The 144,179-nt window shown below is 35.7% G+C and overlaps 9 protein-coding genes, 1 long non-coding RNA gene and 1 other non-coding gene across 15 annotated transcripts in view; 5 read left to right on the forward strand and 6 right to left on the reverse strand.

Moving 5' to 3' along the window:
• Positions 1-939: 939 nt before the first annotated feature.
• LOC122607426 (probable protein S-acyltransferase 16) lies at positions 940-4,248 on the forward strand. The gene is made up of 7 exons (XM_043780397.1): positions 940-1,359; positions 2,965-3,057; positions 3,128-3,229; positions 3,325-3,390; positions 3,465-3,563; positions 3,654-3,749; positions 3,837-4,248. The coding sequence occupies exons 1-7, from the start codon at positions 1,081-1,083 to the stop codon at positions 3,945-3,947; spliced, it is 846 nt and encodes a 281-aa protein (XP_043636332.1). The 5' UTR covers positions 940-1,080; the 3' UTR covers positions 3,948-4,248.
• A 1,856-nt stretch (positions 4,249-6,104) lies between these two features.
• TRNAV-CAC lies at positions 6,105-6,178 on the forward strand. The gene has a single exon. It is a non-coding gene; the product is annotated as a tRNA-Val (tRNA).
• A 62-nt stretch (positions 6,179-6,240) lies between these two features.
• LOC122609527 (PRA1 family protein A1-like) lies at positions 6,241-8,385 on the forward strand. Its single transcript, XM_043782563.1, has 7 exons — positions 6,241-6,451; positions 6,542-6,582; positions 6,686-6,764; positions 7,636-7,704; positions 7,788-7,876; positions 7,971-8,042; positions 8,139-8,385. The coding sequence occupies exons 1-7, from the start codon at positions 6,294-6,296 to the stop codon at positions 8,240-8,242; spliced, it is 612 nt and encodes a 203-aa protein (XP_043638498.1). The 5' UTR covers positions 6,241-6,293; the 3' UTR covers positions 8,243-8,385.
• Positions 8,386-8,560: 175 nt separating this feature from the next.
• Positions 8,561-9,132, reverse strand: LOC122609529. Its single transcript, XM_043782564.1, has 2 exons — positions 8,904-9,132; positions 8,561-8,811 (listed from the first exon to the last, which is right to left on the reverse strand). The coding sequence occupies exons 1-2, from the start codon at positions 9,130-9,132 to the stop codon at positions 8,561-8,563; spliced, it is 480 nt and encodes a 159-aa protein (XP_043638499.1).
• A 1,734-nt stretch (positions 9,133-10,866) lies between these two features.
• LOC122609530 lies at positions 10,867-12,136 on the reverse strand. Its single transcript, XM_043782565.1, has 2 exons — positions 11,693-12,136; positions 10,867-10,947 (listed from the first exon to the last, which is right to left on the reverse strand). Exons 1-2 carry the CDS (start codon positions 12,134-12,136, stop codon positions 10,867-10,869), a joined length of 525 nt encoding a protein of 174 aa, XP_043638500.1.
• Positions 12,137-32,718: 20,582 nt separating this feature from the next.
• On the forward strand, positions 32,719-46,690 carry LOC122607830 (CASP-like protein 2B1). 2 transcript variants are annotated; one of them, XM_043780887.1, is made up of 4 exons: positions 32,719-32,742; positions 32,864-33,094; positions 33,182-33,317; positions 46,194-46,690. In XM_043780887.1, exons 2-4 carry the CDS (start codon positions 32,877-32,879, stop codon positions 46,446-46,448), a joined length of 609 nt encoding a protein of 202 aa, XP_043636822.1. In that variant the 5' UTR covers positions 32,719-32,742; positions 32,864-32,876; the 3' UTR covers positions 46,449-46,690. The 2 variants fall into 2 exon arrangements, with proteins under 2 accessions (XP_043636822.1, XP_043636821.1); XM_043780886.1 differs by lacking the exon at positions 32,719-32,742 and having other exon boundaries at positions 32,761-33,094.
• On the reverse strand, positions 36,457-39,006 carry LOC122607831. Of its 2 annotated transcripts, none has more exons than XR_006325109.1 (4): positions 38,744-39,006; positions 37,824-37,927; positions 37,010-37,054; positions 36,457-36,894 (listed from the first exon to the last, which is right to left on the reverse strand). It is a non-coding gene; the product is annotated as an uncharacterized LOC122607831 (long non-coding RNA). The 2 variants fall into 2 exon arrangements; XR_006325108.1 differs by having other exon boundaries at positions 37,752-37,927.
• Positions 46,691-48,325: 1,635 nt separating the features above from the next.
• Positions 48,326-61,384, reverse strand: LOC122607989 (uncharacterized protein At3g52155, chloroplastic). Its single transcript, XM_043781073.1, has 5 exons — positions 61,092-61,384; positions 55,318-55,417; positions 55,015-55,194; positions 49,288-49,405; positions 48,326-48,524 (listed from the first exon to the last, which is right to left on the reverse strand). The coding sequence occupies exons 1-5, from the start codon at positions 61,252-61,254 to the stop codon at positions 48,456-48,458; spliced, it is 630 nt and encodes a 209-aa protein (XP_043637008.1). The 5' UTR covers positions 61,255-61,384; the 3' UTR covers positions 48,326-48,455.
• A 5,147-nt stretch (positions 61,385-66,531) lies between these two features.
• Positions 66,532-80,578, reverse strand: LOC122606687 (pyrophosphate-energized membrane proton pump 2). 3 transcript variants are annotated; one of them, XM_043779535.1, is made up of 15 exons: positions 80,439-80,578; positions 79,918-80,051; positions 79,154-79,357; positions 78,883-79,034; positions 78,637-78,784; positions 78,423-78,555; positions 77,093-77,265; positions 70,490-70,610; positions 69,642-69,829; positions 68,320-68,757; positions 68,068-68,232; positions 67,820-67,975; positions 67,414-67,525; positions 67,102-67,321; positions 66,532-67,019 (listed from the first exon to the last, which is right to left on the reverse strand). In XM_043779535.1, the coding sequence occupies exons 2-15, from the start codon at positions 80,008-80,010 to the stop codon at positions 66,920-66,922; spliced, it is 2,403 nt and encodes an 800-aa protein (XP_043635470.1). In that variant the 5' UTR covers positions 80,011-80,051; positions 80,439-80,578; the 3' UTR covers positions 66,532-66,919. The 3 variants fall into 3 exon arrangements, with proteins under 3 accessions (XP_043635470.1, XP_043635469.1, XP_043635468.1); XM_043779534.1 differs by having other exon boundaries at positions 80,432-80,578; XM_043779533.1 differs by having other exon boundaries at positions 80,385-80,578.
• Positions 80,579-100,333: 19,755 nt separating this feature from the next.
• LOC122606864 (nuclear export mediator factor Nemf) lies at positions 100,334-107,454 on the forward strand. Its single transcript, XM_043779745.1, has 13 exons — positions 100,334-100,622; positions 100,715-100,924; positions 101,028-101,152; positions 101,231-101,687; positions 101,839-102,024; positions 102,972-103,265; positions 103,551-103,703; positions 103,886-104,040; positions 104,505-104,610; positions 104,695-105,603; positions 105,749-105,830; positions 105,954-106,298; positions 107,021-107,454. Exons 1-13 carry the CDS (start codon positions 100,518-100,520, stop codon positions 107,212-107,214), a joined length of 3,321 nt encoding a protein of 1,106 aa, XP_043635680.1. The 5' UTR covers positions 100,334-100,517; the 3' UTR covers positions 107,215-107,454.
• Positions 107,455-109,125: 1,671 nt separating this feature from the next.
• LOC122606820 overlaps positions 109,126-144,179 on the reverse strand; it is a 52,510-nt gene continuing 17,456 nt past the window's right edge. The window contains exons 12-63 of the mRNA XM_043779686.1: positions 143,056-143,214; positions 142,849-142,941; positions 142,065-142,416; positions 141,603-141,716; positions 138,293-138,388; positions 138,145-138,212; positions 129,547-129,667; positions 129,288-129,479; positions 128,978-129,202; positions 128,789-128,898; positions 128,539-128,635; positions 127,921-128,019; positions 127,687-127,827; positions 127,526-127,591; positions 126,621-127,028; positions 126,197-126,517; positions 125,879-126,010; positions 125,664-125,777; positions 125,319-125,503; positions 124,670-124,775; positions 124,449-124,592; positions 123,490-123,765; positions 122,772-123,410; positions 122,374-122,589; positions 122,144-122,247; positions 121,762-122,057; positions 121,588-121,672; positions 120,527-121,222; positions 120,123-120,441; positions 118,662-118,820; positions 118,412-118,575; positions 118,130-118,310; positions 117,764-118,033; positions 116,918-117,118; positions 116,554-116,608; positions 116,128-116,258; positions 115,543-116,052; positions 114,616-115,437; positions 114,436-114,512; positions 113,677-114,121; positions 113,489-113,575; positions 113,232-113,387; positions 112,951-113,135; positions 112,072-112,605; positions 111,811-111,988; positions 111,586-111,728; positions 111,383-111,509; positions 111,047-111,268; positions 110,455-110,970; positions 110,077-110,361; positions 109,735-109,936; positions 109,126-109,627 (exon numbers count right to left, since the gene is read on the reverse strand). Coding sequence (XP_043635621.1) covers positions 109,778-109,936; positions 110,077-110,361; positions 110,455-110,970; positions 111,047-111,268; positions 111,383-111,509; positions 111,586-111,728; positions 111,811-111,988; positions 112,072-112,605; positions 112,951-113,135; positions 113,232-113,387; positions 113,489-113,575; positions 113,677-114,121; positions 114,436-114,512; positions 114,616-115,437; positions 115,543-116,052; positions 116,128-116,258; positions 116,554-116,608; positions 116,918-117,118; positions 117,764-118,033; positions 118,130-118,310; positions 118,412-118,575; positions 118,662-118,820; positions 120,123-120,441; positions 120,527-121,222; positions 121,588-121,672; positions 121,762-122,057; positions 122,144-122,247; positions 122,374-122,589; positions 122,772-123,410; positions 123,490-123,765; positions 124,449-124,592; positions 124,670-124,775; positions 125,319-125,503; positions 125,664-125,777; positions 125,879-126,010; positions 126,197-126,517; positions 126,621-127,028; positions 127,526-127,591; positions 127,687-127,827; positions 127,921-128,019; positions 128,539-128,635; positions 128,789-128,898; positions 128,978-129,202; positions 129,288-129,479; positions 129,547-129,667; positions 138,145-138,212; positions 138,293-138,388; positions 141,603-141,716; positions 142,065-142,416; positions 142,849-142,941; positions 143,056-143,214 — 11,581 coding nt within the window. The 3' untranslated portion in view covers positions 109,126-109,627; positions 109,735-109,777. The remainder of the gene's footprint in view (positions 109,628-109,734; positions 109,937-110,076; positions 110,362-110,454; positions 110,971-111,046; positions 111,269-111,382; positions 111,510-111,585; positions 111,729-111,810; positions 111,989-112,071; positions 112,606-112,950; positions 113,136-113,231; positions 113,388-113,488; positions 113,576-113,676; positions 114,122-114,435; positions 114,513-114,615; positions 115,438-115,542; positions 116,053-116,127; positions 116,259-116,553; positions 116,609-116,917; positions 117,119-117,763; positions 118,034-118,129; positions 118,311-118,411; positions 118,576-118,661; positions 118,821-120,122; positions 120,442-120,526; positions 121,223-121,587; positions 121,673-121,761; positions 122,058-122,143; positions 122,248-122,373; positions 122,590-122,771; positions 123,411-123,489; positions 123,766-124,448; positions 124,593-124,669; positions 124,776-125,318; positions 125,504-125,663; positions 125,778-125,878; positions 126,011-126,196; positions 126,518-126,620; positions 127,029-127,525; positions 127,592-127,686; positions 127,828-127,920; positions 128,020-128,538; positions 128,636-128,788; positions 128,899-128,977; positions 129,203-129,287; positions 129,480-129,546; positions 129,668-138,144; positions 138,213-138,292; positions 138,389-141,602; positions 141,717-142,064; positions 142,417-142,848; positions 142,942-143,055; positions 143,215-144,179) is intronic.

Below are 144,179 nucleotides of genomic sequence, written 5' to 3' on the forward strand. Positions count from 1 at the left end.
ATAACTTTTCGTCATATCCTACGATTCCGCCTAAGGTGGGGTGTGACAATATTTTACAATGTTTTCGTGATCGGACCGGACCGACCGGCTGGACCGGATTGGCCGGGAATCAGCAGCAGAGACGGTCCGGTTATAGGTGCCAAAATGGGCGTGCAGCTGGCAACCGGGAACCGGTGGTTGAACCAGATAACCGCCTTATTTTGACCGGACCAGATAGTTTTTGATTTTTCCGTCCAGAATAGTGAGGTCAGATCTTGACGGAGAAGATGGTCAGTAGCATCACAACTTCGTCGGATCTTGAAGGGGAAGGACAATATGGACGGATATTGCAGAGTCTCGACGGATCTTGCAGGTGTTGCCGTCGTGATATCGCCGGCAGCGTCACAGTCTCACGCATTCATCTGCTTCTGTCTTTATAGTTGTTTGATTATGTTAAATATAGCAACAACTTGGCAGTGATAGAGATTAGAGACTATGAAAGATGAAAGTGATGAGAGGCGGTTGAAGATTTATTTGTAGTATCATCATAAATTAGCCTTGAATAGTATTAGATCATCTTTATAGATAACAGACAAGAAAAAAAACTTGCAGAGAGTCAGATTTAAATAGTCCACATGTGGTGTATATATGCATTTTGTTTTTACTTTCATTGCATTATTAAAAAATATTAATATAATAATAGAATGAATTCATATGTTTTATATTTTTGACAAGTATTATGTTTTATTTTTAACTATGATTATTTCAATGATATCATTTATATCATGTTAAGTAAATATAATTATATATTTAATTATTTATAATATCATTCGGTTCTTATATCTGGTCCGACCGATCCGATCAATTGAACCAGTAACCAGTAAGGACACCGGTTCGCTATTTATGAAAACATTGATATTTTATAAGGTAATAAAAATAGATATCACTAACAGATAAGTAAAAAACTAGAGTAATTGGGACAGGACAGGAGTACAGGAACAGGACACCAAAAACACACACACACAGACGAAGAAGAAGAATAAGAATAAATAAGTGGGAGGAGGGAGACACCGTCGTAAGAGCGGTTGTCTCCGAGAGGGGATGAAGAAGGAGGAGGCATTAATAACGGGGCACGTGATAGTGGTAACAGGTGCAATCATATATATATATGCATCGACTGTAATTGTATTTGTAAATCAGTGGTTTGGGATCCGGTCCTCTCCTGGTGTCATCAACGCCTTCCTTTTCACTTGTCTTTCCATCATATGTATCTTCAATTACCTCCTTGCTATGTGTTTGGATCCGGGTCGGGTTCCTCCTTCCTTTGTACCCGACATCGAGGACTCCCTGAATCACCCCATTCACGAGATTAAACGAAAGGTATTCTTTCTCCTCCTCCTCCGATCCCTTATAAATTACTATTATTTTACCTCATTCATCTTTTTAGGGGTTGTTTAAGTTCATTAGTAAAGTGAAAGAGGTTGTAGACCCCCAAGGTTGATAAGCTCGAGATCCATCTAAGGATCCTTTTTATCTTAAAAAAAGGTCCATCCTACGATAATGTGTAATAATCTTGATAAGTTGTATAATCCATTTCCATGACAAATTATACAGCATGTTGTTGCTCAGATATCATATACTAATATTCCTTTTTATGGGTTACCTACATAAAGGTATTCTGTAAACCTAAAGATCAAGGGGGGTTTTTGGGGATTAAACTTCTTTAATGAAACGAGGAATTAATTTTTAAAAACTTGTGGAATTTAGCTACTCAAAAACTTCTTTGTGGGTGATATGGGTCAAGTCAGATTAAAAGGAACAAGGGTTTGAGATCTTTATGTTAGTGGCAGTGATTATTCGGAATGGAAAAAGATCATGATTTTGAGGGAAATATCACGAGGCATGTTGTGAATATATTTGGGTGGTTGTAGAATAGAAGCACTTCTATGTCTATCTTGAATAGTTGCATACACAAGGGCCTTTGTGTATGCAAATTAGTAAAATGTACTTGTATAGTGCTCATTTAGATGATAATGTTACATTTGTTGATCTAATTAAAGAAGGTTGTTGGAAGTGGCCTTTAAAATGGAAATACACATTTGCTATATACTGAATATTCATGTGGTAATCTTATAGAGGTTTCCAAGATAGAAAATTATGGAGAAATAAGGGATCAAAGTCAAGTTTTCAGTTTAGCCAAGGTGTCCTGGAGCATGCGAATTTGGTATAATCAATGCACTCCTAGACATGCTTTATTCTGTGGACGGCTGTGTGACCATTTTGTCATAATAGTAGAGATTCACATGCACATCTATTCTTCTCTTGCTTTTAGCCTAAAGCTAATCTGGGAAAAATATAGCTAGAGTGGACACACAACGACAATACCCTAAAGCTAATATGCGGGAGGTGGGATGTAGACAGTCATATCTTTGCTATAGGGTAGTGAGACTGTTTCCGCAATGACCTCCAACAGAGTGTGTAAATCTTGCTAGGGTTGAAAATATGTCGAACAATTGCTCTGTGATGGTTTTAAGGGTATGGCAGGAAGGCAATGTAATGGATCAATTAGGAATGTTATGCAGATTAACTTGGGCATCTTTAGTGTGATTTATATGGCAGGAAAGGAAAAAAAAAGGTCTATGGATGACATGTATAAGCAATTTGTGAAAGTAATTACAATGAAGTATTAATGGGTGGTTGATTCATGGAAGATGCTTTGAGTAGATAAGTTAATAAGTAGGATCCATGATGGTGTGTTAGGGGTTTGTTCTTGACCAAAGCAAATACTCAGGAGACATATGCACCTTTTATAGATGGTCCAATCTCTAAATTCAGTCACTCTTTGATGCACCTTTTAGTTACTTTGCACACCTGCTGTGATCATTATGTGTGTATGTATATATGTATAATAACTACAACAATGTAATAAATTTGGCAAGCGTGCATTTTATTTATCCTTCTAACTCTTGTATGTTTGTTTTGTAGGGCGGGGACTTAAGATACTGCAAAAAATGCTCACTCTACAAGCCGCCTCGATCCCACCATTGTCGTATATGTAAACGTTGTGTTTTGAGAATGGTATCTCTCGTTCTTGGATGATTTGTATCTAGTAAAGTTATTAAGGTGCTGATTCTTTCTTTAATTGAAGGATCACCATTGTGTATGGATGAACAATTGTGTGGGTCACGCAAACTATAAAGCTTTCATTGTCTTTGTTGTGTATGCTCTGCTTGCATGCATATACTCTCTGGTATCTTCTATTCTCTTTGCATGCTTCCCCATTGGACATATTTACCCTTGTAAAGTTATATGATAGATAGTTTAATTTATTATTTGGATGGCTAGATTTTGCTTGTAGGAAGTTTAACTGTTGAGCCTCAGCAAAGCAGAGGATCTTACAGAACTATATATGTATGATTTTTCCTTGTTCTTTTCTCTTAGTAAAAGTATGTATCCTGTTTGTTTTAAACGATTTTGTTTTACAGATCATTTCTGGGCTGTTGCTAATTCCACTGAGCATGGCTTTAGGTGTCTTCTTGGGGTGGCATATCTACCTTACCATACAAAACAAAACCACAATAGAGGTTCTTTTTACTCTTTCCTGAACAATCATTTTTTTCCCCTTCTTTTATTAGCGTAATTGGTAATTTGCGTGTAAGCTGTGTGGCGTGCAGTATTATGAAGGCGTGAGGGCAATGCTGCTTGCAGAACAAGGAGGCAATGTGTACTCACATCCGTATGATCTTGGGGTCTATGAAAACTTGATTACCGTGAGAATATTTAATATTATCCATTTGGCTTTCTCTCATCTTCTTCTAGGTCACATTGTTCAATACATATTATCTTGTTAAAACCAGGTGTTGGGTCCGAATATACTTTGTTGGGTTTGTCCCGTGTCAGGCTACATAGGATCTGGTCTCCGCTTCCGAACAATATATGATCATATTCATGCGGCTTCAGCTAGTTGACAAAGTTATCGGATCTAGGAGGATACATGTAAAAACTGGACCAGCTAATGATAGGCTTAACAGAAGTACTAACCTGTCGGGTTTAATTTTTGGAGGTGGATCGGGATTCGGGAGTTAGGTGACAGTTTGCTATAGTAATTGTTGGATGCAATAAACAACACCCACTGTAAGGTTTTTTAAGGGATGATAGTTATGTATAGCTACAGCTAGGTAAAGGAAAATGTGTTTGTATGCTCCTTGAACATGATTTTGATAATTGTGTTATTTATTCTTTCAGGCACAAATGTTGCTTTTTCTCTTCCTTCTTTTTTGTTATTTATCGTCCCCAACCAATCAAAATGGTGGACAAATAGAAGAGCTATTTGGGTCTCAGGCCTTCCTTTGTTTGAGAATTTCCAAAATCTCTAAACAGGCTTTTTGAATGAGTTTGGGTTGAAAGAGCCCAAGCTCAACCATTGTTGAACTAGAGCTACAACGTTATGATGTTTGGCGGTATTACGTAAGGGACAACTGATAGAAACACAACAGATTCTGAAGCTCCACCCCAGCCTAGCCCGTATGGATGATTGTCAATTATTGGTGAGCATGACTATGAGACTATATATATATATATATGGGACGGGAATATGAGATGGGACGGTGTCATGAAATTTCGCACATTTTAATATTTTAATTAATAAAAAATTATAGGGTTCAAATTCTTTTACAAAAAAATATTACTGTAAAATATTATCGGTTGTACATCTAAAGACAACTTTATATTTACTTTTGTTATATAATTAAATTATTTTCTCGCGTAATATACATGATAAATGTAAATCCCTATAGCCACTTGGATCTACGGGATTAAGTAACTAGTGTTTAAGGGTAAAAGTCTCAAAAACTAACCAACAATATGTATGAGTATGAAGTACCGAAACTTTGTATTACTTCAATAAGTTCGATTACCAAACACACGAGCTCCACTAAAATATGAAAACGATAATATTAAGATGGAAGGTTACAAATTGCAACTATACCTTTTACTGAAACTTAAACCTAACAAATCAATATATATAGGCATTGGACGTAGGTTTGATTTGGTCGAGTCCCTACACCATAACCTACAAATTTGATCATTTTATTTTATTTTTTTTGGGTTAAAGATCATTTTATTTTTTACATGTATAAACAGTTCAAGACAAGTTTCTATAATGTTGTTGTCACTCAAAAATTCACCAACAATAAAAATATTAAGTGTTATGTATCGTTCTATAAGGAACACATATTAAGTTTTATAACAATATGATTAGTAATTAGAGATTGACATGTAAAAATACGATGAAGTTATTATCTAAAAAATGTTTTGGATCGAATATGTTTAGTAAGACATGTATGTTATACCTTTATACAACAGTGATGTAAACTTAAATATAGATACTATATGCTGAAAATTAATGATATTTTTAAAAATGATTTTTATTGTATGTGCTTCGTAAGATATATTTGTTATATTTTATATAATTAAGATATAAAACTAAATTAGATAAAACATGTTTACATAACATCATACTATTAAGATGTAAAACTAAATTAGATAAAACATGTGGCACTGTTTTATTGGTCCACCTACATCCTGTGCCTTTATTCAGATTTTGTCATACTGGATCCTATTCGAGTTTTTTCTCTTTCAGCTTTTCTTGGTTTTTTGCACAATTTTTTTGCTTTTGTATTCTCTTCTATTGGTTTATCATATACCTCACATCACTATTTAGATTTTGTCATATCATATCCAGTTTGAAGTTCTTTCTTTCGGTTTTTTTCACAAGTTTTTTACTTTTATATTTTCAATTAATATATTGAAAACTTTTGCTCGACATTTTGTTTTTCTTTTATCTTTTGGTTTTATTACACAAACTAAATGTATGTATTAGATATTACAAACTTTTTTATGCGATTTTTATATTTTTTCGCACAAACAATTTTTGTTTTCTTCAAGTTATTTCTTTGCTTTCTAATAATTTTTTTTTAAAAATTATTAAGTAGGTTCAATGCAAATAGACTAGCGTAATTAAAATGTACCGCAAGACAATTGGAGACTCGCAAAGTGGGCCTGAACCTTAGTAGTTTAGATAGAAAAGTCAAGAAAAATGTGCGGAAGGAACAAGGAAAAAGAGTGTCTGGGTGGTGTAGTCGGTTATCACGCTAGTCTCACACACTAGAGGTCCCCGGTTCGAACCCGGGCTCAGACATTGGTATGTTTTTACCAGTTTTTTATTCTTTTTGCGTGACTGAAGAATCATATACGACTATACTAATGAGAGAGAAAGAATCAGATAGGAATAGGAACAGGAGTAAGAGAAGGGGATGGATTGGGGAAGCGTAACAACAGAAGATCTAATAGAAGCGCTGAGGGAAGTGGAGTGGTCGTCTGGTCCGCGTCCTTTGAGTGAATTCTTTTCAAGGTTTTCAATCCCCAGTACTCTTCCTAAATGGAACAGCCGTCTTAAGTGTAATCTTTACTAGTATGTCTTTTCTTTCTTTCTTTTAATACAAGATTATCTCCCGATTAACCCTAATGATCGATAATGATGAATTCTTTTAATTTGTTGCAGCTACCGGACTAATTACTTCATCATGATTGTCTTCATTCTTGGTTAGCTTCAAACTGTATTTATTGTGTTTTAAAATTTTATTTTTCATTGGGGATCTGTATTTGTAATTCTTCTTTCTTTACATATGTATGTATGTGTGTGCAGGATTGGGGTTTATTAGGAGGCCACTTGCTATCTTTGGTGCCACGTTTACAGCTCTCACTATAGCTCTCTTGAATGACAGGTACCTTCTTCAGTCATTCAATTATATATAGCTGGAGGGTTTGTTCATATTAGTTGAAATAAAATGAATTACTCATAAATTAAACCACGCCTAGTTCTGTATAAAGGTATTCTAGTGTTAGTAATCACTATCAACTCATGCTAATTAGTTGCTAGCTAGGTAATCCAAACCAAGACCAATTAAGAACATCCAACCTTCCCATATATGACACGTACGTGGTGTTAATTTGATTTATCGCTTATGGCATCAAAATTTGTTGAATTCATTGCTGAATGCTTCATGAAATGTTTCTTGATCTTTGTTGACAAATCCACGACGTCCATGTTGCAAGAATCGGGTAAATCGGTGTTTTGGATGGTAAGAACAGTTGTGGTTTTACAACAATAACACTAGGCGTCCAGTGTTATATGTCTTGGGATTTTGTGTTTCTTGCAAGGGTCATGTATACCATCTAATCTTGATACGTTTCGCTCCCTAACTTTCCGTATTTTACATACAAATTATAATCAAAACTAAACCAAAATACATTAAATCCAGTAAGAAACAATGAATGCAGCTTTTGTTAATTATCAAATAATGACAAATAAGGATGTTATTCATAAGCAAAAGTTATTTACACGTATGTTTACTAAAATGAACCACTTGCTGCATCCACTTCATTCCATCTTTAGCAATTAAGTGCCAGAAGGTTTCTGCTGTGGAAGTCCCTAATTAGAGTCTTTGAACACCCACGTAGGTATTAAGCCTCATTGCTTCAATTAGTTAAGATGTCGCATATGCAAGAAACCTACAGCCTTACCGCAACGGTGATCTGTAGTCCTCTTTTGCTTCTCATAACTGAAATTTGGGAACTTTCGATTTTCTAGTTTAGTGAAAAGGTAACGAGAACTGTGAGACGGTTTTCTCCACATTTAGCAGCGAAATTGAGACCCCCACTAACGTGAGCTTCATTTCCTTCTGATTATATATTGTCACATAGATGTAGATTCTTTTTACATGGTTACCTAAGTACCTAACTTGCAGGCCTATTATTCGTGGACGCCCTTCGTCTAAGAGAGCAATTTATATATGTGGACGACCTCCTTGGGTGTTTGTTACATTATTCTCTACCGGTAAACTATATATTTTTGAACTTTTTGCTTCTGTATTTGTTTTCCGATTCTTTTATGGAGAAAATTGAGTATAATTTTATTAATATATATGCAGCGAGTTTCTTCCTCTGGTTTTTTTCTTGTGGGCTCTTGACTTTGTTATGGGCATTTACTATTGGACTTCTTGGTAATTACAGAGTACTTTATTTATCGTGTTATAATGTATCCATAAGTATATGGAGAAGTATTCCTGCATATGCTAACTTACCTTTCCTCTCATCAGCTACAGGGTTGCATGCCAGTTTCCGAACACCTAATTTGAAAGCTCGTTTGAATACATTCCGTGAGGAGTTCCGAGCAGTTTGGCGCAATTATAGTTACTTTTAGGTTTTTAGACTTATGTGTTTGACTTTACACCTTGAATCCTTGATGATATACTTATGTTTTAGTATTAGGCTAGGGGGAGGGCTTCACCACCCGGCCCCTCCCCTCCCAGGATTTTCACTCAATGCAAGGAGCACTTCCCCGCCTCTTCCCGCCCCTCCCCCACCCTTTATTATTTAATTCATTTTCTAGTTATTTTTATTCAAATAAAAACTAAAACTTTTATTTAATAAGTTAACTAATACATTATTAAACTCAAACAACAAAATAAAACACCAAACTACAATATTAAACGAACCGACAACACAATACATAATTAAACTAGCAATCGAGGCCTGGGATGAATGTGCGATTAATATGGTCAATGAGATCCATCCGAAGATCTTCTTGGACGTTTGAGTCTTGTATTTCTGCAAGTCGAGCATCTGATGGTTGTGGCGCGACCAAGGGATCTGTATAATCAGGACATAATGCGTGGTCCTCGTCTTTTAAAATCATGTTGTGAAGAATACAACACGCATACATGATCCTACGGATGGGGAGTTCTTCCATTTGTCGTGTCGGTTCCCTAACTATTTTCCATTTTTTTTTATAATACCAAAAGCTCGCTCCACATCCTTTCTTGCAGCCTCCTGTGCCTTAGCAAATCGAATCCTTTTCTCACCGGTTGGATGAGGAATGGTTTTCACAAACATTGCATATCTTGGATAGATCCCATCCACGAGAAAATAAGGGTACTTATATTCGGTTCCATTTACAGTGACAGGAACCAACGATGCTGTGTCGTCTTCAAAGTAATTGAACAAAGTAGATTGGTTCAACACATTAATGTTGTTGTTTGAACCGACAACACCAACGTACGCGTGCCAAATCCAACAATCCTGTGACGCCATTGCTTCAAGTGATATTGTCGGCCCGTTGTGGTCACCTCTCGTGTACTGGCCACGCCAAGACACCAGACAATTATCCCAAGCTCAGTGTGTACAATCAAGACTCCCTATATATACATTTATTAAACCGAAACTATTAAGTAAGCTACGTAATATATACACACACACACACACATTATTAAACCGAAACTATTAATATATATATATATATACATAAACGTATATAAGTAAATATATACCTAACATGCCGGGAAAACCATGATAAGACGCATGATAATCAAAAATGCGTTGCATATTGAAATGCCTCGACTCAATTTAGTCCCAAAAGTATGAACATAAAAGAAAAGAAATGCAAATTAGTTAAATTATACTTAGAAAAATACGGCCAATTTTCGCGAAAAATCAAAATGTTCCAATTCAAGAAAAGACACTTGGAATGTTCTTAAAATGATGTTAATAGACTACTATGCGAGTTCCAGGACCCGAAAAGATCAAACGAAACCTCGATAAAAAAAGTGTAAAAATTACAGAGGAGCACGGCTCTTCTGTCCTGCAGAGGCCGTCCACAAGAGCCGTCCTCTGCACAAAGGCCGTCCTCTTCAGGTTTCGTATTTTTGACACATTGAACAACTAGAAAAATCAAAATGTTCCAATTCAAGAAAAGACACTTGGAATGTTCTTAAAATGATGTTAATAGACTACTATGCGAGTTTCAGGACCCAAAAAGATCAAACAAAGCCTCGGTAAAAAAATGTAAAAATTACAGAGGAGCACGACTCTTGTGTCCTGCAGAGGCCGTCCACAAGAGCCGTCCTCTGCACAAAGGCCGTGCTTTCTGTTGTACACCAAAAACACTCCTTTTGACGTTTTTCAACATTTCGACTCAATTCCAAACATTCCCAAGCACTATTACTGACTCAAATAAGATCATATCAAGCGAACAAACGTTTCATAAGCTTACATTAGATAACGTGTACATTTCAACATAAGTAGGGCATGTTACCCATTTCATCACATAACCCAAAACTTTCATTTGACTTCCAAATTTAACAAGACTAGTTACCATCACCCAAAATGAACATGATACTTAACCACAAGATTCAAAACGCCAAGATTGTATCAAGAGCCAAAGAGGTGGGATGAACTAAGCCCTTAAAACAAAAGTGTGTCATTTAACCAAGAATGACCTAATACCTTCAAATGTCTTGCAAAGGTCAACTTCAAGCTCTAACCAATTCTTCCAATTCTTCTGGAACTACCTATAAAAGGGGTAAACAACTAAAATATAAGCAAAGGCTTAGCGAATATACTTGCATACATTTACGAACACGAAGGAAGGCAAGTGCAAAGACTTTCACATGTAACCTATGACACCGTCATGTCACATTTACATGCTCACTTTGCACAATATCAACACATATATGGATCCATATAAGCTAAACAACATAATCATGATCATCTATCGGGGTTCTTAGGCCACCGGAGGTTCTTAGGCCTCATAAACTATGCCCCACATGGGCTTAATGCCAAACCAATTACCATGCTTGGAACATTCACATCTCATGGTAATTGGCCCAACGTATACATAAAGGTATGCAAATATACTCACCTCCTCCGCGTCAAAGACAATAACGCTAAACGATCAAGCACAAGCAAGCTTCAACCTATGATCATACCGTAAAATGCATAAGCTTACATTCACAACTATGACTAGTTCAACCTAGTCACACTCAATCACTACCCTTTTCCTAAACCCAAACCCAACCCATTTGTCATTGAGTTACTTCCATTCTTAAGATTAACATTAGGTAGTTCAACCTACCATTTTCATCCATAGTTCATTAACTAGCAAAAACTCATATTTTCTCATAAACTCAAATTATCACATAACCTTATCAATTTCATAATCAAATACATCATATAACTCAATGACAACTAGGTTAACTAAGGAATTGGGGAAAAATTAACCATAATTCAAATTCTAGTAAAAACCCCCAAAGTGGTTCATCCATGAACCCTAATTTCTCAATAACAATAGAAACAATGAAATAGAAAACAATACCTCAACATTGGAAGATAATAACTTAGGTTTTTAATTCCCATATTTCTCTCTTTTTCTTATTAAATTTCGGTCACCACCTAAAATCACCAAAGCCCTAAATTTCAAACTCTTGAATGGAGATATCTTGATGGTGATGATTGTTAGGATGATTTCTAGTCTTGGATTTAAAGGATTAACACTTGATTTTCGAAAGAATAGAAAGGAATTGCATGAGGGAATGAAGATGAAGGTAGTGGAATTATGAGTTTGAAGAAAAGAGTATGTGGCTGGCACATTTTGGGGGTGCCACGACCCACTTCAAAAATTGTGGGTATTTTACCCGCTATCCGCTAAAGTTCCAACTAAATTAACCCCATATCCAAAAATAAAATACTAGGAAATTAATTTAATGTCAAAACTATAAAAGGGGGTTAATTTCTTTTACCTTAAAATCTTTGGGGTGTTACACATATCATTATGCGTTGGCCTACGCAAATACTCATGGCGGTATAACTTAATGACTCCATCACAAAAAGCATTAAGGGTGTCGCGTGATGATCTCTCCGACATATTTAAGTAATCATCTAAGTTGTCGGGATTAGAACCGTATGCTAACTGGCGAATAGCGGATGTGCATCTCTGATAAGCCGAGAACCCAAGCTTCCCACGAGCGTCGAACTTCCTTTGAAAATATTCAAAGTTGCTTTCCAAATCTGTGGCAATCTTCAAAAACAACCGCCGACTCATCCGAAACCGTTGTCTAAAAAAACCTTCATCAAATTTTGGCTCGGAGGCAAAATAGTCTCGAACAAGACGGTCGTGGGATTCCATACGATCATCTCTATTTGTATATTTCCTTGAAGAGGAGGCAGTATCGCGGATTTCTTGATCAATCGCGTGATATGCCATTGCAAAGAGGTTAACATAACGGTCCATCTCATCGGAAGAACTCGAGTCCGATGGCATATTTGGGGGTGTTGAACCGGATCCGATGAATAAAGGGTTGTTGAAAGGGTTCATGTTTTGGTGGGAGCGTAAAGGGAAGAAAAAAAAACACGAGTCCGATGGCAAATTTGGGGGTGTTGAACCGGATCCGGTGAATAAAAGGTTGTTGAAAGGGTTCATGTTTTGGTGGGAGCGTAAAGGGAAGAAAAAAAAACATAATGGAGAAAAAAAACAGAGGGGAGAAGTTAATGAAGAAGAAGAAGAAGAAGAAATAGAGGAGAATAGATTAATGTTCAAAACTTCGTGGGCCCCATGTGACTTTTAATTATTATTTTTTTTATATTCCTAACGGTCGAATCCATCGAGAGGAAGGTGGGGAGAGGCGTACCCATGCCGGTCACCACCCAACCGGTATCGATACCACGGGGCGGTGTTCCCTTTGGTACCAGACTGGTCACCGGTCCACTCCGTCCAGCCTTATAGTAGTTATTGCACCCGCACGTTGCCGTGAAATACGTTTTTTACATGATAAGTTTTAGACCAAAAATTGACCACACTACCAATTTGGTAGTGTTTGGCATATGTGAATAAAAGTTAAGTTTCAAGAAGAAAAAAAACTTTTAAAAATACAACTAAATATATAATAGTATAACAATAAAAAAAATGTAAAAGAATAATAAAATGTATAAACCATAAACAATAACTATACGTTTATACTAATGCTTTAAATATTATATGAACATAAGACATAACGATGATGAAAGTCATTACATATTTAAAAACGTTATATATTTAAATAGATGGATGAAAATAATCAAAAAAAAAAAAATGTTTAAAAGTAATACCGTAATTGTGTGAAAGTAGTTCGATGAAAACATATATAAGAATCCAAAAGTCTAGTGTCAAGAAAATGAAAACGAAAACTTTGATGTAGGTAAGAGTTAAAAGATAGAAACTTTCCTAAAGAAAACAATTAAACATGTAGTAATAACAATAAAAAATGTAAAACAAATAATAAAATATATAAAAACATAACATAATACCTATATAATATTACTTTTGTTTTCATATATATTTTGAAAATGGCCTTTTCTTTTAAGTGTAAAAATTTAAATTTTAGTTTGGTATAAAATAGCAAACGTGAACAACACCACACATAGATAAAAAAAATAAAAAACAATTATATATTGATAAGAACTTAATTAAAAATTATATAGAGAAGTATAGAAAATGTGATAAACAAAAATTAATTTTAGATGAAATTAAAAGTATTTACTTTAGTAGTCATGAAAGTATAATGAAAATATAAAAGGAAATAATAGAAGGGTAAATATGGTATAAAATAAAAGATTAATGTAATTAATGTGTATTGTAAGTTTCAATAAGAATATACAGCATAATAAATGCAAATTATATGTGCCTTTAGGGTGTATATTAGAAAAAAAAACCCCAAAATAAATACCCGTCTCTCTCTATATAAGTATAATTCTCTATCTCCAAATGCATATGTGATATACCTCAGAGATCACCACATCAGCTTTTGTCCTACATGTTGTCTTTATATCGATTTGGTTTATGCTTTTTGTCATATATGTCGTATTTATATCGATTTGGTTTATATGTTTGCAATCTACCGTCACATCTACGTACATTGGATATCTTAGTAGCTTAAATGACATTGCATATGTTCATTTACAAAAAATAAAAAGTGCGTAACACAGGAATCGAACAACCAACCTCACGCGTAACCTATGTATTGTCAAACCATCGAACCATTGTTCTTGTTTTTTACTAATTTTAATCGCAAAAACTATTAATTGTAGTTTCCAAAGTCACTAAATTAAATTGCCTTATTTTGTATTACGACAAAAGAAATTACGAGTAATATTTACAACAACCTTTTTTTTGGAAAGACATCAACGGATAAGTGGTAAACTTCCCCTACACGGATGCATTTGTAACGTCTAGAAAATATTAAGGTACAATTATAAATTAAGTTTTAGAAATATTTGTATTATAGTAGTCATAATTTAATATAAGTAAAAGAATAAAGGCTTTGTGCTTAATTATTTTCTATGATAAAAAAATGAGTTATATTTTTGGAATTTGTAGTGTCGACTACATATTTAAAACTTGTTATTATCATCTAAGTTTTGGACTGATTTTTAAATTAGTATTTCATGTTTTTGACTAATTAGGACACTTGGCCTTTTATTATGTTGCTTAGTCATTATGTAAGAGCTTAGTCATATATATGAATACTAGGTATTTTACCCCGCACGATGCGTGGCTAGCTAAAAAGATTATTTTATACATTAGTAAATAGCTATTCTATAGGTTAATTATGTAAAAATTGATTATGTTATAGTTCATGGTTAATTCATGTATCACTCTGGTCACCCTTTGTTTTTTCGGACATGTCGATAGCACAGTCACTTAACCTACTATAGTAATTACACATCCCTTCTAAGAACATTTAACCCAAGATATTTTGATATCATCAACAACACCATTTGTGTAGCCATAAATCGCGTAAAAATGTATTCACCTTATAGATTAACAGTACAACAAATCAAACGTAAATCGCGTAATAATGTAGGATGTTATATATTCATCAAACGTAATAATATGTACAAAGTAAAAAACCAAACATGACAAAAATTTAGTCATATAAAATACACATAAATTTAGTCATATGAAATACACATAAATACAATATGAATAAGTAAAAAAAACCCAATAGATAAATAAGAGAAAATCATTATAGTTTTTGCTTTTTATTATATCATAAACTTTGTTTTATGATTAGAATAACAACCAGCTTTAGTTAAAGTTTCGGCAAAAGGAAAAAAAAAAAAGAAACAACAAAATTGATTGGTCATATATAATCTAATAATATATTCAAATAATTTCTAAAATTTGATATAGTCTTTAAAGTTGTATATATTTTAATAAATAATATTATTTTTGTCAAATATGTGTGCCAATTTAGTAGATGCATGGACGTTATTTTATTTTTTTAATATGTGTTTTGATATTATTTTTTTATCTTGTGTATATAATTATGATTAATATATTATATTATATTTAATAAAATAAAATAGATTATTTTGAGAATAAATAAAGGTTATAAAATAAATATATTGTAAAAAATGTATAGAGATGCCACGTAGGATAAAATCCTATGTGGCAATATTTAAAATTAGCTTTAGATTGAAAGAAGGCTTTAGAAGACTAGAATTCTTATTGTTTTAATATATATATAGATATTATGACAAATTATATAGTTATGCCAAAACCGACCTTCACTTCGGTAAAGTCAGGAAACCAAAATCCCTTTCATTTTAGCATAAACTAGATTTTAGACTCGTGTCCAACACTGAACACGAGATTTGCGACATTATTAATATTTAATATTAATACGTGTAACTCATAAAAGCTAATAAGTTCAAAGTTGATGATATAAGTGGATACTAAGGGCACGTTTGGTTTCATAGGTTCTGATGGAATTGGAATTGAATTCCGTTCCGTGGTACGTTTGGTTGTCAAAAGATGATGGAATTTCATTCCATTGGAATGTAAACATTCCATCAAATGATGAAATCTCCATTCCTTAGGGTTATTGGATGGAATTCCATTCATTCATTTTCTTGAATTTTAAGAAAATAAAAAACATTCTATCAAATTTCATTCCTTCGATATCTAATTCCGTTGACCGATTCCATTTCTTACAAAAATATTTTGTGAACCAAAAGTCGCTTAAGTGTTCAATTCAAATGCCAAGAATGTTAAACTAATAGAAAGAAAACTAATGTAATAAAAGAACATTGGAAGGATATATCATCCTTCATCATTTGAAAGACTATGTAAAAAACTAAATGATAATCTCAGCGAGAGTCAGTTTGATGAAATCGAACGATATTATTAGTTAATAAGTCATTAGTTCAACTGTTTTTTAGTATATATTAAAATTAATATAATACAATTATTATTAAAATCTTAATATATTTACATTAAATTTAATTTATTTTTAATTAATTATATATATATTATAGAACATATTATTGGATATATATTAGTTATTATTTTATTTATTTATTATATTTAATTATCGGGTAAAAAATGTAAATTGAATATATATTAGTTATTATTATATTTGTTTATTATATTAAAATTATCGAAAAGTGTAAATTTGTGATGGAAAACAAAAAAGTGTAAATTAAAGTCAAAATTGAAAACAAAAGTCAACATTATGAAATCGAGAGTTGTAACTGGTCGATAAGTTATTAAAGCAACTGTGTTTTAGTATAATAAAAGATCCTTTCTATATTATTATCTTGTATCTCTAAATTAGAAGTAAAACAAATAATAATAACAAGAAGGTTTAGCAATAAATTGGTTAAAACGTAGGTGCTTGTGCTATTAAGTATGGATATTAAAATTTTATCAAGGTAAGCTTATATTTGTCAATGTTAAATTAGATTATTATTAGTCTTGCTATTAAAAGGAACTAGATCAATGTCCGGTTGTTGACCGGGTTACAAACAACATGTATATAGTTAAGAGTACACAAAACTTGTAATATTTATATATTAAAGATAATATAATTTAACAAAAATGCATATATCCATCTTTTATTACTAATGCCTACTATAAATTGTTGTAAACCCAAACATAAGAAGACTGGAAACAATTGACCGAGCAAGAAGTTCATGAGAAAGATATAAAATTATGTACTTTCGAGCATATCCTTAGATCCGTCAACTTCTATAGTAGCTTTAACCATGAAATCATCAACATCATCAATTATCTTATTTTCATCTTCCATAATAGCTCCAACGTTGATATCTTCACCTTCCATAGTAAGGTTTGTATCAAAAGAGTAATGTTTGGGTTAAATTAGATTAAGATAAAAGCAAAGACGGGTCGTCTTTCATTTTGTTCAAAGACCGGACGGAAATTATAGAAGATAGAGGGTGAGCCTAGGCAAGGGAGAGATCCATTGGAATATTGGATTGTAGCGAAGAAACTGTCATGTTCGTTAATTCATTGGCAATCAAAGTTTAATACATACACCAAAATACCATCAGTCTTCTTATCATTTCATTATTTTAAAAAATAGTAATAATAAAATAATATTAATAGCTTTAAATATTATGTGGTAACTTCTTTGTTATTTTTATATATCTATCTATACTATTTTATAAAAGTATAACCCTATGTTAAAAGTTATATGAGAGAAATGTCTAAATTACTTTTTATGATTAACTTACACTATCAAAATATTATCTTTTAAAATATCTACATTATCCATTTACATCAATTACTTTTACATTAATAATCTACCACACTCAACGTCGTCACCACCATCACATAGTTGTCGCCACAAACACCACCGCACTGCGTGGGTAACATGCTAGTATTCCTTTAAAAAAAGTATAATCGCCACTGGACAACATTTTTTGTAACACCCCGCTAAAGCGGAATATACGGGATGCACAGACAAGTACAAATGCACACAGTACAAGTTCAACACAGCCATTGAGATTAATCAAAGAGCAGGAGAACAAAGTCATAACGAATCATAATTAAGTCTAGATCAGAAGTACGAATGTTATTACAGAATATAACTGAATCAAAATAGTCAAATTCATGGGACAGAACAATTGTCTCATAGAACAGTACTTGAGCTAGAATAGTAATAAGGCCTTCGTAGCTCCAGGACTTGTATGCACGAACCGTCACCGAAAGGATGAGCTTAGAACGGAAGACTCTTATGCTAAATATCTAGTACCTAGCCTGAAAAGCATGTAAGTTCAAAGGTCAACTACGAAAGTAGTTGGTGAGATTCACATAAAGTACTTTATAAATATACATAGTACGGGTATGTATAAAAGTCAAGTCATATAGTCTGTACGGCTGTCAAATGTACCTTGCTGTAATAACAATAGTTTAGAATCTGTAATGTACTTAATATGTATGTCTATTATTACTGCTAATCCGCTTGGCCATAACGAGCTATGATAAATCAGGGAACTCATGTACTCAGATAGTCTATAAGTATGAACTAGGTCAAAACCGGTGACCAGAACATGTGATCAGAACAGGTGATCAATAAGTCTAGGTAATATGCATTCTCCTGAACTGTGGAGAATGAGGATGGGCCTACCCTAACAGCGCTGTCCATAATACCTACGGTCCACTCCCAGAACAAGTGGGAGATGAATTGATAGCAGTAAGTCTTAGGTCTCATACATAGACAATAAGTACATACAAGAATGTATTCAAGATCCTGCCCATTCAAGATCTAGAACACACATTTAGAAAATAAGTATCATAACGTAAATAGTCTGTCTGTACATAGTCTGTCTGAAAATAGTCTGTCTGTACATAGTCTGTCTGAAAATAGTCTGTCTGTACATAGTCTGTCTGAAAATAGTCTGTACATAAATAGTCTGTCTGTCTTAAGATAGTACGTAGTACAGTCAAGAAAATATATATATATAAGTCTGTATATATATATAAGTACAAAATAGTTTTCATGCTTTTCAGTCCCCGATAAAGAACTTTAAAAATGTACGAAAGGGGGAATAAGTGAACTCACAGTGATCTGGTACAATATATAGAACTAGTACAGTGAACAAGTACAAAGATAGATAAGTATATCTATCGGGATCCAATTACGCCTTGCCGAACTCCTACGCACATAATAACCATATAGAAGTACATGTATTAGTCTAAGTGATTATTCAAATCACAAATGTCCTTGGTGAACTGATGATTTGGTCCTTTGAACATTTTGACTCAAAATAGTTTTAACTGAACTTCACGTACATGAACTGAACGAAAGTGAGCCTTAAGTCTGTTTGAACTGAACTTGAACGAATTTAGACTTTAAATTCGTTGGACTGAACTGAACGAATTTAGACTTTAAATTCGTTGGTCTAAACTGAACGAATTTAGACATTAGGTTCGTTGGACTGAACAGAACGAAGTTAGACATTAAGTTCGTTTAGCTAATTTCGTTTTGAACAAGATAAATTCGTTTGATGCAGCAGGCATACGGACATAACACTGAACTTAACAAAATCACGAGTTTTGAAGATTAAGACATGTTACGACCCAAATTTGATCACCAAAACAGTTACTAGACTTATTTAAACATAAACCCATTGTTCTTTAACACGTTTTTGACATCAAAAACGACCAAATCATCAAGAACATATAGTTGAAAAGTTTGAACTTAATTTGATCAAAATCACAAAATACGTTGTTGTTACCTCAAAGTCGGTTCCAGAAATATGTTTAGATGACTACAAGGAAGCTAATGATATCAACGATTCGATCTAACAATCACGAAATCAAAGAATTTCTTATGTGTGTGTTTCTTGGTGTGGTGAGTGTGTGGAGGTGATGAAGGTGGTGAAGAATAGAAATCTTTTTGGGTTTACACTTCTTTTTATACCTTACCATAAAAGTGAAATTTCACCACTACAAGGACCATTTTGCAATTAAATTGAACTGAGCTCTTTTACGATCTTTTGATATTTGTGAACCGAACTTACTATATTATTGAATATAATCACAAACTCGTCGTTCAATATTAGTATTTAGATCAATTTGAAGTTCACATAAGCACATAATGAACATCTAAAGTACGTCTATAACTCACATAAATTAGACTGTCTAACCGCTTTAGTGGCATATGTACATTTTCAAGGACTTAAATAGAACATTTCTGGGACGGTTGTTACATCCTCCCCCACTTGGGCGATTTCGTCCTCGAAATTAAGAGTCTCGTCGGTCAAAAAGATGAGGGTACTTCTTCTTAATGAAGTCCTCGCGTTCCCAGGTGTCATTGTACCCGTGTCTAGCACTCCAACGTACACGAACTAGGGGTACGCGGCTCTGTCTTGTCTGTTTAGCATCTTTGTCTACGATTTCGATAGGCTCTTCGGTGAACTCGAGCCCTTCGTCTATGCGAACATCCTTAACAGGAATGATGGTCGGGTCGTCAGCCATGCACTTCTTAAGATTGGATACGTGGAACGTGTCATGAACATTGCCGAGCTCTAACGGTAGTTCCAGCTTGTACGCTACTGGTCCTACACGTTTAATGATCTTATATGGTCCTATGTACCGAGGCGCCAACTTGCCTCTCTTGCCGAACAGGGCGGTACCTTTCCATGGGGAAACTTTCAAAAGAACTTTGTCGCCCACCTCGAACTCAAGAGGTTTACGGCGTTTGTCCGCATAGGATTTTTGTCTGTCTTGAGCTGCCTTAAGCTTTTCTTTGATAACAGCTATCTTGTCTATGGTGGTCTGTACAACTGGAAGCTTCATCCAACTCCTTTCACCGGCGTCTAGCCAACACAGTGGTGACCGGCATTTGCGACCATACAAGGCCTCAAACGGTGCACACTGAATACTCGTGTGATAGCTGTTATTGTACGAGAACTCGATCAACGGGAGATGTTTATCCCAACTCCCTCTAAACTCTAATGCACAAGAACGGAGCATGTCTTCCAGAGTCTGAATAGTGCGTTCGCTTTGCCCGTCTGACTGTGGGTGATAAGCGGTGCTCAGATTAAGTCTAGTACCTAACGCTTCTTGAAGTGACTGCCAAAAGTCGGACGTGAAGCGCGGATCGCGGTCAGATACAATTGATAAAGGAACACCGTACTTGGTTACGATATCGTCTATATAGATCTCAGCAAGTCTCTCCAGTGAGTAGTCATCTCGGATAGGAAGAAAACGGGCTGATTTCGTCAGTCTGTCTACAATAACCCAATGGAGTTATGGTTGTTCTTCGTACGAGGCAGTTTCATAATGAAGTCCATAGTAATGTCTTCCCACTTCCACACCGGGATTTCCAATTGCTTCAACAATCCAGAAGGTTTCTGATGTTCGATCTTGACTTTAGAACATGTCAGACATCCGCTGACGTACTCAAAGATCTCTCTCTTCATCCCAGGCCACCAATAATCTAGCTTCAAGTTCTTGTACATTTTGTCTGCGCCTGGATGAATCGAGTATTTAGAACGATGAGCTTCCTGCATGATGATCTCTCGAACACCATTAGCTGCAGGGATCCAAACTCGGTTCTTGAATTTTCTAACTCCATTATCATCGACTTCGAATTCCTGAGCGATGGGTCCTAACCGCTCAGCTTTTATACTGTCTTTCGATCTCAAGCCGAACTCTTGGCCTTTGATCACAAGTTGCCTCAAGTCTGTACGATTGCCTCCTTAATAGATAAGATTTTGACTCGTTCTTTTCTGCTCAGCGCGTCGGCTACTACATTCGCCTTCCCGGGATGATACTTGATTTCACAGTCATAGTCATTCAGCAATTCCACCCAACGCCTCTGTCTCATGTTCAGTTCTTTCTGGTTGAATACGTGCTGCAAGCTCTTGTGATCGGTAAAGATAGTACACTTGGTTCCGTATAAGTAGTGCCTCCAAATCTTCAAAGCGAATACAACTGCCCCAAGTTCTAGGTCGTGGGTGGTATAGTTCTTTTCGTGCACTTTGAGTTGTCTTGATGCGTAGGCGATCACCTTGCTTCTTTGCATCAGTACACAGCCTAGACCTTGATGTGAAGCGTCACAGTACACCACAAAGTCTTCAGTGCCATCTGGTAAAGCTAGGACAGGTGCTTTACACAGTTTGTCTTTTATGGTTTGGAATGCTTGTTCTTGCTGATCACTCCAAATGAAGTCTCGAGTCTTTTGCGTCAATTGTGTCAAGGGTAGTGCGATCTTAGAAAAATTTTCGATGAAACGACGATAGTAACCAGCTAATCCGAGGAAACTACGAACTTCAGTGGGAGTTATCGGGGCCTCCCATTTCTTGATGGCTTCAACCTTGGTCGGATCAACATGAATGCCTTGCTCGTTCACAACGTGACCGAGGAACTGTACTTGGCGAAGCCAGAACTCGCACTTAGAAAATTTGGCATACAACTCTTCTTTTCGTAGGAGTTGAAGAACAGAACGTAAGTGTTGCTCATGGTCGGTCTTGTTTCGGGAGTATACGAGAATATCGTCAATGAACACGATCACAAATTTGTCTAGGAACGGACGACAGACACGATTCATCAAGTCCATGAAAATAGCTGGAGCATTAGTCAGACCAAATGGCATAACGAGGAACTCGTAATGACCATAGCGAGTACGAAAAGCTGTCTTTGGGACATCACCATCTTGAACACGAATCTGGTGATAGCCCGAACGTAGATCGATCTTAGAAAAGTACGAGGCACCTTGCAATTGATCAAATAGATCGTCTATGCGAGGCAAAGGATACCGGTTCTTGATGGTTAGTTTGTTCAGTTCTCGATAGTCTATGCACATTCTCATTGAGCCATCTTTCTTTTTAACGAACAAGATCGGTGCACCCCAAGGGGATGAACTGGGACGGATAAAGCCTTTGCTCAAGAGTTCTTGTAATTGGTTGGACAGTTCTTGCATTTCAGGAGGAGCCAGACGATACGGTGCTTTAGCGACCGGTGCTGCACCGGGAACAAGATCAATATTGAACTCGACTTGTCTCACAGGTGGCACACCTGGTAAATCGTCAGGAAAGACATCTGGAAAGTCCCGCACAATGGGGATGTCTTGAACTTTAAGTTCTTTAGCACTTTTGTCGATGACATGAGCTAAGTACACGAGATGGTCTTTCTTGTCTAAGTACTTGCGGAATTTCATGGCTGAGACGATCTTTAGCTCGTTCGTGGACTTATCGCCTTGCACTATCAGGATCTCACTGTTCTGGAGTGGTATATGAACTGTTTTCTCATGGCAACAAATAGTCGCGTGGTGTTTGGATAGCCAGTCCATTCCCACGATAACATCAAAACTACTAAGTTCAACAGGAATTAGGTCAATCGTAAAAGTCTTGTCTACTAAAACCAAGGGACAGTCTAGAGCAATTTCATTAGTGCCGTACTGTTGGCCATTAGCATACTCTACTACATACTTATCATTTAGTCTGCCAGTGTTCATGTCAGTAATAGCTTTAAAGTCTAATGCAACAAAGCTACGTTCAGCACCGGAGTCAAATAGTGCTGAAGCGTAATGATCGTTCAGAAGAAAAGTACCTGTCACAACCCGTGGGTTCTGACGAGCTTCCTCAGCGTTCAGAGCGAAAACTCGAGCGTTAGCAGGGCCCTGTCGGTTTTGCTGGTGCTGGCGGTTCTGGTTCTGCTGTCTTGGTCCGCGTGGATGAGCATCACGCTGAATATGGGCGTTCTGAATCTGATTCTGATTTCTTTGAACTGGTGCAGGAGGTGGTGGAGGAAGTCTGTCATTCCTCATCTGAAGATTTCTGTTCACTGGCGGCGGGTTAGCTCTGAGCATGTTTGTCGACACGACATTGCAGTATCTAGCCAAGTGCCCAATGCCTTGGCACTTGTAACAGGTGGGACAAGCACCAGTGTGGTGAAGATAGCACTGGGAACACTTAGGAGCGGTTCCAGAATACCTAGGCGGCTCAGGTGCTGTTGTCACAGCATAATTCTTCAAAATCTTCCCCTTCTTACTTGGGGGCTCAACTTTCTTCTCAACAACCTCTTCAGCTTTTCTCTTTCCTTTCTCCTCACTCTCCAACACATCTCCGGATCTGATGATGTCCTTGGTCAAAGTCTTAGCCAATACAGTGGCTCTGGACATAGTCTTAGGACCCTTGCTAGTGAGAGCACGACGAACTTCTGGGATCAAACCCCAGATAAAGCGATCAATCTTCTTCTCCTCAGTAGATGCTAGATGTGGTACAAGTCTGGCAAGCTCGTTGAACCTTAAGATATACTTCTCAATCTCCATTCCCTTCATCTTTAAGTCCCAAAACTCCTGCTCTAACTCTTGCAATGCATCCTTGGTGCAGAACTCAGCTCTCATCATCTTCTGGAGTTCTTCCCAAGTGTGAGCATATGCAGCCTTTCTGCCATCAGTAGAAACAACGCCAGTCCACCATGACCTGGCAGCACCATCGAACTGACTAGTGGCATGCTCAACCATCTTCTCCTCTGCAGTCTCTGTGTGATATAAAGCCTCCTCCATGTTCTCAAACCACATCAACAACTCCGAAGCTCCCTTTTCTCCTGTATAAACTGGGGGTTTGCACTGAGTGAAGGTTCTGAATGAACAACCTCTGTTGCGGGTAACTCTGCCTTCAGCAGCAACTTTGGTGTTAATCTGACTGGCACCTTCAGAATCACTGTGCACTACTTGGTTCTGCTCTTGTTCTTCCTGCGTCTTCTTGGTGCCTTCAGTTAACGGGATCGCTAACATCTGAGCGACTTGAGTAGCAATGTTGGGTATCATCGCATTCATGCGGTTGGTGATTAGATCTGCCACATCTTCCAGAGTAAAGTTGATAGTAGTATTAGGTTGAGGCTCGGGCTCCACGACGGTTTCGGCAGTGGGTACGGCTCTTGGCTTTCTCCCTCTCTTAGGCGGCATTCTTCCTTATGCCCCTAAAAGATAGAAATAAGAACTTGATTACGATTCGTATAAGTCTGTAACTCCAAGCACGTGGTGCGTATATACAATGATCATTGATAGCACGTTATATAAATAAAAACAGTCGTCGGTCGTACGTCAAGGACCTATAATCGTATAAGCTCTAAGGCCTATAGATGATGTACTAGTACGTAAGTCTTTCAAGCACGAATGAACCAGAAGAGAACAAATGGACATGAACGATATTGAACAAAGTTCCTAATTGAGCTCTAAGAATTGGATGACACCTTCAATAACACACCTTGAGGTCCTAGGTGCTTTTATCTTAGTTATATGTAGTTGATCAGGTTACATATAATTATGATAAAAGTACCTACTACTCAAACTGGTCATCAAAGGATCACCTCAGAGTGGAATCAAGTTATAGCTCGAGTTTTCCTTAGGGAAAAACTCAGTGTTCACTATAACCAGGGGCTCTGATACCAACTGTAACACCCCGCTAAAGCGGAATATACGGGATGCACAGACAAGTACAAATGCACACAGTACAAGTTCAACACAGCCATTGAGATTAATCAAAGAGCAGGAGAACAAAGTCATAACGAATCATAATTAAGTCTAGATCAGAAGTACGAATGTTATTACAGAATATAACTGAATCAAAATAGTCAAATTCATGGGACAGAACAATTGTCTCATAGAACAGTACTTGAGCTAGAATAGTAATAAGGCCTTCGTAGCTCCAGGACTTGTATGCACGAACCGTCACCGAAAGGATGAGCTTAGAACGGAAGACTCTTATGCTAAATATCTAGTACCTAGCCTGAAAAGCATGTAAGTTCAAAGGTCAACTACGAAAGTAGTTGGTGAGATTCACATAAAGTACTTTATAAATATACATAGTACGGGTATGTATAAAAGTCAAGTCATATAGTCTGTACGGCTGTCAAATGTACCTTGCTGTAATAACAATAGTTTAGAATCTGTAATGTACTTAATATGTATGTCTATTATTACTGCTAATCCGCTTGGCCATAACGAGCTATGATAAATCAGGGAACTCATGTACTCAGATAGTCTATAAGTATGAACTAGGTCAAAACCGGTGACCAGAACATGTGATCAGAACAGGTGATCAATAAGTCTAGGTAATATGCATTCTCCTGAACTGTGGAGAATGAGGATGGGCCTACCCTAACAGCGCTGTCCATAATACCTACGGTCCACTCCCAGAACAAGTGGGAGATGAATTGATAGCAGTAAGTCTTAGGTCTCATACATAGACAATAAGTACATACAAGAATGTATTCAAGATCCTGCCCATTCAAGATCTAGAACACACATTTAGAAAATAAGTATCATAACGTAAATAGTCTGTCTGTACATAGTCTGTCTGAAAATAGTCTGTCTGTACATAGTCTGTCTGAAAATAGTCTGTCTGTACATAGTCTGTCTGAAAATAGTCTGTACATAAATAGTCTGTCTGTCTTAAGATAGTACGTAGTACAGTCAAGAAAATATATATATATAAGTCTGTATATATATATAAGTACAAAATAGTTTTCATGCTTTTCAGTCCCCGATAAAGAACTTTAAAAATGTACGAAAGGGGGAATAAGTGAACTCACAGTGATCTGGTACAATATATAGAACTAGTACAGTGAACAAGTACAAAGATAGATAAGTATATCTATCGGGATCCAATTACGCCTTGCCGAACTCCTACGCACATAATAACCATATAGAAGTACATGTATTAGTCTAAGTGATTATTCAAATCACAAATGTCCTTGGTGAACTGATGATTTGGTCCTTTGAACATTTTGACTCAAAATAGTTTTAACTGAACTTCACGTACATGAACTGAACGAAAGTGAGCCTTAAGTCTGTTTGAACTGAACTTGAACGAATTTAGACTTTAAATTCGTTGGACTGAACTGAACGAATTTAGACTTTAAATTCGTTGGTCTAAACTGAACGAATTTAGACATTAGGTTCGTTGGACTGAACAGAACGAAGTTAGACATTAAGTTCGTTTAGCTAATTTCGTTTTGAACAAGATAAATTCGTTTGATGCAGCAGGCATACGGACATAACACTGAACTTAACAAAATCACGAGTTTTGAAGATTAAGACATGTTACGACCCAAATTTGATCACCAAAACAGTTACTAGACTTATTTAAACATAAACCCATTGTTCTTTAACACGTTTTTGACATCAAAAACGACCAAATCATCAAGAACATATAGTTGAAAAGTTTGAACTTAATTTGATCAAAATCACAAAATACGTTGTTGTTACCTCAAAGTCGGTTCCAGAAATATGTTTAGATGACTACAAGGAAGCTAATGATATCAACGATTCGATCTAACAATCACGAAATCAAAGAATTTCTTATGTGTGTGTTTCTTGGTGTGGTGAGTGTGTGGAGGTGATGAAGGTGGTGAAGAATAGAAATCTTTTTGGGTTTACACTTCTTTTTATACCTTACCATAAAAGTGAAATTTCACCACTACAAGGACCATTTTGCAATTAAATTGAGCTGAGCTCTTTTACGATCTTTTGATATTTGTGAACCGAACTTACTATATTATTGAATATAATCACAAACTCGTCGTTCAATATTAGTATTTAGATCAATTTGAAGTTCACATAAGCACATAATGAACATCTAAAGTACGTCTATAACTCACATAAATTAGACTGTCTAACCGCTTTAGTGGCATATGTACATTTTCAAGGACTTAAATAGAACATTTCTGGGACGGTTGTTACATTTTTAACACCTTAAAATGAAAAATACAAGAGGAAAAATTTCTCTACGGGACTAAAGGGTTCTTGGATATTTAATTTTTTTTTTTCAATTATCTAAAAAAATGAGAGCATGTTTTAGTTGTTTTTAAAAAAAACAATGCATTTAATAAAGGAAATATTTTTTTTTAAATACAATTAAAGTCATTTTTAAAATGACTCATTTTGACCCATTTATAGAATTACCCACGTTGACCCAGACCCGTTTTGACTCGTCATTTAACTCGATTTGGCCCGTACATTTTGCCCGATCCACCACTTGAGAAAATGTCCAACTCTTCATCTTGTTGGTTGAAAAATACTTCAATCTTCTTGATTGAAAATATGATGCATTCAAATGAGAAGAAAAAGTTGGTGCTTTATATACTGCAATCTATAATCCCTTATAAAGAGGATTGAGTTTAAGAAATTCAGCATAATTTTGTTCCCAAAATACCCCCATTTTATTTCTTAAGTTTCAAACTTACAAAAAAAACCCATACATCCTAGAAATACATATCCATACAAACAAAAAACCCACAGGTATCTTTCTTTATTTTTTTCCTGATGCTGCCGGAGCCGGAATCAGATCCCCACCGGGGTCTTTTTTTTTTGTTTTTCTTTCATGTTTTGTATGCAATCACCGTAAAGCCGCCGCAACGCGCGGGCATCGGGCTAATATACGTAACTGATATTGTATGAGAGTTAATTATATAATTATTACTAATTACGTTTTATTTTTCTTAAAGAGCCTCATGAGAATAAATATTGGATTAGGATTCGCATGTATGGGCTATGTGGAAGAGTGTATACGCATTTGAATTTTTTTCTTGGCTTATATATGAACTGAAAATATAATTGCCTTGTATTAGTAAAAGATAATTGCCTTATATTAATAACAAATGCATTTTGACTTCTTAATTTTGAAGGAATCACGTCCTATACCAAGTTACCATATTTATAAAACTATTACTTTAACTTTGTTTGTATTTGAATGGTTCAGATTATAATTTTTTTTATTTTCAATGGTCTAGATGAAAACTTAAAAATAATATTTTCTCTTGGCTATGGTAGCCATTAATATATATAATTTATGCTTTTTGAAAGAAGGTTACGATCTGATGAAAGTCACTAGAATTGTTATTTGGGTTCTTATTATTAATCATCTATGAGTAACCATGCTACAACTGTTTTTACTTATATCGACAAAAATTGTTAAAGGCTATATTATCACATAGACACTAGTAAAGATATAGCAAAATCTGTTATATAAATAAAGGAAGATTGTGATGACCTAAGATTTTCAAAAATTGTGTATTTCCATGCATCCTTTTAATTAATTATGACATCATCATAATTTATTGATTTAAAATTTAAAATATCTTACCTTTTTTTAAATATATCTCATTAATATAGATTTTTATTAAATGTTCACACTATTATGTAAGATTTTAATCACCTTAATTTCCGTTATAATAGGCCGAAAGTCCGAAACTATGGTGTCTTTTAGTATATGTTTTACTTTTTGTTTTTATCACTCGTATGTGTTTCAACATGTGTGTACAGCTACACATGTGTGTACATAATAATTTTTTTAACGTTGTTATCATACATTTTAACATGATAACATAATTACCCGGGTAGAATTCGATTTATTTATTTATAGGTTAACCCGGGATGATTAGCTAGTATTAATAATAGACCAAAGTTATATAGTTAATAAATCAACTAACACAATAAAAAATTTTAAAATAGAAATGGGCTATATTATCACATAGACACTAGTAAAGATATAGCAAAATATTAATAATAGACCAAAGTGTTATTAGATAGAAATTTTAGTGAGAAATTTTAGTTAAATGGGCTTGTGTTGTACATAGCTTTCAAAAACAGAGAATGAAAAGATGGATTTCATGCTACCTTAATGCATACTTATTATTATGATCTTGAAATTTGGAAAGCTAGACAATATAGATGATTTGTTGTATATATTATATATGATGATGATATTATGGAAATTGAATGTATTTGTTAAATGGTGATTCTTAGATGAGCAAATGTTACTTGAATTGTTGCTCGTGAATTTTAAAGTTTGATATTAGATTAGCTTGGCCCAAATTGATTGTATATTAGGATGGTCAAAATGTGAAAATGAAATTGTTAGTTACTACAATGAATGTTCATGCAACTAGTAAGCAACTAGTAACAGGAAAATGTTTGATCTTGGAATAGGTAATAATAATAATCGAGAAGTGAGCTTGGCTAGACAGGATAACTACGTGCAAGGTGAGTTCTATTTTACAAGTATAATTATAAGTGCCGGGGGCACAAGAAAATATAAAAGTGCCGGGGACACATAAAGATGATAAGTGTCGGGGGCACATAAAAATGATAAGTACCGGGGGCACATGGAGATAAAGTACTAGTACATTAAGTGGCGGGGCCACCTAAAGTGCCGGGGGCACATAAAATGTCGGGACACATGAAGTGCTGGGAGCACATAAATAGTTATGCCTGTAGATTAAAACTCACTAAGCATTAAGCTTACTCTTTAGTTGTTGACTTCTTGTAGGCGGAGAAACGAGCAAGGGAAAGGCTCAAGTAAATTGATATGCGAAATGTTGAATGCATGATATCTTTTGGTTATGTGGGACCGTAGTGATGTCTTTTGAATCAAGCTCTGGGTACCTGTTTGAATGTTTGTAAAATAAAGTTTAAAAGTTATGTTTAAGAATATGTAATTATGTTAATCTTTTGTAACGTTTGGACTAATGTCGTTGTAGTTATCTTTTGTATATATATAAATTTAAAAAAAAAATGTTATGGTCAAAATTGATAAAGTTTTATTAGAAAAATAAAATTAAAAAAGGTTGGGGTATTTCAACATTCATGCCGGTTCGACTCCTGATAATGCTCTAAAGGGTTTGCTTCTCATGTGTTAGATGGGTATAAACATTGTTAAGGCCCCTCACCACATTTTCATGTGGCATGATTCGAATCTGAGATCCCCATGAGAAAACTACATTGTGGAAAACCCTCTGACCATTTGGCTAATAGCCCAATGACAATATTTACAACAACTTATCAACATATAGTGACAACGACATTATGGTACCCACATATCATGCAATTAAATAACGTACATTACATATTCATCACCTTGTCACCTTTGGATAAAAAAAAACAACAAATTCCAATGTTTATGATCAAATGACTAACTCATTATCTGATTTGTTTGACATTGTAATGGAAAAACCTCGATCAATGTAGATATACTCATGATGAGCTTAACCAAGTTTTTGCGCTTAAATTTATATCAACGTTTATTTTATAATAAGTAATCATTCATCTCAACTTCTACGGCTTATTGTATATTATTTACGTAAAATTGGTATGATTAATATATAAACGTGCAACGCACGGGGTATAAACTAGTATATAATAAAGCCTCAAAAAGTTTCATTTAATGTGATATTGGTTAAACTTCATAGAAGAATACATGTAAAATATATATAGCAAAAAATGAGAGTTATATAAAAGCTTTAATTTAAAATGCATATTGTATTTTACCGTAGAAACTTATGACTCATGCAAAATAAATTTCATTAAATGACAACGAAATATCGAAAACATGAATAATAGAAAATGTGTTCAGATATTATTTGTTAAACGTATTCAAATTGAGTTTTACTTTTCTAATAGCTAATTAATCCGGGTTTAACCCGGGCTTATTAATAAAATCTTTTGTAATATGTAATTAAGTTGATGCATGTTTAAAAATTATGAGATAGTTTAATCATACTCATAACCTCGGAATAGTATATTTTATATTTCGAACAAATATAATTAGTTTATTAACCTGCATAAGTTTAAAATTTTGTTATGACAAAATTATTTAAATGATTGAAATTTTAAAAGACCATGCATAAGGTATTAGAGTTTTTTAAAAAAATAAAAACTTATTTCTTTTATAGAAAAAGCATAATAAATAACAAAAAGAAAAATAAAATAAACTTATGAAAGTAAAGTGCTTATGATATCATAAGTAAACTAAACAAAAAAATTAAACTTTAAGAAAGAATTTAGAGATGACAAATTAGCTATTTTTATAGAATGATGATGTCATAACAATTGTCTTTTATTTTATATATACATAGGTTGATTGATAATATTAAGATGAAAAAAGATGGTGTACCTATTTTTTAAACTTGACACATAGTAAAAAGAAATTAGATAATATGTTTTAATTTGCATGAGACTTAGCTTGAAAAGAAATAAATCATAAATCAATTAGAAAATGATTTAAGTTTTAGATAGGATGATGTCATAAATCAAGATAATAAAAAATTAATAATTAATATGATAAAATCTAATAATGACAAATAAGCATTATTTAAAAAATGATAATGTCATAAGAATTTTATTTTATTAATATAAGAGATCTGTATATTAAATAAATAAAAAATTGTTATGATATCACTATTCTAATTTGGTGCCTTCAAATTCATTCTTAAAAGTTTTTTTCTTTTTTTATTTTATTTACTTATGATGTCATAAATATTTTCCTTTTTAAAAATCATTGCATTTTTATTTTATGATGTTATTTTTAAAAAAATATATTTTTATTTTCTCACTTATAATTTATACATGGTCTTGTGAGTTCAATCATCTAAATATGATAGATCTTTAAGTTATCCACGTATTGTGCGGGTTGATAAACTATTTTAAGTATGCTATTTCGAGGTTATGAGTACCGTTGGACTGCCGCAACTTTATTGACAAAGATAGGTTTTTATAAAATTTTTATTAATATTTCCGGGTTGAACTCGAGTTAATTAGCTAGTTTTCTAATAAAGGTGATAAGCGTCCTATTAGAGCCGATTGTTTTTTTTTTTCATGTATGCAAACTTTCCTTTTGTTTTTATTTTTTGTATTCTGTCCCATTATTGACGAGTTGTTGAGTTTTGAAAAAAAAAAAAAAAGTAATGATAAATCTACAATACTTTTTAGCCATCTATAATAATTGTACATATTATATTATACAAAGTATAATTATATAAAGCATGATTGTTAAATATTGTTGTAAATTTATCATTTACGTGACAAAAGTTATATTTAATACCAACTAATAAGTTTTGGCAAGTTAAGTTATTGGTTGATAATTGATAAAAAAAAAAGGTAAAAATTGAAACTACATCCTTTCCATTAGACATAAACAAAAAACTCTTCCATATTGTCATCATAAGAGTTAAAATAGAAAATTATCATTTGAGTGGATCCCAAAGTCTATATATATATATAATATAACATATATAATGGTAGTAGGTGGGTTGTCTATTTAAGTGATGGAACTTTTGGGGGTGGCTTATAGAGTGTGAGTGTGGGTTATCCATTCCCATTATTACAGCTTTTCTCCCCACTAGCTACTGCTACTGGAGCATATATATATATTAATGTTATGAGTAATTAATTAACTCGTATATGTATACATACAGTTAATTTGGAGAAATGAGTTATTCGAGCGTTGGTGTGAGTCCAGGGAATGGAAATGCTGGTGACACGAAGCTAGTGGTTGATAGAAGGTTGAGAGTTGCTGAGTTAATATTAAGAAGTGCGATATTTGGGTTGGCACTTGTTGCTGCTCTTCTTGTGGCAACTGATATTCAAGTAAAAGAAATCTTCACCATTCAGAAGAAAGCCAAATTCACGGACATGAAATCCCTTGTGTACGTTTTTAATAACACGTACAGTACATAATTATTTCTTGATCTATCCATCAACCTTTTTAATTTTTGATGAATGAATGAATGAAGGTTTTTGGTGGTGGCAAATGGGATAGCAGCAGCGTATTCAGTGATGCAGATATTGAGGTGTGTGGTGGGTATGGTTAGAGGAACCAGTGTGCTCTTCAACAAGCCCTTGGCATGGCTTATTTTTTCTGGTGATCAGGTGATGATTTATTACATATGTTTGATGTTCATCATATGCATATATATTATTACATCAAGATACAAATTAAGTTTGTTTAACCTTTGTTCGTATATATATGATTTTAAAGCTGCTAGCTTTGTCTGCTGGTAAAACATTCCATCTTTAATTTTCCTAGATACGACCACATATATAATTAATGTGATGTTATGGGGACGGATGGTATGTAGGTGTATTTAATACTAGTAAGATGGTAATTCTTTCTGATGTCATTGTCTCTATCCTTTAGCCCTTTAGGGAAATATCGATTATTATATATACCGTGAACCGATGATACTCATACACCACACAGATCCCTATATGATATTAGTCCTAATACCAATGTTAGAAGTGTTGGAACCACGTTAAATGTGACCGTCACTGATTGTTTATATATCATTCGTGATATGATTATTGACGATAACTGAAATTCATATGTCTAGTAAATATACGATAGACGTATTTACTTATAAAGACATATTATAGGGTTTCCTATTAAATGATTGAAAGTACGAGGACTTATATTGCACATACTAAATATCGAAGTTGTAAATGTTCTCTTTATAAATAGAGTCATTTACACATTTCTTGACTAAGCTTTCACCTATATTATGTGTGCATTTTCTCTCTCAAATCTTCATTCCATTATCAATCAATCATCTTGTTTTGAAAAACCGCAATCAATGGCAAACATTATTGCTCGTACAGGTCGTCAGGTCCTCTGGATTAGATATTATTATTATTATTATATTTACAATACAAATCATGTTTATTCCAACATGTGTTATCATGAGCTAAATGGTTCTTAACTGATCTAATGGTTTGTATTGTTTTAAAAAACAGTAAATAAGATTTTTAAAACCAAAATAGTTTATTGATCTTAAATTGTTTGGATCTAATCATATATGGTTTAAGGAAAATAATGGTCGGCCAAAATAATTGTTTGGATCTAAAACCGATATGACTTTTTTGATTTTAACTGTTTGGATCTAATTTTTGATCTTAAACCGAACCAATTTGTTTGCTGCCGCCTAATCGAGAATTTTTGTTTTGTCATAAAAACATTAATAAAGCAATCATCAAATAGAAAAAGAAAAGCGGTCGGTCAACTTTTAATTAATGTGCCAACGTATTAATTTGTATGTGGCAACTAACAAAACCATTATTTTGGTTTGGTTTGGTTTTGCCCTATCGTCAGTGGAAAAAAAAATGAGTCTTTAATTTTGATTCATAATGTGTTCACGCATTAGCTATATGTCGACGTCTAAGGGTGGTGCTTATAGCAGTCCGCAGGGAGCGTCCTTGGTTGTCTAAGACGCGGACAGCTATTCACATTGATCGTCCCTGTGGCTGCGTCTTGCATGATGTTCTTTCTCAAGAAGTTCAACGACGGAAGGAGGTGGGGTCGGTTGAAGATTTTTGTTTTGTTTTATATAGGTGTAGTGTATATATATGTGTATTTGTGTGTGAGAGATAAATTATAAAATAAATGATAATGTGTAAAGAAGTTCCAAGAAGCTTTTGTTTATAGACCGTGAGTGTTCTGAGGGGAGTCCTGGGTTATATGATGCTGATGTGGCAGGGAAGAAGCTCCAAGAAGCTGACCCTTATAAGCACTGGCCTAATAGTCGGGTTTAGATCTTATCTTATTTTTAATTGTTAATTTTTGATTTAGTCTTTATTGAATTTGACATTATTTGAAGTTGATTTTGATTTAGTCTTTATTGAATTCGACATTATTTTAAGTCGATTTTAATTTAGTCTTTATTGAATTCAACTTTATTTCATTATTGTATCCGACCTTAATTGTTGATTTTGATTTAGTCTTTATTGAATTCGACATTATTTTAAGTCGATTTTGATTTAGTCTTTATTGAATTCAACTTTATTTCATTATTGTATCCGACCTTAATTGTTGATTTTGATTTAGTCTTTATTGAATTCGACATTATTTCAAGTCGATTTTGATTTAGTCTTTATTGAATTCGACCTTATTTCATTATTGAATCCGACCTTAATTGTTGATTTTGATTTAGTCTTTATTAAATTCATCCTTATTTTAAGGTGATTTTGATTTACCCTTTATTGAATTCGACCTTAATTTAAGATATTGATTTAGTCTTTATTAAATTCGACTTTATTATAAGTTGAACTTTGATTTAGTCTTTATTGAATTCTACCTTAATTGTCGATTTTGATTTAGTCTTTATTGAATTCGACCTTAATTGTCGATTTTGATTTAGTCTTTATTGAATTCGACCTTATTTACTCAAAATCGTCTACTTTATTACCAGACCATTGAAGCTTTATTGTGATAACTCAGCTGCCGTAACTTTATTGAACATTAACAATTCAACTGGCGCTGAGCTTATCTCGATACAAAGAATCTATTTGTACGCGAATGGATTGAGGAAAATGTTCTTTGTTACATAATATGCTATCGGATCCAATGATCAAATGCGGAACTATTAAGGGGTAGAGGGGATTCCGACCACTCCAAAACTTTGAGCCATAAATGTAAATAACGTAGGTATAAAAGTCTTTTTTTCATTATTGACCCCTCCACGTCTCTAATAAGGAAGAAAAAGACGGAGGAAGGCTCACGACTTCGGGAGGATTGGAGATTGGAAAGGAAACATAATAAACAACATGCCAATTTCTCCTTCCTATCTGCCAATTTCTGCTTCCTATCTATTATTGGTTTCAACCCAAAATCATAATCATCATCAATCAAGCTTATTATTATTATTACTAGTTAATCAACCCGGGTTCAACCCGGGCTAATGAATTAAACTTTCAAAACACAAAAAGTATGTAAAATATATTCTGTAATTTGAGTAGTTAATACTTAATACATCACAATTTAGGTGGAGATAGTAAATCAACTAATATAATGATTTGTAAATAAGAATAAGTGGATAACTATTACATTAGCATAATAAACTGAAAAAGCATTTCACAATATTAATGCCCATGTCTGAAAGCGTGTGGGACAAGTTAAGCATATAGACGTTTACTTTCTTTTACTGATTCTATGCCGCTTCAGGTTGAACATATCACTTGAAGAACATATATACTTTTATCACAAAATGGACACGAGACATATATTGCGGGTGTATTATATAAAAAATAAGCAACCACAAGTATATAACCAGCCATCAAATAGGTCCTAGTGTTCCACACCCTGTATCTTTAGTACATAGCAAATTCAAAGGTGTATGATAAACTTAAATTCTTGATCTCTTCTAATAAAATACCATCCCCAAGTCCATCAACTAAAATAGCACCAACATCCACACTCACACTAATAACCAAATCATCCCTACCAAGCAAATTAAAATTGCTAAATAACTCTCAAAGAAGTTTTGGAAAAAGATACATAAACTATGCCAAATCGTTCATCACGAATCAAAAGTTACCTGGGAACTCCCTATGCGAACTGAATGTGGTAAACTTATAAAATAGATGGACATACCTCATTGCTAGATTCGCATCACCAATCTCGTCAGCATATCTTCAACGTCATCACCAGTCTAATTAACCGCATCAAGAAAATGCCCTGTAACCGAAGCTTCGATATCAAAAAGAAGATCAACAATTAAATGATAATCTGTTATATGTAGCTAATGCAACCGACCTTCAAATTCGATGAAAATGAGAAAAAGTGAGGGTACCTTTAATTAAGAAACAAAGTTTTCCAGTTTAAGGCCCTTCACATCCTTCAATAATAGAATTAAGAAATCCATATTTTAGTCATATACTTCTTAACATTCGGCCATATTTAAAACTACATACTTACTCATGTTCATTGTAATATTTACGTAGTTGGGACATAATTCCTCAGAAATGTGCAAGAACTTTAGTAAACTGGATGAGGAACCTTGATTTACCTCTATATTAAGGGTTTTATTACAGCTATTAGCACAGTTTCATCCGTGGCAGGTTAGAAAGTGTCACAATGTTTCATTTTAATACTTGAATAAATATATCTTCAAACACAGTTTAGTGATATTGAAAAATAACATTGGGATCATCCTAAAACATTATTGCTCATAGATATCATATAATCTAAAACTCAAAAGCTTAAGAGGGTGTATGAAAAGTACACAGTGAGTGTTACCCTTTGGCTTGTACAAAGCTATTGACCCATTCCTTTTCTAGCTAATTATTTTTTTACCCATTTGGCTAACTGATTTCTAGTTAGATAAAAGAAAGCCTAAGTCAACTATTCACAAATAAATAGGTAAGAATCTCTTTATTTAATATAAGTTTATGTACACAATTTAGTCAAAAAGACATCAAAGTGACATGTGATAATTTGCACATGATAAACTACACGCATAGAGCAGTCAGTGTTATAAATGTATAAAAATGAAGTATTCAGTTTCTAAGTTTAAGTTTAGATAAGAAATATACCCTGGTATTCTAGTTTTCTAGCAAGGCCCTTCGCAGCCTCTCGGGTAAACCTCTAAGAATGAAAATACTGACCTGAGTGAGTTAAGAGCAACCAAATTATTAACTAACATGCGTGTGATGGTATTTGCATGTATCCTTGGATCATTCCGCCCAATGGATAGGTTACTCTTGTATCCCTATTGTGAACAAAAAGTAAAAATCAAATTTCCTAAGATAATATATATTATAAGAATGTACAGAGAGTTACCCATTTGCATTACATATATTTTATCGTCATGTCCAAATTGAAGGAGACATAATAATCTCTTTACAACATAGCTATATTGAGGTATATTGTATATTTCACGTCTGCACACTACAATGGTATTAATAGACCTAATGTTTATCGTCATGTCCAAATTATGGACTGCCCAGAACAGAACACAGTCACCTACATCAATGTTTCGAACATTCCGCATAAGATAAACTATATTAAACTAGCATAAGTTATTTATAAGATATCTATAACACATATACAACCTGAAATATTCAAAACATCAGCGAAACTTAACCCAAAAAATAATTAAAAAGCATGACTTTCAATGCCACCGTTACTCAAAAAGCATGACTCTCCATTACATATATAGTATATGTCCAGCAAAACTGAATGTCAAGTCTTCAACATAAAACCTTATGTATATATTATAAAAGTATCTGGAAAATTAAAATTGAATGGTGTTTCTACAAAGGGATCTAGCTGAATCAAATTAAAATTATATTGAGTAATCTCACAACGATTATACCTTCGATCTCTATATGTTTCAGACATTTCATCAAACACGTATAATGCACTTCAAATATCACCAGATTCTATTTTTTAATATCACTATATTGTGTATGCACATACAGATACTAATAAAAAGTAAGTAGATAATACAATTCATGTACACCCCAAAAATCTCATTTATTTACCCCATAAACCATACGGTGATTGAAAAGAAACGAAAGCTTACCAGAGTCTTGTCATGAATTTACAGGACTGTGAAGAGTAAATCCATGGCAGCATAATGAACAATAAGGTAAAATACTTGGGATTCTTATAATTGATATATGGCTGATCGATTGTGAAGAGTTAGGGTATCAACAATAAGGGATAATAATTGGGATTCTTATAATTTTCGATTGTGAAGAGATGGGATTGTTATTCTTATGATTGATATATCGCTTTTTGATTTTGAAAATTATTGAACGGCCTTGAAAGAATTAGGAAACAACGTCATGCATCTAGAAATTTTGTGCTATAAGTTGTAAATGATAGCGAATGAATAATATCACAATGAGTGGAACATCAATTGATTCGTATTCATTTTCATATTCAATGTCATTAGTTTCAATTTTCATCTCCTTTTTGAGTAGTTTAGTAGTAACATACTTCTATTGTATTAGTTACTTACAAACTATTTGATGAAACATAATTTCGGTATTATAGTTTTTTTAATTTAAAATAATTTTAGATATAGTAATAATAATTGAGTATTTAGGAATTGAGTTGCTCAATCATGTTTTATCATTTTGCTTAAATTGTTTACTACCATTAAATTTACCCCTTTTAAAGGCAATATTTTTAGCCTCTGAAAATTGACCCCCCAAAACAAATTTTCAAGTTCCGCCACTCCCAATAACCAAAAAGACTTTCTCTTAAAATTTTCGTAAGACACGTGTCGAAGATAAGGCTTACTAAAGGACGAATATAATAGCATGTTGTACTTATTGGTCATTATTTATCTTAATAAAAAATTTTCTTTATATTCAGATTTTGTTTGTCTATTAGTTACACTTTGAGCTCATAACGGTGTATAGACATTATATAACAAAATTTGTCTTAGTCATTTGATCATTGCTTATTAGTTTTAAATTTGAGTCATAGTTTGACTAATGGTGGTCCTGAGTTGATGTTCTTTTCTACGACTGTACTTATTGACTATGATTTCAGTTTAAAACAAAATGAGTATTATCCCGGTCGAGCTTATTGAATACTCATAGATAAATGATCGTTTGGTCAAGTGAGAGAATGTTGGAACCACGTTAAATGTGACCATCACTGATCATTTATCATTCGTGATATGATAATTAACGATAACTGAAATCCCTATGTCTAGTAAATTTACAATGGACGTATTTACTTTCAAAGACATAATATAGGATTTCTCAATAAATAGAGAGCCATTTACACATTTCTTCGACTAATCTTTCACCTATATTGTGTGCACTTTCTCTCCCAAATCTTCGTCCCATTATGAATCAATCATCTTGTTTTGGGAACTGCAATCAATCACAAAAATTATTGCTCTTACAGGTCCTCTAGGTAAGATATTATTATTATCATATTTTTATTATATTTACAATGCGAATCATATTTATTTCAACCAGGAAGTAATTATCACAAGAACTGCCAACAAAACCAATTTTATTATCACCAAACTACCGGTATTATTTACTATGAGTAGTCTAACACCTCTATGATAACTAATAAAGTTAGTTTTGTTGGCCGCTCAAAATGTATATAAAGAAGGTTATTACAAGAAACAAAGTGCAACCAACAATGCTAAATATACAAATATCCACAGTGAATTATTTGGATCCATATTCATCAAAATATATGCATCCAACAAAAAACATGATTTTTTATTTTGACAAATCAATATGTTGTTAAACGCTTAAATAATGATAATTAGTTATTCACTATGTTAGCTTTATGGACTTCTAATGCATCAAAAGATGTTTTTAATTGTTTTTACCGTGTTTAATTTTATTTTGAAACGAACAAGACTCGAAAACCATTTAAAACGGAAAAGTTGGAAAAAAAAAATATTTTTTTACACACAAACTAATACTCCACAAACTACAACAGACTAATACTCCACAAACTAGTCTACAACAGACTAATACTCCACAAACTACAACAGATTAATACTCCACAAACTAGTCTACAACAGACTAATACTCCACAAACTACAACAGACTAATACTTCACAAACTAGTCTACAACAGACTAATACTCCACAAACTAATCTACAACAAACTAATACTCCACAAACTACAACAGACTAATACTCCATAAACTAGTCTACAACAGACTAATACTCCACAAACTAGTCTACAACAGACTAATACTCCACAAACTAGTCTACAACAGACTAATACTCCACATATTAACAACTAGTAATACTAATCACAAACACATTTACAAACTTGTTAAAACATACCACAATACAACTAATCCAACAACGACCAGAATTCGAAAAGCAATTGACCAAACATATCCATAAATAAATGTACCAAAACATGACCCTAAACAACCAAATTTGTACCATGAGCCAAAGTAAAGAGAGGGATTTTTAGGCCTCTAACCAAAAGTTTGTCATTCCTCCAAGAATGACCTAATACCTTCAAATCTTGCAAAGTCACTTCGAGCTCTAGTCAACTCTTTCAAATCAACACACTAGTTCCTTCTTCCGGAACTACCTATAAAAGGGTAAACAACTGAAAAAATAAGCAAAGGCTTAGTGAATATACTTGCATACATTTACGGATACGAAGGAGGGCAAAGTACAAGGACTTTTACATGTAACCTATGGCATCGTCATGTCACATTTACATATTCACCTTGTACACTAACAACACATATATGGATCCATATAAGCTAAACAATCATCACAATCATATCTATCGGGATTCTTAGGCCTCGGAGGTTCTTAGGCCTCATATCACATCAACTATCGGGATTCTTAGGCCCCGGGGGTTCTTAGGCCTCATAAACAATGCCCCACATGGGCTTCATGCCAAATCAATTACCATGCTTGGAACATTCACATCTCATGGTAATTGACCCAACGTAAACATAAGGGTATGCAAATATACTCACCTCCTCCGCAACAAAGAGAATAACGCTAAACAACAAGCACAAGTAAGCTTCAACCTATAATCATATCATAAAATGCATAAGCTTACATTCACAACTTGACTAGTTCAACCTAGTCATTCTCAATCACTAGCCTTTTCTAAACCCAAAACCCAACCCATTTGTCATTGAGTTACTTCCAACCTTAAGATTAGCCTTAGGTAGTTCAACCTATCATTTTCATCCATATTTCATTAACTAGCAAAAACTCATATTTTCTCAAAAACTCAAATTATCACATAACCTTATAAGTTTCATAATCAAATGTATCCTATAACTCAATGACAACTAGGTTAACTAAGGAATTAGGGAAAACTAACCATAATCCAATTTCTAGCAAAAACCCCCAAAATTTGTTCATTCATGAACCCTAATTTCAATAGAATTGATAAAGCTAAATTGGGAAAATTCATTACCTCAACAATAGAAGACAATTATTTAGGGTTTTAAATTCACAAATCCTTCCCCTTTTCTTCTCCAATTTTCGGCCACCACCCTTCACCACTCAAATTCTAGCTTTTAAAATTTCTAGAATGAAGATTACTTGATGGTGATGATTATTATGGATGTTCTTATCCTTAAATTTGAAGGATTTTAGTTTGATTTTGAAAAGAACAAGAGGAATTGCATGAAAGAAATGATGGGAGAAGAAAGAAATGAAATGGAAACATGAGTCATAAACAAAAGAAATGGCTGGCACTTCCTGAAGATGCCACGACCCAACACTCCAAAAGTGGGTATTGTACCCGCTATCTGTTAAAGTTTCAACTAAATTTACCCCATATCCAAAAATAAAATACTAGGAAATTAATTTAATGTCAAAACTATGAAAAAGGGTTAATTTCTTTTACCTTAAAATATTTGGGGTGTTACATATTTTAAGGGTGTTTTTACTGTAGTGTTACCCTATATATATATATAATATATATATATATAGGGGACAATCAAATAAGAACAGTCTTAAAATAAGAACGGTGAGAACAATTAAAAAACATCATTTTAATGCATTAAAAGTCCATAAAACTATATATATACAAGGTTAAGTACCCGGGTGATACCCGAGTATAATTGTGATAACTGATTATTATTATTTTTGAAAATACGATAACACAACTAACTGCGTCATAAACGACGTTTATAATAACATTTTTTCAAAGTTTATTGCTATAGATTAAAAAAAAATGTTTAGTACAAAAACTTATACTCTGTCATACATATAAAAAAAATTGGGAAAAAGAATTCATTTATATTATTGAGTATATATATTTGAAAAAGTAGTTTTATTTTGGATTATATATCTTTATTTGTATTTTGAAGATTAATGAAAATACTAGATTTTAGATCCGTATCCAACACTGGATACGGAGTTTACGATATTATCAGTATTAGATGTTCGTACATTTAATTCATAAAAGCTTATAATTTTGAACGTATACAGTTATAAGTGTTATACTTTGCAAGTTATAGTATAATAATCACATATTCATCAGTGTCATTATTCGCTGAGACGTATTGATGGAATTATTTGTCGTAGTCATTTCACAAGGCACATGCTACAATAATTTCTCTATTATAAATTTTTTGAAACCAGATGTACTCATAATTTGATATTATTATTAAAGATAATTAGGAATTAAAATATAAACATACTTGTTATCTTGTACTTGACATTCAAGTATATGTATTTGATCATGATGCCGACCCATAACACGAATATGTTTACTTTCAATCACATTTCCTATGATCATTAGATAACAATTAGGATTGTTTTCATACTCTTTGATAACGATTAGGATTATTGATTTTAGTGACAATTGAAACTTTAAAAAATTAAATATAAATACCTTTTGTAACTTTTTTAAAAAATCTCCTCAAGTTGATGCTAAAAATAAATATAAATTAAGTATTGAGGGCTAAAAAGTGTAAATTATTGATGTAAAACAAAAAGGTGTAAATTAATGAGATTTTGTCTACAAATTAATATAAATACTAATATAATAAATTATTTGGATAATGATTATTAGAATTTTTAATTATAGCTAATCTAAATGATGACATAAGCGAGAGCCAATTTGATAAAATTAAGCGATCTAATTGGTTAATAAGTCATTAGTTCAACTGTCTTATAGTTCAACTGTCTTATAGTATATATTAAGATTAAGATTAAGATTAAGATTAAGATTATACATGTATTTTAAGAGTATTCAAATTGATTTTTATGTTTTTGAATGATGTCATAAATAGAATTGTTTAAAGAAAAATAATGAATTAAAAATATCCATAGCGCCAAGTAGGATTATGTTAGAAATATTAGCAAGGAACTTTAGCTTTATAAAAGAAATATAAGATATATGGCTATCTATCTCCACATTTGAATTATCGGAAAATATTATTTTTCTCCATGTGAAACCGCCTGAGGGCTCCTATCCTATGCCGAACATCTCTGTTTTGTATTCATTGTCATCATTTATTGTAAACTTATTTCTCTGGTATCTGCTATCCACATGTCAAACTATTATTAATTTTAACTCTAGTAGAGACAATATATATTCATCACTTTAAATGTAAGTCCTTTTAAACTATTTGCCTAAAAATCTTCCTAGCTTAAAAATCCTCCTATATGTGAAAAATCAGGAGGTAAAATTATGAAAGAGAATTAATGAATTTCATGTGTTAACAAAAGGATATATTAAGAGAATTAGTTAGAATGATTTATCATTTTCCTAAATGTAAATATGTTTCTCATGGATCCATATATGTATTAGTAATCCATCATTTTGTTTTTTTAATTAATGCAGTAGAGACAATATAAAGTAAACAAGGCACCAAATTTAATGGGGCACCAAATTTGTTACTAAGATACATTAATTAATATATGTATATGTAAGTCAAAGTTCAATTGTAAAATTCCAATTGTAGTCAAAGTCCAATAAATATAACTATAGTTATAATTATTTTTTTTTAGAAACGAACAACCTATTCCCATCCTACTAGTAAAGTAGTAATATATAGTTTTTGATGTTTTGGAGCAAACATAAATCGCTTTACAAAAAGTAAAAAAAATTAGTTTCAAGGTAACGTAAAGATAATCCTACTAATTTATATGCTATATTATTTTGATTTGTTAATTTAGTTAAGTTTTTTATTTTTACAATTTTATTTTTCTATAATTACATTATTTATCATTTTAAAGTTAGATAACTTACAATTAAAGAATTTTACAAATTTGTTTTGATACTTTTATAAATACCTATTATCTTTTTATGGTTAAAGAAAATTTTCAATGGTTGGTGGGCACCATTTATATTATCGAGCATGGTATATAAAATTCATGGGACGGGCCTGAAAGTAAATACATAAAAAAATTTTAATTTTTTTTTTTTTTTTACCATCTAAAGTAAATACATAAATTTTAGTACCAAACTAAATGACCGAATCCTCTATAGGATAAAATACAGTAACAATTAAAATTGTCTCTTTACATGTGCAATCATAGTTGTTGTCTTGTTGACTCTAACTTTTCGACTCAACCCGAAAATTTCATTTTTTACTAGTAATTTGAAATGTAACTCGAATTGTAAGCGTGAGGAGATGAGATAATATATATTTGTATGATAATATACATGTATATATAGTACAAATATGATATAACTAGTCACACGCCCGCGTGATGTGACGGTGTGGTGATAGTGGTGGTGGTGTCGGTGGCAACGGGCGGTGGTGACGGCGACGGGTGGTGTGGCGGAGACGGCGGTGGCGGTGTGTATTAATGTAAAAGTAATTTAGTATAAAAGAAGGTAGTGTATTTATTTAAAGGGTTGAAAGATGTATGATGTAAATAGTTTCATTAAGAGTATTATTAATATATTAAATAGAGATATAGAGATATTCAAAGTAGTGAATAAATGAGAGAGATCGTGTAGGTAGATCAAGTTCTTTTTAGAAAAAATAGGAGGGGGTCAAATGTTTTATAAAGTATATATGATGACGATGATATGATAACGATTAAAAAATAAAATCAAATAAAAGCAAAAAAAAAAGTTATGTTTAAAAAATAAAAAAAATAAAAAACAATTTGATTATAATTGCGACTCGAAACGTGACTCGCACCGACTCGGATGAGTCTGGAGCAAAGCCGAGTCATTCACCGAGTCGCCTAGTTGTCACTCTGTTTTGACTCGATTCGCATGAGTCGACTCATGATTTGCACGAGTTTAACGACTATGTGTGCCATAACCCACCTCATTTGAACTTTTTGGCTGTTGCTACACATCAATTCCCCAATACTCTGATTGAGAGAAGCTATAGGCCTGATCAACATGGTATGCCCCACCTCACCGTCCCGCTGGTTTCTTTTGTTATTTCCAGTTATTGGTTTCGTTTTCTGCACAACTTTTAAAAAGAAAAACTCCCTCTGCATATCAGTTATAGGTTTGGTTTTTTTATTGGATTATACAACACCATTGGTGTAATATGGATTCCTTGATTTGCTAATGTTGCAGCTTATGGCTTACACGATTGTGGCTGCAATAGGTGCCTCGACTCAATCAGCTGTGTTTGCAAAATTTGGAGAGCCACAACTTCAATGGATGAAAGTATGCGATATGTATGGGAAATTCTGCAACCAGGTTGGAGAAGGGATAGCAAGCTCAGTCTTTGTTTGTGCAAGCTTGGTCATTGTCTCTGGTATATCGGCATTTAGCCTCTTCCGTTTGTACGGTGGAAATAAAAGAAGCAAGACAAGCACAAGTTGGTAAATCAGGAGTCAACCAAAAGCTTTTCTTTTTGATGGATTTTGGCTATGGAGATCGTATAATCATTAGCCTTTAAGATGTGTTACAGTGTTTTACCTTTTGATTGTGAAATAAAAGAGGTGGGGGTAGGGGTTGGGGTTGATCAGGGGGTACACTACAGGCTTGCCTACTTTTGTATTTGAACTTGTGTAGTCAAAAATGAAAACGAAAAAATAAACGTTATCGGTTTGCAAAGTAGATTAAAATAATTGTTTCATAAGAAAGTCATTCGCCTTACCAAAAAAATAAGATAGTCATTCATGAAAACCAAGTAACTTAAAAAATAAGACAGTTTCATATGAATTGATTAAAATAAGAGAAGAATAGGGTTTATATTACCTAAATTAACTTGATCAACGATATTTTCTAAAGATAAAAGATTATCTAAGATAAGGTTTAAATGAGGGTTTTCTGAGAATGAAACATGTTGAGTTTTTAAACTATGAAAAAAATACAAGGAAATATTTTCTTTAGTTAGTGATTGACTATATTTTGGTAGTTCTAAAATTAGATAATCAAGGTCTGCAACTCGGTATTTATATTTTAGGTTAACGAGAGCAAGTACCCGCGCGTTGCGGCGATGAGATGGTGGGATGATAGGTCATAAAGTGTGATAGCCAAAGGCCTTAACCGTACGGGTTCCGCCCTCGGCTTTAAAAATTCGTCGAAAGTATATCGAATGACGTCTCTAATGAAAAAGCATGAAATTTTAAGAACACTCATATAATTTTTATAATTTATCGATATATGGTTTGTGAGATAAAAGATTTTGAATGAATTGGAAAAGTAAATGATTTATGGAGGAAAAAGAAAAAAAATGATTGGTTGAGATTTGAGGAGAGAGAAAAGGTGTTTGGTAATATAAAATTGATAGAAGGGGCATTTTGGGGAAGTAAATGTTTAAACTTAAAATTTTAAACGGAGGAATATGCTTTATAATATAGTATAGATATAGATTAATTCACCTAACATTAATAATCACATCAATCGATTGCCCTCTAAGGGCTAAGACCAAGAATAACTAACTGAATATCATTAAAATACATCAAATGATCTGTACAAATCACGCCATGCCACTAGGGATGAGTATTGAATTAACAACTTGGAATAACACACCAAAAATGAACCGAATTCGAGTGGGATTCGCACAAGGAGAACTAGGGCCTGATACGACTTATGCCCTTGAACGAATTAACTCACAGATCGACTAATGGGAAGACCAACTTACATCTCAAGCACATAATAGTAAAGCGTAAACCAACAAAAAGCATTATCACATTAAACATTAATATGATCTTGCGTAAGCAGATTAATCATCAAACAACAGACACTTTAATTGCTTAAAACTAAAACACTTAATGACATAACTGGTTGACTATCTAAGCTAACCTCCATATAGAGAAAATCGTTTAGGACGACATACAAAAAATTAATTCTTCCGCTCCATTTTAAATTTTTTATTTTGAATCAAGTCTTATTTTTTTTACCTTAGACTATGAATACTTTTATTTATCATATATAGTATATGAAAATTCTATTAATGTGCATATTTAAAACTCAATTCATTCATGTATTTTATATCAAATGTTATTATACTTGTATAACATAAACAAAAAAAATTTACCGTCAAAGTTACGAGAAAAAAAAAAGTTATTAAGTCAAATTAGGACATTTAAAATAAGAGTATAACAATTTTTATAGACATCAATGCACAACTTTTTAAAATAGATAGTATTAAAAAAATAAATCATTCTGTTAACACCCATGTCAAGTCCATGTATCACATCAATGTTAAATCTATTTGATATGATTCTTAAAGCTAGATAAAAAGAGAGAATACATTTTTAAGATAACTTACTTTTGATGAATGCAGTTTTATAAACCATGATTTGCTTTGATAAAGGCAATAAGGACTATTGTTTAGAACTATTGTTACAACTATGAGGGATTTCTAGTAATAATTAATAAGTTCTAGAGGCTGGCATTTGGTTTGACTAATTGCTGGAGCTTCCAGCCACCATTTCCTGCTGAAAGAAATGCCTGCAATTTAAAGATTTGGTTAGTAACATAAATAACCATTGCATAGTAAAGAACAATAAAACTATGCAACAGGATTTTTTAAACGAACCCCCACAATAAGCTCAAACCAAGCCATAGGCTAGGTGTAGAACTCACTATCAACCAATCCTATACTTGGCCGACGTGGGATCTAAACAGTACCCCATTGTTTGAAGAACCAACGTCCTTGTTGGTCACGGCTATGTTGGTCACGGTTGGCACCCTTCTATTTTTGGGTCCAAGCCAGCACTCCATAGGCCACCACTTCGAGCTCGCTAGTCACGGCTATGTTGGTGACGCTTGACACCTTTCTTTTTTCGGGTCCAAGCCACCACTACGAGTGTTAGAACCCCGAAAGGTAAGGCTGACTCTAATACCAATTGATACGAACCCATCCCATAACAGGCTCGCACCAAGCTGCACCAAGCCATAAGCTCGGTGTAGAACTCAATCCCAAAAGCTAGCTCAAAGATGTGGGATCATAACAATTTTTCAAATCAAGAGAATCAAGATCGTCACACAATCATCATCATTATCATACATACCCTAAAGTCTAGATAAGATTTGCAATGCATTTTTTACGTCTGAACAAACGGCCTTTTCAAATCACTCAAAACAACATATAAGCAAATCACAATTCACAAGCAGAGGGTATACGACCAGAATAGTAAACAGATAGCCCTTCCATATAGACGTTTCATATGACCAATGACCACCAAAATCCTAAGAGTATGAAAACACTAACCTCTTCCCATGATTTGCCAACAGCTTCAAGCAAGACAGCATTGCAAGTCTTTAGTTCTACTGAGGCACCGGAAAAGGTAGAGGCTGCCTCTTCCCAGCCTCTATTATGTCCCATACACCTGAAAAAAATAAAGTTAGCATATAATAGACAAGCTCCCATGGGGCTTATCATTTTCTAATCCACAAAGAGGAATGCTACACTTACAGAAGACTTACGAAGAGACCTTTTTTAAAATCATGTGCTAGCAAAGAATACAAAAGAAAAAAAATCATCTGGTTAGTCCATCTTATGTGCCACATTATTTTATACGGGTCTCTTGGTAACTATTTTGTAAGTACATTGTTCTTATCTATAAATCATTGCCCCATCAGTCTCACAAATAATCAACTATATGGTAGACAGCAAACCTACTTTACAGAGATCAAGATGACCTTGCGAGTTGCGAGTATGATCAACAAACTCTTGTATGAGACACAAAATGCATACTCTTATATCGTTTGCTTTAGTTAAAGACTATTAAGAGTTGGTTGGATTTGCCATTTGTTTGGATTTTGCAATACAGAAAACCAAAGCCACCCAAATTGATTGGATTCCAACCCGAACTGATAACTGATTTCACAATTTCAGTTTTGGTAAGATTTCAGTTTTGGTAATACAATCAAATCCTCTCTTCTTCTGAAATTCTTCTATCAATTTAGTATCAGAGCCACCGATTTTTCAGCTGGCTTCCGATTCCGATCGTCTTCTCCAGTGAGCCACTATTCTCCGGCGAATTAGGGTTTAATTTTTCTGATAAAAAATTTGGGAAATTAAGATGGGAACAAGAAATCATACACAAAATCAATCACAAGAAATGGAAAAACTGGCGAAAGACAATAAAAGATTAACCAAAGAAGTATCCGCCACACAAAATGAGACGATTTCTCTTCGATCAACCATTCAAACTCTGTTAGCACAAATGGTGGAAATGGAGAAACAGAGGTCAACAACGGTGGTTAGAGCATATGGAGGAGAAAGATTCAGCAATCACAGATTAGCGAAGCTTGACTTTCCAAGCTTTGAAGGAGATGATGTTGAAGGGTGGTTATACAAATGTGACCATTTTTTCACCATTGATGATAAACCAGCAGATAGGAAGGAGGGTGAGGTATGCAGCGATTCACATGGATGGAAGGGCTCTTTCTTGGCATCAAGCTTACATCAAATCAAGTGGGAAGACAATGGACCAGATCCAGTGGGATGAGTATTCAAGATCCATCATGGCTAGATCTGCAGACTCATGGGGGCTTTGAAGGCATTGACTCAAACTAGAGAATTAGAGGTATATTCTGATGAATTTGATAGGTTACTTAATAAGGTCAATCTTTGTGAGGAGTACACCATTAGTTTGTATATAGAGGGCTTAAAACCTGAAATTAAATGTCCACTAAAAATGTTTCAGCCAAAAACACTAAAAGATACTTATTCTTTGGCTAAATTGCAAAACCAATCTAATAAACTGCTACACCTAACTGTGTCGCAATGGAGGTTATAAGGGATCTGGGGTGAAAACTGGACAGTGGACCAATGCTGCTAAACAGCCATTATTAGCTACACCTGTAAATAGTGTACCTTCTAATGCTTTGGTTCCAAGAAAAGTTAATACCAAGTTTATGGAGGATAAGAGAGCCAAGAATGAATGTTTCTATTGTGATGAGAAGTACTCTACTACTCTGAGCAAGGTTTGTAAGGGAAGGAAAGTAATATTTGTTATTGAAGTAGTAGATGATGAGGAAAATGAAGAAAATGCAGTGATAGAGAGTAATAATGTGGGAGCAATGGGCCAATCTAGTAGGTCAATGGTTCAGGGAGAACCACAAATTAGCTTGAATGCTTTAATGGGCATACCCTCTTATTCCACTATGTAGATTGTTGGTACGGTAGGAACTAGGAGACTGCACATCTTTGTAGACAGTGGATCAACCCACAATTTCATGAGCAAAAATATAGGAATTAAACTGCAATTTGCATTATTAGATATTCCTCATGTTAGAGTTTCAGTAGCAGATGGAAATAATATGAATAGTGCTTCTGTGTGTAACGGGTTTAAATGGGTAATGCAGGGTAATTGGTTTGAAGCTCACATGTTATTGCTTGAACTTACCAATTATGATATTGTGCTAGGGGTTTAGTGGTTGGAAACCCTAAATGACATTGTGTGGAATTCTGGGAATTTGAAAATGAAATTCAATATTAATGGTCAAAATTTTGTGTTAAAAAGAATTTCTCAGAATGGTCTTAGTTTGTGTTCTATGGAAAAGTTGTCCACTATGTTAAGCACTAAAGGGAATATAGTTCAGGCACACATGTGTGCCCTGCAGGATTCAAATAGTGAAAACAATTTATACCAACCAATCTTGCAGAATTTGGAAAATAATGGGGAATTAGAAGCATTATTGGAGGAATATTAGGATATTTTTGAGATACCAACTGGTCTACCACCATAGAGGCAGTATGACCATAGAATTGAGTTGAAAGATGAAAAAGTCAACCTTAATCTCAAACCTTACAGATACCGGTCCACAGATGGACATCATTGAACAAATGACCCAAGAATTATTAGATCCTGGAGTTATAAGGCATAGTAACAGTGCATTTGCAGCACCAGTGGTTTTGGTTAAGAAAAAAGATGGATCATGGCGTATGTGTGTTGACTACAGAAAATTGAATGATGCCACTAAAAAGGATGTATTCCCAATTCCATTGATTGAGGAACTGTTGGATGAACTGCAAGGGTCAGAATTTTTTTCTTTTTTTCTAAATTAGATCTTAGATCAGGATATCATCGGGTTAGAATGTTTGAGGATGATATTCACAAAACTGCATTTAAAACACATATGGGTCACTATGAATTTTTGGTACTTCCTTTTGATCTCACTAATGCTCTTGCAACCTTCCAATCACTCATGAATGCCACATTTAGGGAGGTGTTAAGGAAGTCCACTTTGGTTTTCTTTGATGATATATTGGGGTACAACAATGGGTGGAGTCAACATTTGCAGGATTTAATAGGGGTTCTGCAATTAATGAGAATGCTTTAAAAGCCAAGAAATCAAAGTGCTCTTTTGGAAGCACTCAAGTGGAGTATTTAGGGCATGTGATCAACCAACAAGGTGTGTCAACTCATCCATCAAAAAGTGCAACCATACAAGAATGGCCAGTGCCAACTAATGTCAAACAATTGAGAGGTTTCCTTGGATTAGCTGGATATTATAGAAGATTCATCAGACATTTTGGAGTTATAGCAAAACCTTTACATGAGTTGTTAAAGAAAGAAGGTTTTAAATGGTCTGGAAAGGCACAGAATGCTTTTGATAGATTGAAGCAAGTCCTGAGCAGTCCCCCAGTTTTAAGTCTGCCTGACTTCTCAAAGACATTTGTTATTGAAACTGATGCTTCATCTAAAGGGATGGGGGCAGTCCTAATGCAAGACAATCATCCTCTGGCTTTTATGAGTAAGGCACTCTCTACCAGGGAACAAACTTGGTCAGTATATGAGAAAGAATTACTGGCAATTATGATGGCAGTGAAGCAATGGCATCACTATTTTAGCTGTAAAACATTTTTTCATCAAAACAGACCACCAGAAATTAAATACTTGCTCGATAAGAAAATTGTGACACAAATGCAACAAAAATGGCTATGTAAGCTGATGGGGTATAGCTGTGAGATTTGTTATAAACAAGGAAAGGAAAATGTGGCTGCTAATGCTTTATCCAAAGTACAGGGTTTGGCTTTATTACAAATGGAAGTCAGTTCAATTAATTATGCTTTATTGGATAGAATTAAGACAACTTTGCAGCAAGATCCAGTCACCAAGGATTTAATTTCATCTTTGCAAGGTGGAGCTGTTATTCCAAATATATCTTGGAATGGGGAATTATTAAAGAGGAAATCTAAACTGTTGATACCTAATGACACAACTCTCAAACAAGAAATATTGCAACTGGTTCACTCTTCTGCAACTGGAGGGCATTAAAGGATAACACCCACTTTGGCCAGACTAAAAGGAATGTTTTATTGGAAGGGATGTCATAAGGATGTACAACAATTTGTGAGGAAATGTTCAACATGTCAGAGGACAAAGTATGAAAGAGTGCCATACCCTGGTTTATAACAGCCTCTACCTGTTCCAAGATCAGTTTTTACTCATATTTCCATGGATTTTATATCTGGCCTTCCTAAAGTCCATGGAAAAGATACCATTTTGGTAGTGGTAGAAAGGTTGACCAAATTTGGTCATTTTTTGGTATTAAGTCATCCTTATACTGCTATGACTGTGGCAAAGCTTTTCTTGGATAGTATCTTCAAAATACATGGTAATCCTGTTACCATTGTATCAGATAGAGATCCCATTTTCTTGAGTCACTTTTGGCAAGAATTTATGAGGCTACAAGGAATTTAATTGGCCATGACTAGTGCTTACCATCCTCAATTTGATGGACAGACAGAAGTGCCAAACATAAGTTTGGAAGCATACTTAAATAGCATGTGCTTAGATGCCCCATTGTCATAGGTTAACTGGGTGCCATTGGCACAATGGTGGTACAATACATCTTGGCATTCCAGCATTAAAATGTCACCATTTGAAGCTCTATTTGGCATTAAACCATAGCTGCACATTCCATTTATACCAAATGACATTGCAGTGAAAGCAATGGAAGAATTGCATAGAGAAAGGGAAGCCATGATTAAAAAACTCAAAAACAATATGGAGTCATCAAGGAACAGGATGAAGCAGATTGCAGACAGTAATAGATCTGAAAGGGAATTTTCCGTTGGTGATTGGGTTTATGTAAAATTACATCTTTTTGCTCAACAATCTCTGAAGGCTCATCACAACAGGAAGCTCAATCCTAAATACTTTGGTCCATTTTTGGTGATTAAACAAGTTGGAAGTGTCGCATACCAAATAGATTTGCCTACTAAGCTCAAATGCATCATACTTTCCATGTGTTACTTCTTGAGAAGGCAATGGGTTCTATTCCTACTTCATATCCATTACCAATGGGACACAGATTCACTCTGCAACCAAGAACTATTCTGAAGGTAGAAAAGAGGAATGGGAAGATGGTCATAAAAGTGCTTGTCCATTGGGAAGGACTAGACGTCTTAGAGGCTTCTTGGGACCTACTTTCCATTTTTGAGGTCAAAAATCTTTAAAAGAGGGGAGTAAATGTTATGATTGAAATGAGAATTAGGAAGAAAATAGCATCTTTAGTAAATAGAGGGACTAAATATGTCAAAATTGATACTAGTTTGAATGTTTGTTAGAAGCGGTTATACCCCGCCCCCTTTATATTTTAATATTGGGTGTAATTAGTTTTCAGTTTTGGAATAATATACAATCAAATTCTTTCTTCTTCTGAAATTCTTCTATCACTCGGCTTCAAACCATGTATCAAACGCCCCTAGTTCACACATTGGATAAAACGTGGTGTAGAGTATGATGCACTTAGACCTAAATCATTCTATAAACTAAGATTCTCAAAGATACATGTAAACAAAATTATTAGATCTGACTACCCGTAGTTGAATTCGATTTAGTCAAGGAATACTTATGATAACAAGGGTACGGTCATTTTAAGACATGTTCTTGTTCATATTCCTATACAAGCAATCAAACAAGGGAAGAAAATATCTCAACTGAACGATAGAAAAGAAGCTCTTACAGTCAATAGGACTCACATAACTGTAAGTATCTCATCTCTTGAATATTTACAGATAGCTTGTTGAAGGTGATCAGCTGTCTGCCCATCCATTGCCGCAACAGAATAAAAGCTTGAAATGAAGTGTATCTCAGCTTCCAAGAAGGCTCGCACATGGTCCTGCATAATCTTTAGAGTTTGTCTTGTTCGTGTCGCATCACTACGTCAGTAAGATTGTAAGAACACTTCTAATGTTTCATGTAAAGATACAAAGTGGGTCGAGGAAATAGCATTGTGCATGTACATGTACCTAGATTTCATGATGCTTAAAGTAATAACTTACCTAGATAAAATAAGTTCAGGTATCCAACCCAGCTGTTGGAGCTTGTAAGCAACTTGTATAGCATCAGTTTCTCCAGCTTTACTTAAAGGACGATCATGATCTAGGCATAATATATAATGGAAGAGGAAACAAAGCGTGGGATTAGAGACGAGCTTCATTTCTATAAGCATACAAGTGACATAAAACCAAAATCATTACAATGATAGTGCATATAACTATCTCCCAGTCGTCAAATAAATTATTTCTATGTGCAATTAAGATAATACGTATAATATAATAATATGAAATTTTATGCAAAATCAAAGCTGCTAGTCAAGGCACTTATTATTTTAAAGACATCCATAACCTCAAGCTAGCGTAAGTAGGATCAGGTATGCGAGGTTGGCATGGGGAAACGTCACGAAGTTTATAATTTAATGGTTGGATTTTATGCAACTAGTGAAAATTGGTCAAGAGATTCATAGCATAAGGCAGTATAAGCAATAAGGGAGGTTGCATTTTCTCGGGTGATTGTAATCTTTTATAATTTGATAAGGTGTTTCTAAGTTTTATCCGGAGTTGATCATCACCACCCAGCCCAATGAGTTAAGATAATGAGCAAGGGAGTGTTAGGTATTCAGAACACAAACACAAAACAGTAAAACAGAAATCAAATAACACATGGATTTTACGTGGTATCTCACACTATGCGTGTGAACAAATCCACGGGGGCAACTAGGGTTTTGTATTATTGAGTGATAGAATTTACATGTACAGCAGATTAATTTGTAGACCAGAATTAGGTTAATCCCTTGCTTAGCTTGTTGGACAAGTCTCTAATTCTTTGTTGTCCATAATTGTGTGGGTCAGGCTGAAGACAACAGATCGCCAACAATCTCCCACTTGGTGTCTTCGGACCAAAACTGCAACCCCCTCTTCTGTAAATGAAAATCCCCCTAAACTTCTACACTCCCTAGTTACCCCGTCTCCTGAGATGTTCTTCAAGCTAATTATTCCATCACTGATCAATCCTCTAACAAAGTGATACCTCATCCCGATGTGCTTCAACTTGCCATGATAGACTGGGTTTTTAGCAAGTTTCACAGCACTCTCATTGTCACAATACAAGTTTCACAGCACTCTCTGTCACAATACAAGTGAGTAATCAACTTACTTTTTACCCAATTCTTCAAGAAAAGTCTTCAACCATACTAACTTCGTACTTGCTTCAGCAACAACCAGGTACTCGGCTTCTGTTGTTGATAAAGCTACACATTTCTGAAGTCTAGACATCCGGTTCACTGTTGTTCCTTCGACTGTGAAAACATACCATGTAGTGCTTTTAAACGCCCCTTTACAACCACCCAGATCAGCATCCGTGTAACCTCTAAGAATAGCATCTTTCCTTTTGTAACATAAACCCATCTTTTGTGTACCTTTCAAGTATCTGAGTATCCACTTGACAGCTTGTAACATCCGTGACTTTTGACCGTTTGACTTTTTGTATGATTTAACTAATAAATTTAATTAACGACCTAATTGAGTTCATCCGAGGAATAACAAATTAGAATACGCTTAAACGGGTCGATTGACAGGATACTTGATGATTCGAGTTAACGATTAATTAACTAGTCGAATGATAACGGGTCAACCCGTGGATCTTACCCACACCCATGACCCACCTACCTTACCTAACCTTATTCCTCCAAACTCTTCCACCCATCCATTCATTTCATCCACCCACCTCTTTCTCACTCTAACTCTCTTGCAAGACACACACAAACACACACATATCTCTTTCTCTAATTTAATTCTCACATCAATTAATGTTCTTGGGTTAGATTAGTAGTAAAATCATCATCTTCTTCATCATTAATTCATCATATTAAAAGATTGAAGCTCCTAAGTGCAGGTATTCTTCCTTTTCGGGTCAATTTCAGAATTGGGTCCTTGGTGCAAGAATTTGTAAGCCAAACTCATCTTAAATTCACAACTTATTACTCATTTACATGTTTCTAGTCAAGTATAAGCTTTCTTAGTTCAAAAGTTGGGTCAAAACCCTAATGGGTCGGAATTAGGGTTTGCAAAATGGGTAAAATGGGTCAAAACCCGTTTTAACAAGATATGGATGTTTTAGATTGTTTTTATGAAATGGGTTACCTTTATTTGTGTTAATATACATTCATTTATGTTTCAAATGGGTCAAGAAAACATCAAAACCGTTTGTGAGGTCAAATTAGGGTTCTAAGTCACATTTAGGGATTTTGACTGTTCTTGGTTTGATTTGGCCGAATTCATGGAATGATTTGGTGTTTAGAAGAGTTGTTTTAGGATGGGATAGACTTAATTCAGTTCAAAAACGTTCTAAAGGGTGTCTTGAAGCTTCACAAACCGATATTGCAAGTCAAAATTTGAGTTAAAGTCCAAACGGGTCGAGTTTTGTTGCTTGAGCTGCTGCTGTGCATGCTGGACAGAACCAGCGTCTTGGACGCCCAAGACCACTGTCCCAGACGGTGGTCTGGTTTGCTAGCTTTCACCGTCTCACCTCAGAACCTACCGTAAGACAGAAGTGCCACCGTAAAGGACTTTTGAGCCACCGTCCAAGATGGTGGCCTATAACTTCCAGTTTTCTATTTTGTTCGAGCCTTGCTCCCAGCTTCCTTGGGTCGGGCTGAGCTTTCAATCAAGTCATATCTTGGTTCCTATGGAGTCCTATACGTGACTTTAGGGCTGTGCAAAGTCGGGTATGCCACCAAAAGCTTAGATGAACATGAAAGGTTAACATGTAATTGTATAAGAATGTGTATAATAAATGTAGTGATATATTGTGGACACGAGACGACCTTTAGATAACTTTAACTCGTTCTAAGCTAGTTCTTGACCTCCTTGTTTACCATGTCGAGTCTTGGGAGTTGGTTAAAGTCCTTAATCGTACTTAAAAACCTAATTGGGTTTTAACTTAAAACTATATAATTGTACAATAATAACTTTTTTCACGAGGTGACTTGGGGACGACTTAAAATGGTTGCAAACTACTTTGCAGCTTCTCTAATGACTTGGTCGAGTCCCGGGAACCTTCCAAAGGGCTTGGACCACAATTGAAACATGAAGTAGGGCTTCGACACAAGTTAAAAACGTGAATAATATATGTGTATGTATTAATGCATATGCGGTGTATATATTATAGGTGTGGACTTGTGACGCTCGTTGAACGACTATAATTTCATCTTAGCTCGATCTTAACTTTCTTTGCAGATCAAGGTGAGTTCCGTAGCTCCCTACTCAATTGAGATTCGGGCTGAAAAGTGTACACATACGTGCTTGTTTGATTGTTTGGTTGATTTGATTCACGGCTTATTGATTGACCGATTGATTGTTTGATTGATTGTTGATTGATGGATGGTGTTGATTGTTGATTGATGGATGGTTTTGATTGATTGTTCGGTTGATGGATGGTTTTGATTGATTGTTGGATGGTTTACGCATATGATTGTGATATTGTGATTATTTAGGATAGTCGTACATACATGGAAGTCAGTTATGCCTTCAAAGGGTTTTAGATGTGGTGTGAAGGTTGCGGGTGACCTCATATATAAGCATCTAGGACTCGTTGAAAGTAGAATCCTCCTAAGTGTATGTACGTATAGTTTTGGTTGGTTTGATGGTTGATGATTGATGGAGTTGTGATTGAGGTAAACACGCATATGTAATGATATGGATATTGATGAGACGTACGCACCCCGATGTATGGGAAACGTGAGCGGGAACATAAATTATTTCATTGTTAGTAAAAAAGGGCAATTTAGTTAGTTTAGAAGTTAAATGTTGTAAATTATTTCATTGTTAGTATGTTAAGGGACACTTTAGGTACATCAACAGTGTAATTTGAGAAAAAATACGGGAGTTGATGCTTTGTATAGTAACAAGTCATGTGCTCGCGCAATTCCGCGGCGATGATGGTGGCGGCGGTGGTGACGGGTGGCGGCAGTGGCAGCGGCAGCGGCGTCGAATTGTGGTGGCAGTGGCAACGACAGTGGTGTCGAAAGCGGTGACGGTGACGGGTGGTGGGCGACAATGATGGTGATTGTTGAAGTAATTGTTGTTAAAGGTGGTGGTATAGTTAGTTTAAGGGTTGGGGGGCTTATGTTGTAAATTATTTCATTAAGGGTATTATTAGTATATTAGGTAGAGATGTTTAAATTAATGAATAAAGAATGAGGGAATTTTGGTTAGTCAAAAGTGTAATTTGAGAAAAGAGGAAGAGTTTGATGCTTTATATAGTTCTATAGATATAGATATAGATATCTTTTACTCATAATATATTAAAACACAGTTGCTATAATAACTTATCGATCAATCATAGCTCTCAATTTCCTAATGTTGACTTTTGTTTTCAATTTTGACTTTTGTTTTCAATTTTGACTTGAATTTACACTTTTTTGTTTCCATCACCAATTTACACTTTACCCAATAATTTTAAAATAAGAAATCATAAAAGAATAGTTAATATATATCCAATAGAATAATTGTTAATATATATCTGATAAAATAATAGCTAATGTAAATCCTAATATTAGGTTCTATCTCATAGGTACAAAATTAATTAAATAAAAGTAAATACAATTTAATGTAACTATATTAAGATTTTAAAAGTAATTGTACTATTATCCTTTTTTGAAGTTTTTTTTAAACAATTGTCATGACACATAAGAAAGACAAAACATGTAAATATCATCTTTATAGAAAACACCTATAGCATTATCATATTTTAAATCACATATTTAGGATATGTTTCATCTCAAAATAAAATATTATTTCTTTATAGTGCAAAATAAGATTATAATGCGTCATGTGTAACAATAAAATAAATAAAATGACACTGACCTATTATAATTAACATCTAATATTGATAATGTCATAAACTCTCGTGTATTGTACACAGACCTAAAATCTAGTAGACAGTATATCCAGTCCAATCCCATCCTATCCTATCCTATCCTATGGCTATCCTATCATATCCTATACATTCTCGAGTTTAAAGTAGAAAGAAAAGATAGGGAAAGGATAGAAATGATTAGAAATTGAGTCATGTAATATGCATTCTTGAGTTGAAAAGAAAGGAGAAGGAAATAATTCAATAAATAAAAGAAATGAAAAATAAAATACAAATTTACAATTATGTACATTCCATATACAATGTTAAAAGCTTTGATTTAAGAAAACACCGAAATAATGTAAAACATTATATAAAAAAAAACACCAAATTCAATTTAGAGGTTAGCTAAAAATCTAAAACTCTCCCATTTCAAATATTGAGGCCGCGCATGGAGTATCCCAAAAATGGGTAAAAAGATAATGCTTTCCACAGGCAATTATCATTGATATTCCTTTCACACTATTGTTTTTCTCTTCAATTGAATCAAATTTTGTACAGTTGTTCTGGAATGAAAACCCCTCATTATTCAAAACCACTATACAATAGAAAACAACCCAGAAAGGATCACCGCCTACAGTTGTGAAGAAAGGGTTTGTTAAGGGGTAGATTTGTAATTAACAACAGAGTAGTGATATTTCCATCCAAATCAGGCCATATATGGCTGGAAAAAATTGGGCTCCAAAACACCTAACTTATCCTATCCATTCTTTTTCCTATGTAAAAAGAAACTCAAGAATGCAAAAACATTGAATTTCTTATCATTCCCTTTCTTTTCTTTGGTAAAAAAAAAAAAAAAAAAAAAAAAAAAAAAACTCAAGGAAATGGAAATGAAAATTAGTTCGTAGAATCGTAGTTATACCTTTAAGGGAGCGATCCTCCCATGAACTCTTGGCATGACGAAGCAAAATCAAGCGCCGTCGTCGAACAATATTCTCCAGTGCTCCGCTGCTCTTCTTCTTAGCCGAGTCTGATCCTGTGGAGGATTTCGCCGACAAAGGAAACGCCCCTAACATACACGCCATAGTCACCCAATATGCTGTATTTAAAACATTAGTGTTTATACTACTAAAAGTATGCTAAAAGTAAATAAATTAATTATTATTTTTTCCTTCTCCTTTTTTGTCAATAAACTAGTAGCCGACCCTCAATTTTCGTTTTCAAATGGTTGTGTTGTTTTAGAGTTTTTGTGTTGAACCTCTAACAGCCTAATTAAAAATCATTTGGTCATATATAAGTTTGTTTCAATTATATATATTTATTTAAGGGAAAATGATTTATGATGTTAACATCATCTTTGTTGGATGATGTTGCTTTCACAAACTCACTTAAATCAATTTCTACACATGTCAAAAAGCCCCCCATGATTTTAATGGTTTGTGAGAGCAACATCATCCAACCAAAATAATGTTAACATCATCCAAGTTATCCCCTTTATTTAATGACAAAACTACATTAGTTTTCATCTGCATGTTGTGGAGTGTCAAATATTTTGATTACATTTTATTACTTATGATGTGTCTATATATATTAGCTTAAAACTATGTTGCACGGAAACGGATACGGTAACGGGGTACGGGAACAATACGGGAACGGGAAACGGCAAAATTAAAAAATCCAAGATACGGGTACGGCAAAGATACGGCAATAAAAAATTTTAAAAAATAAAAAATATATTAACAAAAATTAAAATAGATACTCATATAATCTTGAAAAGAATGTTAAAGGTTCATGTGGTCAAATTATAAATACGAGTATCTTGTAGTATATCGTTGCTATTATTATTAATTAATTATTATTAAAATTATAGTACAAGTGTTTAGCTGTATGTCAAATTTTCAAAATCCATAATGTAAAAAAACCAATAGCCATACGTGGACTAATTTAGTCCATTTATTTTATATCTACAAAACTTATGAATTTTTTTACATAGCAAGCATGTAATAAATACAGATGCATACGCACTTTCTTTTGTCTTCTTTGTCTCCTTCTTCACCGATCGGTTGAGTTAGTTTTTTTCATCTACCACACACACACAAAACGCATACAAACACTGACAAACACACACTCGCCTGGAAAAAAAACCTACAAGAACTAACAGCTGTTGTCTTCATCTCCGGCTATGGATGTTCGCCTGAAATCCGGTGGAAACGTGTCGGAAACTTCTTGGGAACGTTTCGGTAAATATAGAAACGGATTAGAAACGTTTCGGTGCCGTTTCACACACGTATCCGTTCCCATGCTGTCCCCGAAACGGGAACGTCACCCTGATAGACGTTTCCGTGCATCATAGGCTTAAAACTTTTACCATATGAAATATATATTTATATAAAGCAATACCACAAACACATTATAACATCGAATACATATATCTAATATGCACAAAGAAAAAAAATTGAATGAAAGTTTTAAATATATTAGTTAAAAACAAAAACCAAATAAAGGTAGTAAGGTACATAACGTTACCAGAAATGACATGATAAAGTTGCAATATACTGTTTGAAAACCCAAACGAAAAAAAAGTGTGAAAAAAACCAATAAGTAACCCGTAATAGAAAGCCCAAACAGGATGCGATAAAACAAAATCCGAAAATGGTAATGATACATGATATAGGCATAAAAGGGTGGTAATATATTGTTTGAGAACCCAAAAGGAAAAAGAGTGTGCAAAAAACCAATAAGTAAAGGCATAATAGAAAACACGAATAGGATGCGAAATGGCAAAATCCAAATAATATTACTAGTTCTTACGTGTATGAATAGTAATTCGTCACGTATCCTTCAATTCCACTTAATATTATATAAATAATTAGATTATAACACACATAAAACGCGGGAGAAATACACAGATGCGTTTTTGTTTTTACAAGTTGGCTATCATTGAATAAACTAAATACATGTGATGAGTTATATTCGAATTTTTTTATATATATAGAAATAAATAATCTAACAATATATAGTACGGATTCAAGAAGAAAACATAAAATTAAAGAGATGTAACGGTGAATAATTATGGAATTCCCGAGCTCCTTGGATGTTGCGTTGGTTATTCCTAATAATTTATTATGTCGAAGTTTAATACTCGTACTTATTAAAGTTAAGGGACTGAAAAAGTATAAGACTAAATGTTTAGTAAAAGATGATGTCATCAAGGTTAATCCAATGGTGAATATTAAATGTTGAAAATTAATAGAGAGTCTTGATTTCTTCAATTTAGAATTAAAGGTTCCCTTTTAATATTTATAAAAGATTTGTTCATATTTCGTTTACACGTCAACTAATTTTTATTGTTTATACTTCTTTATAAGACAAAATATCACTCCCTCCTATAAACATTCTATATTTAAAAAAACCCAAAATATCCTTATTTTTAACACTTTCTAAATCCACATACTACATCTACCCAAACTATCCTAAAATATTTTTCAACCCTATCTAATCAAACTACTCATATTATTTATCTACTAGTTTAAATATTTCCATATAATTATACCTATAATACTTTTTTATGAAATTATTTACAACATATAGCACTCAACCCTTAAAATTGTTACATTACCCTCTTTTATATCAATTACTTTTAATCGATAACCACACCGCTGCCGCCACCGTAGATGTCGTAGCCACCTGTCACCACCACCGCATTACACAGTACCTTTCTAATTATATATTATAAAAACTAGTTTAAACCTAATGCGTCGTACGTTTATATATTAGTTTACATATTTTCCAATTAAGTGCAATTAGAATTAATAATAACATATATTATATTATATTATATTATATTAATGAGCTTAAAATCTCTTATAACGCGACAGCTCCATCATATTAATTCAAAGCTAGATTTTTTACTTTAGAGTTAAGAACTTTTTTCGTCCCTGTGGTTTATTGCTTTATCGCTTTTCGTCCTCGCCGTTAACTTTTGGCTAAAATCATGCATGTGGTTTGCATTTCATCCCTGCCGTTATAACTTTGTCGTTAACCCCCTCACATGCAAGTCACGTGATTTTTGTCTTTTCACTCGTTTAAGTGCAAAAATCGTCCCGGTGATTTGTCGTTTTTGCATTTTTTCATCCTCGACGTTAACAAACAAAAATTACCTGTAAAAATTTAATCCAAACAAAATAAAAACCTATATATACCTATATTTAGGATCTAGTCGAAATTCAAACGCGTACATACAATGTTTAAATACAGGTATATACCGATCGGTGTTACCAATAATACTGGTATCGGGGGTACTCCGGTATTTTCGATATTTTTCGGTATTACTATTCCGGTATTTTCATTTTTTATTATTTGAATTTTTTTTAAATTATCCTATAATATTTTAATGTTACTTTTTGTAATTTGTGAGTTTTAAAACTTATATTTTGTTATAAAATACTTATTTGATATTATTTTTGAGAGGACAATAATTATATTTTGATTATTTACGTTAAATAATAGGAGTAGTAAGTTTTATAATATTTTTATAAAATAAAACAAATTAAATTAGCGGTATTGGCCAGTATTAACCTAGATCTTCATATGTAGGTATATATAGGTTTTTGATTTAAGTTTGTTTTGGTTTTTGATTAAATTCTTGTTTGGAGGTTTGTTAAAGATAAGGATGAAAAATGCAAAAACAACAAACCATAAGGACGGATTTTGTACTTAACCATAGGGACAAACCGGTAAAAAGACGTAAATGCCATTTACGTGCCTTGCACGTGAGGGGTTAACGGATCCAAGGACGAAATGCAAACCAAGGGGATGATTTTAGCCAAAAGTTAACGGCGATGACGAAATAAAGCGATAAACCACAAGGACGAAAAAAAGTACTTAACTCTTTATTTTATTTTTCTCAAACAACAAAATGCTAAAGATTTATGACTTTTAATTTGCTATTTATAATTAATAAAAACATATATCCATGTGGCTCCTAATCAAATGATGATTTGTAAAGTTTTAGTAGATGATCAACGTATTAACGAGTAACGCCACGTAGGTAAAAAGATGACGTATCAACAACTCATGTCACTTCATCGCTTGGCGAAGCCCATTAGGTAGATCACCATCAGCGGTCACCCCCTAAGACCTATCACCCTCTATAACCTATCACACTATGACCTATCACCCTCAATGACCTATCACCCCCAACAGCTTTGGTTTATGAATATCCTTAAGGGCGAAACCCGCTCCGAATCATAATTTTAGTTCAACCTACACATGTGTAAGTACCAAAATGGAAACGAAAATTAAAAAGTCGTTAAAAGTATATCGAATTGGATCTCTAATAAAAGAGGACGAAATTTTAAGACTACCTATGGTTTTTGTTTCTCTAACGATTTACGGTTTGTGAGATATAACATTTTGAATGATTTGGGTAATGTGTGGTTTAGAATGATTCTTGTGCTATTTTTTTTATGATTTCTCAAAATAACTCACCCCTTATATTATATATATATATATATTATTTGGGTAACACTCCAGTGAGAACAGTCTTAAAATAAGAACGGTGAGAACACTTAAAAAACATCATTTTGATGCATTAAAAGTCCATAAAACTAACATATTGCTTAAGTAATTATCATTATTTAAGTGTATAACAACACATTGGCCTGTCAAAATCAAGAAAATCATGTTTTTTGTTTTGTGCATCCATTTTAGATGCATATTCTTCAAAATAATGCATCCACCAAAAAATGTGATTTTTTTGATTTTGACGGATCAATGTGTTGTTAAACACTTAAATAATGATAATTAGTTAAGCACTATGTTAGTTTTATAGACTTTTAATGCATCAAAATTTAGTTATTAAGTGTTCTCACTTGTTCTTATTTTAATTCCATTCTCATTTGAAAGCCACCCTATATTATTTTATATATATATATATATAGAGAGAGAGAGAGAGAGAGATTAGCAAATAAATGACAAGTATTATCTGTTAATTATGAAGCTTAACAATACAAGAGTGAGCTACAAATTCACTACATTTGACAATAGATCGTCAATGCTTACCGCATAATGTAGAGTTAATAATACCATGATATTATGATAATAATGCGTATTTATCTCAATCCACTGATATATCCATATAACAAAAGTGAAACTATTTCTAGTCGGCTAAAAATGCTAGATAACAAAAAACTAATAAACCTTGCAATACCCAAACTTGTGTTTTTGGAGCAGGGCATGGTGAACGATCTTGTGTTGGATTGAACCCATAAAAGTTTGATGCCAATTAGTCAATTATTATGAACCATTCAACCCATAACTAACAAAGCCCAGAAAAACACAAATAGATTCACAACCAGAAGTCGAAACTTGGTCCCATATTGCCCTTCAAATAACCGAGTAATGGTGATATTCTACGGATAGATACAAACTTAATGGGCAGGCCTACTAGTAGTTGCTTCAAATGCCATAAAAATCAAATTTTAACACTAAAAAAAAGATGATTCATCTGCAGGGAGAAAAAACTGAAAGGAAACTCAAGTCTACCAATATTTCTTTGTATGCCATAAATAGAGATCTGCCACCCATTTCTCATCATCTTTCACATAGATATTGCTTCCAAGTTCAGCAAGGACAAACAAGAAAACAAAACCGGCATTACAAAATATTGTAGCTCCTCAAGGCACCCTAGTCCCTATGTGATTGTATATTCATCATATCATATATATATATGCAGCCAAACTGAGGACTTCACAGAAAGACTGGAGCCATAACCAGTGTTATAGTTGCAAGCATCTTAATAAGAACGTGAAGAGAAGGGCCAGCCGTGTCTTTGAATGGGTCACCTACACTGTAACATAATAAATATGAGGTAATGGAAGATCCCAAATAGATTGAACCAAAATTAGGCTATTGCGAATGTCAATACTTACGTGTCGCCAGTAATTGCTGCTTTGTGGCTGTCACTTCCTTTACCTCCAAGAGCTCCAGTCTCAATATACTTTTTAGCATTATCCCATGCACCACCAGCAGTGTTCATGAAAAGAGCCATGAGAATGCCAGAAACTGTAGCAAACATCAACATCGCAGCCACAACTTTAGCCCCGAGTAAAAGATGCCCTGTGTAGTAACCCAAAATCCGAAACAGGATGCCTGTTTGGAAGTGCAGCAAGATGCTTGACCAAGTCAGATTTATAGTTGGTAGTGGCATTTATTAGCAGTCATAAAAGGATAGTAGAACACACCAATAACTATAGGTGATAGAACGGCCAAAGCTCCAGGCTTTATCATCTCCCTCAAAGATGCAGAGGCAACGATTGCAACGCATCTCCCATAATCAGGTTTGTCCTTGTAGTCCTGTGACAAAAAGAAATGTATAACAACAGAAAATCATCTTCGCAATGTGGAAAGAAATTGATCCATCATCCATTGCATCTACCTTGGAAAGCCAAGGACTAGTTATCTTTTTCATATACTTGGATAATAAAAAAGTTCAGGTGTCAATGTTAAATTGCTAATCCAATGGGTGTTATGTTGGATTGGAATCAGACTTTTGGGTGAGTGGATAATCCCAAAAAGGTTTCAGAATATTTAAAAAATGAAAAAGATATTTCTGAGAAAAAAAGCTTCACATAAAGAGATGGCGCTTACCATGATGCCTGGCCGCTCAATAAACTGCCTTCTTACTTCGTTAACAACCTCCTGGGCAGTCCTCCCAACTGCAGCACAGGCCCAAGCACTAAAAAGGAAAATAAGCATAGAGCCCAACAATCCACCCACAAAGACTTCTGGAATAGCGATGTCAACCTGTAATGTAATTAAAAGTTTAAATATTTAATGCAAAACTCTACAGCACGAGATCTGAAACAATGAGAAAACAAAAAAAAAATTATTCCTACCTGTGTAAACGAGGTATGAGCAAATGATGCTACCTCATCCATATACGCACTGAACAAAAGGAAAGATGCAAGTGCAGCAGATCCAATTGCAAACCCCTTGGTGGTTGCTTTTGTGGTGTTTCCAGCTGCATCCAAAATATCAGTGATCTCCCGAACACTCTCAGGCTGCCAATTGACAATAATCAAGAAAAAAAATGTAAAAACACAAACCATACAACTCAAACATTAAAAGATCCAGTTAGGATGTTTTACCTGCTGACTCATCTCAACAATTCCACCAGCATTATCTGCTATTGGGCCAAACATGTCCATGGTGAGAACATAGGCTGCAGTGCTAAGCATACCCATTGTCGCTACTGCAGTCCCAAACAATCCACCTGTTGGATTTCCGGCCTCATCAACCAATCCAGAGGTCTGGCCCAACCAGAAAGCAGAAATAATAGATATGCATATTACAAGGACGGGAAGAGCAGTAGACTCTAAACCCAAGCTAATGCCCGCAATTATATTAGTCCCGTGACCTGTTAAGCTGGAAAGAGCTAATTTGCGTACAGGCTCATGTTTATAGTCGGTATAATACTGAGTAATCCAGACAAAAATGTAAGCTGTCATGATTCCAACCAAACCGCATAGAGCAAAGTTTAACCAAGCCGAAGGAGCTTGTTCCGTATACAGCAACCACCTTGTGGACTACATAAACAAAAAACATTAAGTGTGTATTTCAATAAACTGTGGCAAGAAAAAGAAAAACGAAGCTCATTTGGGCCAGTGGGCACACAAGGGATAGAGGCAGCTGTATAATATGTGTGTGTATATAGAGTAGGTTGTCATAAAAAAATAGCATAACATGGAAAGTGTATAGAGGATTCTGGTACCGACAAATTCTGATGCACACATTTTACAGATTTTAAAGGAATTTGGTGGAAAGGAAACATGACAAAGAAAAATATTCAAATTCCATTCCCCTGAATTCTCATAGATTCTGTAAACCAAACAGCCCCTTAGATGCACCCTTAACGCCCTAACATTTCTGCAGTGTTGTAAATAACGGCCTCAACGGCCGTTATAACCGTAACGGAGGTCCACCGTTACATTAAAGGGGTTGGAGGGTAAATTTAAAGGTCTGAGTCAATAAAGGTCAAATAACGGATTTAATGGCCTTAACGGCCGTTATAACGGGATTTAACGGTTGTTATAACGGGATTTAACGATCAAATAACGGATTTAACGGTCCATTCTGACTAATTTTGTTAGGATATTGCTAATATATATATTTTTTATATAAATTCCTTTATATTTTATAGTCTCCGTTATAAAGCCGCGAAATGTAATTTATCCTTAAAGGTCGTCCGCCGCGAAGGAAGTGCCGACCATTATTTACAACCTTGCATTTCTGGTACCTCTAAGTGTAAACTTTGGTTCATCGAAAGACATGTCAACAATCTTTCCTACAATCCTACGCTTTTTCCATAAAGCTCCCTTCCTATTGGATCACATCCATGTGTGTGTATAAACTTGCTACAACAAATTTATTATAACCAAGATTGTGTCTAAGGTTCACTTGAAACTATTACCAAACCAAAAGTCAAAACCGCTAAAAGTATTGTAACAGAATATCCTTTCTGAAGTATCATCATAGGATCCTCTAAAGCACCGATCGCTCCAGGATCACGTGTGCCACGTATTGAAAATATTCCCACCGATGATATTACGAGATCAAATGAATGAATAACAAGAGGAAATAAGATGAAGCCAGATGGATCTGCAGGTAATAATCAAAACATGAATTAATAGACAGATGAGTGATTGACCAGATACTGTTCAACAACATAAAACCTCACGCAAGACACTAACCACAGATGTCATGTAAAAACTACATACGACCAACACACGTGGTAAAGCATTAAATGTCTTTCATTATTTAACTGCAATTGAATAATAACTTTGATGTTGGCCATGAACCTTTAGAAATAGATCAAATGCTTCTGCAAGCTACAATTACTGTGCATTTTATGAATGCCCATGAAATCAGTGGGAGCAGACAGATAGAAATGCCTCAAAGAGGGTATCAGAACTCAGCCGTGGCAGATCTGCAAGCAGATCCCCTACAATCATCAATAATGAATTTTTAAGTATGCCAATTTGCCTTGCATGAACCTCTATATTTTCCAGTATAATTGAGAACTGATGTCAGCAATCATAGAATGCCAATTCAGTCAACTAAAAAGCAGCACATGGTTGATCATTCAGGTAATGTAAAATGCAGCTGACAAGAAGCAACTCTAAAAAACAGTGAAGTGCCTAAGAAAAAAAGAACTACAAAAGGCAGAGATCTGCAGATGGATCCTCTTTAAAACTGATTTTCAATGCATAATTGTAGAGAATAGTGAAAGGTGCCACCAACTATAGAGAGCCAAATTACCTTCAATTTTGCAGCGCTTAGCCATAGTTCCTCCGAGTATCATGGCACTAATTATTTCTGCAGCTATGCTTTCGAACAGATCAGCTCCTCGAGCTGCACAATCACCAACATTATCTCCAACCTTGTATGCAAAACCAACAATTAAGTCGAATCTACTAGATCAACATATACAGCATCATAAAAGAAATGATATGCTAACACAAACTAGACTAAAAACTTGATATAATAAAAACAGCAACAATAATAAAACAACAATAATAATAAGGATAATAATGTATATGAGAATGAGAAACTGGCGTCAGATACGTGTTGCTGCACTTCAGATAATATTAATCAAATTTGAGGAACTACTTCAAACCAGTAAAAATTTAAGGCTCTCTAAAGCAAGTACCAAACATTTTCTTAGAGAATATAAAAGAACAAAAACACAAAATTAAGCTACTTTTCAAAGCAACTTCAAACAGGTCGATGGCATGGCATACACATAAACTTGCAAATTTAGCAGCTAAATGGTAAACTGGATTACTGGAACACCAAAACTCAACCCGGAACTTTTTTCACATGTAAGCCACTTTACATGTCACAATATAATTAACAAAACTTTACAGTCAATGTAAAACAATAACTATGTAGACTCCCAAAGAAGAAGGGCAGTCAAATACTCAGTTGGTTTGTGGGAGTGGGCTTGGCTTTTTTTCTTTCTTTTAATACCTTGATTTTATTATCGTAAATCCATGTTATCACTTGCAGCAGTATCAATAACAGAAGCTGGAACGGTGTTACATAGTATTTGTATAATAATAGTAGTAAACGAATAATAAGAGTTGAGGGACTGAATATGTGTGAAATAGAACTATAAGGACTAGTATTGTCAATATTGTAAGTCAGGTTGTTAGCGACGGTTATGATGTATCCGTTGTATATAAACCATATTATTACACATTATTGATTTGGATAATACTTCTTCCTAAATTCTCTCTCAATTCATTTCTCTCTTCTACATTGGTATCAGAGCCAATGGCTTCCTTCTCCGGCGAGCTATTGATTTCCGATCATCTTCTCCGGCGAGATTTATTCTTCCGGAGATCTATCCTGTTTTTGTTATTGAAAAAAAAAACCTAATTTTCACAAAATTCTTCACAAATTCATCAATAATCCACTTCAAATCTTCACAAATTCTTCAATTCATCACTAATTCACCTCAATTTCACAAAAATTTTGACCTAATTTCATAATGACAACACGAAATCAAAATTACGCTCAAACTCAAGCTTAAACACAAGCTCATGACATGGAGCGGATGGCGAGGGAACTTGCAACGGCTCAAGAGACGATTATGACGTTGACCGCATTGATGGGGAACTTAAGAAAACCGTTTCATCATTTGAAAAGCAGAGCCACTTAATTGTTTAAGGAGAGGATGAACGCAGCCAAACACACCGTTTGACGAAGCTTGATTTTCCTAAATTTGAAGGTGATGATGTGGAAGGCTGGAACTATAAGTGTGATCATTTTTTCACAATCGACAACACTCCTGAATATAAAAAAGTGAGATATGCTGCTATATACATGGAAGGCAGGGCGTGTCGCGGCATTTGGCTTATATGAAATCCAGTGGAAAGACGATTAATGAAATCGAGTGGAATGAGTATTCCAGATCCATTACAGCTCGATTTGCTCAGACATTGATAGAGGATGCCATGGGAGCATTGAAAGCCTTGCAGCAAACAGGTGAACTCGGTTCCTATTGTGATGCATTTGATGCTCTCTTGAATAACAGAATAAGGTCTCTATTTGTGAAGAGTATGCTATTACCCTGTTTATAGAAGGTCTTAAGCCTGAAATTAAATGTGTTGTGAGTATGTTTAGGCCAAAAACTTTGAGAGAGACCTATTCCTTAGCTAAGATGCAAAATGAAGCAACTCAAGCCTTAGGTAGAGATTTTGGCTATGGTTCTGCCTCTAGTTTCAGGAATTTGCCACCTAAAACTAATGCTCTGACTAGTGTGGTCAAGCAACCTCTGTTACCTCTCCCCACAACTGCTAAAACTGCCACTCTACCTACTAGAGTAACTAACAAGTTTATGGAGGAGAAAAGGGCAAAAGGAAAATGTTTTTATTGCAATGAGAAGTTTATGGCTGGGCACAATAGAGTTTGTAAGGAAAAGAAGCGGTTGTTTTTGGTTTTGTAAGGGAAAGAAGCATGCATTAAATGTGGCTGTACCAAATGTGGATGTGGTACAAGGAACACCACAAATTTCACTACATGCAATTATGGGAATCCCTTCATATACTACTATGCAAGTAGTTGGTACTATGGGAACCAAAGATCTCCATATTTTGATTGACAGTGGGTCAACACATAACTTCATGAGTAGTAGGATCTCTAATAAGTTTCAGTGTACCATTTTTAAGATTCCTAATGTCCAAGTTACTGTGGCTGATGGTAATAGTATGGGATGTGCCACTTAATGCAAGAATTTTACGTGGTCAATGCAAGGAAATAAACTTTCCGATGATACACTGGTTATAGAGTTGACAAATTATGACTTAGTCTTGGGAGTTCAGTGGCTGGCAAAATTAGGGAATATTGTTTGGAATTTCGAAACTTTAACCATGATGTTTCATGTGGCTGGTAAGGAGTGTGTACTGAAGGGAACTAAACAGCAGATCAGCATTTGCGCATTGGAAAAGATGGGTAGTTATTTAGCTAACCAAACTCATGTAGTAAAGGCTCAGTTGTTAGACATTCAAGATACTGGTCAGCCAAAGGGATTTTATGAACCAATAATCAGTATTAGTCAGCATGCAAAGAAAGGCATTAGAAGATGTTCTAGCCAAATATGAGAATGTGTTTGAGGTACCAAAGGGTTTACCCCCAATTAGAGCTGTGACCATAAAATTACATTGAAGGAGGGTACACACAATCTTAATCTCAAACCCTATAGATATCCCAAGGCTCAAAAAGATGTCATTGAGCAGATGACTCAAGAATTATTGGACAGTGGGGTTATAAGAAACGATACCAGTCCATTTGCAGCACCAGTCATTTTGGTTAAGAAGAAGGATGGTAACTGGAGAATGTGTATGGACTATAGAAGGTTAAATGAAGCCACGGTCAAAGATGTTTTTCCCATTCCCTTGATAGAGGATTTATTAGATGAATTACATGGTTTAGTGGAGTTCTCAAAATTGGATTTGACGTCTGGTTATGTCAGAATGTTTGAGCCATATGTGTATAAAACAGCCTTTAAGACTCGTCAGGGACATTTTGAGTTTTTGGTGCTTCCATTTGGGTTGACCAATGCCCCTGCCACTTTCCACTTTCCAATGCCCCTCCCACTTTCCAGACTCTCATGAACACTACATTTAAGGGAGTTTGAAGAAAAAGTGCACTAGTATTTTTTGATGATATCTTAGTATACAGTAGTAGTATGGATCAGCATGTGGCAGACTTGGAGATGGTATTGTCTATAATGCAGGATAATTCTTTGAAAGCAAAAAAGTCAAAGTGTTCATTTGGAGGTGATAGAGTGGAATATTTGGGACACATAATAACTGGTGAGGGGGTGTCCACTGATCCACTAAAATACAAGTTGTGCAAGAGTGACCAGTGCCTCAAACTGTGAAGCAATTGAAAGGATTTTTGGGTTTGGTTGGATATTATAGAAAATTTATTAAGGGATTTGGAGTTCTGGCAAAACCTTTAACTGATTTGTTAAAAAAAGATGGATTTGTGTGGATTGCATATGCTCAGAAATCATTTGATATACTTAAGAAAGCTCTAATTTCTCCTCCAGTCCTAAAATTGCCAAATTTTGAGAAACCCTTGATAGTTGAGACAGATGCATCTTCTATTGGCATTGGAGCATTTTTAATGCAGGAAGGCCATCCACTTGCATTCATCAGTAAACCACTATCCTTAAGGCAACAAACATGGTCAGTTTATGAAAAGGAGCTTTTGGCTATTATCTTGGCTGTCAAGCAATGGCATCATTGTTTAGCCAATAATCACTTTATTATCAAAACTGGCCACCAAAGCTTAAAGTACTTGTTAGACCAGAGAGTGGTTAGTCCTTTATAGCATAAATGGTTATCAAAATTGTTGATTGGCTACAAGAAAGGGACTGAGAATGTTGTGGCACATGCTCTGTCCAGAGTTCAAGGAGTTGCTTTGTTGCAATTTGGATTAAGTTCTACTAATGAGATTTTACGGGACAAAATTAAGGAATCTTGGCAGACTAATGATGATACAAGAGCACTAATTTCTCAGCTTGAACAGGGCAAATTGGTGCCTAACAGGACTTGGGATGGCACTATGCTCAAAAGAAAGAATAAATACTTATTGCAAAGGATGCTCAGTTAAGAAAGGCTATTCTGGAAATGTGTCATTCCTCTGCTAGTGGAGGTCACTGGTTCCTACCTGGGTGAAACTCAAGGAGTTGTTCTATTGGAAAGGGTGCTATAAGGATGTGCACAAATTTGTTAAGGAATGTGTAGTCTGCCAAAGGTCAAAATATGAGAATGTGGCTTATCTAGGTCTCTTACAACGGCTTATCTAGGTCTCTTACAACCTTTACCGGTTCCTAAATCCATTTTCAGTGACATCTCTATGGAATTTATCTCTGGCTTACCAAGGGTTCAAGGCAAAGATACCCTCTTTGTGGTAGTTGACAGGCTCACTAAATTTGATCACTTCATGTTATTAAGTCATCCCTACTCTGCTAGTACTATGGCATAAGCATTCATGGATAATGTTCACAAAATTCATGGTTGTCCATCCACCATAGTGTCAGATAGAGATCCAGTGTTCCTAAGTAATTTTTGGAAGGGTCAAATGGGTTTCTCTTGCTCAGTGTCCATCCACCATGTGTAACACACTGGGTCAAATGGGTTTCTCTTGCTCAGTGTTGGTACGACTCTACTTGGCATTCTTCTATTAAAATGTCTCTTAAAGCCCTCTTTGGTGTAAAGCCCCACCTGCATATCCCATACATACCAGGAGATACATCAGTGGTTGTTACTGTTGAAGATATTCATAGAGACAGGGAGGTAATGATTGTGAAGCTAAAATCAAATTTGGAGAGCTCAAGGAATAGAATGAAACAGTTGGCTAATCTCCACAGGACTGAAAGAGTGTTTGCAGTGGGAGATTGGGTCTATGTGAAGCTTCATCCTTTTGCACAGTCTTCTCTCAAGGATCATCACACAAGGAAGCTTTCTGCACGTTATTTTGGTCCATATCAAATCATCAAGGGGTTGGTGAAGTGGCTTACAAGCTGAATCTGCCAGATGGGGCTCAAATTCACCCTACTTTCCATCAGTGGCAGAGCCACTTAAGACATAGAATGGGCCACGGCCCATCCCAAAGTTACTGCTGACACTAATTTATCATATGTAGTTTGTTATATTTTTTATCTATTAAATACTTTGGCCCATCCCATTTAGATAGTTTCATAAATCTAGACACGAGTAATTTATTGTAGTCAAAATATTTGGCGCATCCAATCTTATCTCTAGGCGGAGGTTAAGTTGAGAAAACCACGGATGCACATAAGTCTTCCATTTTTTTTATGAATTTTATGATTTTTTTAACATTAACTCAATTAATATAATAATTAATTATTGTAACTAAAATTTTTAATTATCCTCAATACTTTATATAGTTTATTTCAAGGACATTATCGTTTTGCTCGTGTTACTTGATTGTACTTTTTACTAGGATTTGAACTTTATAGCTATTATTTGAATATAAAATACATATTAAAAACAAATTTAGTTTTATTACAACATTATTATTATTGCTTTATATATCCCTACAACTTTTTTTGAAAGACAGAGTGGATAAATGGTTAACATCCGGCCCCAACTTTGATTAGACGGTTATTTATCACACATATGTCTACTAAATTGAAGTTGTCACTGTCATTAATTGTTCGATTACTGTTTTTGTTATTGAAGAAAAAAAAAAGAAATTGGCCCTCCCGAAATCGAATACCTGGCTTCGCCACTGCTTTCCATGTTTCTCTACTGAAGCGGGCTTCTGGTCCACTGTACCTTCTGTCCCACTTTCAGCTTCTCCTCAATCACTTTTGAAACCAAGATCTATTGTGGACAGGCAGTTGGTGAAGAAAGGTCGTTCTACATCTGTCAAACTTCTAGTGCATTGGGAGGGTCTTCCTCTGGAAGAAGCTTCATGGGAAGATGCTGAAGAGTTCCAGAAAAGGCTTTCTTCTTTCGATTTTTGAGGACAAAAATCTTAATTGAGAGGGAGGTATTGTTACATAGTATTTGTATAATAAGAGTAATAAACGAATAATAAGAGTTGAGGGACTAAATATGTGTCAAATAGAACAATAGAGACTAGTATTGTCAATATTGTAAGTCAGGTTGTTAGTGACAGTTATGATGTATCCGTTGTATATAAAGCATATTATTAGTGATAATACACATAATTGATTTGGATAATAATTCTTCGTCCTAAATTCTCTCTCAATTCATTTCTCTCTTCTACAAAGGGTTAGGCATTGTATTCACAGTCTTTTTTCAATAAGCAAGAACAATAGAAACTAGAAAGGGAATTATATTATATACATATATATACCAGATCAGCAATGACAGCAGGATTCCGTGGATCATCTTCAGGAATTCCCTGCTCCACTTTTCCAACAAGATCAGCACCAACATCAGCAGCTTTTGTGTATATTCCACCACCCAGCTGAGCAAAAAGGGCTACGAATGAAGCTCCAAAACCATATCCCACAAGAAGAAGAGGCACTGAAAATACATTATATATACATCAAGGAACATGTAACAAATTCATAATATTGGTGATGACATTTAGTTCTGCTTCTGATGGGAAGAGCATAATCTAACATATGTGTAACAAGCAAGGTTACGGAACTCGGAAATCAGGATCAGATTAGCGGGAGGGGGGGGTCGGATCGGGAGAAATATCGAATTGAGTTTCTATGTATTAAAATAATAGTTATTAAAATTATATGTAATAATAATTTAAAAATATATTAAAAAAACTTCAAATTTAAACGTAATTGACTAGAAATATTAACATAACTCTTCAATTTAAACATAATTGTCAAGAAATAATAACATAACTCATCAAATAACTCTTTTATTAAAAAAAAAAAAAAGTTTGAGTTGTTCAAATAAATAAACAAATGGATAAAGTTTGAGTTTTCTTGACCCGATCCGATGCAGCCGATTCTTGACGATTCTTAAGCGATATGGCCGAGTTTGACAAAAGTTGACCGGAGTCTGTGACGTTGACTGATTTTTAGCCTGAGTATGGCAAACTCGCCTCGGTAGCCCACCTATACACGAGCCGATTCGGGGAAATCGGCTGTATCGGCCAATTTTTACAACACTGGTAACAAGTGCACACTAAACATGGTGTAACATAGTTTACAATAAAATACTCTTGACTATACATAAAATCCAGCAAACCATTGGCAGTGAGATTAAGTCAGAGTTTGCTTTTTGATAGCAACATCCTGACAAATCCATCTCACACACAGCAAACAACAAGTTATTCTTGCAAAACCTGATAGCGGATACATAAACCCAGGATCTTTGTATCCATAGCTATATTATATCTGAGGGGATATGCAATGGATCCTTGGGTGCAAAGACTGAACTTAGGCAAAACAACAGATTTTTCTAAAGTTCTACTTATCATGCACCTATATGTGAAATAGATCTATCCGTGACGTGTGACAACAGGATGCCATGTCATCTAGACATTCCTCTGTGACACCAACACAGTTCTGTTCCTCGTCCCACGACACATACATGATAGGATTTTAAGACCCCAATCAATGAAGATTTTGGGACACCGGCTCAATAATTTATTACACAAAATGCAATTAATAATAAAGTAAACATCACGACTTCGCAACTGAAAAAAGTTCACTCACAATCAGTAACCTTCATTGAGCCTGGCAAGCCAACTCCCAACCAGACATAGAATGTGGAATACAGAATTGCAACACCGATTACAGCCATACCAACAACCACCAAGGCAGAGAAACCACCAGCACGAACAGCTATCTGAACATAAAATCAGCCAATTTAGTGAGATACATAACGCATGATAATATAGGAATACATGAGAATGAGACAAGAGGAAACCTGCAGAGCTTCTCTTGCAGACCGTCTTGCAGCACTTGAAACACGAACATTAGCACGTACAGAGACCCACATGCCAACATAGCCAGCCATACCAGAACACACAGCTCCTAGAAGAAAAGAGAAGACGGTGATAGATGCAGAAGTTAACCTGCATCAGCATTCCCAACAGCATACAATTGCTTCATATTCTTAAAGGACTTAAACGTGGAAGAATGGGCATAAGATAACATTTACATTCATTCTCACCTCCCTATGCCTGAAGCTTCTTGTTGAGGTGTTGTACTACGGAACATATATATACCAAAGATCACAAATGCTAGCAATAATGCCATCTTGGAGATAGACCCATATTGGGTCTTAAAAAACCCTTCTGCCCCATCACGTATTGCATCTGATATCTAAGACAAAAAATAGCATATGATTATGGTTCAACAAGAGTGGCGTATAAGGACAAAGAAGTACCAAAAAGAAGATCCAATTGAGCAGATATTAGTTGATCAGTAGAATAAATGTATACCTGAACCATTTCAGGAGGTCCTTCATCCTTTCCAAGTACCCACTTAGTGAGATATATAGATAATACGAAACTGACAATGCAAATTGAAAACACTAAGACAATGATCGGTGAAGTACTAGCTCCAATGTAAAAAATCGCTCCAAATCCCAAGAACAGAATCACAAAAAGAAGACGAACATTTGTTCTCATGAGGATCCGAAAAATCTGGCACAAGTGAATGAACTATAAGTACCATATAAGAAAGATATACAAAGATTAAAAGGAGTTGAAACAACTCTTACGTGATAAAACAGATGGTTGTATAGTACAAAGGTTCAATTAAAAGATACCTATGAAAACCTAACCTTGTAAAGAAATACAGATAACTCATAAGCAGCAAATAATTTAAACGAAATGGCAAATATAGGGCATGTTTGGCAAAACTAACTTGTAGTTTGATAGGTATAATAGCTAGAACTTATGTTAGTATAATGTGTTTGGCAAAGTATCTTAAAAAAAATTTAAAAAGCTAACGGAAACCATAAGGTAGCAAAAATTCTGGTAGATTTGTAATGGACTATATCCATAGCCAAACAATCCTTCATTTTTGGTACAAGAGGTTTCATAAAGAATTCTTAATCCATGTATCAGTTGGCTTTGAATCTCAAATCCAAATCCCAAACATAGTAAAACCTAATCCAAGACATTATAAAACAAACGGTTATGCTGTTCTAAAAAAAAAAATAACAGTTAAAGTAAAATGGGTTTGAAGTTATCAGTATTACCAAAGGTGTGGTAGATTTAGTGCGCATGTTGGGAAAGGTTCTCGGTCTATCTTGGTAAAGAGGCAAGCTACCAGTCTCCATGGCATCATCCATTGCTATTGAAACGGGTGCTCCAAGTTGAAACCTTGATCGATCTTCACAGGAACATTCATTCAATATCATAAAACGAAAATTAACATAATATACATATAGAGAGAGAGAGAGAGAGAGAGAGAGAATACTGCAATGTAGTACCGAATCAATTAAATATTAATATCAATATCAATCAACATATATATATATATATATATGAATTGATGGATGGATCGACGAAAGGGAAGGACTGGAGTATAATCATATACAATCACACACTGACTAATTGACTCATCATTATCATTATACTACACTACTTGATTTTGATATAAATCAGTCAATCAATCAATCTCAGAGCATAAATAAAAGTCAATACATAATAAGATAAACCTTACATTTTCCCGATCGATTAATTGATGGACAAACAAGCTAAGAAACTCACTTTTTACCTTTCCTTCTCTTCCTTTCTTTGTTTATTAACGAGTCGTCGTTCGTTGCTAGGTAGGGTAGGGCTCCGTACAAGTTTTAACTCTACAGGACAGAGGTTTTGGGGTTTTTTTTTGTAATTTTACTTTGCCAACAAGTGTATTTTAAGAAATCAACCTAATGTTTTTTTATATCCAAATCTTTTCCTATCACGAATTTTATCTATCATTTCATTAAGTTGATTAATAATCATTTTTCATATTTTTTAACCAATCCAATTAGAGTAACCCCTAATGCATCCTCTACATATTTTGAGTTTTTTTATTGCTTAGGAAGGTTAACTTGAGACATATACATCTTTATTTACAAAAGAACTTTCATTTTTATTAGACATAAAGATTAAACCCTTAACATTTGTTTATAGAGACAAGGGCTAAGCAATTTAATCCAACCCAGTTGGTTACTAAAATAATTTTAAAAGTTGTTATAAACTGATAATAAATTATGAATGATTTATAGATTTCATTTCCTGTTATACCTTGTCTTGGAGCAAACTACAAAGTTGTATATATATATCCTCATATATTGTTAATAAAAAACAATTATTTCTTCTCTATATTTTTTTCTCTTTAACACGTTATCAGCATTGTTCATCTAAAAGAAGTCTAAGTTTCAGGCTATCGAGTTTATGATTTTTGAGGTATCCCTTATGCTCTTCAATTGAAAACTTTTGTTTGTTTCGTTTGTTCTTATTTAACAACATGCACTTTGCCATGATAAACACGTATCCACCTTAATCTTCAATATAAAATAATAAATCTGATTTATGAACTTTGTAATATTTGATATTTTTTTTCATTGCATTTGAGATCTGCCATTGAATCCTCGATCGAATTATTATACATGCGTACTCAATAATCCATATGTTATATTTAAAAAACATATTTTTTTCCTTTGGATAACGATGGTCCGAATTTGCTACAAACAGTACTTGAACTTGGTTACGACCTTGTTTATCTCGACATGTAATTGAATTTAGGTGACCATCTCATCCTAAAAGAAATTATATGTTTTGTTCATGCTTCTATCATTTGTATTATATATATGTATCTTTGAATGAATTGTCTGACGGTAGCTAAACTTGATTGCGATCATATTTAGCTCGACAAGTGGTTCTATTTGAATTACTATTATTTGAAGTACAAATTAATTGATGACAATAATACAATTCGTCGGATGCTTAGCTTGTTTGGTGAAAGGACTCGACCCAAAAACAAGAGTAAATTTTTTTATCACGACTTCACCAATTCACTTTGTTTCAACTTTTGGATGACCCAAGTTTTGTTTCAACTTTAAAAGACCTTACCATTAGAAAGTAGACTCTAACAAACGAATGTTGAGTCACCTGGTAATAAATGAGATATTCTACAATGAACCAAATAACTTAGCTGATATGAATTGACAGGCCAATGAGGTATGTCAAATCAGGTCCAAATTACCAATACTTGCATATAATGTGTGTAATTAGATACAACAAACATTATATATATATATCAACAATTTTGTCTTTTTCCTTTTTTTCTTTTTTTTTTCCATTGTATACTTATAGAGTTTGGATAATGGCGTTTGAATGTAACCACTTATGATCAAATGGTTATGTGATGTAGTGATCTGCTCGGATGGCTATGTAATGTAAGAACCTTCGTTTTTCGAGTTATGTCATGTAACAGGTGACTGGTTGAACAGGTAGTCGATTACCATTTAAATTTAATGTCTAATATGGCTGTTGACTCTCCAATATATACCTACGTGGCTCACAACGTGGCTGATCAAATAAATAACTATTGGAATATCAAATCACTCCTGAAAACTTGTACCTTCAGATAATGGATGGCACTAAATTTTCTTTCTCTTGTTCTAAAATCCACCACTCCTCCATTAATGGTTGTTGCCATCTCCAATCAACTTTCTGGAAAACTTGCAAGCACACGATCAACCAACAACAACCGTCATCCCTTTATCATATTATGGTGACACTATCAGCTAGCAACCACCACTTTTTTAGCCTCCCTCACATAAACAAACCCCCACAAATTCAACACAAACAGAATGGAAGAAGCTTCTGTGATTGTTGCTACCATATTCAACACAAATAAAATGGATCTTGCCATTTAATTAATTCTTTTATCTATGATGGATCTTGCAACAATCGAGTAAGATATGTATTGTTCAATTATGAATATAATAAAAAAAAATGATGTTGATGTCTTCCGAAGGGTGAGATCGAGATATGATGACAAAGCTAAAAGGTAAAAAAAAAAAACGGGTATGATAAAACAGGATATGTATATCAAATTTTAGGTTTGTAAGAAACACATCAAATAAAACATGGTTAACTCGATATTATTATTGGTTGGATCAAGTGAATTCTGTGGTTAGAGGGATTCGTCGGAAAAATGGTGTTGGCGAAGGTGGTGCCGGAGAAGATGACCGTGGAGTTAAAAGTCGTCGGCGGCATAAAAAGAGCAATAAAGCTTATGTTAATCAAACAATTAATTAGATAACTTGATGATTGCAAATCACTAAAATTGGTAAATAAATTAGTTTTGCTGAATATTATCATCCATCTCACTTAATATATAAATGTCATTGACTCAAAGGATCTTAAAGAAAAACAGAAAAGTACAACGACACTAGAATTTTGTTGATGAGAAAAAACCCTTTATAGTAAACTTTAAGTGTCCAAAATGTTGGGTAATGCTAGATGTATGTTTGCTTGATGCGACAACAATCCGTGGCAACGCCCGGGGTCAAAAAACTAGTTAACCAATAAAATACAATGGGAATATGGGACTACATATTCATACGAACCAAACACTGGTGAATAGCTTGTTGACACGCCACTATCCACAATCCAAAATCAATGCATTAACTAGGATCAATCGACATGCCCCCTAATTCCTTATCACAACACAATGAGAAAACGTAACCAATCACACTGCTACGAAAGTGTCACGTCATTGGTGCCACAATGACGCGCCTATGTGTAACATCCCAAATATACAGTACAAATATTATATATTATTTAAGTTAATATATGATGATATACCCATACGGAGCTCTAGCTCCGTACCGGAAGCAGAAGCATAAGCACCTCCGAGCGGATAAGATTATATACCCAGAACGGAGCCCGACCTCCGTCCGGTACAATTAATCCGAAGCCCAAGGTAGCAATTACCTAGCTCCGAGAAAGTATATAAGAAAGATTGGATATAGATCTTTTCCATGATTATCCAACTAATCAAACATCAAAGCTCCGACTTACACGGACACGGTTTGATAAAAGATCAACACAAATCTCCTCAAAGAAGGAAAGAATAGATCATCAAAGGTGGAAGAGATTTACCCTAATTCCCTTAGGCTCATCTCCAAGTTATCTACCCTCTATATAAATAGAGGAGGAAGCCTTACGGCACATCATCATATACACAATACACAATACGCAATATACTAAAACCCCGCAATCATCTATCGTTTATTCAACTTTCGAATAAACCCTAAGAAAACCCCATAAACCTTAAATCGAACAAAACAGACTAGGACCATCAAACTACGCGCGTAAAGCGGTCTTCAACCCTCTGACCAGAAGGGAATCACCAACAAAACATCACCAACCCTACTCACACCTCCGGTTGAGCCATAGTGAGATTATTTGATCAAGCTCTGTTCTCAGCATATAGATAAGTAATTTTACCTGTCTATGAATGTGACTTCGTATTCTGCTTCTGCTTCGGATACGTAGCTAGAGCTCCGTATAGGGTATATCATCAAGTCCCAAGTCTGATGGGAGATTCCATCTGTAGGATGTCGCATTAGACTTATTCATAGGTCTATTCCTTAGGTCACCCGTTACGGAGGTCCCTTAGACAATGTGCTTGCATTGGACCGAAAATCCTGAGAGACGTATTGCGTACGTATTTAACGGTGAGGATTTTTGAGTAGTGGCTTCTACCGAAATACTCTCATTCCCCACATATATATATTATAACAACCAATTAAATAAAGATAAAAGAGATAATACCTCTTTCCCTCCGGCGGCTGCGATTTCAACCTTTCATCCATCGTATTCTCGATACAACCGCTTCATCAAATAAGGTACGTGACTCTGACTTGATTATTTCTCTTGTGATGCAAATTGTATTAATTCGTCATCCTGGAAACCCTAATCACGGTTGTTGACTGATAATATGTAGTTTTATAGATCCGCTTTGTCACATGTTTTGTTAGTCTTCTACTTGTAGATCCTTTGTTTCTCTACCTGTATCTTCCCTTTTTTTTTGAAATGTTTAGGGGTTGCCTGCTTTTTGTCGATCCCTCCTATTGCCGTAATGGTCCCTGTTTGGGTTGTCCCCTATTATCATGGTTTTGTTATTCCCTTATATTGTTTTGTTATAGGATGGCTTTCAGGCAAATGATTAACAGACAATCATTCTTGGCTCAGCTAGTTATGAAGGTTGCGCCCTCTGCTGCAGCTTCGGTATCAGGACCTTGGGTGGAGCTAATGATCCACATGTTGATGATCGGGCGGGTCTGAAAGCTATATGCCAAGCGGGCGAAGCCATTTCTAACGAGGCTGCCTCAGTCGGTCCTCCTGTTATCGAGTTTTCCGACTGCCCTACCAGTGGGGAACATTGTGATCAACCCGAGGATGAGCATGGCACTGTCGCTGGTCGTCTGAGGAGTTGAAAGAAGACTGCCACGAGACGGTCCAATATTTCTTCTTCCAGAAAGAAGGCGAGGAGATCTGAAGAGGCAGGTGAGAATTCTGGTTAATCTTTAGCTTTCCCAAAGAAGTTGCTTATGCTCATTGATGAGATTCTCCTTTATGTTTATATTAATCTTTCATTTCTTTTTTAGGGTATAGTCCTTTGACCCAAACTCCTGATGGGCTATCTTGTCACTATAGCCTTAGTTCTATACCCCCACCCCCACCCCCACCCCCTCGAGTGGAATTCGAAGCTAGCAAGTCTGACTTTGTCAAAGCTCTCCGAGTTGTTCAATCAATCATCTTTTTGCTCATCCATAATTGGTAATGTGTTAGACTCAAGGTTGCATGAGCTTTCTGAGGATGCAGGGCCGTCAGCCGGGCAAGTCGAGAAGCTAAAGGCAAAGAAACTATCCTTGGAGTTTAAGGTTTCTGACTTAGAGGTTAGATTGGGTAGGTTGACTGCGGAACTTGAAGCTGTTCGTGAGGGAGTTCATTCGAAGAAGGAGGAAATTGTTTTACTGAGGGAGGACTTGTCTACCAAGGATTCAATGCTTGAGAATGATCGCTCTGCCCTTGTGGAACTGAGAGGGAAGTATAGGCAGCTTGTTACTGAAGTGATCCTGCATGTTTGCAAGATGTTTCTAAATGGGCCCGAGGTTGGTGCGAGGATCTCGAATCTTTGTAATGCGAACAGGATGGATGCCGAATCAGAGCTCATCCGTGTTCTGGCTGCAGAAGGGCGCATATCTCTTCATGGTTCAGAGCTTGTGAGGGATACCGTAGGTATTCTAAACAAAGCTATGAGTGATCTGGAAGATATCCACTCTCAGTACTTGAGCGCCCTATCCGTAGATCCTGAGGCCTCCCTTTCTCAGTTGATGCAAGTTCCCAATATGTAAACTGTTTGAACATTACGTCCAATTTTTTGCTTTGTTTGCTGGATTCTCTCTTCTTCTTCCCTTCTTTTTGTTGATGTGGATTGTTTTTCCCTAAGGACTTTTATTAATTCAGCCTTTTGTTGTGGATTATCTAATGGTATGTGCCTTTTCAAGATGTTGATCAGGCTATCTACTGGCTTTTACCTTTTGTAACACACCACCATTGGCGGAAACATGAGGTGTCATGAAAAGTACAACACGACATGGAATTACATAGATACTGCTAAATGAAATAGAATATAATAAATATATTCTCAAATACATGAATTCAAAGTCATAACAGTCCTAAAATAGCTTATTACAACCAAGTCCATAAAGAAATAATCCAAGGCATGTAGCCTTAAAGTCTGAAAACAAATAAAGGAGCACTAATCTCTGAAGTCCAAGCCTAGCATAGCAGTCTTTATTCCTGATTAGCCTGAGTACCTGAAAAGTATACTAAAACGTGTCAACACAAAGGCTGGTGAGTTCGTAGGTTTTATTTCAAAAGTCTTAGTCAAAGAAATAAGTCTTTTGTCGATTCTTTTAAATCTAAACAAGTAATAGTTCAATATATAACGAGCAGAGTTACGCCATAATAAGTCCAAAAGTCTCAAGTCTCAATGTCTCAAAGTCCGGCCTTACGGTACCTGCCTTAGTCTAAAGTCTCAAGTCACCAAACACACAAAAGAACGTCAAATAAGCACGTCATATAGCATAATAACAAACACATAATCAGACACATACAATAAGACAGAAGCACGTCAAATGGCATAAGTAACTCTATATGCACAAGCTCAATATTGAACATAAACAGAAATCGACAAAACTGTTTAAAAAGAACAAGTATACTTTCCACCCCAAAACATGTTAAAAGAGGGGCTACGAAACTCACCTGAAAAGTGTTATGACAGTATAATGAAAGAGCACGACAAGCACAATCAAAGTCCATGACAATCAATACCTATCAATAATACATGACAAGTCAAAATGAACGTCTTTTGTCTTAAGTCTTAGCCTATTAGAAATGCCTTTAAGTCCATATGTCTTTATTTTACTTTTAAAATGACGTTTGTTAAAATTTAGTAGACTCGAATAAACCGAACAAGAGTCTGGATTTGACACCAATGACCTTTCCTAAGTTTAAAATACATTATTTTATCAATACAACCTAATTTGAAATCATTACATAACCCAAAATAAGTTTTACTCGAATTTAATCAAAACTATACGAAACCGGAGATTTTAACCGAAAAGCTTACGAAACCGAAACGAGTTGAGATTGAGCTCAACCTTATGGTTGAACTCGACCAACTACAACCCAAAAATGTTATTTTGAAACCATTTAATCATACGTTGATCATTTGGACCAAAACTACACTTTTTGAGAAAACTAGTCAAGTTTAAGAACCGATTAAGCGCGTATGGACACGAAAGGCTAATGAAATCGACTATATGAGTTTGGAAGTGGTCGAACTCGACCATGACAGGTTTAGTTGGACCTGGACAGAGATCAAAATGAGTTTATTCCAAGTCTTAAAGGTCCGAGAGTTAAAACAAGTCATTTCGGGTCAAACTAGGAACCTTACGAGCCGTTTAAGCGACAAAAGTCAACAGAGGGTCAACCTAGACCACCAGAGGTCGAGCTAGACCAGCCTAGATCGAGCTAGACCTGGCCGGGGTCGGATTCATACGCGATTTGAGCAAAAATGAACGATTTTGACGCGATTTTGTTAAAATAACGAGATCTAAGGCTAGCCAATTCATACCCATGAGTCTTGATTGCACAAAAGTGTCACAAATTAGTACAAAAAGGGTGAAGTTCCACCGATTTCATACATCATGTGATCGACAATTGCACAACCTTAATTTTGGATACGGAATCGACTAGTTTTAGAGTCTTTTAGCCAAGTAAAGGATATCTTCAATTTTTGTAGTTGCACAAAATCATTACATGAGTGCATAATGTATCAAATCAAAGCCTTAATCAAGGTTCAATTCGTTTCTTACACACAATTGTAACCGAAATTGCACAATCAACAATCAAAAACATGATTCGCCTAGCTTTTGATAAGAACCGAAAGAGTAAACATATATATACATATAAAAACGAATTGGAGAGATTAAGAACAGAACCTACACAAGTTTTTGATGAAGAGAATGATAATATTCACTTGTTTCTTGATCAAAGATTGAAGCCTTGATTGATTGAAAGCGTTTAGATACGAAATCGAGAGAATGATTTAAGAGAGGATTTGAAAGACAAACTCTTTTCTCTTCTTGTTTATGAAATTGTGATGAAAAAGTGTTTTTCAAAGATAACCTTAGAGAGAAATCTTATGTGTGTCAAACCTTTTTGATGGAATGAAAGAACAAACTATATATAGGCATGAATATGGTTGAATTCAACCATGGTCGAACTCAACCAGGTCTAACTCGACCAAGTCGAACTCGAACCATATCTGTAAACTAGACTCTTTTACGAAATTGTGACCGCTTGAATCGTCAAAAACGGAGTTACGGTTAAAAAGTTATGACCAAAACAAAATCAGCACGTTTTTCAGTTACCGACTTGTTTAATTAATTACATATACCATTTTTTGTAGAAATGACACATTTTAAGGCATGGTAAATGATATCCATTGATCCCCTTAATATTTTAAAAGTTTATTTTAGCTTTATTTGGCATTTCTATTAGGCAACTAGTCTTCCTTAAACCTTTTTTCCAAGTCTTTAAAAGTCGAGAACACCAATACCCAATAAACATGTCTTGTCTTATTCATACTCTAACTCATACAACCACACGTCTAATGACTTAAATTGACAATCATTGACCACATACGAACAGAAAATTATAGTCCGACGAAGCGTTCAGGTGACGGTTGTTACACCTTTTCAAGACTTATTCCTTAAGGCTTAATCTGAACTTGCGTTGTTGATATTTGGTCGCTAAGAATTTGTCTGCGAATTGAACTGAGCTTCTACAATTTGAGTTTGGAGCTCATATATTGTCTTATGACAGTTGCCAAGTAACTTAATTGTTTTATGGCAGTCGTCTTATAACGTAATTGCTTTATGGAAGCGTTATTGGGCATCTCCTGAACTTCTCATAAAGTCTTCATATACATGTATATTTTGCGCATCGTACTCTGATCGATCTTTTTGAAAGCAAATTTATTATCGAAAAAATAAAAGGCAGAAGGCCTCTACATAGTAAGGTCCATACTGCTCTGGCTTTCGCTGGCTTTTTTCCAGTGTTTCGGAATTTTCCTTAACCTGCTTACGGAGGCCTGGTGTCTGGGTTTGTCTGTAGGCACCCCTTTATTCGGTGCTTCTCCGCTACGCAGGAAGGTCAACCTAGCCATTATATTAGGTTTTTATTTGTGACCCTTTTTAGGGGGTTCTTGTTTATTCATTTTTGGGGTCTGCACCTTCACGGTGACCTCCCTCGGGTTCTACATCTTTGCTGTTTATGCTTCTTTCCAGATGTCTTAGTTTACCAGCGGTTATTGCATCCTTGATGGCCCTTTGGAGGTTCTGGCATGAGTCCGTGTTGTGCCCGTAGTCTTTGTGGAAGTCGCAGTATTTGTTCTGATCTTTCTTCTTGGTTACTAACCTGGGTAGGGGCGGGAATGTTTGTGCCACCTTTTCTGTTGCAAGCATTTGCTTTGGTGACTTTGTCAGCCTCAATAGTATTATCCTTTTCCCATCCCCTTCGATGCCCGCTTTCTTAATGGTGCCTTCGTTTTCATCGATCTAGGCGTAAGCCTTGATTACAAGCTCGTCGTATGTTTCGAGTAGGTTCGTCGTTAGGTATTCGACTAATTCCAGTGTTCGGAGGCCATGGATAAGTCCCGATATCTTCTGACTTTCAGGCAACTCACTTATCTTCTGGGTTTCAGACGTGTATCTGGCTATGAACTGTTTGAGTGCCTTTTCCTTTTGGCGCTTTATATCATGCGCTGCTATATGCGTCTTTTTACGTTTCTTCGGTGTGCCAAATTTTAATACGAACCTCGCTTTGAGGTCTTCGAAGTCACTTGTGAATTCTCCCTTTAAGTTGTCGATCCATTCTTTTGTTTTTTCTTTTAGGGAATAGGAGAAGATTCGACAAACCATTTTCGAGTCCCACTTCCGAACCGCTGCAATCTTGATGAAATTATTCAAGAAGTCGGTTGGGTCCCCTTCGCCATTGTAATATGTGCTTTACTTTTGTTCCTTTTCCGTGTTCACTGGACAGCTTGGTGTGTTTTCATTAGGCAAATTGCCCGTATTCACTTGGTGTGACGAAGGTATGGGTTCGGATGAGAGAGGTTTTTCCCTTTTAATATTCTTTGATTCCGCGTCTGGTTTAGGTTTGCACTCTTCTCGAGTTTGGCTACTGCTTTGGTGGTTTGTTTGTTCTTCAGTTGTTTTCGTTGGGTACAATTCCTATGAGCTGACCTCATTGCAGCTTACTTGCATGGTCTGGGGATGTTGTCCCACGAAGGGATCCCACGCTGCTTTGTTCTGTGTTTCCTCTCCGTAAGGGGCGACAAATTCCAGTTCGTACACTTGACTTGTTTCTATTGGTCCTCGAATGCACTGCTTGTGTTTTAATTAACTAACTTGTAATGTAATTACTAAATAACAAGAATAAAGATGAGCTGTAAAGAACTTTGTTTAGTTATATGAAACTCAAACTAAACGATGAAAACATGGGTGGTTGTTTTACAACAACAATGAACTATAAACAGAAAATTTATGTTAAGTTTTTGAACACACAAAAACTTAACAAACTACTTAGAGAAAGTAAAGTAAAACTGTGGAACACACCCACTACTGTGGTGGCTTGGTCAAGTGATTCCTTTTATGGGCAGATAAGGAATCACATGACTATCCTAGTAGATGTTGACACATGAGGGTTGTCAACTATCTATTGGTGGATCATTCAGATCTACAGAAGCCTCTTTCCTTCATCTTGTTTGTTTCCAAAAATGGTATGTAAGAGAAACTTCACTGCAACAAAGTAGTACAAGGTCACATGTCTTCATCTTGATCTTTCAACACGTGTCCTTGGGACCATTCTTCTAATCTTCAAATTCCCGCTCATATTTGACTAACAAATACTGGACGATGAGTCATTGAACATATCCTTTAGACTCTTGAAGATCGATTATGCTTGCAGATGTATGAGCTCGCTGACAGCTCGCTGAATGAGCCACTCGCTGAGTCCCTCAGCGAATCCCTGATCCAACAATCTCCCCTTATTCGCTGAGGAGACTTAGCTGAATAGAAGGCTTGCACTAACAAACATTTGACAAGGGATTTTTGATACAATGCTGATTTTATATATGAGAAACAAGTTACAAGTACAGCAAAGTAAACAAGTTACAAGTATAAAACTACTCCCACACAGATTCTTGTTTTGCTTCTATGAACGCCTTGTCTTTTTGTCTCTCGGACTTCATCAGCTCTTCATCAATCAGCTGAATGAATCTTGGATTGTTTGAAGTCCTTGAGCAATATTTCCTTAATTTTACAAGAAATCCATAGGGAGCAGCAGAGAGTTCACTGGTCCTAAAGAAGAGCTCATGACCATGAACATTTGTGAAGCAAAATCCTCCCAAATCTTCACTGTACAACCCTTCCACAAAAAGAAGTCTTGAAGGCATGCGAAGGTTGAGTGAAGATTCCTCCCCAATGTCAGATTTTGACAAAGTTCTAAGCATGGTGGGGAGTGAGGATGTAACCTGCCCAGAAGCTGTCCTCTTGACACCGCTTCTGGGTTGCTGAGAGGGAGGAGAGTATGGATGTCTGGCAGCACTGAGCAAGGAGTCTTCAACTTTGTATTTCTTTTCCATCCTCCTTGTCTGCTTGATTTGATCACCAGCCATCTTTATGAGTGGATCAAAGACCGGTGTTTTGTTGTCTTTGATGAGCTTATAGATCTCGATCCACTCAGTGGGCCCAAGGGTGTCAGATTTGACATTTTTAAGAGTGAATACCCTGGGCACACCTTTCCTCTGAACTTGAAGATTCATTCCTTGCTGAGTAAGAGTGGGCTTGACCCATATGATTTCTTCTTTTCTTTGCCTTACCTCTCTTGAAGTAAGATAGGCTTGGCGTGCTTCTTCAAGCTTCTTCTCCTTACTCGCAAAGAATTCAAGCTCTTTCCTCTTGAGAGCTTCCAAACCACCAGACTGCTCAGCTAACCTTTTGGTTTCGTCGTCAGCATCTTCAAGTTCTTCATTTACAATCAGCTCACTTATCAGTTTCTGAGATAGTTCTTCTTGAATTCTCTTTTTCTTCAGCTCTTCTTGAATGACTATCTCATTGGGAGTGAGTTCAGCAGATGTTTCAGAAGAAGACTTGGGAAGAGCTCCAGACATGAGCTTATCTTTTTGTGCAGTTGCTGAGATGGGAACCTTAGGTGGTTTGCCTTGAGTTACTGCTGCTGCTTTTCCCTTTTCAGCATACTTTTTTACAAGGGCAACATGAAACTCATCTGTTGGTTTGAAAGCTGACACATTTATTGGCCTCGCTGTCGCAACTTCAGCGGGCTTTGCACTCCCTTGTATTTTTGTCACAAGCCTCCCTGTTGGGGACTCCCTATTTCTGGCATCCCCTTGTCTCGACAAGGTCACCTAACGATAGGTCAACATTGACTAACAGTTAAAGTCAACGAAATGAATACAAAATTCGTGATGTTACACAACGACATGCCTCTTCATATACCCAACTCCAATTCCAGAAGAAACTCATACTGGGAAAACCCTTGTCTCCATTCTAGGGAGCATTTTGCTCACACCAAGATTTGAACCCAAGATTTTACAGTCTCAGTCCCCAGCATATACTAATCCATCTATTGATGATACACAGGCTTCTTAAATTTATTTTGGATAAATATTTAATATTCTTAAATGATCAATTATATACAGTGATAAATTTATTCAATGTTTATGTTACGCCCGGTTTTTTTTATATATATATAAAGAAAACTTCATTTAACTTTCTATAGATAAATATGTATACAGTAAATACATATTTATTCGACAATGGCGAATACTAATTTATATCAAATGACACAATGGAAAAATTAGAGATTTCGGCATGACCTCGCCGTAATATCAACAATCCATACCTGCTACTTTTTAATCCAAACAACCTGTTTATAAAGAATCAAATTACTTGACATGACTCACCTTAACGACCACATTACTAATTTAAAGTAATCGACACATTAAATTCGTAAAATATGGGCTAGTAATGTAACAAGCATAATATACTCAGCTGTAATTTAAAGATAACACTTGTGTAAACCTTCTACAAGTGCTCATCCACGACTATGGCTTCTCAGGGCTCATCCTTTAAGGTTGCCCATCACTAAACGCTAAATCCATAAGCACCTACAGCATTATAATTAGCATAAGCACATCGCTTAGTGAATATATAGAAAGTAAACATATTAACCTTCTGCATTATATAAATTGTGTGTGTATATATATTAACCTTTTGCATCATATAAACTGCGTATATATATATATATATATTAACCTTTTACATTATATAAACTGTGTGTATATCGTACTGCGTGAGATAAACTGCATGATAGTCTGCAACTATAATCTGCCAACTATTCAGTTATATAGATCAGACTACACGTATATAGCCAACCTCCATATAATCAAATCTGACTATGCCTGCTAAAATAGATTCATTGTAACAAACTATAAGAAAGTAAATAATACAGCTATTTGCATCAAAGGATTAACTGCTTCTACACGTCAATCCGTATACATCCAAAAAATCTGCACATTAGCCATATGTATCCAAATTAACAACACACAATCACATGACTATCACATAACAATTAAAGCATGTGTCATTACATAACATACACACTTACAGAACACAACATCTACATAAACATAACAACATGACCAACACAATTCTACGATCACATAACAATTAAAGCACGTGTGGTTGAATAACATACTGTAACACCCATCGTTTAAAAATAAGGATTTCCAAAAACTTTTGCCTAACGGCGTTAAAAGAAGCGGAATTAACTTAAAAGTCCAAACCAGTAAAATCTGTTTGGTTTATTCATTAAATGGTGTTACTAGCCATATCATCAAAATAAGTCTAAATGGAAATCCATCGGTTGCCCAACATTAAACAACCGAGTACATTATCAATACAAGTCATTAATATTTAAACATAAAGCAAATGTCTAAAGCGAGCAACCACTATGGGTAATCTATAGCTAGCTTCAAGATCATCTACCCATGCCTCACATCTTCACACATCTACCTGCTCACTATTGTTGGACCTGAGGGCACAACACATTTTTAAAGAGCAAGTGTTAGCTAACGAATTAGCTAAGTAAGATAACACATGGTTTATAAAACGTTTGTCCATTTAAAACATTATATAAAAGTCATATTAAGTCGTTAAGGCACATATCATCAACATATCATCTCACATACATATCATAGCATCAACATCTTTCATATTAGGATGGGTCATCCTAAATGTGCCTAGTCACGCATATCACATATCACATTTGAACATCTTTATAATTGTGACAAAAGTCACGCATCTTATATAACATATGCATCTCGTTAAGTGTGACATAAGTCACACCCGACTAGATGAACCACCATTCAGTAGTACATCAATGTCGTTAAGGAATGACAAGCCAATCCAGGAGTAATCCGTATGTTCAATGACAATTGGGTTGGTAAGACCTCCCGTATTACTCTTCACGTTGTACCATGTTGCAAGGAGCCACCCAAGCAACCACATCAACGCACTTAACCGGGCTAGGGCAAGTACGGGTTAAGCTTAACACTTTCACATCAAATTTACGAGCTCGATTTCACATCACATATGGTTTAGGTGTTTACACAACCTAAACAATCATCACATATACATCTTTTTACGTTTGGGCCCTTAAACGTGCACGTGTCATGGCAACTTAATAAGTCTAGTGAACTAGATGAACAAGCCATGTAATCATGCACATTTCACATATCATCATCATACATCACATTTCATAGCGTTTCATTTCATATCATCACATCGCATACATTGTTACATCACGTACATCGTCATATATCATTGCATATCGTATATCATTACAACATTGCATAACATCTTTTGTTGAACCCTCAGTATGTCAAAGTAGTGTATCTTACCTCGTAGAAGCACACAACAAATGATAACGTAAGTTACCAATCTTTGCAAGTATTCCCGACTACCTATAATCATTAAACGACATAATGAGCTAATAAATACTCACTCACTTATGGTCATGACTCACGTCTAAATACCTATAAACATGACTCATGACAATGCTTGATGCATCAGACATTCGATTAATACTTTAAAGCTTACATAACTCGACGAAACTCGGGATACACTCACTAAATTAACCTTTCTGGAAACTTGACATTACAATCATCTTTCAAAAACATTTCCATTAGAAAGTAGACTCTCTCACGATTCCGTAGATATCTTATTTGTCAAAAACGGAGTTACGGTTCAAAAGTTATGGCCATTTGAAAATTCTGTCGCTATTGCGTCGCAACTACCAAGTTGCGTCGCAACTAAAGGTCACTGTTTTCTAGTTGCGCCGCAGCTTAGTAGCTGCGCCGCAGCTAGTCCCGGTTCTGCACAAAACTCATTGTTTAACCTCCAAAACTTAACCAAACACACCCCAAACGACCCCAAACCTTATGAACGACTTTTGTACCTCAAAATTCACCATTTTAAGACGATAATGATGCAATGAAATCATTGATTAATCCTTACTTGATTTGCATCACATAATTAAACGTTTTAGGTCAACGAATCAACGTTTAAGACATCAATTGATCATCTAATGACCTAAATCAGTTATGGATCTAATTATATGATTGAAATAACATAAAATCAATGTTATTATACCTGAGATACCTGGAGATTATAAAGAGAATTCAAAAACTTGATCAAAATACTCTCGAATCAACCAAACGAAGATGAAATCGAACAAGGAATTGATTATGGCAATGGGGAATGGTTAGGGCTCAAAGAGAAAAGGATATTAGAAGCTAAAGACCTGCTCTTTAACCCTAATCCCGTTTTTGACTTTCACCCTATGTCAAAACTCGTCCCTAAGCTTCCAAACGTCACATTATTAGCCCTAAACACCTATATGAACTATATACAACTCAATAAACACTTTGAACACCTCTAAAGGCATATAACTACATCTTGAACACATTACTATGTCAATCAATAAGACATTCAAGTCTCACACGTATAACACATTAACTACATATAAGCTCTAAGTTTAACATGGACGTAACGGACACGTTACGTTGACTTAACGACTCAACTCAACCGTTAAATAAAAAGTTTGGGATGTTACAATTACCTCCCCCTTAAGAGGATTATGTCCTCAGAATCATTTCGCCACTCATAAATAAATGACTTATGCGCATCCCTCACTTTATCATATCATTTCAGGATTTCCTTGAGTTGTACTTTAACTTAGCATAGCCAAACTCATTTAGTGTCTCACATAGTCTTTTTTACTTTCATTTTACATTTCGACCGTTTCATCATCTCTTTGGCTCAATCTTTAAATCAAACCAAGTAACCACCGGATTTCTTTAACCTTCATAAATAGTACACACATTACATTCGACTGGAGAGGAGGGGAACAGTTTGGAGAGGCCAACAACTGATATTTTTGTTTATGATTAGGGATAAAGGAACCCGAATCAGCTGGACCAACCTTTCTAAAGCTTACACTTAAGCCCCTCAACTTTACATCTTCACATCTAAGGCTTAAACGACTTAACGGGAATACTTACTAACACTTCAATCACATTTAATCATCTTAAACACAATAACATATGAATCATTAAGGCTTTAAAACCTTACACATAATGCACATTAATCACACATAAACATTAAATCTCTTAGAGACTTAACGGACACGTTGTGTTGACTTAACGACTCAAGTCAACCGTTAATTAAAAGTTCGGGATGTTACACTTTTTCTTACCCGATACTTCGCATGTCGATTATTTTCATTTCCTTATTATTATTTCATCATTATCTTATAAAATCATAGCTTTTCTTAAACTTTGTATGTCACATAACATGAAAAAAAAATAATCTCCAAATCTTATGAAAATTTAATATATGTTTCATAGATGAGTGCAGATACTAAGAAATTAATATGGACCCAAACAATCATCTTTTCTCGACCTAGGATATTTTTATATAACTATTAATTAGACTAGAAAACTAAGAAATTGTACCTTAAAAATATGATAATCAAAGCCTATAATCGATTAGGAATGATTTGACATATTTGGTTTGACCCGAAACCAGCTATTCTTCTTCTTCTTCTTTTTCTTTCCTTCCGGATGACTTCCTTCACGTTCACTTATGCCGACTTAACTTTCTTTTCATTCTTTGTGAAATGATCATGATGATCATTTATATGTTATTTTATACATGGATTTAATTTCCATGTTTCACATAAGCCCTCCTTTTTTTTTGTCTTTCTTGCATTTTTAATCCTTTTTGTAAACGTCGCTTAAAACATTAGTCTCGACATTTGATTTATGCGGCTTTTTAAATAACTTGGCATTTATTCATTTGATATATATTACTTTTAATAATATAACTGTACTGCGAAATTTGGGGTGTTACAGTTTATTTATATCTTTGTGTTACACCTTCAATTACGATTCTGTTGCTATCTTAATTTTCTTTTAAGGCACAAATATACTTTTGTAGGAACACTTAAAAATTATCTAAATTCCTTCAGATTTTCGATAACAGATTTAAGAAAATGGAATTGTTATTTTAGAGTTTGAAATATTATAAGATAATAATATTTCAACTTTATAAGACTATCAACTTTTTATGTTTGTATTTGTAACTCAACCGAAATACCCCACTTGTTTTGACTTTCATTATGGTATGGGCGTACTCAGACTATCTTGCCCTGAGCATCAAATACTTTAGGACTGACTCTGTTAATATAGTCTTTATATAGTATCTTAAATAAATAACAAAATTTTGGGTGTAACACTATGGTATCCCATAGGTGGATAATAACCCGCATAGCTGAGTATAAACGATAACGATATAAACAAATAGGCAATGTTTAGAAGCAATCACAAATAATCAATGAGAGCATGCCAAACAAGCAATCCAGCTAAATTTCAAAGAAAAATAGTTTATCACATCACAACTTATACATAAAGTTTTGAGGCCTAGAAACACATGACAAACTTAATTAATGGTAGAGCAACGTTAAATGAACTTACGGAATTTAAATCACAATTTGATATTTGTTTGATCAAATAATCGAACTATGGCTCAACCGGAGGTGTGAGTAGGGTTGTTGGTGTTTATCAGCGATTCCCTTACGGTCAGAGGGTCCGAGATACCGCTTTACACCGGATGTTTTTTTTGTGTCTAAGTCGATTCATTCGACTTAGGGTTTAAGGGTTTTGTTTAGGGTTTATTCGGAGGTCGAATAAACTTGGTATGTGGATTTATGATTATTGCGTATTACGTATTATTTATATAGAGGGTAAATAACTTGGAGAGGGGGGTAAGAGAATTAGGGTAAATCTCTTTTTCCTTTGTGAATATCTTGTTTCCTTCTTAAGGAGATTTGTGGTAATCTTGTTACTTAATTATGTTCGATTATATCGGAGCTTAGGTATGTTTAATAGGATAATTATGGGAAAGATCTTTATCCGATCTTTATCATATATCTCCTCGGAGCTCGGTATCTGTTACCTTTAGGGCTCCGGGGTGATCATGTTTAGACGGAGGTTAAGCTCCGCTATGGGTTTACCTGTACGAAGATGACTTTGTTACCTAAAAATAGAACCCGTACCTTAACAACAATCTTAAGACTCTAAAGTTGAATGATCCACCAATTCCTCAAACAAAATCTAAATTAGGCAATATATATAATTAACGGGAGATGATATTTTCTTAGAAACTTTCGATACATACAATGAAATTTATTGTGAATAAACTATTATGCCTTTAAACTATATTGCCCAGGATATCTTTACCCTTTCATGTTTGACCTTTCAAAGTCCAAATCGCCACTTTTATATGTTCGGACTGAGATTGCAAATGGTGTAACGTTTCGTTCTTTTTTATTTTATTTTATTTTAGTAGGGGTGTGTACTGTGTAGGACCATCTATATTATAACTAAAATAGTAGGTTAAGGGTACACTTGACATCCCAATTTTTTTTTTTTAGGCTGAAAACTCCCTTCTAATTACTTTAAAACTCTCTCTATTTTTTAAAGATTTTTTTTATGTACTTATTTTTTAAATAATTATATTTAAAACTATATCATATATATCTTTTTCAATCAAACAAATCTTTTTATATGTTAAATATATATTTAATTTTCTTAAAACTCTCCCAATAAATTATTTTATATACAATCTAAATTTATATTAATCATTCTCATTATAACTATTCATCTCATTCCTATCTTTAATAAACAAATCAAGTTAGGTATGTTTCTAAAAAAAAATCACTTTTTTTTATATCACTTTATTGTTTAGTTAATTTAAGAAAATAAAGGAGAAGAGAGGGAAGAGAAGTTTTTCTTCCTAATCACCTCAAAAATGAATAGAAAAACTTTTGATACAAAAAACAACTAAACTTCCCCCTCTAATCCTTTCAACTCCTTCCCTTTCCACACTTAAAAAAAAAGCCTGTGTTCTCGAGTTTATATGTAAAGGAAGGGGAAAGAAGAAAAAAGCGATGAATGGAAAAGAAAGAGTGGATCTTCCTTCCTTCCAAATCATCCCAAAAGTGGGAAGAAAATATCTTACACAAAATCTATATAATTCTTCTTCCAAATCTTTTCACTTCTTCTTTTAAATAAAACTCAAGAACCCAAATATTTTTAAAATCCTTTACAATCTTTTCCTTTTCCTTTAAAACAAAACTCAAGAACATATAAGAATGCATTTTATAAATTTCTCTTCCTTTCTATCCTTAAAAAAACTAAACAATACAATGTTAATGAATTAGAAAGAGTTTTAAGCCCTTACCTTATAAAAAATTTCACTATCACACTTAAATCAACTTATACCACCACCACCAATAATACCATCACTACTAAACCGCTTTCCCACCACAACCGCCGCATGTACATACTTGGAAAAATAACACTTCGGACGGGGAAAAAAAAAGCGATCTTTCATCATAAATAAAAGTCCCACGTGATGAATGGAAAGAAAAGCTTGTGCAGGATACTAGTCAATCCTTGAACCCTAGAAAAATCAAACCCCCCAAAAAAAAAACATTACTACTTTCGACTACAAGTAATATAGGATTGTACATATATTTACTTGATCGATCGAACTTAGTAAGAGAGAGAGAGATGGTGAAGGTACGGATGAACACGGCAGACGTGGCGGCGGAGGTTAAATGTTTACGACGTTTAATCGGGATGCGTTGTTCTAATGTTTACGACCTTTCTCCCAAGGTATTTAGTAATTTAATAATTATAATGAATGAATGAATGAATGAATGAATGATGAATTGTATAATGAATGGAATGATGATGAGCGAGTGCAGACATACGTATTGAAATTGATGAATAGCAGCGGTGTTACTGAATCTGGGGAGAGCGAAAAGGTGATGCTGCTTATGGAGAGTGGTGTTCGTCTTCACACCACCCAATACGTCCGGGACAAGAGTAACACTCCTTCCGGTTTCACTCTCAAGTTACGTAAACACATCCGTACTCGTCGCCTTGAGGATGTTCGCCAGCTTGGTTACGATCGGGTGTGTGGGTCTTCCCTTCACTTGCTGTTGTTTTTTTTTTATTACTTTATTATTATTGCCTGGAGTATATTATATTATATAACTATTCATTCAAACTTTGCAGATTGTTCTCTTCCAATTTGGTGTGGGTGCCAATGCTTACTACCTTATCTTGGAGTTATACGCCCAAGGCAACATACTCTTAACCGATTCCGATTTCATGGTTTTGACCCTTCTTCGCTCCCACAGGTACCCCTCCCTTTCTTCTCTTGATTTTCCCAACGATACTCTTTTTAACTATTTTACATTTATTATATATATATTTAGGGATGATGATAAAGGAATCGCAATTATGGCCCGCCATCATTACCCGGTTGATATCTGCAGAACCTTTCAAAGAGTCGATACTGCAAAGTTACACCAAGCCCTTACATCCTTCAAGCAAGCTGCTGCTGCTGCTGACCCACCACCACATGTCACCAAGAAAACTTCTAGTAAGAACAAGGATAAGGATAATGCCAAGCAACCTACCTTGAAGCTTGTTCTCGGGGATGCTTTGGGCTATGGACCAGCACTATCAGAACATATTATATTAGATGCCGCCCTAACTCCAAACCTCAAACTGTCTGCTGACTTGAAGTTTGAGGATGCTAGCATTCAAGCACTTTCCGAGGCCGTTAAGAGGTTTGAGGACTGGCTGGAGGATGTTATTTCAGGCTTTATAATCCCCCAAGGATACATCTTAATGCAACAGCAGAAGAAACTCGATGAATCCCCCGATAAGGTTTTCTCCATTGATCTTAGCAATTTCTCTAAAGGCTTTTTGTGCTTTTAGTTGACAACTAAGGCACTCTTTTCTTTCTTCTGATAATAATACCACCTTACTTATACATTGTTACTTGCTAGTCTTTATATGTTCTGTTTACTTTTTGCAGAATTATGACGAGTTCTGCCCGTTATTGCTAAATCAGTTCAGCTCGAGGGTGTCTGTAAAATTTGAGACGTTTGATGATGCCTTGGATGAATTTTATAGTAAAATTGAGACCCAGCGATCTCAACAGCAACAACAAGCAAAAGAGAGTTCTGCAATGCAGAAGCTTTCGAAGATTCGCAACGATCAGGTCTCGCATCAAATACATAGACTCTGTTATCATTCTCTGTTTCTTGCCTTCCCGTTCGTATGTGAATGTAGCTTGTGAGTTGCATCAAAAATTTAACTTTATACATACTAGCATGGAATTTGTTGTACATAAGGTTCATGTTCCGGTCGTCATCAGTTACAAAAACTATAGGGGTATGATGCTACTTAAACCTACTAAATGTATACAATTTCATAGTGTGTTAAGCATGACCCTAACAACCAGGGCTGCACCAGTAATATGTGAAATGAATCATAGTTGTCAAAAGCGAAGGCGACCTCAAAGCGCAAAGACCCCATATAGGGAGAAGGCGAGAGGCGCAAAAAAAGCGCACGCCCGGAAAAAAAAAGCGCACTAAGTAAATAAATATAAAATATTTATATATAGTGAAAAATAATAGTAAAAAAAATCAGATGTCAGTTATAATGCCAAATATCATTCAAAAAAAAAATATAAACTTTTCAACCAAAAACTTCAGATTATTATAAACATATATAAAAAATATCATAATTTTTCTTTCCCCCGTTTTATATTTTCACTCTCTTTCATCTTCTTAAACAGACTATGGTCACACATTTTGGCCGGAAAACATTAGATCTAGCCACTATTTGCCCGGATCTTGAATGATTTGGTCGAATCTTGACCCATTTGACCTTTTTGACCGCCGTTGACAACCACAGTTGACCGTCGTTGGCCGCCTTTTTCATGGTCGACTTGGGCCTAGGGTTTCAGGCGCTTGAGGTGCGCCTCGCCCGCCTTTTGCGCCTAGGCGCAAGAGGCGCTCGCCTTTGACAACACTGAAATGAATGCAGGGTATGTGGTATATAGTATACGGTTTTTGGATCCCTAGTGAATAGACTGAATCCTCAAAATGAATGATCAAAAACTATCTTAAGTGTTCTTCAGCTTATTCAAAGTTTATATTACAGGAAAACCGTGTGCAAGTACTAAAGAAAGAAGTAGATCGATCTGTTACTATGGCAGAACTTATAGAATATAATCTAGAAGATGTCGATGCTGCTATTTTGGCTGTTCGAGTAGCTCTTGCAAATGGTATGAGCTGGGATGATTTGGCTCGCATGGTGAAAGAAGAAAAGAAATCTGGAAATCCTGTTGCAGGTCTTATTGACAAATTACATCTTGAAAGAAATTCCATGAGTCTGCTATTGAGTAACAATCTTGATGAAATGGACGATGAGGAGATAACTCAGCCTGTCGAAAAGGTATTATGTAGACTTGTTATTACCCACAGTATTTATATATGATTAGCGCATGCATCGACCTTCTAGGATTGAGAACTCTAAAAAGAATGACCAAAGGTAATCTTTTTGACTTCTTAATGCCTTAAAATATGTTTGGAGGTACATGATGCTGATCTCCTAAACTCTGTTACTTAATAGCTCTTGTATTCAGTTTTTTCCACTCCGATAAGGCGATACCTACTGATATTAGTGATAGTCCTCTGGATTAGAAGCTTAAATTGTGAATGTATGTTTTCATTTTTTTAGGTGGAAGTTGATATAGCCCTTTCTGCGCATGCTAATGCTCGACGATGGTATGAGCAAAAGAAGAAACAAGAGAGCAAACAAGAAAAGACGCTTACAGCTCATGCGAAGGCCTTCAAGGCTGCTGAAAAGAAGACACGTCAGCAACTCTCTCAGGTGATCTTACGTCTTACTTTTTAGTTTAAGTTTGTAGTTTGTACTTATACTTACTACATTAACTATGTCTCCTTATTTAGTTATGGCAATATTGTTTAGTTAATTTTTGGTTGGATTATATCTTTCACTTTTCCATGTTGGATTCTTGGAAAAACTAACCATGCTTGATGTCAACTCATCAGGAAAAATCGGTTGCTGCCATTTCACATATACGAAAAGTTCATTGGTTTGAAAAGTTCAATTGGTTTATCAGCAGTGAGAATTATTTAGTTATCAGTGGACGTGATGCTCAACAAAATGAGATGATAGTCAAGCGTTACATGTCAAAAGGAGATATGTGAGTGCATATTGTTGATTATTACTTTTAACTGGGTGCTGCTCAGTTCTTTCTCGCTTGTCCTTATTGGTGATTACAAAATTTTGAAAACTTTTTTTTATCAATGTAAATAACTGTAACCACTGCCAATCTTTTGTTTTGCTGCTTAATCGTTATATTCCCATTGCTCCCGCTTCACCTAACCCTTATTCCACCAGACACTCCTTTCCATTTTTCCTTGGTGTTCTATTTCCTCAGTGAATATGTCATAAGTAGTAGTCATAGCATATATCAATGTGAATACAAGATGGTAATTGTAGCCGCGGGGCTTTTCAATTTCCCAATGCAATAGGGAAAGAATAAAAGATACCTGAATGGCATCCATTGTATAGTTCAAATAGATTTTGGTTCTCATACAGACCACTCATCGACTCTGATGTATATGTATATGCTATTACTGATATTAATAACTTGATGCTGATCAGATATGTCCACGCTGAATTACATGGAGCTTCAAGTACAGTGATTAAGAATCACAAGCCTGATAACCCTGTACCCCCTCTTACATTGAATCAAGCAGGATCTTTCACCGTAAGTCACTAATAAACTATCGATTTCTGTGTTTGTTCATGACGTGGGAATGATCTTAAGTTAGATGATTATGTTGTGATGTAGGTCTGCCACAGCCAAGCATGGAACTCAAAGATTGTTACTAGTGCGTGGTGGGTATACCCTCACCAGGTGAGTAAAACAGCCCCGACTGGGGAATATCTTACGGTTGGTAGTTTTATGATCAGAGGGAAAAAAAATTTTCTTCCTCCTCATCCTTTGATTATGGGATTTGGCATATTATTCCGTTTGGATGAGACTTCCTTGGGTTCACATCTCAATGAAAGGAGAGTTAGGGGTGAAGATGAAGAAGGATACAATCAAGAAGATACTGAGCCCTTTAAAGAACTCTCTGACTTTGGTTCCGAGAACGAAGCACCAGATGGTGAATTTCCAGTAAACACATTGGATTTATCTGCAGCTAACCAAGAATTGGCAAACTTATCTACTGAAGTTAGCTCCTCTGATATCAATACCATTAATTCAAGAGGAGTTTCTATCGAAGAGGAGGCTATACAGAGGGTCAATGTTACAACTGTGTCTACTGAACTTGAGACATCTGCTACAACTGTGTCTACTGAACTTGAGGATCTCCTTGATAGAGCTCTTGAGCTTGGGTCAACTGCTAGGAAATATGGGCTTAATGCGTCACAAGCAACAGATCCAGATAACATAATTAGTAATGAGGTGAAGAAAGAAATGGTGAGGGAAAAACCTTACATTTCCAAAGCTGAAAGAAGAAATCTCAAGAAAGGCCAAACACACAGTGAAGGTAGAGATGCTGGTGGTCATGAGAAAGACGATGCAGAGAAGAAGAATAAAGTGGAACACCATCCACAAAAAGATGTTCAGAGTTTAAGGGTGGATGGTGGTGGCAAAGTTAGACGTGGCCAGAAGGGCAAGCTTAAGAAAATGAAAGAGAAGTATGCAGATCAAGACGAGGAAGAAAGGAAAATCCGAATGTCATTACTTGCTGTGAGTATACTAGATTTTATTATTTCATAGAGTAATAGTTACCATAGTGGTAATAGTCACCATCTAGCTTCAATACATGCTTATCATTCCCCTTCTTTCAATTGCATTCTCGTGTGAGCTTTGCTTACTATCAAACTACTTTCAGAGTTCTGGAAGAGCTAAAGTTAATGAACAAGAGGTGCAGACTGAAGCAGTAACTACAAGCAAAGTGTTGAAACATCTAGGGGGTACATACCGCGTATATCTAAAATTAGAACAATGCATATCCATCTAGTCTTATTAAGAAATCTGGAATCATGCTTTATGATTAATAGGGTTATTTGCCTGTGCGCTTCCATTTTATAATGCAGGCAATGAAGAGGTTCTAAAACGATGTTACAAATGTAAAAAGTTAGGACACCTGGCTAAAGATTGTCAAGAACAGCTGGACGGAGTGGTGCAGGGTCGTGAAAATAGCAAGCATGAAGACAATGATACACTCGATGAAGCTGAGAGGATAGCATTGGAAGAAGATGATATAAAGGAGATTGGTGAAGACGAGAAAGAAAAATTAACAGATGTGGATTATCTCACAGGGAGTCCTCTACCAAATGACATTCTTTTGTATGCTGTGCCTGTCTGTGCTCCTTACGCTGCTCTACAATCCTACAAATATCGTGTCAAGATAATCCCTGGAACAGCAAAAAAAGGAAAAGGTACTCTTGACCTCGTCTAAGTTTCTGTAAACAAGTGTCAAATTTTAATTTAGTTCTGCGTGAGAATCACACATGGGATATATAAAATGAAAAACAATATGTGATACTTAAACATGAACTGAACGTTGTGGCCTATCGATTTAGTATTGGATCAATTGAAAGTTAGTTGTTCTAGCCAATGCCCAAGAACCTACGAAAGCATGTACAGATAAACTGATTTTATTATACTGTTTAGGCTTTTAGGTCAAGTAATTTTTGACAAGTGGATTTTAAGCCCCATTTTCTTTAAACTTTTTACGTCACCTTATTCAAGTTGGTTGTTCTTGCCAGAGAAAAAAAAGTGTCCGTTAACCAATATATCAAATTGTAATCGGTTTACATAATTTTGCAAGCACAAGTTGTAAGTTTTATTGAGATTTACTGTAATAAATAGAAAAGGCAACTCTTGGTGAAGTTGTTATATTTATGTATTTTCTTACCAAACATAATATACACCACAGCTTACACAAAATGGAAGTGTTCCCACTGGAGACAGATAAATGGTGATGAACTAACTCAATAGTTACATTGAAGTATATAAGCAAAATATTTCAGCATAATACTCAAAGCTATTAAATAAAAAATCATGGATAACAGTCTTAAATGTAGTATTAGGAGTAAATCAAAACATGGATTTTGCTTACAATCTCTTTTTGATGATGTCATTTCCTTTTGATCTATAGCTGCAAAAATGGTGATGAATTTGTTTGGTCACATGCCTGAAGCATCTCAACGTGAGAAAGAGTTGATGAAAGCATGTACAGACCCGGAGCTCATGGCTGCCATTATTGGAAATGTCAAAGTCTCTGCTGCAGGCCTTAATCAACTAAAGCAGAAGCAGAAGAAGGGAAAGAAAGCAGCATACAAACAAAGCTGAGTTTCATGTATAGGCTATAAAATCCTAGACATATTTCAGCGCATGAGAAGTAAAACTTTTTGCATATGACTATATGCAAAAAGTTTATATGTTATACGAGTAGTTTTTTGATGAAATCATTACAATTGTAGAACTCTGGTCCCAAAAAAAAACAAAAAATTTTAGCCTTGGAAATGAAGGCAAAAGTGCTCAACTTTCATTCTGCATTTTTTAGATTTACAATGATCTCTTTGAATGTGACGAGTGTTTTGTTCTTTGAATTTAACTGGTCTTAAGAGGCTTGAAAGTATTAGAGTTGAGTAAGCTTTGTTTAAAGATTTCTAAGACGATGGATTAAAAAGGAATCTAGGTGTCATGTGTAAGGTTAGCTGGCTGTTCTGTCTTTCTGATTTGACATATCACGAGATCTTACAGTTCTCTCTTGTGCATTCCTTTTTTGCTAGTTGCTACTATACACGTTGAAAATGGTAGATTCATGACTTTGATAGTATGATTTTTTTTTATTTTTAAAACAACGAGTTAGTAATTAGTAGTTAATAGTTAGCATTCAAGACACTACAGTGATATCCAATTGGGCAGTATGTGGTGCTCGAACCACGCATGCCTGAGATGAAACCCAGGACTCTCGAAACCCCCCTAATAATCCACTCCTACAAATGTAGGAAGTGAGATTCGAACCCTAGTGGATTTCCCCAAGGTCAAAGACTTTACCAATGAGCCACCAACTCATTGGCGATAGTATGATTTATTGACTATAAAATGTTTGTAAGGCTACCTCCAAGGACGCCTTTGGAGATACAGTGTACAAAAAAACTAAAACAGAACTCGAAAGACAAACTGTAACCAAACTGGTTGGGTTTTAGCCGGTTCGGTTCTCCAAAACCAATAAGATAGGTTCCTGTTAGAATGTCTAACCGTTAGAATTGGTTAGAACCATGCTACATCCAACCCGGTTATAGGACCCAGATCCCAACGCGGTTAGAAACCGGTTTTGTGTAGAAAAAGAGGGAAAGGATTGAAGGAAGATAGAAGCAGTAGCAGCGCCTGGGCCAAAAAATGGCTGTTTTCTTGCCTTATTTTTAACATTAATGCCATTGTAACATCTCTATATAACACTCAAAACATGGCAATACAAAGTTCTCAAGCTTCCACCGAGGCCAATCCTTCGAATGAACCACATAAAATGGTCATTGGAGTGTTATTTACGGATCGAGCACCGGATGTTTGGAGTAATTTCGACTTCGTGACGAAGATCATACAAAAGGGGCACAATGTAAAGTGTAATATGTTTTTGTCCGCCCAATCAACACAACGTAAGGTTGCATATGAAAAATTATTATTAAACAATAAAAAATGTTGCAAAAGAAGGTCAATCAACAATGACACGAGATGAGACTATCTTTGCATACTTGGCGGAGGTGTCGTCAACAATTTGCACAATTCGTGATTCAAGATGCATTGCCATTAAATCACTTTGACAACCCCCGAATGACTAAGGTCATTCGAACACGATCATTTCAACGTAAAGTTCAAACATGGTGTTTTTTTATGTGGTTATAAACGTTATGGTTGGTTTGTTAAGTTTGTGTTTATGTATTTATAAGGGAATGGAAAGCGATTGAATAAGAAAAAGAGGGGGAAAAAACGGGTAAATTAAAATAAAAAAGAAAAAAAGAAAAAGCAAGTGGGTGCCACAAAACCCAAATTCTGAAATCGTAGAAGAGGACAGAGCAAAAATGCAAAGTTCAGAACTGCGCAATGTCACTAATGTTCTGAGAACATGAGATAAGAAAATCCATAACGTGAGTGAGAACATGGTGATGACGATAAAAATACCAGAACGCGAGAATTTGGGCTTAGAACGTGAGCGAGAATTTGGTGGTGACAATAAGAATTTCAGAATGCGAAAAGTTGATCCCAGAACGTGGTGGTTGACACCGGCCTTAGAGGGCATGTCAAAAGTATAATAATTAAATAATCATTACAAAGCGGAATAAAAGCAGTTAACCAAACATTTTTTGGAGCTATAAGATTTCTATAAATGCTGTGTATGTAAATTGCTACTATACAACTTCAATCTACAATGAACCACCATTTTCTGTACGTTACAAGCGACACCACCACCAAACTAATATGTAATATACAACATACCAACATGTATATTACCTATATATATATAGTCTTCTAGTCCTCTTTAGCTATGACGAAAAACACCATCAGTAATGCCTGATCCATTGAGAAAATTCTCTGACACATTGACACACCACCACTTTCCACGTAGCTCGGTGTGATCTTCTGAGCTACAGACAGCATACTTTACAAGTTTACATACCGTCTCCATGTCCACCTCATTTGACATGAACTAAGACCAAGATTAGAACTCCTGTAGGCGCTTAAGATTTGTTGATGATTTCTACAAGCACACATGTTAACGAGATCAGTATCTTTTAAAATAGATAGAAAAAGCTTCAGGGATTGATTGCATTCACAAGAACAAAGAGGAAAAGAAGCTTAACATACCTGCCTTAGACATCCAGTCTAAGACTTTAGCATCATAAATTGTCTAATGGTGACTAGCACTGCTACCAAAAGTTGAATTTGGAGGAAGTGGTGCATGAACCTGCTGTGAAGACCATGGACGTTCTTTTAAGAAAACGGCTTCTGCAGTTGAAACATCAGTTGTTGCTGAATAAGGCCTTTTCACTTTCCTTTTATGCATTTCCTAATAGAGTCAACAACGAAACTCAGCTTTTCCAGAAAACTGTTTATAACAACCCATTCAAATTGCCAGTATAATCAAGAATTAACTGTGATTATTTCTAATGAGGCTAGAAAATAGGAACTACGGGAAGGAACGGGTACCTTCGACTCATTTGGTGCATATATACTCATTGCTTGCTCAATAGAGGAATAAACCTCGATAGCCTGTTTGGTATCACGGTAACATTTTATTACCCGTGTATGATCATTGTTCTCCGATGACTTGGATTTCAAGTACAAAATAAGTTTTGACGGAGGAGCGCCAGGGTGATCTTTCTTTCCAGTAGTTAGTTCCATGGTCCCTAGGTCCTCCCACAGAACATCCCACAACACTAAGCATGGATCCCTTGCTGGATTGAATTTCTTCTGCGTCATGAGGTTTGATGCCTGCACCGATCATCATAGATAGTCAATCACCAAAATTTTTAACTTGGGTGATATTTGGTAAAAGCAAAAAATATCCAATCAAGTAACACGTACTTGTAAGAGTATAACTCTTCTGTGTGTGACAAGAAGTATCTTCTCTTTACGTAGCGAAAAATGATCTTCATAAGCATCAGATAATGCAAACTTTCCACGGACTTTAAATAGATCCACTTGTAAAAAGAATGACCCTGATTCCGCGAGCTGCAGTATTACTTGTCCCTGTGCCCGGTAGTCATCGTATGGTCTAAGTAAACTGTCACCACTGATAACTCTTGGCAGTCTTCGACGGAGAAGAAGGTCTTCTGAAGTGATGGCGGCTGCTATCTTCATTCGCATTGCATTTGCACCTTCAGTTGTCTTTGATAACAAATCCAAGACTCCACTGACGGGTTGGGCAGCCGCCCCTATTAATCCTCTACCAACACCCTGAACAAAACCTTCTACACCTGATTGCTTTGCGCCTTCTAATGGCTTGGTTAAAATACCAGTCACTCCCCTAAATATACCCTTTGCTAGTGCTCCTCCTCCCTCTCGTATCACATCACTAATATCTTCAACACCTTTATTTTCCTGCAACATAGCATAACTTCACATGGTTAATAGACATAGCATAAAAGCTGATATATGTTTTCAGTCACGGACAGACCTGTTTCTGGCGACCCTGAATAAATTTTTTGTCCATTGATAAGGCAGCAACACCTTTGCTCATATGTCCAAATGCACTGCTTGCATTTCCCAGTATATCCACACCAGAGAGCAGCTGGAGAGGCTGACTTAGAAGATCCTTGGTGATATTTGATATGGCATTTGTCGTAAGAACACTTTGTCTCATAGACAAGTTCTCTAGGAATCTCTGATTTACTCGCACCTTTCAATAATTATATGTATCCAGTCAAAGTTCTGAATTCAGAGCAGTTGACAACAAATTTACACTAAATTAAGTGGAAATGTGAGGCAACAATAGGACAGATGTAATACTTACAGGCATATTTTCTGTGTTCCCCAGAGCAGTCATCAAGGATGACCAGAACCCAAGCACACCAACAGGCCGTTGAGTCGGTGACATAGCCATGGAGAACTTAAATCGAAATTCTGAGATGTTTAAAACTCTGCAAGACAAAGGGTAGTTTGTTACTAAACTCAAGTTCAAGACGCCAGACATGAGGTGAAAGAGGTCCAACATACCCAATTTCGATGATAGGGTCCACCGAGACGGCTGTTGTTTGTGCATCACTGAATCTACTAAAATCAATCTGTTGGATCATACCATGAAGTCGCCAAATTATGGGTTCATGAATGCTTATCAAGAAGGCAGAGTTTTCAGGTCCCTATCAGAACAAAAAAACATAGGTATATTATTACAGCAGCATGATTAAAAACTTCGCCAGAAATAAACAAGCACATACTCACTTGCAAACCAATATAAGGATAAGCACAAAAATCTAATGAGCCATCAGATTGTTGCGTCATAGAAAACTTAAATATGTAATCTGCCTCTATTCCAACTCTTTGCGGCCTAAAGAGAACGGGCATTGGTGTCAACGGCAGTTGATTGTCGACTTGGATACCACGCATTCTTAACTTGATCCTACAAAGTACATAACATTCGAGTTCCATGAATTATCCTTGCAAAACTGGAGTGATAACTTTAAAGTGGTGGTAGGGCAATACCTACTGATTCCGGAGCCCAAACCAGTTGAGTGCGACAAAAGAAGGTTCTGCACTGACAAGTAGAGTATCTCTTCAGGTGTATGATCAATAACGGATATTCCAAGCTCTGTGAGTTCAAGCGTAAGATGGAATTCACATTCGGAAGTGGAAACCGAAGGTTGAACATTATTTCTGGAAGCTCTTGATGAAGAAGAGGTACTAATTATTTTCATATTTGCTTTGGGATTGTTGTCCGGAATCCAGTCCCTCAACATAACAACATTCATTTTCTCTTCCTTAACTATAGTAACACGTACTGCTTTGGTAGGTCCCCCATCTACTTGAACAGGATGATAATCACGAACCTCATCGATATTGTACTTCGATGACTCGTTAGTGTCAGTTCCATCCACCAGGATTTCCAAGATTCGTTGTCTACCAAGGTCTTCCCATGAAAATGAAGCACTTGTGCAGGGAAGAAGGCAACGCCATGAATCATCACCACCATCAATTTGTCGAAAATGGAAGGGTAGAAACATACTATGATTCTCAATCCTGCATGGACACTCAGCTAATCAATTTTCCAATTTGTAAGAAATAACAAGAGGATGGTCAAATAAGAATTGAACACTCTAGCAATGTGCTTTACTAACATCTCTTAATAACTTTAGCACATTTTACTTCTTTAGTACCACATAATGTTAATCAACATGTCCTGTATTTGCCATTGTGAAAATTTCGGGATTTATAAATTTAACATGCCTTCTTTGTCCGATATATACAAATCATCTAAGAAGTAAAGTAGTATATAACAAGAAAATTGGACCTGGATCATATATTATATTGAGTTATTCAATTTCACATCTCCATAGTCTAAGCTGTTAAAAACAGAAACACAACCTGTACTGGCTTGAAAATGAATCGGGTCGGATGATGACATCAAATCGTGAGCTTGTTGTTCCACTCCTTACTTCAACCGTAAGATACAATTGCTTGCCTGTCCTTTCATTCCTCAAGGGAACACGCATCCAGCCTTCAGTAGCAACACTAAATGGTGTACTCCAATTGTATCCATCAGTCTTTAACTACAGTAAGGTAAGATCCAATTTAAGCATGAGAAATAACAATCGCCAATCAAGCCATACTTGGAGTATTTTAAGAAACGGTAATCATATGCAGACCTTCAATAGTTCAACTCTGCCAGATGTCGGCCATTTAAAATGGTTTGGAGCATCGGTAGGATGAATCCAAGCAAATGACTGAGTATCACATTGCTGCAGACATAAACTTAAGCCAGTCCTATTATATAACAATGTGTGTGGCTGAAAATGGACAACCTGCATTAATTATTCAGTGATATAAACGTTAGTCAGGTGAGAAATAAAAACTGGATTTAACTGATGTTACAAGACAAGTGAACAATCGTAATTTGGTATACCTTTGTTCTGTCAGTTGTCATGTGCAGTAGAGCTGATAAGTTGTAGTAGGACCCATCTGAACTAAATGCCTTGACATCCACTCTTTGCTATGAGAGGAAAGAATATCCAGCAAGTCAAAGATGTTAGTAAAATGGAAGTTACAGCAAGAAGGTAACAGGATGATATTACCGAATGAAAACTTGTTCACCTTCTTTTCCAGATCAAGAAGTGATAGTCCAGAACTAAAATTTTCAGAATGCTGAGTAGCAACGGCTATGCCCACACGAGGTGAAAGAGATGCATCATTTCGTGATGAAAACAGCATAGCTCCTCCACGTCCCACATATTCGTGGGGAGAAAGCATGCTGGGAGTAGGACTAGTGTCCTCTATTGCTTCTAGCACTTGGAAATTCTTCCTTGACCCACTCTCTATGGGACTCGTAGGATTCTTAAAGCTTAATTTTCCAGATTTGGCAGGTTTTGTCAGCGGCAAAGACTCTATATCTGCATTTTCCGAGGGTTCAATTTCTACCACTCGATAAGTAAGTGGTACAGAGCAGTCATTACTAATCCAATACGGGACAAAAAATCTTATGGTGTTAGAAGAAGCTGCAGATGCTCCCATGTCCCGTTCGATGCACACACGCAATTTCCTGCTAGGCAAGAAAAGTCATTAAAAATTCTTGCAGTGACCAACTTCAACTTAATTATGCGATTTTCTATTAGACCAATGATCAACACGGAACTCACGTTAAATAACTAAGGTTTTATTTTATCACTATATACAAATGAGAATAATAAATGGATGAATACATATCAACACTTGAACAGTAATGGATGAATTCATATGAACAGTAATGGATGAATTCAAATCAATCATATCAAGCAGTACTGAGAGCTAGAAGTTGCCTAGAAACATGTGCAATCAACAAAGGAAGCAAAATTCAGTTATACTGGTACTACTAACCTTCGTTTATGCTGATGTATCATACAAAACGAGGAAGCATGACTATTAGATGAAATATCCAAGACAGGGACTGGATCCTGCATTTCATGAAGAGAAAGTATTGTAGAATAAGAACCAATTTTATAAATTTTTTGCTTTAAAGGTAATCAAAAACTTGAATGATAACAGCTAATCACTTACTTTTTCCAATATCCATCCACCTTCTAACGTCATTGAAAGATAAAGAGGATTACGGACATCCGCGTAATATATAGGTACAACAGCACGTGATGCTAAAAGGCCACGCTGCCTCTCACTTGTAGTGCCAGTGTTCAGCTTTTCCCAAATTGTGAACTGCGCTGAGCAAGGAAGTCGGTTTTCCAACTTCAAAGGAGCATTAACTGATATTTTCCAATCATAAACAGGGGAATTGAGCTCTGTTTGAAGAACTGATGCATCTGCACCAACACTAAGCCAAAATTGCCTGGTATCATTTGCTGGGCAACACCAGAGCATGTCATTCTTTTCAATCTGATTTAGCCTGAATGAAGAGTTCAACAAGTTTTTTCCTTGTTTTACTGAATTGTCTTTAGAATGCTGTCCCTGGTCATTTGAAGAATGGTCCTTTGCCCCGACAGATGTTGATACTAAAGCAACAGGAGACCCCCAATTGTAGAATCCCTCTTGGTGTTGAGCAGAAGGGCGAATTTGTAAGCAGCTATCAGAATCCTTTGACATCGATCGCCATGGTAATACAAAAGAACAACCAGGTCGTAAGATACAGATATCAGAATCAGTGTTAGGCATCTGTTGGTCGCTAATTTTTTGTCTTGTACGGATCCAACGCCTACGGCGCATATTGTCTTGAGAAGACTTTGAAGAATTTTGAGGAGTTGGCGGCCATTTAAGAGTTTGGTAGTCACGCCCATATGCCCAACCATCGACGTCAACAGGATCAGTTTTATCAATCATCCAAGCTGATGTCCACGTCCATCCGGGTGGAAGTGGTGGTTCGTAGAAATCCTATTATGCCGCAGAATAATTAAAGTAAATAAGTAATACCAAAAAAGAGAATAACAAGGAGATAACTAATGATGGGTGAAAAAAATGGTTTCAAGGGACACTTACATTACTTGAATATGAGAAATTTCTGTTGCTCCAACGTCCTGGATCATTCCCGCGAAAACTAGGCCGCTTGCCCCACCCTAAAATTGAGCTATGTCTTTGGTTCTCAAAAACCTCTTCTACAGCAATATTACAATCAGTTATTTCAGAAGTTTGGTCATGATCAAGACTCTTAGTAGCACAAGAGACGCTTATATCCAACTCAACATTCGAATCATTAGAGACAGTTGCAAGACCCCTCAGAACTGCATGTTTTTTTCCATCTTTCATAACTACTTCCATGGCGATGAAATCATTATCAATCTTTTTTGTGATGACTGAGAGAGGAAGGAAAGACCTAAAACTTTCCCACACACCTTCAGGGCCGAGTCCCACCCAAAAACCCACATTATTAACCACATCTTTCTCCTGCTCCGCGGTACTTTGGAGATTCGAAACTGCCTTCATTTCAAAATAAGATGTAGAAGCTACAAGACATCCTTGAAAAGGCAAGTCATCTTTCTTTTGTTGACCCTAAAGAAATAAAATCAACACTTGCTAACTATCAGATATCTAAATTAATTAAAACATACAAGCACAATTACTAACCCTCCTCATTAAAAGATGTGTAACATTTTTCTGACCATCGGTTGCTTGTTGCAACATTCTAGCTGATGCCACCTTTCTCAAGGGATTCGCACCATGTCCAGCTGAAATAGTTGAGGCACCCACGACTTCACCTGATGCCAATAGAAACCAAGATCAGCTGGTGAATACACAGGAATTCCACAATGATTGTTTTATATAGGCTTTGAGTCGAAATCATCCATCACATAGCCATTATGGATATATTATATCCAACACCAAGATTTGATACTAATACTATGGCTAATTGAACTCGCATTGGTTCATTTGAGCAGAGGTAAGACTCTGATAACATCATTCCCTTATATTCATACAGAATACAAAAAAATGACGGGTAATAGGAAACCTTAACAATACGTAATGTAGCTCAATGAATCAATGCTATATTACCTTTTCCTGCTTTGGCTGCAAGATTAGTGACCTCTACTTCCAACCTAGCCAAACCCTACACAATCAGATATAAGTTATTTTCTGGGATAATACACATAAATTAATTCCGTAAAAGATTTAAAGCACACAAATAACAGGGCATGTATTAGAGTTAAAAAGAACAGGAAGAAGAAAATGATCATCAAAAAAGTTCTAGTCGAGATAGCTATAACTATAAGGCTGTGCTCAACTTCCTAACGTTTTTCTGGGCACTGACAATTCAAAGTATAAGCTTTTCTTAGCTGATGTGTGTGCTTGGCTGTGTTTTCCTGTATAGCCTTTAAGGTGGGAAAGATATCAGGTGATCTTGTAAATTTCAACAAACCTTCCGAGGAACCTCAAAAATAAAAAGTTCATTCCATCTGGCACTCCCAAGATCATTGTTTTTGGAAATCAAGGGCTTTACGCATCTAGTCCTCGCACTCTGAGGGAACAGCCTCTGCTGACTTGCCTCCTGACTTTCAACAACAAGCCGGAGTGCACAGAAGAAGCTATTACTATTCCCATCATCAACAATCGGTAGATCCTTTCAAGAAGAGAAAACAAGATTATTAGCAACCACTATCATAGTACCCGCGCAATGCGGCGGGACATAATATGAGAGTATAAGAGTATGAAATGGCAAAACATATGTCATTTCTTAGAATTGAATATCAATAATCAATAAAATATATAATAAAGAAAAATGTTGAGTTATAAAGAAATATTATATGTATTCTAGCTTACATAAAAGTTTCTCTCTCTCTCTCTCTTTTTCTTTTTAATAAAAATAATAGTTGTTTAATCTTCCTAAAGACATGATCATGACATTTGTTTAAATCAAAGGTTAAAATTAGGAGAGAGAGTTAGTAGATTACACTTCTCATGTATCCGTGGCTTTAGGAGTATTATTAAGAGGATTTTTAGGAGGATATATCATTTCGTGTATTTAATAATCAAGAATTACATATTGCAAATATTTAAGTAGACTATTAAATTTTAAAAGATAAAAGTTAACTGGAAACAATATTTTAAGTGAAATTCACTATTAATTTGAGAAGATTATGGTTTAGATTATAGAGATATATTTGTCATTTTATGTTTTGAAATTTGAGGTGTAAACTCTTCTAAGAGAGTGTAGATGTTTGGACATATGTCATGATCATTTAAATATTGATGTAAATTATACAACCTTAGCTTCGATTATCTGCACCGCAATATAACATCTCCCCTCCCTTGAATCATCAACTGAGTTTAATCGATCCGAGTACTTTGAAGGTGGAATCCACACAGAAGCACTATTATCATACTGCAGAAGGTTAACTGCAGTAGAGTTTTGGTCAAACTTCTTCAAATAAATGTCACATCCAAGTCTGTTCTCTACAGTCACTGTCTGGAAATCATCTATATCCAGTGCAGAAAAAATTGAACCATCTTCACCAATGCTAGAGCTGTTAGTTTCCTGCTAAGTATTCATATAAAAGGATAATAAGCAAACCAATTTATGGAATCGAACTGCCAAGAAGTGTTGTAGATAATATCTCCAACTACAATAGACCTCTTCTGTTTTGATTGCCTTTTGCTCAAGCTCTCTCAGTCTTCTCCAAGAAGCGACAGCCTCAGCAAAGGTATCAATACTTGCAGCACTAATATTAATATTGAGAATGCTAGTAGCTGCAATCCGTGCTCTTTTTCCAATTCTTGTTTGAGATTGCTCATTGGTATCATATGTCTCGAATCTTCAAAAATAAAACAAAGGTAAATAAGGGCAAGCAATACTTTGTTGAAGACCAAAATACTTAAACAACGCGACAACAAGACATTATAGTAAATTTAATACTTGAATACTCCATCAAATGGTTCCACAATTGGTTCCCACGAGTCTAACTGTGTGTTAAATGCTGATGCAGCAATTGAAGATATAAGCACAGCATTCATGGAGTCCATTCCACCATGGGTTGCAAGCTTAATGTTCGTGATGGTAACATCAAAAAAGGGTGTCATCTGGAAAAATCCGAGATACAAGTTTGCAATGAGATAAAATTTTTAATATATATAACCAAGAAGAAAAGCATATGCGAGTTTCATACCATTCCACACAGACTGTCTAAAATGGTTACAGAGAAGCATTTCAATTTTATTTCAGCCATTATGTTGTCCCGTGTCTTTGGTTGCACAGAATCGCCAATAGTGAAAGCCAGTCGGCTGGAAGGCTTCTTCAGATCTGAGCGTGCAAGGAAGGTACAGGCCTAAAATAAGATAGATTATAAGCTATACAGCTAAAATACCATTTCATCATATACAAAATAATAAAATAATATAAATCATATACAAGTATAGTAATACTAGACGCATGCCCGAGCGATGCTGCGTTGATGGTGGTGGCGGCTGTTGATGGGGTCGGCGGTGGTGAACAGTGTTGTTAAAGGCGTGCGCCCAGCCCCGCCTAGGCGTAATGCGATGGCGAGGCAACACTTTGCCGCCTCAAACCCTAGGCCCAGCCCCACCAATAAATTAGGCGGCAAACTCACTATTTTCTATAAAACCCAATGGTTTTCCAAGAAACGATTTAATAGCATGTCAGAGAGAAAATCACGTCTATATATTTGTTTCAAATATCAACATCAATTAGAATATACCATCATTATTATCATCAGATCATCCTTCATTAACATAATTTCCCTTCAACTTCAGGCAAGTTTTCTTCTTTTTTTCTTAAAATTATTTTTTCTTACTCAGATTTTAACTGAAATTTTGGCTTAATGCATTATGTGTTATTTAGATGGAATTTGCTAATTTGAATGGCATTTGGTTTGGTTTTTACTTTATTGCGCTTATTTTTTTCCGGGCGTGCGCTTTTTTTGCGCCTCTCGCCTTCGCCCCATTTAGGGTCTTTGCGCTTTGAGTTCACCGTCGCTTTTGACAATTATGGTGGTGAAAGTAAAAGTAACTGATGTTAAAGGGGGTAGTATAGTTATTTTAAAGGTTGAGGTATCTATGTTGTAAATTATTTCATTTGGGGTATTATAGGTATATTAGATGGAGGTGTTTAAATTAGTGAATAAAAAAGAGGGGTAATTTAGGTACGTTGCCTGCTTATTAGAGAAAGAAAAGGGGGAAGAAGAGGGGGGGGGGGGTTGCTTCTTTATATAGAACTAGCATTTTACCCGCGCAATGCGGCGGCGGCGGTAACGGCGGTGTGACAGGTGGTGGCGATGTGGTTATTATTGTAAAATAATTAATGTAAAAAGGGTAGTGTAGTTATTTTAGAAGTTGATGAGTTTATGTTGTAAATTATTTCATTAATGGTATTATAAGTATTTTTAGATAAAAAATAAAAAAGAAAGAATTAATTAATTAATTCATTAAGGGTAAAATGGCCATTTCATATGGGGACATTTTTATGAGAGAGGGTGTTGAAAAATGTTAGGAGAGAGAGTGTGATAATTTTTATAAAGTAGTAGAGATCAAAGAGAGTATCACATTAACCTTCTTTTTACCCATATAATATGAGTAACTACATTCCAAATTGAACAATTGTAAATACTGACCTGATTATCCACTTTCCAGATGCTCCAGCATTGAGATGGTTTTGAACTTGAATATTTGGAAATTGGCATCTCGGGAATATTAGCTTGGCTAACAAGATCGACCCTTGGACAGCAAAGCAGATTCAGTTTTGGCATCTCATCGACTCGTGTAACTACGCATCCCATGGAAGCATAACCTGGGGGTGCAATTGGGTACCAGAAAATGGCATCATCCAGGCCTTTAATGATGATATGAGCAACTTTGGTAAACTGAACAGGGTTTGCAGATATATCAGGGTTGTCAGCTCTAAATATTATCCCCAAGGCAGGCGGCTCCAAACTGCAAAGTTGGTTAAAGATGCTTAAGTAGGAGTTTAAGGAGATGGAAAAATAGTGAGGAAATGGGGGACATATAGAGCTCTAACCCTTCAGTTATACAGTCACCTAAAACCTTAAAGCCAGGACGTGGTATAGGTCTCCACACAGAGACTGGTCTGCGAAGATCATTACCCTTGTCCCACCAGATCCTCTCAAAGCTTGGAGTTGACATATAACAACTAGCTTTTGAAATTGGTCTGAGAACATCCCACCCGGATGATATTGTATTCGGATTACTGCTTTGTCGGTGTGTACTCTCATGGTTAACCTTTAAATCAAACCTGGACTCTTTAGTAGAGAGACGATGCCAACTTGAATTTAAAAGTAGTAGATAGTTAACATCATAGCATATATCCTCTGGGGGACAGCTAACAGAAGAATTTGCATGAAATGATCCAAGAATGTTGTCCAGTCTCCATATGCTAAATCCTGATGGGTAATTCTTATTTGAGGAAGCACTGAACATGCATGCCGAATATGCTGTGGACGTTGCAAGATCGGCTCTTATGCAATAGACAACATGATTTGGTGGTGGTTGGTGTCCAATATGAGCAACACACCCTAGAGCTAAGTATCCCGGGGGTGCAATAGGTTCCCACAGAGAGCAATCACAATCGATACCCTCTACTCTTTCAGATTGTTGGATATGGGAGAATATGCCAACAAGCTTGAAGCCTAATGGTTTCCGTACACGCCCATATGTATTACTCACTGCCATAACCGCTTGTGAAGGAGGAATGGGCCTATAATAAAAATATTGAAAGCAAAACACAATCAAAAACGTGTTACAGCAATCAACTACTCGTGATGCTACACAATCACCTATTATCAAGAACCAGCAACAATGAAGAGTAACTAAAAATGTAGCTCAAATCCAATCAATCAGCAATAAATGTAGCCATCTAGGAATGAACTAAGAAAAAAAAATACATATCCCTCCCATATTATGTGTACATTAAATAACTAAAAAGTGATAATTATAGTACTTCTATGCCTTACTCCCAAGATATGTATCTGCTTGTAAATTGAGTACTCATTACAAAAAACTTATAACACAACTTATAGGTTGCAAAGAAGATCTGTTTATAAACATTTGAATATTTTCTACCTGGAAGTTACACAATCTCCAAGAATGACATAATTGGAAGGGGCACGAGGTCTCCAGAATGTAACAGCATTATGATGCACGTTTGCTGCATAGAAAAATAATTGCCCATTCGTGTTTAATCATAGGTAATGAGACATTAATGCAAACAAATATTAAATAGATGTAGAGGTATACCTTTTGGAGACACCCAAACTTGATCATAGTTAGTACAAGGACACAAGGGATCAGCACTCTGAAAACGTAACGCTGCAACTGCCTGACTCTGTAGATTAAGAATCAGGGAGATGGCACTTAAAGATAAATGAACAAATATATCTGAAGATATCAAAGATATATTTGTTTTATCCTTTACAGAAGTATATCCCCCTGAAATATCCACTGGATCAAGAACTCTAAGACCAGAACCAGCCTCGACGGTTAGATCTTTGAGAAGAGCCCGAATCCATGTATCATTTTCTTTTGATGCAAACCTATCAAAATCAGGAAGATAATATATTTTTATCAACCCTCAAACAATTCATAAGTTGAAAGTTCATGAGATGGCAAAGAAGTTTACATGAAGCTTAGATCCATCCTTACACGAAGAAGCTTTTCAGCATGGTAAGAACCATCAATGGATGATCTGCTGCTATCATAAAAAGTGAACTCAGGAGACACCACCTGGAATATCAATAGATAACCTACGTAAGAATATGAACTGAGAGAAGTCCACATGATGCTAAATATGTTTATGCTTTCAAAAAAGGACAGCCAAACAATCCATTTAGAACCAACATGATGACCTACCTGGGCCTCGAAGCTTAAACTTGGTTTAGATGATTCAGTTTGATCGTCAACAGCAATACTTGAAGAATATAATGATTTTTCAGCTTTATTATGACTTTTTCTTTCACTAACCGAAGAAGAATTATCCTGTACCACAACTTCAACACCATCTTCAATGGACACGGAAAAACTGCTACCATTACTCAAGTATGTGTAATCCGTCAAGAGTAATGCATTCTGCATCAAGACAAAGTTACTATCAGATGTCACATATTGGGATAAACCATCATGCCTTGCTTCAGTTTTGCAGGAGTAAGGAATCATTTTTTATATTAGCCTTGTGTTACTTCCTATTATAGTGGTATTATTTAAACCCTTTTTCCTTAAATTCAGAATCACCAGAGTAGGAATGACATTACCTTAATCTTTACATTTACAAAACGCAGTCTTTTACCCCTTCCAATAACAATAATAGGTCGAAATTCTGAGGATTGTGACTGCTCAAGATCCTCATTCAAAATGATAGTTTTCCCGCATCCATCATAAGTAAATTCACCAACTCCGGCAGCATCCACTACCAGCTGTCGATTTGGTGACAGATTTACCTCATCTTCTGTTTGTTTGTATAGTGCACCAGATAAAACTATTGTGTCAGTTTTACTGATTGGATCATTCTTAGGATCCATCAACTCCTCCTTGCCAGTTATTGCTCCCAAAGATGGCACAAAAAACTCCCCAACTGCAAGAAGAAAATCTGGAACAACAAGAACTCGAGGCAGCTGAATCCGAACCACAAATAATTGAGATGATGAGCGCCATCTGAGATCCATCAATAGCATGGTTGAGTGAGGTGCTTCCACGTTGGACATTGTTACAGCTCTTAATAGTCCACCTTTACTAGAAGCCAATTTAAGGACATCAGTACTTGTCCCAAGCATTAGGCGCATTTCAGGTCTGGTATCAGGACGGACGTCCAATATAGAAAATCGAGGAATTGTGACATAGAGATCCATTTCCGAAAAAGATGTCATTCTGTACGAGACCCACATACCCTCGAGCTGACACAAGAATCAACATCTTATTAAAAAAAATACAATATGCAAAAGCATGTCTGGTGATGTCTTTTTGTTTACTTACAGTTATATTTGCTAAAGGTAAATCCTCTTGGATGCCATTGCACAGCTCAAGTAATGCATAATCAAGCTGAATTGCCATTATGTTAACAGTGCGTGACAAGAAAACTTGACTAGTCATGTTAACCTTATCAGCCAAAAGACGTATTGTATCCGTTGAACCAGCATTGGTATCACGAAAATTAGGAGGGAGAGTAGGTTCTTCAGTCATGTTCATAGTCACACAGCTACTAATAACACTATATTCCTTGTCAGACACAACAGCATGCAATGAGCCTATCTGTTCCAAGGGTAGAGTAATATTAGGTTATTTGATCATATTAATACAAAAAACAGAATACAGAAGCCAATAGATTCAGTTTTCCTGAATCCTAATTATAGAAAAGTCAGCCTTAAAGTCAATAAGAATGTGTAACAAGAGGTTATACCATTTAAATGAAATGTCCCAAGGCAAGTAAACATTGATAGTAGTAACATATTTCAGAATTGAAGATAGTTTAATAATGTCCTATGTTAAGAATGATATTAAGAACATTCCAATTATTAATGATCATGGGTTAGTCATGTAACATTTAGATTAATTTGGAGTATGATCTAACAGAAAATTCTTCCCTTCATCAAACATCACCAAGCATCTTCTGGAGTAAAGGGTTTCGGTAATGTTGGAATTCAATAAAGTTATCAGACAGTGAGCACCATTCATCATTACGCTTTGAGAAACATACGTTATGAATGAAATGTGAACTTAGATTAACTTTCGCCCATTACCAAACCACGAAAGATATAGAAGCATAAAAATGATGTCACTTTGACATGTGTACACTTTTATAAGAAGTAGAACGATATTGGCTAAAGTTTTAAAATTGCAAACACTAACCAACCATAGCTTTTCCTAAGCATATTGTTGGATAAAGGAGCAAGCAAAGCCAGTAAAAAAGTTGTAAAATGTTTGATAGCACAGACCTTCACTTCCAAGGCAAAATTTGGAACTTTGCGAAAAATATCTCTTAAACTGCGCCTGACAAAGATATGAATTTCACGGCCTTCACGTATCATTGGTTTCCCTGGCAGACCATTCGCTCCAACAGCCATATTGATTCCTAAGATCTGCAGCAGTATCCAACCATACTTCAGTAGTGGTACACATGGGGAAAAGGACGGGGGGTGGGGATCCAAGAAAGTACCTGTGCATGAAGAATGTCAAGGTGGACAGCTGATGGATCATCCACAGGTCCATGCCAACTAACTTCATTCGTCACCCACAGATGGCCTAAATCAAGTTGCAGGAAACTGCATACACGGTACAAAACTATCAACAAAGGAACAATCCAACAGCAAAAATACTATTGCTGTCCCAGACTAGAACACAATTAAAAATGGACAAATCTATGCACATCGAAGTGCATTGGGAACTTTTCAAATCGACAAAAAACAAATATTTGCTAGAAATATATAGTCATAAAAAAAGGAAGTATTGCAGAGTAGCAAAGATTTTATTGATCTAACATGGCCAATAACTCAGTGACTCAATGTTAAGAGAACAAAATATCCTAGCAGGACAGATACAAAAGAGAGTAATTAAATAACGTAGTTCACTGAAGTGGTGTACATGCTGGCAAGTCAAGTACCAAAACATAAATAGTTCGTATAAACCAATGGATTTATATAGCTTAAGATATTGAGATCAATAGAGGTAAGCAATAAAGACTTGAAATTTATGAACGTAATCGGTCCAGATTCATTGTCCTAGCGATCCGTAATGTTCCAAATTCAGCAATATCATCATCAAACAATGTGCTTCTGAATGAAACATGGATTAATATAAGTACTAACTCGTCGCTTGAAGAGTTCCGTGGTACCACTATTATTGGAGTCTCCAACGAAAGGTCCAACTTCAGTGCGGCAGATCCATCCATCTCATACTTCTGAATCAACCATTCAAAGCCTCCAACTTTATCGACAAACTTGATCGCTTCTTCTGTATTGGGAGCTGCCAGTCCCACAAAATATGCAGAGATCTGTAACATAAAACTCAATAAAATTACAGTATTCCTTGACTACAAACACTACCAAGGCACCATCTTTTAGGAAATCTGAATAGCAGACAGTAACTAATAATGTCATATGAGAACAAAGATCTCTAAAAAGGTTTGGACTTCAGAGAAAGTTCAAGCTAACCTCTTGAATGAACCTGTTGAGAAACACAATACGAACGGCAGAAAGTTTGCCACTCAAGCTATAGTTATATCCTTCATAATCATCATCTTCAGGACTGTAGGACTTGAATGTGAACTGATATGTGTGAAATTAAGAGAGAGAGAGAGAGATCAGTGTGAAGTTATAAATCAAATTAAAAACCTAGTGCATATAACATCAAGTATAAGACAGTGTACCTGGATAAGGGAATCAGCCCCCTGGTTACGTATATCACAAAGCCATCCCCAACAATGATCTGTACCAAGGGAACAATCACACAGCCTAAAGTTCCCTAGTGTACCTTCAACAGATATAGAACCGGGGTGAACCTAAGACAAGTATTAGTTAGAACATAAAATACATATCCCAAAAAATGTCCTCATATAAGTTATTCTACAAAAGCATAAAGAAGAAAGCGTACAAAGGCATCCCTATTAGAGCAAAGTTTACATTATATAACAGTGTTTGGGTATATATTATATATATATGTTCAAAAAATAAAATGAAGGCTTCACCTTAAGATCCAACATAAAAGTTTCTTGCACAAGCATCGCAAGCTGAGAACCATCTTCTTTGTTAAGAAATACAGTGACGGTATCAATATTCATGTTTAAAAAAAATACAATTCGAGCCTTCCCGTGTCCTAATAATCCCTTAACTTTTGCTTGCACATGCTCTTCACCCTTTTCTTTCTGTAATGAGGTTTCATTCTCCTGCTCCTTCTTTGATGTACCGCTATCACTACTTGCAGTGCCCAAATCAATGCCCAGACTAATTAAAGCAACGATAGTGGGACGGTGGCAGAAAAATTCTAACTTTGACATGCTGATGCTCATCTGGAAGTAATTTCATCAACAAAAAGAAAGGCATTACATGACAAACCATCTATCTTTTCCTTGTATCACGTTTATGATTATTATCAGTGCCATAATCATTTACCTGAGTATCTATACCATCATAATCAGGAGATTGAGGAGTTCGTTTCAAGAAGGTAAGTGATATAAAATCAGAGTCATCAATGCCTTCTGCCTCATAGAATATATCTCCAGAATTACCTCTTCGTTTTACTTGATCTTTATCATGAATCAAAGCTTCCACAGATTCAGGCAATGACATGAAATCTGTCAAGGCATCTGTGAAAGCATCATCCTCCTCGGCCAAGCTTACTAATACCTCTTCCACCTGTTGATTTACAATACCTTTGGGATCAAGAGAGCGGTGGTTCTCCAGAACAGAGCAAGCTAAATATTGTGGACCTGTCGAAGAACTCTGGAGTTCATCTTTAATTTTCAACAAGTGCAGATTCACCCTGACCGTCAAATCCCCTTCACAAGATGCAACATATACCTGCAAAATACAGTAGCACTAAATGAACATCGACTACATCCATTAATATGATACAACAATCCAATCTAAAATCATATGCACTATAAAATCACACCATCATCAGCTGCCAATGAAATAAACAATAATAACCCATTAAAAAAAAACAGGAAGGAGCTCATTTTAGGTTTCTGATTACCAAACGTGCCCTCAAAAGAGAAAAAGATAAATCTATGGGGGAAGGGAATATGAGGCTGTTAGACACCTAAGTTGGGTGAAAAACCCCTCACATACCTTTTTTTAACCATAAAAATCATGGGGGGCCAAACATTTATTCAAAATATTAAAATATTGGTATGTGAGGGGTTTTTCACCCAAGTTGGGTGCATAACAGCCCCATACTCACTTCTCTCTCTCTCTCTCTCTCTTTCTCTCTCTCTCTATATATATATACTATAATGCTATTATGTATATCACTTAAAGCTTATTAATAATAGAAACACAAGACAGAGCATGCAAACCTTTCCTCCAACAGCAAGAACCTCAAGAATCTGAACCTCCTCAACCTCATGCACCTCATTTTCAACCTGAAACATAGAACAACCTTTGTATATCAGTCTCACTAACAAATATCATACTAGAATACTTCTTGAACACTTAGTACACTATAAAAACATCACACCTTCCCATATATCAGTAACTTTGTTTCCACCAATGATCCATTAACAATAACATCAGCTATCTTCGTATTAATAGAGCGAGGTTCTGAAGGTTCTATGACAAGATCACCTTGCTGTCCAAGTATATCAACCGATGAAGTAGCCTACACCATTTACATTAAAAGATCATAGCTTGTAGCTAAGTGAAGATGAAGCTATTAAAGTGGATAAACTCTACTCAAACTTTAATATCATACAGATGCTCGGTAGGTTGCTTGTACAAGTCCTCTCCACCAACTAGCCTTTTCCTTCTCGTCCCGGAACTTTACAACCAACGTACTAGAAGACTCTAGAGCCTTTAAGTAGTAGCATCGTATAACACCAAGAAACAATAGAGGATTAGCACCATATTGCCAAAAGTATTTATAAAACACCAGTAACCTTTTTCTAATGTATTTGGTGATCAAAGTCACATCGTGAATGATGCACCTTTAGGCTATCATTGTAAAGATATAATATAATAAATAAGACTCCCTGATCCTAAAAAAGCTGTCCAATTTCAGAATATGAAAGCCACTGAAACAGAATTATATTGGATGGCACACACCTAAATATATACTACTCCCTCTTCCTAGATAAACACATCCTATCATATGATCACAAACTGGAACGCGGAAAGATTGTAAAAAGGTTTCTATCCCTAGAAGGGAATATTAATCTTAGATCTCATTTAGTTGCCTCAGAATTTAGTTGCTGGTAATCTAAATTTATCTGTTCATTCGATAAAATAGACTTGGATATTTTCCATAATCGACACAATTGCTAACTAGCTCTCTAGGCAATGAAGAAAAAAGAACATATCACAAATCTCATACCTTCTGCATATCCATGCCTCTTATACAGACAGCAATACAGGATGAAGAACCACCAACATTGTTCGAGGGTACTTCATAAACTTGCTTACCAGCCATGCTGCAGCATTTCGGTTCAAAAAATATAAGTCGACATACTTGAGAGCCTTTTCTAAAAAAGGCATTCACTAAATCTGACCAAACATAAGTTATAAATTTATTTAACAAAAAGAGCAGCAGCAATACTCAAAATAGAGAAGAAAAACATGTGCACCTTGAGCACCGCTGATAGTTCTGGGATGATTGGGATTCCAATATATAAAGATACAGTCCAGACAAGACAATATACGAGGGCTGCCATGAAGCAACTGAATAGCCGATCCCCTGAACAGAAAAAAACTAATTAAGGATGAAAAATACACATATTTGTATGCATATGTTAACTTTCTGAAAGCTTACATACCCTCCAAACAAGTATTTGAACCTCAGTCGCAAGATCAGGGGAACTCCACGGGGCATGTTCGGCTTGATAATCTTCTACAAGCTTCGTACCACTTTCTATAGTACCAGAAAGTATACTCAAGAGTTCCATAAGCCGGCTAAATCTGGAAGGTGAAAGGTGAATGCCGAGGGTAGGAACTTGAACAGAAACACGAGTTGACGGGTGAGACGGATGAGGTACTTTAATCTTCAGTTAACAGGTAAAGAAACCTTTATAAGATAGTGCATCGCAGGTGCATAAACTTAGAAAAACAAGCTTAAGGTAATTTTACCTGATCAACGATAACAACAATCCCACACCTATCAACGAGAGAATATGCCGAAAGCTGGCTACCCTGACTCAGAGATTCCCGGTCACGTGTCTGAAGATCAGAACTACCGTCTGTAAAAAAGGCAGCTATATCTCTTCCAGAAATACAAAAGCGAGAATATAAGTTTTGTCCTTGATTATCAGGTTGGTCCTCCTGCAAAACAGTGTGTTTAGTACATTGAGTAAATAACAATATACAAAATACAACTGATGTTACATACCTCTGTTTTCAATGTAAAATTACCGAAGTCCAAAAGAAAATGGCTATCATGTTCTGAAGATGGACTTGTCCTTATAGGAACTCTAATTTTTGGAGCATCAAGATCAATATCAAGAGCAAATCTGCAAGATCGAGGACATGATACAAGTAAGAAATGTTACAAGCTTTATCATAATGTATATTATAGGAGAAGACACGATATAGCAAGCCAGGTCAGTTCTAAATTAAAACAAAAAGCATAAACCTTCAAATAAACATTCAACGTATTAATAAGCACTAAAATCACAATGATGCCAATCTGCCATTTATATTATATGTACAAGACATGCAATAAAAGAAGTTTTTATCTAAAAGATTTTGCAAAGGTCAACCATTATGAATCTAATTGACTATTGTATGTCACTTTGAAGTTTAAAGCTCAATTAGAATATTGTCCCACAGACAACCCTATCTTTATCTTTACTCCTTTATAAAACAAACTACTCCTCACTTTTAACTTTTCTATCTTTAAAATACGCAAAATACCCTTATTAACATAATTAACATTATCCATCCTCTTATTTAATACCTAATATACCTTTAATGAAATTAATTTACAATATCTACCCCTTAAATCTTATAATTCCTAAAAAAACTACACTACCTTTTTACATCAATAATCTACACTACGTCGCCACGACCATCACGCCGTCTATATCATTGCCGCCGCATTGCGCGGGTATTCGTCTAGTTAGACATACATTAAGTTTCCATATATTAGTTTCCTTGCATTAGTTTAGGCCACTCTAAAAATATAGCCTCTTGTAATCCTTATAATCATAATTCAATATACTCGTAATAATCTACAATGTTAGTTATGGTATCAGAGCCATAAATCCGGACAAACAATCCGGCCAAAAATTCCGATAAAAAAAATGCCTAAATATATTCACCATCTGTTTAACTACAATTAATCCTCTAGATCTTCGAATCACACAACATCTCCGCAGACATTAGTTTCAAAATTCAAGTCTAAAAAACCCAACCAAATTTCACCGCTGCCAGAGCCGCCACGCGCTTTCACGCTATTTCACCCTTTTTGCGGCGTGTTAAGAGTTTATAGTGTTTCTTTATACACAGATCCGACTCTACAACAAACATAACATGGATTTTGAGTCCATTACTTGTATTTTATTGGGGTATAGCACCTCTCAAGTCTCATCATGGTTATAGGTGAATGGACCTTGTGTCTCAACGTATTTACATAACCAGTTATATATTTTTTTTGATTAGTTTTCCCATCCCTTTTATACACAACCCTCTCCACCAAACACTTCCCCACCTACCACCCCCCTGTGTCTCCACTTACCGGACACCGGTTAATCTTTGGAGCCCTGTTCGTCCTGCTACAACTCCCCACACACACAACCACCAACTTCACTTATACCACCCACAACCTTAATCCAAGCAAAACAAACTAACCTCACCACAACTCCCACACACACACCAAATAACCAAACTGCCTAATACATCCCTCCTAACCACACAACCCAAACAGCCCAACCTCCATCCCTTGATATCATTCCCCACATTGCACTCAGCATACAAATCTACAACAAAATCCTAAACAAACCAAACCTCATAATATTTCCTTGTTTCATGCACAAGGAAACATTATGGATATGATCTTATTTTGTCACAAAAGTAATACATCCTTCAATTCCTTGAGCGCGCCGATAATTCACGATGTTACATGCTTATACTGATTTCACTTTTTCGCATAAAGCTTAAAAGCCTTTTCTAACGTTTGACTGGGCTGGTTGCCCCGATGACTATTGCTCTACCGGGGGATATGCAGTTTACCTCGGCCTTGGTTTTAAAAGGCGATAGGTGCACAAAAGCGATAGGGTCCATTTCGGAAGCACAAAGCGCAAAAGCGGCGAGCTTTTCGTACGCAAGGCGCACACTTATCAAAAAAATTATAAATTATTTATATAGTAACTATAACACATAAAATACCAAAACACAATCCGTAGGATCCTCGTTTAAGTCCGGCTTTGATCAAATTTGGTTTTTGAAAAGAAACCCTCAAAAGATTGTTGGTGTTGTTGAGGAAAAAGAAAGAAGAGATCAATCTTGTTAAGAAAGAAGAGGTAAGAAAAAAAAAACTTTACTTACTTTACTTATAAAGAAAATCCTCGTGTACCAAAAGCTCATGCTTTTCAGTGACTGGGCTAAAAAAAAAGCCAAAAATCTAGCGCTTTTGGTACACCTTGTGCCTTGGGTACCAAAAAGCTCTAAGGCTTGCGCCTAGGTGTGCCTAGCACTTAAGCTCGGCTTAGGCGCGCTTTTTAAAACCAAGACCTCGGCTCCAACTTAATCTCATGATGCTCGCAAATATAAAACAATCTTGAAACATCTACGGATTCTGAATACAAACCTTTGGTTGACACCGTTGTTGAACTCACTTACTTCAATCACTAATGCCGAACTCCATGTTACTACTCAGACGGTACCAACATTATGGTGTGATAATCTAGGTGCAAAGCATGTTGAGGTAGACTGACTTTGTTCGTGAAAGGGTCGCAAGTAAACAACTCTCTGTACAAAGCAAGTTCAGGTAGATTTAAGAGGATAGTTCCCATGTTTTATACTTTTATAGTAGGTCTACCAACTTCGAACAGATTGATGCTATACTTGTGGTGGTTGCAGGTTGATTACTAATTTCTTGCCGTTAGCTCATTCTTATACAACCAAAAGTGTCGCAACAATCTTGTGCAAAGAAATTGTCCGTCTTCACGGTTACCCTGGCTCCATAGTCTCTCATCACGATGTTATGTTTCTCAGAAGAACCGTCTTGTTTGGGTCGCACTTCTCTCTAGATGAGTACAAGTTATCACCGATCAAATGCAATTTATTAATCATTGTTATAAGGCCTATCTTCACTGCTCCTAGGACTACATACTCTTATAAGGGATTCCATACTTCCACTTGCACAACTACATTTAAGGTTATTTATATCTGTATGTAAAGGGCGACACTAACAATGCCGATTTGGAAACTCAGCTACTTACTAGAGATGTGTTAATCTTGGTAACTGATTTGTATAATTTTTATTGTGTGAAAAGAATAACAAGGAGATTAAATAGGCAAACAATTTTCATTCTAGTCCCTCTAATATTCCCCCTCAAGCTAAGGTCGGGGAGCGACCCGTAGCTTGGATCTAAGAAGAAGAAACCGTTGTGAGGGTAGAGGCTTTATAAACACATCTGCAATTTGATCTTGTTTTCTGATGAACTGGACAGAGAGCCTTCCGTTGAGCAACTTTCTCTCTAACAAAATGGAAATCGATCTCCACATGTTTTGTACGAGCGTGAAAGACTGGATTAGCTGAGAGATAGGTGGCACCAAGATTGTCACACCACAAGACAGGAACTGATATCATTGGAACATGAAGTTCTTTTAGGAGCGCCTCAAGCCATGTCAATTCTGTTACAGTGTCTGCTAAAGCCATGTCAATTCTTTTAGATGAACGAGAGACAATGCTTACGAGCACACCATTAAATGAGATTAGATCCAAGATAAATGGCAAATCCCCCCGTGGAGCGACGGTCATCTAGAGATCCAGCCCAATCTGCATCTGAAAATGTTGTAAGATCATGCATAGAATGACTGTAGGCATCTGTGTAGGCATGAAGAACCGGGGCTGACTTGTGTTGTATCAGCATGACCCTAGAGGTATTGAAGAATTCATTTGACAGCACACTAATGATTAACAGTGGGGGAGTGCATGAAGGAGTGCATGAACTGACAAACTTAGTTAGCTGCAAAGGTAATATCTGGCCTTGAGAGAGTTACATATTGAAGAGCACCAACATTTTGGCGAAACTTAACCGGATTGTCATACGAAGCACTATCATCAGGTGCCAAATTAGTGTTTGTGGCCATAGGAGAATCAATGGGCTTTGACTGGGAGAGCCCTGCCTTGTGAATGATCTCTGTTATGTACTTCCGTTGAGAAAGAAGAAGATCTTTGCCTCTAGAAACCACCTCAATGCCCAAAAAATAAGATAAATGACCCATGTCTTGGATGGCAAAAGTGAGGCTGAGTTGTTTAATGATGTTATCAAGAAGGCTGGTATTGTTACTTGTGATGATGATGTCATCGACATAAACAAGCATGTATAAAAGATTCCCATGTTTAGAGTAGATAAACAAAGATGGACCCAGGAAAACCGAGATCCAACAAAGCTCTAGAAAGACGATGAAACCAAGCCCGGGGAGCTTGCTTGAGTCCGTACAAAGACTTGTGGAGCAAACACAAATGATTTGGCTCGTTCGGATCAATAAACCCTTGAGGTTGTCTCAAGTATATGGTCTCCTTTAGATCACCATGCAAGAAGGCATTGTGAACATCAAGTTGGCGAAGAGGCTAATGGGAGTGACAGAAAGTGAAAGAACTACTTGAACAGTGGTGGATTTGACAACTGGACTAAATGTCTCATGATAATCAATGCGAGGCTCTTGATTGAACCCTTTTGCAACCAGGCGAGCTTTGTAACGCTTGACATTCCCATTTTCATCGCGTTTCAACCGGCACACCCACTTACAATCAACAACATTAGCATTAGGAACAGGTGGCACTAGAGTCCATGTATCGTTTCTCATTAAGGGCACTAGAGTCCATGTATCGTTTCTCATTAAGGCTGTGTATTCCTCAGTCATGGCGGCACGCCAATGGGGACTTTTGTTGGCTACACTAAAGGTGGAAGGTTTGGTGTTAGAAGGATTAGTAGCAACATGGAAGGCTGAGGCATTGTATGGAGTTCATTGTTTGGGGTTAGGTCTAAAATTTGGAGGTCGGGAACGTACGAGGTGCTATGTGTTCATGTGTGGAAGAGGTGGTAGAAGGTGGTTCGTTTTGGCGTTGAGCATAGGTGAAACGGAGTGGTGGAATAGGTAGGTTAAGGTCATTGTGGGGCTATTGGTGGCGGGTCTATTTGTGTACCAGATTGAGGAAGCGGAGAGTCGGATTGATTACTTTGAGTTGTAGAGGAAACCAGTCGTGGGCTGTTGGTTTTGGTTTCAGGTGAATTTGGAAAGGATGGAGGTGTAGGAGTAGAAGGATGGAGGTGTTGGATTCGATTGGAGCAGAAGAGGGGTAGGAAGAAAAGCAGGGGTCAGGAGATGATGTGAAAGAGGTGTTTTGGCATTTTTGTAGGTAGGGAAAATAGGCTCATTAAATCGGACATGACGAGCAACATATAGGCGATTAGTGGTAGGATGACATTGATAGCCATAGTGAGAAGGACTATACCCGAGAAAGATACAAGGTAGGGAACGTAAATCCATTTTGTGTGGATTGTATGGGCGTAGGTAAGGGAAGCATTGGCACCCAAAAACACGCAAGAAAGATAAATCAGGTTTGCGGCGTAGAAGGTGTTCAAAAGGAGAAATGTGTTTGGAGGTACGAGAAGGCATACGTTTAATTAAAAAGGTGGCACTTTCAAACGCAAAGTTCCAAAACGCATTGGAACACCAGATTGTGCAAGGAGGGTAAGGCCGGTTTCAACCACATGGCGGTGGCGTCTTTCTACAAACCCATTTTGTTCACTCGTGTGAGGGCAAGAAAGACGATGTATAATTCCAAGATTTTTGAAAAACGGTGATAGGTTACGAAATTCCCCACCCCAATCAGTTTGTACAGATTTAAGTTTGGTGGTAAATTGTCGTTCAGCCATAATGTGGAATTGTTTGAAGGTGGAAAAGACATCAGACTTCTGTTTTAATGGGAAAAGCCACATGTATCTAGTGTAATAATCAACACAAAGAAGAAAATAACGATGACCATAGAAAGATGGAACGGGAGCAGGGCCCCAAACATCACAAAAGACCAATTCTAAAACATGAGAACTTTTATAATCGGAAAGAGATAAACTGGTTTTTGTTGATTTGCCCATAGAGCATGAATTACAAAAAGAAAAAACAGATTTATTTGTAATAGGTAAACAATACTTGGAAATCATAGACCGTAAAAGTTGCTGATGAAGGTGCCCAAGTCTTTGATGCCAAGTAGCAAGGGAAGCATGAACAGAAGAAAAGGCAACATGGTGAAAGAGTAGAGACCGTCTTTACTTGGACCAGTGAGGAGGGTAGTTCGGGTAACCGCATCCTTTACACAAAAAAAGGAAGTGTAATTCAAAAAATACATTGTTGTCATGACAGAATCGTTGAACAGGTGGAACATGAAGAATATTGTTAATCGAAAGAGTTTTATTAGGGGAGGTAAATAAGGTGGAAGCAATATGTAATATGGGTAAACCTTTGCCATTGCCAACATGAAGTGTATCCGTACTGTAATAGGGTTCAGAGGTGTCAAAGCCAGCGAGATCAGATACCAGATGACTATTAGCACCAGTATCTGGCAGCCAAGATCATGATGCTTGTGAGCGATAATCAGTAAAGTTTGCTTGTGGAGGCTACCTTCGTGAGCGAATAGTAGATGGGTTTCGATTAGGACAATCTCAAGGAACATGTCCAATCCCACACCTGTGGCAAGAGCCATAGACTATGTTCTGGTTAGATGCCCAAGAAAATCTAGGATTGTTACCTGTAGAGCTGGTGTTCCGATTATTGTGATTATTGTTGTTGTAAAATTGATGATTGTTATTGTAGTTTCCACGACCACGACGATTGGAAGAGCCACGATCACGACTCGGTGGTCCTCGAGTGGTATAAAAAGCCTGATTAGCCTGTTGTGCGGGTTGAACATTAAACCCCAACTGTGTCATAAGCTGCTGAAGTGATTGAATGGTTTCTGCTGAAAGTTGTAAACCTGTAGAAGATGTAGAATCACGGCTGTTAGTGGCCGTGAAGGCCTGGGCACCAGAAACAGGAACATCAGGAGCAACCTTTTTTATCATGTACTCATAATCGGCAAGTAAACTTTCTAATTCCAAAAATGCAATAGGAGGATGTCGATTGATTAAGGTGGACTTTAAAGGTGTGTATTCTTCTCTAAGTCCTGAAATCACCAGCATAACTATGTCTTTTTCTTTCATTGGCTCACCAATATTTGCCAAGGCATCAGAATATTCTTGGGCACGTGTAAGGTAGGCAGTATGTGTTTCTTCTGGTTTCATCTCGATTTTAAGCAATTGTGTTTTGAGTGTATATTCTCGTGATGATGAATGTGGTGCATAGACACGCTCTAATGAAAGCCATAGTTCACAAGAAGTATCGCCTTGAACATGCTTGAATGATGATTCAGAAATTGTGGAAAGTAGCAGCATCCGGACATGAGCATCATTTGAGATCCACACAAGATATTCCGGATTTGGAACCTCAATTGTCGGAGGTGGTTCTTTACCAGAAGATGATGAAGGGGCTGTAATGGTTTTAGATGGACAGGGAATAGATCCATCGATGTAGCCAAAGAGACCATTGGTGATTAAAAAAGGTTGGATCATTGTTTTCCAGTAGCCATAATTGGTAGGGCTTAGAGTGAAACCAAATTTGTGGGAGTTGTGATTTGTTTTCTCCACTGTAATGAAGGTTGTGATAGCCATTGATGATCAAAAAGAAAGAAGCTGTTGTGATTACAGCAAAAGAAATTGAAAGGTCAGAATGAAGAAGAACAGTCAAGGGCTCTGATACCATAATAATCTTGGTAACTGATTTGTATAATTGTTATTGTGTGAAAAGAATACAAGGAGATTAAATAGGCAAACAATTTTCATTCTAGTCCCTCTAATATTTAATATCTTATTTACTGTCTAATAAGATGATATGTTACAACTCTTACGGGTTAACTTGCAGAAAGCACACAATCGAATGAAAAATAAAAGTGATCAAAAATAGCCTGAGCCATCTTTCAAGGTGGGACTGTGGGAGATGCAGTCAGTTTTCCTTCAAATTCAGTCTAAACGGCAGAAGAGTTTGGCACAAAGATGCTACGAGAAGTTATCTCCTCGATTTTTTGGGACCAGTAGCATATGAGCTTGCATTACCTGCTCACTCTTGTATACATTCCGCTATTCACGTATCTGCTTAAACCTGCTCGTGGTGATTTTCTCGCTGATACTATTCCATCCTTGCAGATTACTCGAAACTGGAAAGTTGAAACCTGCCCAAATTTTAGCTCATCGTTGGATACATGCTCGCAGATCAACAAAGGAAGCTACGTGGGAAGAGACCATGATCTGAAAGCAAGCCAATTTCCTCATTTTCGCCTAGAAGACAAGTCGCTTTACCGGGAGTTTTAGTAGGAAAGTGGTGCAAAAAGATAGGAAGAGTAATTGCCACTCAGAGTATTGTTCTTGCATATCTTTATTTTAACAATCTAGAATTTTGATTATCGTGCTTTTGTATTTGGAGAACTGCCTATCTAGAATCAGGCCAGTTAATCAAATTTTCCAGCTTCTAACACGTTGCATACTTGCATGTCAGTTGTTACTATCAGGTATAGTGGTAGCATTGTTCTAAACTGCATCCTACTGCGAACAATTAAAGCAACAGTCCTTTTGCATAACAAATTACAAAGCACTAAACCCATTGAGAATAAGATAAACCATCATGAGAAAATATCTATCCTTGTATAAGAAAATTTAAAAATATAAACCTGCTTTGTTCCTCCAACACTGTATGAAATTGCTCTTGAGCTCGACGAGTTGCCTTTTCTATCTTATTCTGCATTTGTTTCATCAAGAGGTGTATTGTAAGTTTCTCAAAGATATAGCTAAAATTATCAAGATCATCTAAAAATGCACCTGCAAAGCAGTTGCTGTTTCAAATGCAACTGTGGGGCTAACAGAATTGCTCCTCTTCATGAATTCAAGAAAGCGGTTATAGCTTTCCATCAAAACCTGTACCTCAGTCACAAAAAAACAACATTAGCAAACCAAAGAGGTAAAACAAAATAAGAAATACCTGAAATAAATAAAACAAGAAAACATGGCAGAGTAATCACAAAAGGGATCATAAAGCATAAGCAATTACATGCAACTGTAGGGCTATCATTTTGTGCTTATCATAGAAAGACCAATAATGCAATCATAGAAAGACCAATAATGCAATCTTATCCTGTGGTCTAGATAGTTCTTAGTGGAGGGATAAAGGCCAAGTTATTCCGGCCGAACGTCTAGAAACAAGATGATGGAAATTTAACTTTTACTAGATTATTTTTAAGAGATATAATACTGCCTGAGTACCAAAGTATGTCCCTGTCAATTCGGCTGAAAGTAGTTTGTGTTGTCATTCAATATTTGAGATCTAAATAGTACAACTAAATCGGGAAGTATGAATTTCCGTGACAAAAGATCCAACACAAAAATATACACAGCATACATACGATGAGGACATCTTTCATGACTCGTATCAAAATATCTAACAGTAATATATGTCCATAACGGAGCTAATCAAGACCCTTTTTCAGTAGAATGCTGCATCAAATGGAGTAGACATAAACCGACTAATAACATCGTTGCTTGCATTCCTGAGTCGTTTGCATGGCTTTCAATATTAGGCACCATCGAGGAATCAGCTCCTCTAATGAGCAAACCCAACCAGCATCACAAGAATGTGAAAGACATATCTTTGGTAAAGAGAGAGATCCATGTGCCCTCAATATGACCTTGTACACTACAATCAAAAGTTTCCTTGCAATCAATAGCAAAACCAATTTCATGATGCTCTAGGGCTAGCATATCACCTCTCTGCTTTAAAATGAACCCTAATTTGGTCAAACCTTAAGTAAAGGGGCACTTATGTTAGCCGTATGTTGTCTTAGGGCCAACTAGGGCTGCCCAGAATTTATTATACAGAAGGCAGGACACCTGATTAGACGGGCTGCTGTAACAGCAGGCATTATTAATTAAAGGGTCAAAAGTTGTCTAACTTGGGGAGCAAGTATGCTAAATAAAAGAAAAACCCTATATATACCTATCTCTTGTACATGTACTTCTTATCACTCAATAAAAGAAAAACCCTAGTTGATTTCCAGATTCTGTTTTATGTGTATGTTAATAATCAGACCCGAGTTCCTAGCAAGTGGTATCAGAGCTAGGTGCTAGGTGCGTCTGTTGCTGCTCATGTTAATGACTTTAATAATCTTATATCCCGGTTATTATTAGTTGATATTGACTTTGATGATGAAGTACAAGCCTTATTACTCTTATCCTCTTTACCAGAGAGTTGGTCAGGATTTGTCACAACCATTAGTAGTTCATCAGGATCTACTAAACTCAAGTTCAACGGCATTCGTGATTCTATCCTAGGTGAGGATATCATCAGGAGTACAGGTGAAGCGAAGCACCGGATGATTCATTATACAGAAGGCAGGAGGATTAGACGGGCTGCTGTAACAGCAGGCCTTGAAAATTAAAGGATCAAAAGTTGTCTAACTTGGGGAGCAAGTATGCTAAACCTGATTATGTAGCCTATATATACCTATCTCTTGTACATGTAATTCTTATCACTCAATAAAAGAAAAACCCTAGTTGATTTCCAGATTCTGTTTTATGTGTATGTTAATAATCAGACCCGAGTTCCTAGCAATGGTTTGCACCCGACCAGATATTGCTCATGTCGTGGGGGTTGTCAGTCGATTCATGTCTAATCCAGAGAAAAAAACATTGGTAATGGGTTAAGTGAATTCTTTGTTATTTGAAGGGTACTCGAGATATGGGGTTGTTTTTCAAGAGAAAAGATGTTATACTCGGAGGTTATATTGATGCTAATTTGGGTGGTTGTAAGGGTACATTTAAGAGTACTACCGGGTATCTTTTTACAGTGGGAGGTAAAGCAGTAAGTTGGATGTCCAGACTTTAGAAAAGTATAGCTTTATCTACAACAGAGGCCAAGTATATGGCAGTTTCAGAGACAAGCAAAGAACTAGTTTGGTTGAAGACTTGGGGAAGCAACAGGCTGATTACTCATTGCTCATTGTACTGTGACAATGAGGGTGCTGTTAAATTGGCGAAAAATCCATTTTATCATGGGAAGACGAAGCACGTCGGGATGAGGTATCATTTTGTGAGAGATCTGATTAGTAAAAAGGCACTATCAGTCCAAAGAACATCTCAGGTACTAGTAATCCAACAGATTTGTTTACCAAGTCTGTGGTGTTGGAAAAACTGAAGCTATGCATAGCTTCAGCTTGGCAGCTGGCCTTTAGGTTAACTAGGGCACACTGAACAACAAATGGGAGTTTGTTAGCCGTATGTTGTCTTAGGCCCAACTAGGGCTGCCCAGAATTTATTATACAGAAGGCATGAGGCCTGATTAGATGGGTTGCTGTCTAACTTGGGGAGCAAGTTTGCTAACCATAATTATGTAGCCTATAAATACCTATCTCTTGTACATGGATTAGTTCACACACATACCGTGTGTGAGATACCACGTTATATCTTCGTGTTATTTATTTTCTGTTTGATTTCCAGATTCTGTTTTGTGTGTGTGTTAATAATCAGACCTGAGTTCCTAACAACTTAGAGAAGAACAAGCCCTGCTATTCTTTGAAGCCCTACATAGTTCTAGACTTCCAGGAATACTTCCGGCCAACTATGGGCAATGCCAATTAAACTTGCCATTCATAATCATCCTATTATTTACCGAACCTTGAGAAACAATAGGAAAAAACAATTTTTTTTATCAAATATGGAACACATTAATAATACTCAAGGAGTCTTTGATTTTCAAAAAGATGAGAGTCCCTAACAGAATATAGATCCCTGTTCAGGATATCAGGGAAAGTCGACCCTTGAACTCTTTAAGTATGTGGCCTAACAGATATTCCAGTGGTTGTTGACTTGTTTCCTAGACTAATATCCAACAAAATAACTATACAAAATAAAACAAGCTAGAAGTTTGTGTGGATAACTGTACAACAGAATATAGAAGACTTGAAACAGGGACATTTAATAGAAGCATTGCAGACAAATGGACATTTTGCACCATATTTGGAAGTAAGACAAAATAGATCAACACTTTAGGATCACAGCGAGAAACCAAAACCATAGCATACGAACAAACATTTTTCACCATAAAAATATATTGTTTTATAATATTAGAAAACATCACCGTGACATGGCAAGGAGATATTGTTGCCAAAAGCCTCCAATCTAGGTTTTCTCCAACGGGTGAATACACAAAGCTAGCACCTAATGCATTCGCCTTCTGTTGATTGCAGACGCTCTGCAAACGAGAAGTCATTTTGCATAAGTAATAAGCAGAATTAAAAAGGCTGACACAAATGCATTCATTATATCTCTCAAAAACAAGAGTATCTGTATGTGAGTTGCAGGACGATATATAGGGAAGAAATACATGAACGTAATATCTATAGTATATGCAAGAACCAGAGGTCAACCAACAGTAATTCTTTTCATGGATTCAAATCAAAAACAGTTAAAATCATCCTAAAAGTCAATTAAAGACAAAACAAAAATCTTCTTCTACTTACATTAACAACTTGGAACTTTATGAAAAAAAAAAATCAACTTATATTTTAGCCAACAGAATTTTGAGTGATTCATAACAAACCTGACAAAGTGAACCTTCAGGGGCCGACAATCCATAGAACTTCAATGTCAGATCACAGTAGACGCTTCTATGTTTGAACTTTGTGGAGATCTGAAGTTGTTCAAATCTACCACATACCATTTCAGTTTCACTCATACTGATAATTCTAGCAGCAGCTTGACCAATGGACACGACTACCATGCGCTGTGTCATATTTAGCATCTCTTTCCCTGACTGTGATGTCAAGTCCTCATCTGGTTGGAAACTCAATAAATTATTAATTGCTTGCCATTCTTCTTTGCTTAACCTGTCCACAACATTTTGAGATCCTTCGGATTCATCTTGCTCCAGGGTATCAGTTGGAGCAGAACGCCTGAATGGAAAGACACAGTAATAGGATGTAACAATATGATTACTTAATTTGTATAAAAAAGGTCAGTAAAATAAGATCATGAAAATAAAAAACTACTGCAGATTTTCAGAAAGAAAATGGAAGGAATAAAAAGAAAGGGATTAGTTTCCTGGAATGTAAGAAACTTTGAACGAATGTCTATAGTAGGAAATAACTAAAGTTGTGTGTATTGTATGTAAGAATTTCGTTTCAACCAATTAAAATCTGACAAGTGGCACCTGTATATGGTTACCACGTATGTTTTCTTACATACGATAAACATTTTTTCGAGTTGCTTACATACAATACACACAACTTTAGTTTTTTCCTACTATAGACATTCGGTCAAAGATAGTTACATTCCAGGAAACTAATCCCAAAAAGAAACTTCTGAAGATAGAGAGATTAGCCGACCATCCGAACGAGAACCAACTATTCTTTTTAAGCATCCGCTGCTCGGCTTCTTCCTTCGATTTTACAGATTCAACTTTTGCATGTGCAAGGAACCTGAAAGATCAACACATAATCTCCAGAAAGATCACAATCAAAAAAAAAAAAAAAAAAACAGTACTTACAATCAAAGCAATTAATAGCATAAAAACTAGAATCACAATCACATACCTCCATAAAAGAATTACTTTGGGGTCAAGATCTCTCTCAATACTTCTGAGTTCCGGGTCATTTGAATCTGACAACTCTTGCAATGAAGCAGCATAAAGCTGGATATATCGCCTACGAAGACGGCTGAAGTGTTGAATCTGGGCCCAAGATAGCCTATAGCTGAATTATCGAGCATGGAATAATTCAGTATTGGACAACTAAAAAGTAAAACATATAACAGAAAGATACTGCCAATGGGGTTGGTGGCCCATTTGTAAGGTCTTTGACCTTGGGAGGATCCACCTGGGTTCGAGTCCCACTTCCCACATTTGTGGGGTGGATTAATAGTGGGGTTTTCAAGAGTCCTGGCAGGCATGCGTGTAATATTTAGAAATAGGAGTAGGATAGAATGCCGTTCAAAAAAATAAATAAATAAATAACAGAATTATACTGGTTGAATTATGTGAATTAGCCTGTACCAAAATATAAGTAAAAAAAAAAGGAGGAAGAGACAAACATCTACCCTGATTTCATCAGTTGCTTCTATATTATAAAACTGGAGATGTACTGATGTGACTAATTTATACCCATTACCCACATCATTATTGGCTATTTATTTATATGTTTTAAGTCGTTTTCGTGTACATTTGGCGCATTTATGGTGTTTGTTAGTGGTTTCAGGCTCTAACAGGTTATGCGTTCATTTGGTGCATTTTTGGAAGACTTATTGGCCTAGAAGTGTTTTATGATGTCTAAGAGTGGATTCGTGTAGGAGAAAGGATCAAAGTTGCGAGTTAAAAGTTGAAAAATGAAAGATCGGTGATTATAGGTTGACTGCGACGCAGTGGATGCGTACACATGCCCACTGCGCCGCAGTGGTCACACATTCTCGAACGATTTGAAACAGTGAGTTTTGGCTGCGCAGCAGTGGTCGTAATCGAGGATCACTGCGCCGCAGTGATCATGAAAGTCAACGGAGACAAGTCATAAGGCATGACTGCGCCGCAGTGGTAGGTGTGTACGAAGCCACTGCGCCGCAGTCACCCAGTTTGCACGCGTAGATTTGGGCAGAGATATTTGACTGCGACGCAGTGGAGGCCATCACATGACCACTGCGCCGCAGTGGGAGACTGGTCAACAAAAGT

Source organism: Erigeron canadensis, chromosome 7 (genome assembly GCF_010389155.1).
Source record: "Erigeron canadensis isolate Cc75 chromosome 7, C_canadensis_v1, whole genome shotgun sequence".
NCBI lineage: Eukaryota > Viridiplantae > Streptophyta > Magnoliopsida > Asterales > Asteraceae > Erigeron > Erigeron canadensis.

Coding starts and splice junctions, on each gene's coding strand:
- LOC122607426 (XM_043780397.1), top strand. CDS start 1,081: ATGAAGAAGGAGGAGGCATTAATAACGGGGCACGTGATAGTGGTAACA. Junction 1,360..2,964: donor TTCACGAGATTAAACGAAAG/GTATTCTTTCTC, acceptor TTTGTTTTGTAG/GGCGGGGACTTAAGATACTG. Junction 3,230..3,324: donor TTGCATGCATATACTCTCTG/GTATCTTCTATT, acceptor TTGGATGGCTAG/ATTTTGCTTGTAGGAAGTTT.
- LOC122609527 (XM_043782563.1), top strand. CDS start 6,294: ATGGATTGGGGAAGCGTAACAACAGAAGATCTAATAGAAGCGCTGAGG. Junction 6,452..6,541: donor CTTAAGTGTAATCTTTACTA/GTATGTCTTTTC, acceptor AATTTGTTGCAG/CTACCGGACTAATTACTTCA. Junction 7,705..7,787: donor AAATTGAGACCCCCACTAAC/GTGAGCTTCATT, acceptor CCTAACTTGCAG/GCCTATTATTCGTGGACGCC.
- LOC122609529 (XM_043782564.1), bottom strand. CDS start 9,132: ATGGCGTCACAGGATTGTTGGATTTGGCACGCGTACGTTGGTGTTGTC. Junction 8,812..8,903: donor AACCATTCCTCATCCAACCG/GTGAGAAAAGGA, acceptor AATGGAAAATAG/TTAGGGAACCGACACGACAA.
- LOC122609530 (XM_043782565.1), bottom strand. CDS start 12,136: ATGCCATCGGACTCGAGTTCTTCCGATGAGATGGACCGTTATGTTAAC. Junction 10,948..11,692: donor TTAATGCTTTTTGTGATGGA/GTCATTAAGTTA, acceptor TGAAAATGGTAG/GTTGAACTACCTAATGTTAA.
- LOC122607830 (XM_043780887.1), top strand. CDS start 32,877: ATGAGTTATTCGAGCGTTGGTGTGAGTCCAGGGAATGGAAATGCTGGT. Junction 33,095..33,181: donor ACGGACATGAAATCCCTTGT/GTACGTTTTTAA, acceptor GAATGAATGAAG/GTTTTTGGTGGTGGCAAATG. Junction 33,318..46,193: donor TTATTTTTTCTGGTGATCAG/GTGATGATTTAT, acceptor CTAATGTTGCAG/CTTATGGCTTACACGATTGT.
- LOC122607989 (XM_043781073.1), bottom strand. CDS start 61,254: ATGGCGTGTATGTTAGGGGCGTTTCCTTTGTCGGCGAAATCCTCCACA. Junction 55,418..61,091: donor GGAGGATCGCTCCCTTAAAG/GTATAACTACGA, acceptor TATTATGCCTAG/ATCATGATCGTCCTTTAAGT. Junction 48,525..49,287: donor TTGGCAAATCATGGGAAGAG/GTTAGTGTTTTC, acceptor TTTAAATTGCAG/GCATTTCTTTCAGCAGGAAA.
- LOC122606687 (XM_043779535.1), bottom strand. CDS start 80,010: ATGGATGATGCCATGGAGACTGGTAGCTTGCCTCTTTACCAAGATAGA. Junction 79,035..79,153: donor GACCTCCTGAAATGGTTCAG/GTATACATTTAT, acceptor TTTTTGTCTTAG/ATATCAGATGCAATACGTGA. Junction 68,758..69,641: donor CGGTTTTGACTTTTGGTTTG/GTAATAGTTTCA, acceptor TTGTTTATGTAG/TCCACAAGGTGGTTGCTGTA.
- LOC122606864 (XM_043779745.1), top strand. CDS start 100,518: ATGGTGAAGGTACGGATGAACACGGCAGACGTGGCGGCGGAGGTTAAA. Junction 103,266..103,550: donor TAACTCAGCCTGTCGAAAAG/GTATTATGTAGA, acceptor TCATTTTTTTAG/GTGGAAGTTGATATAGCCCT. Junction 104,611..104,694: donor ATCAAGCAGGATCTTTCACC/GTAAGTCACTAA, acceptor GTTGTGATGTAG/GTCTGCCACAGCCAAGCATG.